General features: G+C 37.2%; 1 protein-coding gene, 2 long non-coding RNA genes and 2 pseudogenes across 9 annotated transcripts; 3 read left to right on the forward strand and 2 right to left on the reverse strand.

Annotated features, from left to right (window-relative positions):
- Window positions 1-16,402: 16,402 nt before the first annotated feature.
- On the reverse strand, window positions 16,403-30,970 carry LOC116530488. Of its 2 annotated transcripts, none has more exons than XR_004260026.1 (3): window positions 30,906-30,970; window positions 28,214-28,246; window positions 16,403-16,671 (listed from the first exon to the last, which is right to left on the reverse strand). It is a non-coding gene; the product is annotated as an uncharacterized LOC116530488 (long non-coding RNA). The 2 variants fall into 2 exon arrangements; XR_004260027.1 differs by lacking the exon at window positions 16,403-16,671 and adding an exon at window positions 22,850-23,680.
- Window positions 18,431-18,544, reverse strand: LOC116530564 (annotated as a pseudogene).
- Window positions 30,946-82,942, forward strand: GASK1B (golgi associated kinase 1B). 5 transcript variants are annotated; one of them, XM_032248571.1, is made up of 5 exons: window positions 30,946-31,153; window positions 32,398-33,519; window positions 48,628-48,842; window positions 76,637-76,863; window positions 79,974-82,942. In XM_032248571.1, exons 2-5 carry the CDS (start codon window positions 32,622-32,624, stop codon window positions 80,179-80,181), a joined length of 1,548 nt encoding a protein of 515 aa, XP_032104462.1. In that variant the 5' UTR covers window positions 30,946-31,153; window positions 32,398-32,621; the 3' UTR covers window positions 80,182-82,942. The 5 variants fall into 5 exon arrangements, with proteins under 5 accessions (XP_032104462.1, XP_032104461.1, XP_032104465.1 ...); XM_032248570.1 differs by lacking the exon at window positions 30,946-31,153 and adding an exon at window positions 31,286-31,679; XM_032248574.1 differs by lacking the exon at window positions 30,946-31,153 and adding an exon at window positions 31,362-31,683.
- Window positions 51,783-59,808, forward strand: LOC116530487. Its single transcript, XR_004260025.1, has 3 exons — window positions 51,783-52,174; window positions 57,828-57,833; window positions 59,798-59,808. It is a non-coding gene; the product is annotated as an uncharacterized LOC116530487 (long non-coding RNA).
- Window positions 82,943-131,471: 48,529 nt separating the features above from the next.
- Window positions 131,472-132,057, forward strand: LOC116530557 (annotated as a pseudogene). The gene has a single exon (XR_004260062.1). The product of XR_004260062.1 is annotated as a ubiquitin-like (transcript).
- Window positions 132,058-144,179: the final 12,122 nt, after the last annotated feature.

The following is a 144,179-nucleotide window of genomic DNA, read 5'->3' on the forward strand; positions in this document are numbered from 1 at the left end:
AGTGTGGTGGTGGCACCTGTAATCCCAGCTATTCAGGAGGCTGAGGCAGGAGAATTGCTTGAACCTGGAAGGTGAGCTGAGATTGTGCCACTGCACTCCAGCCTGGGTGACAGAGTGAGACTCTGTCTCAAACAAAAAAAAAAAGGAATACCCCAATAAATAATAAAAATATTACCTTTTGTTGATTTTAAAAGGAGAGTTCACAAAAATTAAAGCTTTGTTCCTTAAAAAGTTTACAATTCTGTAACTATAATAAACTGAATCAAAGATACTTTTAATAATGTATTGTGAGCTTAAGAAAACACTAACATCACTTACTTATATTTCTATTTGTAATCTACTTAATTTCATAAAGTCTTTGAAGCAATATAGAATCAAAACAATAAAATAATAGGAACAAAGGAAAAATCTAGCAACTTCAGAAAGTCAAGATGAAACAAAACAGAGTTTAGACGCCAAGAGCACCTGTAGTTACTACAGATGACTCTCAAATTTGGTCTGAGTTTCACAAGGAAAAAGGCAGACAGTGGGTTAGGATAGCTTCCTATTTAACTGCTATTTTTGTGAGACAGTTCTTCAGGAAAGAAAAGGTTTTTCTAGCAGTAAATTTTAGAAGTGGCTAAAGTGGGGGTAGATCTAAAGATAAAGATAAATCAAAAGATTTATCTTTGAGGCATTTTTAAAGGTACTATTACGCTTTTATACTCTTAACACTGGTGTATTCATTTGACAAATTTCATGGAGTGCCTACTGAAAATCAGGTGCTCTTTTAGACACTGGGAACAGACAAAAACCCTTGCACCAACTTAGCATACATCCAAGTAAGGGAAACCAGATAATAGACAACATATATGGTATATGAAATAGTGATATGTGCTAAGGAAAAAAAAAATAAGGAGATAAGACTAGAGACTCTATGTGTGTGTGTGTGTGTGTGTGTGTTGGATTTGTGGGTATTGCATTTTAAGAAAGGAAGTCCTCACTGAGAGGAAGACATTTGAGAGAAGGCCTGGAGGAGGGGATGGGAGTGGGGAGACAGTTGCCAGAACAGAGGCCCTGAGGCAGGTTTGAGGAAGGGCAAAGAAGTCAATGTAGCTGCAGTTGGGATGCTAAGAAGGAAAGTAGTAGAAAATGGAGTTAGAGGTAATGGGGTATGGGAAGAATGTGAGGGTCCTCATGGGCCTTATGGACTTTGAATATGTCTCTGAGACAAATGGGGAACCTCTGAAGTGTTTTGATCACAGGAGATCTATTGGTCATCTGTTACTGGGTAACAGATATGGCCACCCAAAATGTAGTGGCTTAAGGGAACAGTAAACAAGTATTATCTCTCATAGTTTCTATGGATCAATAACTTGGGAGCAGCTCCAGCAGGGCTTCCTACTCGGGTTTCTCATCAGGTTGCATTCAGAGGTGGGCTAGGGCTCTGGCCACCTGGAGAGGTGGTTAGGTCTAGGGGAGTCCACACCCCGGGGGGCTTACTCACATGACTGACAAAACTGGCTGTAGCTCTTGGTGCGAGACCTCAGGCCTTCTTGACACGGGCCTCACCACAGCACTGCTTGTCTCACGGAATGTTGCTGGCTTTCCACAGAGTGAGAGATCCAAGAGGGTGGCAGTGTCCTTGTCCTCTATGACCTGGCATCTGAAGTCACACATCATTCTTCCTGCAGTGTTCTATTAGTCACAGGGTTCATCCCTGATTTAGTGTGAAAGTAGATTGTATCATGGCGTGAATACCAGGAGGTGGGGATCACTGGGGACCACCCTAGAGGCTGACCCAGGCAAAATAAAGGAGAGAATTACTGGGACAGTGTCCCTCCATAGGCACGAGTATATGGAATTTAGTGCAAAAGGAGAGGAAATAGCCTTTGTCAGAGACACAGAGGAGTCTTTGATAGTAACAGTATATAGGTGCAGTTACAGGAAGGTAGGAAGATCTCATGCTGGGGGCTGTTGCACATTCTCATCTAATTTTTTCCCTTTTTCTCAGTGAAATAGGAAACAAGGTCATAGGTCAAGAGTGAGGTTCGGGAAGAAGGTGTGTGTTAGAGGTTCATCTAGTATTCCAAGTTTTTCACTATCTTTTAAGTGATACAGTGGTCATTGCCCCTAACCCTGGTCATAGTATAAAGGGGGGAAAAAGGTCTATTTTTGATCATTGTTCTATTGTAGGAAGCACAGCCTGAGGTTTAGTAAAGTGAAAAAAATCCAACTCTGTGTATATATATATTTTTCATTGTAAGGACAGTATTTTTTTCTTTTTGATTTCAAGAACTTTTGTTTATAGCATAGAAAGTTTTATGCTATAAGTATCTTTTGGTGTAATTAGACTACTTTGTTACTTTAGCTTACGGAGTAGAATAAAATACAGATAATAACATTTGCTTAAAGAAGACATTTAAAAAATAAGACATGGTTTGTCCTAGCCCAATCAGCGTAAAACCACCAGGGACAAACTGTAAACAGACCAATGAAGTCAAGTTTACTTACTAATTGCAGTGTGGGGACTGCACAATAGAGGAATTGTGAGATGTCTCATCAAACAAAGGAATATGTAGAGTTAACACAGGATTTTGCTAAAGAGTGGAATTTAGGTGCAGTGTAAATAAAATGATGCTTTATGGGCGCTAAGCAAAGTGTGGTGGTGTATAAAAGATGTCAGCTTCAGCTCTGTACTGTGAAATGGACCTATGGTCCTTGTCTCAGTTTTGTATTGCTATAAAGGAATATGTGAGGCTGGGCAATCTATAAGGAAAAGAGGTTTATTTGGCTTACTGTTCTGCAGGCTGTACAAGAAGCATAGCACCAGCATCTGCAACTGGTGAGGGGCTCAGGCTGCTTCCACTCATGGCGGAAGGTGAGGGGAGGTGTTGTGTGCAGAGATCACATGGTGAGAGAGAAGGCAAGGAGGGAGGAGTGACGTGCCAGGCTCTGTTTAACAACTAGCTCTCCTGAGAACAAATAAGCAAGAACTCACTCACTGCGCCCTACCCCAGGGAGGGCATTAATCTATTCGTGAGGGATCCACCCTGATAACCCAAATACCTCCCGTTAGGCCCCAGCTCCAACACATTGGTTTCGAGGAGACAAACATCAAAAACCATAGCAGTCCTGTTTTCTTGGAAATGAAGTCAAAATAGATGTCAAATGTTGTGTCCTGAGACCCATTCTCTGAAGCTCTGCACAGGGGCTATAAATCAAGGCTTCATTGATCACAATGACTTAACTCCTCCAGATAAGAGTGAGATGTTTCATTCCTATTGCAATAATTTTCAACAGCAATGCATCTGATATTCTATGATTTCAGAGAATAAAATTTCTCAGCAAGTAAGCAGTAGTCCCTCTAAGACCGAAGTTTTTAGAGGATTCTATGGCTACAATATGTATTTCAGAAAAATATTGTTTTCTGATAAATTTGCACCTAGTTTTATCTGCAGCTCTGATTCTGGACTGATGAATGTCAGAGACACTTCTTTCTTGGTCCAAGTAATTTTCTGAGACTATATTCTGCAACTTACTATTATTCTAAACATTGATGAATAAGTTACTGTCCCTTCCTAGGTAATCTGAGTCAAGACAGTCTCAGTGTGTATTGCATATTTTTAATTTATATTTCATATTTTAAATTTATAATATAAGGCGGTTGGAAGAAGTCTTCAACAGAGTATGTACATAGAATTGGACCGTTTTCAATGTTAATGACTGAATTACAGTGCCTCCCACAGCATATTTACCTGAACTCAGCATCCAAGTCCCACAATTAGGTTTGTCAGTTTCCAACAGGATGCCTCAAGGTGCTCAGGCTCCCACTGTGGCCTCTTTATAGTTTTTCTTTCTTGTTCTAGCTTGCTCTGGCTAACAACCACTATCATCAAAGTTGTCTGAAGACTTCCTGTTGCTGTGACTGGTGGGACCCTTGGTGGAAGCCCTACTTCCACGTGCCAATGGCTGCAGCTCCCTAAGGGAGCAGGACATTGTTGAATTCTCTAAGAAGCTCAGAGGAAGTCACTTCTCACTATGGTGCTATAAGGGACTTGAAGTTATTCTATTCATGTTCTGTTTTTCAGTAAAGCTGCTTCTGCTTCTGTCTTCTGTGCCGAGGCTCCTGCAAAGAATTCCCAAAACTTAAACCAAAACCCAAAGCCAACAAAATATAAATAAATAAATAAAGCAAACAAATCAACTAATGAAAAAAGGAAGAGGAAGAAATGAAGTCAACATTCTGTGAGATCCAGCTCTGATTCCACCTTACACAATGATTAAACCACAACACTTAACTTCAGCCACAGGTCACCACAATTTTGTCAAAAACAAAAGTACCTTAAGATTGTATAGTTAAAGACCTCATCTGTTGATTTTCTTAAAAAGAAATCAGGAAAGAGCCTCTCCAGGTAATTTAAAGTCTCTATCTTAGAGACCAAAAACTGCTCCTAGGGTTACATTTAAATAAAAGTGTCTACTTGATTTTACTCATCAACAATTTTAAAACTCTCGAGTCCAATCTTAGCCAGGATATCCTTTTGCATAAGTCATCTTACAAATGCCTTCCCTTTTTCCCCAGTGAATGTACATGGGTCATTTCTACCTTGCTTGTTGGCACAGCCATGTGATTTTCTTAAACAAAGTTTCCCAGTCAGTGGATTCACAGGGTGAGAGTTAGCACAATACGTGTGGTGGAAAGACAGAGGAGAAAGGTCATTGAAGGTACTGATGAGAGTATCTTTGATGAAATTCATCAAGGGCCCTAAGAGTGCTGGAGAAATAAGTGAGAAAAAAAAGGTACTGATGGAAAAGTCTTCTAAAGAAAGACTTCTCAATGATATATAATAACACTAATCATAACTAATAATTATCAGCCTTTATTTGGGTAGGCACTGCAAGAAGACCCGTATCTGCATTATCTTGCTCAATTCTTACAACAGCTTAGTGAGTTATATACTATTATTTTCTCCATTTTGTGAATAAGGAATCTGAGGCTCAAAGAGTAGTTTGCTCAAATCCATGTGGTTAATAAGTGGTAGTGCCAGTTCTTTTTTTTTTTTTTTTTTTGAAATTTATAGACTTTAATAATAAAGCCTTCTTTCCCCTGTCCCATACCAGATGAAACTATTGTTGACAGATGAGTGTTTCCTACTACAATATTTCTAATATGCATACTCCATTTCTTTTCCTAAAAGAGACATATATATATATTTTTTAAATTTTTCTAAACTATTTAAATTCTTCCATATTACATATTGATATGTAGTTTCTCTTTTAAATTTAATATGCCAGTGACATTTTTTATGTCAGTATATGAATGCCAACCTCACGCCTTGTATGGCTGTATAACATAATATGAGGAATATATCACAAATTTAACTATTGTACTATCTAGAGACATTTAGGGTTTTTTTTCTAATTTTTGAAATTATAATTAATACTGCCCTGAATATTCTTTTCTTTATTGTATTTTAGATTTTGGGATACATGTGAAGAACATGCAAGATGGTTGCATAGGTACACACATGGCAGTGTGATTTGCTGCCTTCCTCCCCATCACCTGTATCTGGCATTTCTCTCCATGCTATCTCTCCCCAACTCCCCACCCCCCGCTGTCCCTCCCCTATTTCCCCACTACAGACTCCTGTGTGTGATTTTCTCTGATTTCAGTGCTTGTGTTGTTAGTTCTTAATATGATTTCCAAAATATGCACCTTTTTCTGAAATTTTTAAGTAGACCTGAAATACACATGCAGGTAAGTGTCCACAGAAGGTGAAAAACTGTAATGTGTCTATGTGTCTTTTTACATGCACTTTCAAGAATTCTCTAAGCCTGCTTCATCCACTACCCCTTCTCTTTTTTTTTGTTTCTAACTTCTGAGTCCTCTCATTTTGATTCTCTCCCTCTATTCTTCTACTTTTCAGGTGGGTGTCCCATTTTCAAACTTATCTTAGTTGTTACCTTTAGAATTTTACCTGGCTATTATTCAATTGCATGAACCAAAATCACCAGTAACATACAGCTTAACAGTTGCCAAATAGTAATAATTGCAAAAAAAAATCAGATAAGCTTGAAAAAATTATCAAGCATAAGCTATGAGAAGTTTGATATGAGAAGTTTACTACTGAAACATAATAAAAATTCGGCCCACATGAGGGTCAAAGATTTAACACAGGTAATACATCCAACATGAGGATAAAACGTAATTTTATTAGTTTTGTAGTAGTTGATTACTTCTTTCTCCACACCTGCTGGTAAGAAGAAAAAACATTAACTTTGATTTAAAGCTTAGTTTGATCTGTTAATTTAGGCAGAAGCTTTATCAATAGTCTGCGTTGGCAAAGAGTAAAACACAAACAATGCTCAGTTTATTACACAGCCCTTTAATCTTTTAGTCATCTCCCTCAGGTGGTGTCGCTGTGTCTGAGGGAAGGGCTGGGGCTCACAGGACATTATAAACATATATGAGTCAGAGTCCTAAGATGTTAGAGTATGTCTCATAAATCCTCTAGTTTCTAGGACAATGACCCGTCTAATTTCTGCCTTGTCTGCTGGCATTTGTGGCTAAAGTGTAACCCTTACCTTTTGCTCTCATGACTGCATAGAAACTGTCAAAATCACCAACGGCAGCCGGTTTGCTAAATCCAATGGTTAACTCTCTGTCGTTATTTATGTCACTCTTCAGTAGCATCTGTCACAATTGATTTTCCCCTCCTCTTTCATGCTTTGCATTCACATGGCTGCTAGAACACCACATTGTCTTGGTTATTCTTTTACTCTCAAAGATTCTTCATCAGTCTCCTTGGATGGTTCTTCCTTTTATTCCTAAGCCCTTAATTTTAGAGTTCCCAGATCACTCTCCTGAAATCCAATTCCATTTGTTTAATACCTTACTCAGTATCTCTACTTGGATGTCTAAGAGACAACTCAAACCTACCCCAATCCTGCCTTAGACATAATTTCCCTTTCTCAGTTGCAATACTCCAGTTGCTCAGACCAAAAATCTTGGGGTCCTGAGGCTCTGCTAGTCCATATCTTTGTCTCTTGCCTCTTAGGGAGAAGCATAGATCAGGATTTTTTTCTCCTAAGGTCTTGCCTCTGTGATTCACAACTCTTTCTCTTAATTCGCAGTGTCCACTATATTAGAGTGCATAATCATTTTAAGTGTGCAAAGTTGTTTTGAAAACTAGAGACCTAGGTAAATTTGGGGTAAAACCATATATCAAATTTGAAATCTATAATCTGAAATAACCTGTTTCATCAAAATCAGCTAAATGCATAAATTGTCTCTCGCAGGCTTGAGTAATAATTTCAACTGGTCACATTTCCTTGACCTCCTTTTGGCCCTCCATAGGTCTCAAATTCAGAATGTTTAAAATACCATCTTTCCTACAAGAGGCACTTACAGCTATAGTTGTCCTTCTTCTGGAAATAGAAGCTCTCTCCTTAGATGTGTTTCTCTCCCTGGTCTAATTTTACAGCTTCCTTGAGCATTGCCATTTTCTTACATGAACCCACCACATGAACCTGACTCCAATTTGATTTGTTCAGGGATGTCAACCTGGCCCAAGCTAAGCCAATCATAGTATTTTAAGACTCTAAATACATTTAGTTGATTCATTATGTGACACAAGGTGGATCAGTTACAATCCTCCCTTAGAATATTTGAACTTGGAAGCACAGAAGATAAAAGGCAGTTCCCTTCGGAGATAAAACCTATCAGAAGTAAAATCTGAGAGCTGTTTATGTCACATTTCCAACTTTATGAAGGAAAACAGTCTGCAGTGAGAAAAGATAAAACTGACATGCAGAGAGAGGCACAGATAAAAGGTAGTGAACTAGATTCTGGTGATATTCTGGTGGCTGGATCTAGTTTTTCCTGGGGCCCACTAGGCTATCCTTTCAACATGTATTAATGAAGAATCTTGCACTTTATATTATGGATATCCTTGCTAACTATCCTAAGAAGGAAAAAAAGAATTCATTTTCTTATATAATTGGGAAGGACATCAAAGTAGCTAACATAACCAAATGGCTGCAGTGACCAGGCCTCTATTTATGCTTCTGGCACTTTAGGACTGCTAGTTTTCTCTTTTTATACATCTCCCATTTCTGCTATTTTAGCTTTTGAATTGGTCTCAACTGGACTTCATGCAGTTATGCTTTTCCTAAGGCACTGAGGAAGATGGCTGCAAGCTGCTTCAGTGTCTTTCAGCCTTCCAAAACAGTGACCTCAAAGAAAAGGCTTAGGGGAAAAGTCTAATGAAGACTCCTGATTGGTGTAGCTTAGGTCTCCAGACCACCTTTGAACCAATCACTCTGGCTAGACACGACTTATATGATACTTCTATGTCTGTGGATAGATCAGAGTCAGACAGAGCTTCACAGAAATCATGGGACTTGGAGGGTACAGCTACTATAAAGGATATTATAATACATTCTGAGAAGACAGCACTATAGCCACCACAGTCCACTATACCATTGTTTGTTGGTTTATTTCTTTCTTGGATTCAGTGCAGCAATAAAAGTCATTTTTTGCCTAAGGCAGCTGAGTTTTCTCTCATTTGCCATCAAGAGTCCTGATGAACACACATTTTCCCATCTCGCATTTTCTTCTTAGATTCTGATCTCCCTGAATGACACTGCTTACTGAATCATTCTAGTTAAAAATGTGGGAATCCTCTTCAAGTTTTCTCTATCCTTCCCTCTCCATAGTGAAAAATGTGAAATTATTCTTAATTTCTGCCTATTCCTTCTATATTCAATAGACACCCATATCCAATGGGATATCCTCTGTCAGTTCTACCTCTAAAATAGCTGTATAATCAGCCTCACTATTTCATTCCTATTGTCACAGCCATGGTTCATACCCTCATCTCTTGCATGATGTGCCTCCTTAATTAGTTCACTTACTTTCAGTCTTGCTTATTTGCATTCTATCTTCCATCCTACTGTAAAAGTAAATCACCATGTCATTTCCCTGAACGGTATTTTCTCTTGGCACCCATTACCATTAGAATAACCTTAAAAAATTTCTTGGTGATGTGTACAGGACCCTTTGTGAATTTTGCTAAGGATGCTTAACTTGTCTCTTGGTGTTTAGGTCTCAGCATCAATTCTCACCTATGTATCCCACCTGTGTGTGTCACTGCTGTGTCATCTTTGTCCTGTGCTTTTCAGTCAGTGCTGTTCTGACCCGAAATTCTACTCTCATCATTCGGTGCCCTTTATTTGATCTTGGGACTCCTTGATATCTTGAGTCCCTCTGCCTTTGATATTTACCATGTTTTCAAATCTTGTATTATACATAAATCACTTATGGAGCTTTTCCTCAACCTAACCTGGACACACTGTATTGGAAACATTTAAAAATTTTCCTCCTGGATCGGGTGTTTTGTAGAAGCAGTCATTTAGCAAACATTTGAGTGTCTCTGCTACTGCCTGATATTGGAGTTCTCAGATGCTTCTTTTCCTCACTGACGGGATTTCTTCCTTTACCTACTTCTGAGACTTCTGATTGGCTGCCTGACTTTAATTTCTCTTCAGATTCTATCAATAGTCATCTCTGCTCCCCACCCTCATGACATTAATGCAGAACTGGCTATTTCAACCATTTCACTCTCCTATAGTTGTGCAGTCCCTCCATTATTCCATCCCTTTGACTTTATTCCGTCTATTCTTCCTTTATTATACATAATGAACTATAGTTCAAGCCTAAATCATTTTTCCCAGCTACTTTGGCTATGTCTACAACCATAAATTCCCCTTCTCACTTGGGAGCCCTGACATACCATTTCTAGATGTTCACTAGGACTTTAACATTACTGTAGTGGCTCCAGTCGTTGGCACACTACAGGAGAGGTCATAGAGCGTACATCTCTTCCAATGTCCATGTTCAATCACATCATTGTGGTTGTGTAAAATTGGCTATGGTATGAATATTTACACCACAAAAATCAGCAAATACTAAGCAAATGCTAGTTTTTTTTTCCCCTGGAGGGCTGGTTGTTAAACATTTACCAGCATATCACCAGCTTCAGTGGAAGACCAAGCTGTGGGTCCTCTGGTGCCAGCCTAGAGTACCTGATATAACCACTGCAGGTAAGAAGTCTACACCATCGACTAACACCAGCTGAAAGCAAAAGTGGACTGAGCCTGGACAGTGGGTTGTCAGTAGTCTCTAGACCTTAAAAAGTCTAAAACTAAGCTCCTAGTTCTGCTCCAAATCTGTTCTACTCCTGTCCTGATTCATCTCAATTAATGGCAACAACATTCACTGGGAACTTGCACAAGTCATTTAAGCAATCTGTGCATCACGTTTGGGCACGCTAGGAGCATCTATCTCATAGGCCGTTTTCAGGATTTAACGGGTTGTGGTTGGTAAAGTGCTTAGAATGATGTCTGGCACAATCGTGATTTCCTGAAGTATTATGTCAGTTTTTAAATAATTGCTCAGGCCCAAACCTTTGGAGTCAGCTTTGCCTCCATCATTTCTCTCATACCCCGTATCCAATCTATCAGAAAATCCTTTTCCCTCGACTTTCAAAATATATATCTGGATCTGACCTCATCTTGCTACTTCTACTGTGACAACTTGGCTCAAGCCTCCAACATGTCAATCTAGATTATGTGCTGGAGTTCCGACTTTCACTCTTGCTCCCTCTGCTGTTTGCTTCTAACATAACATCCAGACTGAGCCTTTTTGATTATTTTTAGACCATGTCCACGTCTCAGCTGAAAATCCTCTACTGCAGGGACGTCTGATCTTTTGGCTTCCCTGGGCCACAGTGGAAGAAGAATTGTCTTGCACCACATATAAAATAAACTAACACTAACGTTAACTGATGAGCTAAAAAGTTGCAGAAAAATCTCATAACGTTTTAAAGAAAGTTTACTAATTTGTGTGGAGCTGCGCTGAAGTACGTACTAAGCCGCATGTGGCCTGTGGGTCACGGGTTGGACAGGCTTGCTCTAATGATTCCCCATTTCTCTAAAAGTAATAGCCACAGCCCTTCCAAAGGCTTACAAGGCTTTGGCCCAGCTCCGAGCTTTCCTCTGACATCATCTTTTATGACACCGCCTCACTCGGGTCTCGTCCTCTTGGAATTCTACCATGGAGTGAGTGAGGGGAGTATTACAGGAGTGTTGAGACGAGAATGAGCCAGAAAGCGGGCATGGGCACAGTGAGGGCAAGTGGTGCAGGGTGGGGCGCATGGTTTCAGTGGTACAGATCAAAAAGTAAGAGTCTGCGTAGGAGCAGTTCAAGAATTTTGTTCAAAACAAAACAAGTAAAAACAATATCTATATCCAGCCACTTGGAAATAGGCCTAGTATGAAGAAGGCAAGAAAACAGCTCCAAGTGCCTGGCAAAGATCTTGCCAGCCTTGAATACCCTTGAGTCCTAAAATCAGGCCAAATGTGGTCTGGCTTTCTTATTCAGTGTTAGGAAGCCTGTGCATGTTTTGACAGAAAAAAAATATTTCTAAACCTGGTGGTATGTGAAACCAACTCCTGTAATAACACTGACCTGATTTTTTGAAACAGGATGGGATGGTTCCTATAACTACCGCTGACATTTCCTTGGGGATAGCTGGGATGCGGGTGACATGAAGGCAAGCAAAAAAACCGTGGCAGCCAGAACAACTGGGAGAATCAGCTGTGATCTAGCTCATGGATAATCTTCCTTTTTATATAGAGACCAAGAATACATAGACCAAGAGTAGATATACTGATTGTTATCTTCAAAAATACAGTCTTGATAGGGCCATGATTGTAAACCAAGCAAGCAGATAATAAAAAATGAAACAAAACGAGAAGGAAGCCTTTTGTTAAAACATTGTACTGGGAAAAAATCTACTGCAATGAAATCTACTGGATAGGATGCCATCTGTTCTTACAGCCCAGTCTCATCAGCTGCCTCGGCCCTTTGTCTGATACTGGTCTCAGCTTATTAATCCTTTTCCAGTCTGTACAGGTACCTTTCCAGCTTTGTTTCTGGCATATTAGCTCATTGTTACCTGCCCGTTTCTAGGATTCAATACTGCTTTTATGATTACTTGGCTATAGCTCTTCGGCTCATTATATCTGCTTTGCTTGGTTCCCCATGCTTTAGGTCCCTGTGGGTAAAGTTGACCCTAGTAGTATAACCTCCCCCAATCCTGCCTCCCCAGGCGCCTTTGTCACCTGTACCGGCCTTATCCTGGCTTCTCCTAGACCATGTCTTTGGGTCAATCCAGGCTGCTCTCAGGGATATACAGGCTACTCTATGCAAACATCTCATGACATGATAGAAAATTTCATCACAGCACATCCAGCCACAAAATAAAATATTCCAGCATGCTGACAAGGTCAACAGTTGGTCTATTCAAATTTATCCTAACTGAGAATTTAGGATCTGGTCTTAGACCTTCCTATAACTAGACCCTCCTGAGAATCATTTCTATAAAGGCCTCATGAAGGTGATAAAAAAATTTGGTGATGAATCCTTTATGAGTATACGTAATTGATGCTGTTGGTTTGCTACAGAGTTGCCCAGGTAACCGGTATACACTTCTCCCAGCTGCTCAGAGTGCAGAAGCTGAGATCTAGACCAGCGACATTCTCCAAAGAGTTTCCCTTGGCTGACAGAGCTACCTCATCCAGAGATGCCTGGGAAGCTACTCCCTCTTCCTACCCCCATTCTACCTGGATTAGACTTCATATCCAGTTTTTTGTATAGGGTTGAGTTGAGGGAAACCGGGCTTCTTCCCAAATAATCACCATGGGACTTCGAGAAAGGCTACTTGTCTGTGACTTTGTGCTGTATGAGTGGTGCCAATTAAAATTATTTCTCCTCCCACCTTTAAATAAAATCTACCTTGTGACTTCACATTTTTAGTCAATTCAAGCATTAAAACCTTTCTCCTACACTGATTAGGGCATTATTTCCAGATGAGAGCTCTGATACATCTTTTTGGACAAGTTGTCAAATCCATGCTTCATCAAGGATGCTTTATCCCAGTAATGACTTGCATCTTTTACAGGCAATAGATCTTCAGACTTATAAAATACAGGTACGAGGTAGTGTGTTAGTTCCTCTCATCAAATTGCATTGATGTGAGGCTTTAGAAGGAGGCACTGGATTCTGTTTCCATGGCAACCACTTCACTGCTCAAGGGGAAAACAGGACAGCGATTGAAATCTGTGTTAATGGCAGCTCTAAAAATAATCGGCAATGTATTGAAATCAAATGAGAGACCAGGAAGCAATTAATAAAAATTGTAACCATGGAGAATGGGGTTATTACAATTATAATATTCTTTAAGAATTACAGAAATGGTTGCTGACAAATATAGTTTTGAGGAGAATCAATTATTATTTCATTTGTTCATTCTTTCAGGTGGCTGTTAATATTGACTGTATGCCAGCCATAGGTTAGGACCTTAAGATACAGAGGTGAATCAATAGTGTCTCTATCTTCCAGGATCTCATGGTTTTATCTTCTAGGATCTCACAGTTTTATAAAAAGAGAATACACTGTGATTATAATGGACATTTTGTTTGCATCCCCAACATCTAAGCATTCCCCACTGTGCAGCAGCCAGGAGATTAAATATTTGTGTGGAATTGATTCCATAGCCAAGTCCAGGGACAATTCAAAATCATTTAGTATAGTTATTGGTTCTGCAGGGAGCATGCAACCAAGGCATAAACCTATATGACACTCTTTTATTAAGAGTGGCTTCTGCACAAAGCTCAGAAATGTTGAGTGGTTCTGGGATGCTTATAATCTTTTTTGCTTAATCATAAAAGAGGGAGCATGTAGGGTCTGCTGCTTCAGGCAGCTACCTTGTGATTAGGGGGAAAATCAGCCTGAGGATGAAGCCAGCCCTTGGATAAGGGTAATGCCAGGAGAATCACAGAGAAACACAGCCAGACCTGACTGAGCTGCATGACGCCCACTCTACCTCTATATGTTCCAGAGATAATAACCCACCAAATTTCTTTTTCTGGAAGCTTGAGTTGAGTTTTTTTTGGGGTGTGTGTGTGTGTGTGTGTGTGTTTTCAACTGAAAAAAAAAACTCCAAATAACTAATAAATGTCAAGGCCATGATATAAGTGAAATATTGCAAATAAGCAGAGGTAATTACTGGATGTACAGGGAGAGAATAAATCAGAGGGAGAAAGAAGAGGTAACAATGAAGTTAATCTTGGTAAAAGGACAGCAGAGAAGATCATGAAGCATCGGATATTGTGAAGGTAGAAAATTCAGCTTTACTGTCAGCATAGTTCCTGATTGTTCAACTATCTAGGATCACCAGTCAATGGCAAAATGGGCCTATCCTAACCCAAGCTCTATGCAGAGGTGGATGTATCATGAAGCTAAAGAAGCTTAAGCTCATGTGCTTCTTACTTATACCATCCGTTTGGGGAAGAAGTAGCAGCCATGGCTGCACATTAGCAAATGGGCTGCCCCAGCTTAAAGGTCATAGCCTTAGGCCTGGTGGTGTTTTTACACTATAGATGGATCGAGAGCAGGCTATCAGCACTACGTCTACATTCTCCTGGCCTCCAGGAACAACCATTGGTTAACCTAATCAAGTATCTGGACCTTATTTTTAACCCCAATGAGAAGAGCTTGAATTACTCCTCGCTCTCATCTCTGCCTGGAAACTAAGAATTAGGCTTCATAGCTATTTAACATCACAAATCCCAGACTTGAAGGAGTGAAAAAAAAAAAATAAGTGAAATCTGGACAAGTTAGACCAGATGCTGCAGAAATTGTGTGTGTGTGTCTCTGTGTGTGTGTGTGTGTGTGAAAATGTTGGGGGCAGGCATACTCTGCTAAATCAAATGGTTGGGATTCTCTGAGGGCTTGTTTCCAGACAAAAAGTCATGTAAGCAAGAAACTGGAGGTATTTAGAAGCAGCAAAATTCAATAACTAGATGTGAAATGGAAAAACATTTTCTAAATTTAAATAATGAAAAATAAATTTCAATAAATGATATTAAAGACTAGGTTATTTTTCTATCCTCCCTAGAGGAAATATTTTAAAAAATCATTGCTCCTTAAAGAACTTCTCAAAGAATATCCAGCCAAAAAAAAAAAAAAGTAGAATAAATATTATAAAGCTGTATCAGGCAGTTAATGATGACACTAATAACAAGAGTAATTTATTAAATTTTTGAAATCGTGATGTTTGTTGTATTAACTTTTAAAATGTTGTAACTTATTTTTGTGTGTTTTCTAAGTAAATATTTACTTTAGTATCTAAATTTGTATTCTTTTAGTTAAATGGGCTCTCCAAACTGTGCAATTGTCAGAGCCACAAAACCTACATCTGTCATCTGTTTGATGAGTCGGCTATTCTCAGTCTTCTTCAGATGAGTTGGTTTTAACTAAAGCATATTTCTCTCCTGCATCTTCCTGCAGTCTATAATACTTCCTTGCCTCCTCCTAGCTTCTGGCAGCTCTCGCAATCCTTGGCTTCCTTGGATTGTAGCTGCATCACTCCAGTCTCTGCCTCCATCTTCCTATGCCTCTTCCTTGTGTCTCTGTGTGCACCCTCCTCTTCTGATAAGGACACCAGTCATTCGATTTAGGACCCGCTGTAATTCAGTATGACCTCAACTTAATTACATCACAAAGGCCCCGTTTCCAATCAAGGCCATATTCTGAGGTTTCAGGTGGATATGAATTTTTGGAAGCACCATTCAAACTACTACACTACATAACAGGCATATCGTACTCCCAGATAGGGATGGAGTGATTTACATTGTCCCCATCCCATCTTGTTTCAGCAAGTTCCACATTTAAAAGTCTGTAATCAATAAGATTTCAATTCTAAGTATAGCTAATCCTAGACTTACCTCTCTGATAAGCCATTATATATTCATAATATCCTAGACTACCAAATATCATAGCTTAGCTCACCCTATTTAAAATGTGCTCAGAACACTTACATTAGCCTATGGTTGGGCAAAATCATCTAACATTAAGACTATTATATAATAAAGTGTTGAATATATCATGTAATTTATTGAATATAGCATATGACAGAGTGCAGTATCATTTTCAGTCCTCATGATCAAATGGCTTGGAGCTGTGGCTCACTACTGCTACCCAGCATCATAGGAGATTATTACCTCATATCCATAGCCTCAGAAAAGATAAAAATTCAAAGTATGGTTTCTACTGAATGCATGTAGCTTTTGCATCATTGTAAAGTTGAAAAATTATAAGTTGAGCCAAAACTTGGGGACCATCTGTACAAATCTCTGCATCAATCAAAAATCTTTGAAATGAAAGTGATTGAAACTTAATTTGAGTTTGTTAGGCAAAAGGGTAAATTCATTGGCAAATTAATTATGGTAAGGACAGAGAAGATGAAACATAGAACTAGAGGCTCTAATCCATATTATTCTCTTCCTTCTCCTCCTGTGCTTCGTTCTAAACAGTGGCTTCATTTTCTCAAGCTGGCTGAAATGCTGTGTGCTATCCCAGTTCCTGGGATCATAAACTCATCACTTCATGACTAGAGAGTAGAGGTTCTCAATTTAAAAGTCCTGGAAGAAGGCTAATATTCCAAGCTTGAGTAAAGTTCTCAACCCTGGACCAGTTGCTGTCCTAACAGGGAGATGTACTGTTTTTGCCATAGCTTAGCCATGTATTCATTCTTACATCCAGGAGAGTGGAGGGGTCTATTACTGTAAGAAATAAGAAAACAAAGGTAGACAAAAGGTAGATGTCTGCTATCAACAAATCATATTTCCTTTCTCCACCTGTGTTTCTGTTCTCCTCCACCCCGCTTTCACATAATATAGATAATTAGATTAGAAAGTGTATGGATCACATAACAAATAATTGCTAAGGCTAAAAATGAAGGCAAACTAACAGTGGTTTTTGGTTGAGGTTGCAGTGCTCAAATGCCAACATAAAAAACAAACCTGGATGTGAAAAACACTCTGTTCTTGAAAGTTCAGAGACCTGAAATGTAGTCCCTGATCTGCCTCTAATGTGATCTTAAATAGAGACTGACATAATATTACTTTTTTTCACTATCAATATTCCTGACATTATGAAAGTCAACAAGAAAGATTTAAAAAGTAGTTTAAGAAAATCTATATTTAAAATGATAGACTGTCTATCTTCTGATAATGCTGTTGATTTAAGAAAATTAAATAGGAGAGAAAGTCTTGTATAGTGAAAATATCACTTAATTTGAATTTAAGAGTTCTTATTCTGTCTTACTCTCAAGTTATTTACTGGTAGACCCCTCAAGCTGCTACTTCTATAAAATCAGTGGGTTATATTTAGTTTATCTCTCAGGCCTCTTCCATTTCTAATATTCCATAAAAATATGATGAAACCTCAATTATCCAAACTTTATATTGCTTCCTTATAAAACGGAAATGTGTTTATCCTTCTGGAGGTTTCTAGCATTTCTTAAATCTGAAAAATTGTTGGCTATTTTCTCTTCAAATATTGTTTTAGTTCAATTTTTTTCTACTATCTTTCTGTACATTGAGTAAATCTTTTTATTGTGTCCGATAAATCTCTTATGCCCTTTCTGTATTCTCCATCCTCTTTGTCTGTATGTCAATTTGGGTATTTTCTTCTGACCTACCTTTTAGTTTACAAATTCTCTTTCCAATTGCATATATTTTGTTTTTTTTAGTAAGTGAACTATGAGGTGTTTATTGATAATCTTATCACACATATCTTGTATTGAGTTCAATCATTTTACTTAATATTTGGACTGATGTGTTTTTGAGTTTGAAAATTCTATCACTGTCATTTAAAATATTATTTCTGCCACAATGTCTTTCTCTTTTCTTTGGGACATCCAGTTACACCCATGTTTTGTTTTTTAACTGTGTCCAATACATATCTTAAACACTTGATGTTTTTCTGTTTATTTTTCTAATACTTTGCTTTTATATTTAATATTTTCTAGGGACCTGTTTTTGACTTCACAAACTTTGTGTTCTCCTTTGTTCTATCTGCCTTTAAAATCAAATAAATACTTTATAATTTCAGATTTCTAAAAAATTTCAGACTAAGAATGTCTACATAATTTTTTTTTTTGAGACAGAGTCTTCGTCTGTCACCGAGGTTGGAGTGCAATGGTGGGATCTCAGCTCACTGCCACCTCCGCCTCCCAGGTTCAAGCAATTCTCCTGCCTCAGCCTCCTGAGTAGCTGGGATTACGGGCACCATGCCTGGCTAATTTTTGCATTTTTAGTAGAGACAGAGTTTCACCATGTTGGTCAGGCTGGTCTCAAATTCCTGACCTCATCCCACTTCGGCCTCCCAAAGTGCTGTGATTACAAGTGTGAGCCACTGCGCCCAGCACCACCTGATTTTTTATAGCTTCTAATTTTCTGTTGACATTCTCCCACTCCTCATCTTTTGCTTTACTTTCTTTCTTTTTTTTTTTTTTTTCTAAATTTTATAATTTTTAAAAGCCTACAGCACCCGGTATTTCCAGGCGGTCTCCCATCCAAGTACTAACCTGACCCTGCTTAACCTCCAAGATCAAATGAGATCGGGCGCGTTCAGGGTGGTATGGCCATGGACTTCTTTTATTGATTAATTAAGTATTTTAAAGTCTGAGTCTCCTGTAGAACTCTCTCTAAGTCATTACCTCTACTTTTAGGTAAACTAAAAAATCTCATGAAGAATGAAATCCATTGTATAATGCATACTATAGTCAAAGATTTTGAAAAAGAATTGGTGTCTAAACCATTATTTTTCACTTTTAATCAATAAACATTATTCCTCTTTAGAGGAGGTAAAAAATATGACCCATATTAAATATACTGAAAATAAATGTTATTAAACACCATTAAATGATGACTAGTTCTAAATCTCTCTATCTTCTTTGCACTTCAGAGCAAAAATAATGATAGCGTTTGTTATGACTTCATATTTCTTTGAAATATTGACTGAAATAAATTTCCAATTTGGGGAATAGATAAGAACTAATGCCATTTGGTTTTAAACAGAATTGTGTTGTAATCATCAAGCTAAAGGCACAGCAGAAAAAATGACAGCATTACTGGAAATTTGCCTCAGTCTACTTACTGTTCACCATTTAATTAGACCTTTTGAATTCTGGCAGAAAGCTTAAGGAATTCATGGATCCACCTCGTAAGCACTTCAAAGAAGCGCTAATACACTGGACAGTTAGAACAATGGCAGTGGAACATCTTATTTAAACTTTTGACATAATAAAATAATATTTTTTTCTTGTTTTGATAACAATATCATTTTTTTTTTTTTGAGACGGAGTTTGGCTCTTGTTACCCAGGCTGGAGTGCAATGGTGCGATCTCCGCTCACCGCAACCTCCGCCTCCTGGGTTCAGGCAATTCTCCTGCCTCAGCCTCCTGAGTAGCTGGGATTACAGGCACGCGCCACCATGCCCAGCTAATTTTTTGTATTTTTAGTAGAGACGGGGTTTCACCATGTTGACCAGGATGGTCTCGATCTCTTGACCTCGTGATCCACCCGCCTCGGCCTCCCAAAGTGCTGGGATTACAGGCTTGAGCCACCGCGCCCGGCGGTAACAATAGCATTAATATTTTATAGTTGTCGCATAGTACAATGTTTGAAGATTAAATTAAGCAAGCGAGCACCATAATACACTTTAAATAAGAGTGCTATAACTTTCACAGGCACAATTTCAAGCAAGACCAGTCAACCCTCATTATTCATTAGGATTAATTCATACAAGTTAGCATACTAATAAGTAGCACTTTGCAAATACCTCTTATCTACCGACTTGCCATATAGGTCTTGGGACAAATATTTTATTTTAGAATAGTCATATGGAAACTATAAACACGGTGACTGTTCATCAGTATATTGTGAAATTTTTTTCCCGCCTTCATTTTTTTTTTTAAGTGGAGAAATGATTTTCTAAAAAGTCTGAGTCTTCTAAGCATAGCTCATCTCCTGGTAAGAACTGCAATGTCCCCATTGGTTAATAATGCGATCGCAAGCCAGCCTTTTCTCTCTTCTGTACGATACAAACAAAATTTGTTTAAAGAGCAAGCCGAAGAGCAGGGGAAACCTTTCATACTTCATAGGGCTTTAAGGAATTTTATTTCATAGAACTGTGGGAGTGCCAGCCAAAGAACTTCCGGTATGAAACGTTCCGCTGCCTTTATGGAGGTGGAAACTGGCAGCCAACCACCTTGGCCATGCTTGGTGGGCAAGCAGGGAGACGGTGGCTTCGCAGACAGCACAGGACAAAGGCCTTTGGATAGAGGCGGGGGCTCGTGGACTGGAAGAGCCAGAGACTTCACTAGTACAGAGCCCAAACTTCAGCGAGAAAGCCGGGGTGCGCGCGTGGGCGCAGGAAGTGACGTAGACCTGCTGCGTCAGGCTTAGGCTCAGGCTCTGATGGCAGCAGCTGCACGCCTACCTCCTCGAGTTCCTGAAGGTTAGAGCCTGCGTCTTTTTTGTTTTTATTTCTAAATTTCCCGCCTTTTCCCTTCATGTTGGTCATTTGCTGTTGTTATTTTCAGCATGTTTTATAATTTTCAATCAAGTTTCAGAATATAGATGGCTACTGTACATTCTGTATATGATGTTCCCAGAAAAGTGCTTTTTGTGTTTCAGTTATAAAGCACTTCAGTGAATGATTTTGATCCAGTTGAGACTTGGTTTTAAGCTTTGTTATGCTTGACCTTTTTAACTTGTTACTTATAGGATGTGACCATTCATCTTAGAAAGTGGCTTTGCCCAAGTCCTGGACACTCCTTCTGGGTTGAATTCTAAGCTCTAACTCCACAGTGCCGTTCAGCTGCTGAAACTACTGCTCAGCATTTGAGCTGTTTGCTGTTTCCTGCTACATATTTTGAAGGTTTCCCTTGTACATGCACAAGTCAGAAGTTTACCTACAATTTGAGGCAAATGATGCAGATTTGGGGACACTCTCTTAGCTTCCTGTCTTTTCTTTCTTTCTTTCTTTCTTTTTTTTTCCAAAAGATAATTTATTTTTATTTATTTTTTTAAATTTTCTTTTTTTTATTGAAATTTTAGGTTTTGGGGTACATGTGAAGAACATGCAAGATGGTTGCATAGGTACACACATGGCAGTGTGATTTGCTGCCTTCCTCCCCATCATTTATATCTGGCATTTCTCCTCATGCTATCTAGTTTGCTCTTCAGATAGTATCCAGTTTGGCATCCTGAAATGCCAGACTTTGTCTCTTCTGACGTGTGAGACTCCTGCTTTGTTCTTGGGCTCTTTTCATCTTCACCACAATTTGGAAAATGCCTTCAGGAAAGTTCCGAGGTGAATGTTGAATACATCTTGTTGCTTTCCTTTCTCAAGGATTCTAGCTGCTCAGTGTTGCTTACACCGGCTTTCCAATGCCTTCACTATATATGTATATGTATATGTATTTCTAATTTTTAAACTTATCTTTGTAGAAGATTTAGTTGAATGTAAACTACACTGTTGAGTCCAGGGCGCAGCATTTTATCCAGTGAATTTTAATTTGAACAGTTTTATCATTTCTTAGTGTTATTTTTAAAATTGTTTTTAATGTGTACCCAATCATTTTAAAAACTTTTTTCTTTCATGTTCCCTTTGTCTTGCTTTAAACCATTTATCTGTCTATCTATCTATCTATATTTATGTTTGGATTCAAATAATTTCAAAAATTCCCTCTCTCTCTGTATTTTTTTCTTTGCATGCTTGTGATTTCTAGTATTAACCGCAGGTAACTCGATGTCAATTTATGGAAGTTTTACATTTGAGAAACTTTCACTTGTAGGAAATTTGTAAACAATAAATTATGTGCTTTTTTCCTTATTTATTCTTGGTCTAGGTTTTAGGCAAGAGGGTCTTTGAGAATTTCCAGCCTAACAAAATATACTGCTTGAAGCAGAAAGTTATACATGTTAATTTTGAATTGTGCTCTCCATGGAAAACTTTAAAAGAAATAAAAATGTTTAGTGATGAATTTATGTTCACGAAGCTTCTCACTTGTATGCTTTAGCTGCAGAAATTCAAAACTCATCTTATTAAACTTTTTTATTTTGCAAAACTGTATATTTTAGAGAGAAATATATCCACCAGTGAGCTGAAATTTAATTAATTGTAAAGCATTTTTCTTATTTAACAAAAAGAAGAATGTCTTTTTTTTCCATGATTCAATAATTGAATAAGTGAAAATAAGCTTTGGTTCAGTTGGAAACTTATGATAGATTGGTAGGTGAATTATTTATCAATGAAAATGAATTATCTATAAAACTACCCAAAGCAGTCCAATACTGTCACTTGGTAGACAAATTTGGCATGATTAGAATCAACATATTTGAGATATGTAGGCATGATCTACTTAATCATATTGAGACAGAATGGAAAGAAATGAGACCTGAAACTACACATTTCTGTTCTGTTTGGGCAGGTTCTCAGGGTGGTAGATGAGGAAGAAGGTGGAGGACAGGACAGAGATGAAATTTTGAGAGAGAGTCCAGTCTAGAAGGTAGGATCCTATACGCCCCTTGACTGCTAGGCCATTGAATATCATTCAACTGCTACTTCCAAAGTACTTTCACAATGCCCTATGACGTGATAGTTGCTCGAAAATATTTTAAATGAAAAAATAAAAGAATAATAGAAGAGTCTAAAAATATGACAACAAACACCTCAGTCTCTAATAAGCTATTACAGGTTTCTCCATAATAGGGAGATATCTGCCTGAAGAACTGACTAAATTGATCCAATAACTGGGTGACCTCTCCCTTGATCAAAGTATAAATGGACATGAGCAACTCTGAATCTCATTTTGACCATAATAAATGAATATTTTTAAGGTCCGTCTTTCCCCACCTGATAATGACAAAACCAACTTTGTTATTATTATTTTTGGTATGATAAAGCTTGCACGTATTAATTCATCTAATCCTCACACCGGCTCTGTGAGATAGATGCCATTAGTAAGAAAGGTGAAACCAGCACTCAATTATGATACCCCCACCCATTTCAATTACATTGCCATTACTCACCTTATTATAGCCTAACATAGGTTACCATAGAGTGGTTCTAAATTTCAAAGGCAAAAATAGCCAAAGATTTGAATCTAAAGTAGCATGCAGAATATATTCCTGATTATCTTTCAAGTCTTCTGTTAAGTATAGAAGGAAATAGTGAAGCAAATTCTGGAAAATTTGCTGCATTAGTAACTTACTAATGCTGACAACTGTTTCTTGAACCCAAAATCATATGTTGATCAGTGTATTTTATCAACAGCGTCTTAGGTCTCTTTAGAGAGTGCCTAGACATTAGTATCTTCCTTGCAAGAAAAGAGAAAATAATGCATGAGCAATTACATCTTACAGTATATCAAGCACTGTGCTAAGTGCTTTACATATAACATGCAATTTAATTATTAGAACCGTTCTGTGTACTAGATATAATGGTCTTAGTTTTTCGATGAGGAAATTGAGAAAAATTAAATATCTTGCCAAAAGTACCTACCTGAGATACTAACCTTTTTGTTCACAAATTCCTAAACTTGGTTAAATGCAGATTTATTGTCATAAATTATATTGTCTTGCTATTTCTCTAAGCAATTAGTGCAAAAATAAAACAAGGAATTGCCTCTGAACTGATGGTCACCTCAGTCAGGGGTGGCTTCATTCCCCAAAGTACTGCAGTATAATGTGCATTCTTAACCAAATCACTGGTCATTTCCTGTGGAAAAATAATTGGAATGTGTTATATTTAGAGAACGACATGTTCATTCTTATAAAAATATTCAACTCTTTTCTCTGTATTATACTCCTTGGTATCTTTTCATCTTTTTATTTCAGAACCCATTCCAAGCTTCTAACCAAAACCTTTTAGGCTTATAATTTTTGGCTATGCTTCATGTTACATGACCATGGGAACCCGATGACTGCCTTTTGGAAAGCTGTGCGATTTTACTATAAAAGGAGTCTTTATGGATTCATAACTGGTGATGGCCTGTCAAGGATTGATTTTTCTCTGGCATTTTTCCATAGGCAGTCCCTCCACACTCAGCCATGAGCACTCCTGGTTTTCATTCCATGGGCTGTGAACTGTAGTCTCTCTTAAATTCCTTCTTTTTCCAGTTTCTACATGCTGTGAACTTGCTTTGAGAAGGGGTTTAAATCTATAGGGTTGAGTAGGTGAGTGGGTGGCTGGGCAGGGTACGTGATGTTAACACATTCTGTGTTTTCCAATCCAAAGGATAAAATATCAGGAAGGAAATGGAACTCTCATAAAGACGGGAAAAGGAATAGAACAACCTTAGATAAAATGCAAATGTTTTTTGAATCTTCTCCCATTCTTTTGCTTTTCTGTCCTTCCTCTTTTGGCATCTTCCTATCTTCCTCCTGAAATGCCCCATTCTTTTTGGAGCTTCTCACTAGGACAGTCACCTGGAGGGGTTGTTTCAACACAGATCACAGAGACTGTCCTCCAGTTTCCAATTCTGTAGGTCTGGGGTAGGTTTTGAGGATTTTCATTTCTAACAAATTCCTAGGTGAAGCTGATGAAGCTGGCCCAGGGCCACACTTTGAGAACCACTGGCCTTGGAATGTGTTTTATCAACTTAATATGTTTCTTTCTTTTCTCTCCTTCCTTCCTTCCTTCCTTCCTTCCTTCCTTCCTTCCTTCCTTCCTTCCTTCCTTCCTTCCTCTCTCTCTTTCTCTCTCTCTCTCTCTCTCTTTCCCTCCCTCCCTCCCTCCCTCCCTTCCTTCCTTCCTTCCTTCCTACTCTCTATCTCTCTCTTTCTTTTCTTTCTTCATTCAATTAATGTCCAGGCAGTGCCTTAGACATTGCATACTTCCCACATAATCCAGCTTTAGTGATGGGCACTGAGTAGGTCTTCAGTAAATTTTAAAGTGTTGTGCAACGTACATTTCTCCAAGTCTCACTAGCCCATGGCTACCAAGCATTCTTAGGCAGGAGTGATTTGAACTGCACTGACTTTCACCCTCTGTTGTGTAAAACAAGACCTCCAGCACCTCTCTAAAAAGCACTTATTGTGTCCTAGGGATGCCTTGTCTTATAGTTCATGTGCTTAAAATCCTCTACAATGCAAGACTCTCTCATGGATGTTTACTCTCTGTGCAGCTACTTATGGGCAACTTACTGCTGCACCTGCTGCTGTTGCTGCCTTCTATGGTAACCATGAAGTCCACACCATGGGAGCTACTCACCAGTGCTCCAGAAGTTGCAATACCTGAGAGGTAATGGAGAGGATGAGATGCTCCATGAGCCTGCATCACATTTCCTCATCTTGCAAGCCAATGGCTGCTGATGCTTTGATATTGCATAGAGTAATATATGAAAATATTTCCATCAGTGCCTTCCTGTAGTTCTTCTTTTCTGGTGCTTGAATCCGTAGCACCAGGGAGGTGGGGATGGGTGAATGGGTAGGGTATGTAACATTAACACATTCTTTTCCAGTTCAGTTTCGCTATCAATCCTTAAAACTTGTGTATGTAGTTACATACCCCAACATCTTATCAGATATGCTACATATATCTGAATCACAGTAGGTGATCCAACTCAGTTTCAAAACTACCAGATTCAAATGAATAAAAGATTCCAAATTTTTCTCTACATTGTTCTCCTGCACTCTAAGGTGTTTGTTTATAGTACCAATACATCTATAACGTTCCAGATTTAATCTAGTCAAGCCAGGGGCCTTTCCTTCCCTTAAGTGTACTCTGTAGATTGTTTTCTTTTACAGAAACTATACCTTAGGCGAGGAGAGAAAAAATAATTTGTTGTTCTGCACTAGTTTCCTGCAAGGAGCCCAAGGGTTGAGACAGCTTCATCCAATCTTTATTCCTTTAAAAAGACAGAAAACTGCTGCTATGTGGGTTGTTCTGTCTATGCCAGGAGTGACCTAGAGCCAGTGTGTCTGTTCTGGTTTCTCCTCTGTGTGTGTGGCCTGGGGACAGAGATAGAGCAGGGTATAGAAAAACTGAGTGCTCACTTCTGAAACAGAGAAGCTTAGTTGTCTCGATTGCCTGGGGGATTTTTGAAGAAACCCAGGGCAACCTCCAGTTTTCCTAATTCTTACTTTATTCTATGATGACTCTATGAATTATCAGGTTTTACAACTATAAAACAAATGCAAATTATTCTAACATGCATAACTCACCTAATAAGAAGTGAAATAATAACTTTATAAATACCTATCATTAAAAATATATGTCAAATTGGCTGTCAGACATTTCATCTGTTTACCATATCATGGTATGCTCATGCAAACATTGCTCAGTTTCTGGTCACATGGCAGAACCATCCTAACACAGACACAACATCAAATAATGAAACAAGCCTTTCTAGGGAAGTGAGGCAAATGGATTATTGCAGGAGATTTCCCTACTAGAAAAACAGAGGACGGTGTATGGTATAATATTAGACAGAGGAGAGAATATCTAATACCATGCAGTGCTAGGCATTTTATCTGCTGGAAATATGCCTGTTTGGTGTTCTTTTGGTCATCTATGAGTGATTAGGCTATGGCACTTAATGTTACTTCATAGATTTGTAAGACCAGTTCTTAGGGGACAGGTGATTTTCTCCAAAAGTGCTTCTCCTGCTGCAAATAGATGTACTAGTGTAGGTCAACAGAAATGATGTCCTTAGGGGTAAGCAATCAAGTGTCAGATAAAAGTGCACATATTTAATTATTTATTTCATTGTACTTTAGGTTCTGGGGTACACGTGCAGATCATGCAGGATTGTTGCATAGGTACATACATGGCAATGTGGTTTGCTGCCTCTATCCCCCTATCACCTATATCTGGCATTTCTCCTCATGTTATCCCTCCCAACATCCTCACTCCCCACTGTCCCTCCCCTATCCCCACCACAGACCCCAGTGTGTGATGCTCCCCTCCCTATGTCCATGTGTTCTCATTGTTCACATACCTATGAGTGAAAACATGCGGTGTTTGATTTTCTGTTCTTGTGTCAGTTTGCTGAGAATGATGGTTTCCAGATTCATCTATGTACCTACAAAGGACATGAACTCATAGTTTTTTATAGCTGCATAGTGTTCCATGGTGTATATGTGCCACATTTTCCTTGTCCAATGTATCATCGATGGGCATTTGGGTTGGTTCCAGGTCTTTGCTGTTGTAAACAGTGCTGCAATGAACGTACATGTGCATGTGTCTTTATAATAGAACAATTTACATATTTCTATAAAATATAACATAGTCAATATAACTTCTTTTGCATACAGTTCAAAAGGCAGATGTAGTATAGAGTACTATTTAACACTTTTATGACAAAACTTCAAAGATTATTAACTTAAAATTTTTTCAGCAGCAGGACAGGACAGGACAGCTTGGTGCTATCCAGGCCTGTTGTTGGAATGGATGGCAAAGGTATTAGCAAATTCCATACAATAAGTAGGGCAAAGGTTGTACCCAGGAACCTAGGCTAATGCTGGGATTATAATTATAGTAGGGTTATGGGTCCTAGAAATCAGGAATGTGAGGAGCAAGGGATAGGGGCCCCCAGTGGAAGGGTCTGGGTAACAGTGAACCAGGAACAAGGCGTCCATCTGCAGGTCTGCAATCTGTGCAACAAGCATGGGTCAACAACGGCGAGGAAAACTTTAGTACTTAGCTTCTCGGTGATTGGAACCCTTAAATATTGTCCTTTGCTTTCCCAAGCACTCTCAGAAGATGGCCAAGCTGCTGCACAGTCGCAGCAAGTTACCTGACAGGAGTAGGGGAAATGAGAGTGCTGGGGGTGGAAAAATGAGGCCCGATTCACTATCTAGTCTGGTCCAGGAGTTGTGCCAGACTGAAGGCAAATAACCTTGACCAAACTAGGATCTTATAATTGGAAGCCTAAAAGGATTTACAGATTACTTTGTTGCCAGTGAAACCTAAGACGTCATTTAACTGTGAAAAGGTGTTAATTTGCTTCTAGAACTAAGTATTTAACTCATAGGACAGTGAATTATAACTCTGCACATTGTAAGTAGGATTCCTGGGCCCTACTTCAGATCATATAGACTCTCTGGGAAGATGGATGGGGCCTAGACACTCATATATTTTAAAAATCTTCAGGGATTTTACTGTTCTTTAATATTTAAACTTAATTTTTAAATGACTGAAGTAACATGCATTTTTTATTGTAAATAAATTATTAGTCCTACTCTCCTCCTATATAGATTTATAACGTATATACAAGGTATAAAGAATATAAAATAAACAGCTACTCACTTACCACCTTTTCCAATTTGATTGAAGGATAAGCTATATATAAATATGGAAAAGTACAGAAATCACAAATGTATAGTCAATGTGTTACCTCAAAATAAACATACTTCTGTAAATCCCATCTAAATGAAGAAATAGAATATTCCCACAATCCTGTCTCTGCTCATGTTGTTTCTCCATCACCATCCTTGCCCCTCCATCTCCATAAAGATGTGAAAAGGTCTCTAGGTAATTCTAGTGGGCCCTATCATTGTCTTACTGTCTACTCTTTCACTTAATTTCCGTCATTTTTTTAAGAAGAGAAAATACTTTAGACATGAGGATTATTAATTTCTCTGATCTAATAATATTAATAATAATGAATGCTTTGAGTTCTATATGCGCACTCACAGATTATATTGTAAGTTATACATGAATGTTGTATTGTGGCAACAAATTTTCAAACTAACACTTGTTCAAGAAATTTTGCTTTATTTATCTAAAACGAAATTAAACTTCTCTGTATTCCACGCTACCTGATGGCAGAAAATGTCTTTCCTTTCAGTTTTAATAGAGACCATAAGCAATTGATGGGAATTGCTTCCACATTCCAAAATGAGATGTGGATCTGCTGTTCTAAGGGAGGTGAGCTGCTGCATTGGGAAGTCTGTGGTTTTTGGAGCAAATGGTGGTGACCACGTCCATTGGATCACTTGTGTACACAGAGGCCCAAGTGAGAAAACCAGCCTCCGGGTCTACCTAAATGCTACCTCAGAGAACAGCCTGGAGAGATGAGGTGATCTCAACAGAACAGGGGGCTACCAAGTTTGTTTCAAGGGACTGAGGGGCTATCAACAGCCAGCCAGAGAGATGCTTTGATAGTGGTGTCTTTGAAGCGACTGCAAGATGCTGATCGCAGAGTCAGCTTTACACACCTACCAAACCTGGAGAGCTTATAAGCTAGTTCACAGCAATATCAATGGAGTAGGAAGGCCATTTCTGCCATTATTGCTTCTCTTTTTCTGCTACATTGGAACAGCCAGAGCCAAACTCAAAGTGGGGTGAGTGGTTAAGGAATAAGAGCTCTAAGTAGGAACAAAAAATAATCTAAGATGCATCCCCTCTGTCTCTTTTCAGTAGATTTTGGTTATGCTTTTTGAGGGACTACTGTCTTCTGGAGAAATTCTGAAAATGTAAAAGAAATTTTAAAAATTGACTGTGATACAGAATCAAACATGTTAATTAGTTTATGTATATTACATGTCTGTATGTCTATGGCTAACAGCTGGAGAACTTTTTAAAAAATTTAAGTGTGACTAGAAAAGTTATGGGGCCTGCCTGAGTTTCCATTTAAAAATGTGGCAAACAGGCATCAGGCCACAGGACAGGTTTCGGTGGGCAGTGGGGGTAATCACTAAAATTGTTTTCTGATTATGTCTGACAAGCCCTGCTTATCCACTGTATTGGTTATATCAGTGTCTTGGCTGTAAATAATTCAGTGTGCTTATCCCCAATTCTACCATGAGAGCTTTGCTGTGGTGCAGCGGTGACTATCTGCCGAGGCCTGGGCTGAGGAGAGGGGCCTCCAAGCAGTTTAATGAGGCATCATGCGGGATAAAAACAAACACTTTGCCGAATATTTCAAACGATCATTCCAAGGCCGCTATCTCATTTAACCATCACGAGAAACCGATGGAGTAAGTGCTGTTATTTTCCTTCTCTTACATAGGGGGGAAATTGAGGCTTAGAGAGGTAAGATTACTTGCCACAGGGGGACCACATGTAAGAGGTAAATGAGGAGAACTTAAAGTCAGGCTTTCTCCCTTTGCAGCCCGTTCTCTGAATATCACAGTTCAGAGCAGATAGTGTAGCCTCCACTAATCCCTATTGTGGCTATAGCAGGAGACAGTGTATTGTTCTTTTTCTAGGAGACATTTTTGGTGTGGGGGCGGGAAGGTAGGTCAACCAAATTTACGAACTCACGCAACTCTACCTACCTCCTAGGCATTTCTCTATGAAAAAAATAGCTCTAAAAACAGCTAGAGGAGATGTCTGCTTATTGTAACTGGTCTCCGCCAAAGGCTTACTTTCAATTTTTTTAGAGCCAGGTCAGTTATTCCTCTGACTGTGAAAATAATAAGATGGTTATAAAATGCAGCTTTGGTATAGTTTCCTTGCAAAAAGTTTACATTTCCTATCTAGAAAATAATTCTGTGTGTATGGAAATGTGTGCTTGAAGAGTTTTTGAGCACAAATAAAATTGCTTTGATGCCCGAATTCTCACAACGTTTAGCCAAAATACGCAGGTACTTTAGGCTACTGTCAATATTGGGATTGCTCCTTCTCGTTCCTCCATGTGGCAGGACTTTTAAAGAGGAAAAAAGGACTGATTTTGAGGTGCTGAAATAATAGCCATATTATAATTTTTGTCAAGTTACCACTTGGAATTTTATTCTCTCCCTCCATATATATTCCAACTCCTTGCTCTTTTTTGCATTGTAAAATATAATATTTTTAGGATTATACACCATATGCTAATCTTTTACCCACTCACCAGTATCACAACCTTCTTTTTCTGTGGGGAGGAAAAATCCCTGTCCCCTTTCTGTCTTCTTGCTTTTTGATTCGATTTACCATAGTCTAATTGAGACCCCCAAGGTCATCAGCCCCTGCTTTTGTTGCCAGGACATGCAAACCACCCAGGCCAATCCCTAACCTGTTTTTTGAAAAAGCCTCCAATCAGAGAGAATCCACGACTTCTTTTTGTGAACTGTGGCACCGTGCAACTGCACACTATAAATGTCTTTCCTTATCTATGTGCACTGTTATCTCACTGTTCTATTTTTTCCCCTCATTTATATTAACTCTTTCTTACCTTTTTTTTTTCTCCCTAAACTTCTAGGCCTTCTCTTCCCGGAACTGGTGGAAGATAAATGTTACTCTGTAAACGGCCAAGATGGTAAGGTGAGTAGTTCCTGGGATCACTTGTGCCCTAACCCCAAGTTATCTGGGATACTCGAGGGGTTATGGCATTCCTCATTTTACAAGTTACTTACTTGGCTAAGGCTGCTCCACCAAGCTAAGCAAACACTCCCAATCTTTTGAACTTCATGAGACTGACATTTCTGAGTCTGTTTGCAAACTGGACGCTAGAGGGCTCCCAGGGGTTAAGAATAAGGGGAAAGTTATTTGAATGAAAACTGATTCTCTACGGCATTTCTTTTTTCAGAATTTAAAACTAAAGTTTATTTTGTTAACTATTGTTTTCAAAAGCCTTATACCTCTTCAAACCATGCAGCGATCTGTTTACAAGTTTTGCTTTGCAATCAGCAGTTTTCAAGGGAGCTTTTAAAGCTGAAGTGAAATGTTTGAAATGTGGAACACTCTTGACCATGAAATATGTTCTACTTACATGCCTCAGCCTTTAAAAGTTCTTTGCATTAGAGTCAGGGATTACATTCTTCTTGGAGCCAAGCATGGGACCAGCTGTGTAAGTAAGGTTGCTTATGAGTTTCTTCTTTTTCTTTTTAATAGTGAAAAAACAGACTAGAGATGCTTTTATTTTCTTTCAGCTGACTTCAGTGGAAAGAAAAGAAATAAAAAGCAGTCAGATTTGTGTTGTGTTGTGTGTGTGTGTGTGTGTGTAACACAGAAAGAGAGAGAAATAGAATAAATGTAACTGCTTCCAAGATATATGGACATTTATGGCTTTGTATTATGCTAACAATGTAAGCTAATGGAACGTATTAATAAAGAAAAAATTGTGCCATTAGATTAAGAGAATATGTTTCTAAATTTTATTGTTAATACTTGGTGCTTGTACTTAGTTAACTCAGGACTTTAAAAATAAATGTGGTATAGTTATAGGGTTTTAAAAAACCATCTATTACTTGTCTTAAGTCATTTCTGAATTTCAAAAAGGAAAAGCCTAGGCTTGTCACATTTTAAAGCTTTTGCTTCAGAATCAGCTTAAAGACTTTAGGTACAAGTTAGAAAATACTCCTGAATTTTTGTAGCTTGTTTTCACTACTTTAAAGCGATTATCAAATCTATACATCTATCTTGTTTCCATGTTTTTAAATTTTATTTTTAAAAACATTTAGTGGTGATATTTATGAAAGGAAATGATTACTTTTTTCTGTACTTTGTAGAGGAACTGAAATGTTTGAGATTGTGACTCAGTTAACTCTGTACCCATTCATTCCCAGAAGCAAGCCGCATTTCTCCTTGGGGAGGCTGATAGTTTAAAAGGTTTGTTGTGTCAGAAACATTCTCAGCTTCATCACCAATCCTTTCCTTCCACTTCTACCCACTGGAGACCACTTAGATCCCGAAGCGGACGCGACAGCTGAAGTCAGGAAACCATGCATCACATTAGCAGGAGCCAACTGCAGAGTTTAAACTCCTTTCAACATGTGGATGCAGCAGAGAAATGACCTGTCCAGACAAGCCGGGGCAGCTCATAAACTGGTTCATCTGCTCCCTGTGCCTTCCACGGGTGCGTAAACTCTGGAGCAGCCGGCGTCCAAGGACCCGGAGAAACCTTCTGCTGGGCACTGCCTGCGCCATCTACCTGGGCTTCCTGGTGAGCCAGGTGGGGAGGGCCTCTCTCCAGCACGGACAGGCAGCCGAGAAGGGGCCACATCGCAGTCGCCACGCCACCGAGGCACCCTTCCCTGAGATACCCCTGGATGGTACCCTGGCCCCTCCTGAGTCCCAGGGCAATGGGACCACCCTGCAGCCCAATGTGGTGTACATTACCCTACGCTCCAAGCGCAGCAAGCCTGCCAATATTCGCGGCACCGTGAAGCCCAAGCGCAGGAAAAAGCATGCAGTGGCATCGGCTGCCCCAGGGCTGGAAGCTTTGGTCGGACCATCCCCTCAGCCTCAGGAAGCTGATGCTGGAGCACTTAGGGATGCTCAGGGAGGAAACCTGGCCAAGATTGGAGAGCGACCCTGGAGGTTGGTGCGGGGTCCAGGAGTGCGAGCGGGGGGTCCAGACTTCCTGCAGCCCAAGGCCAGGGAGAGCAACATTAGGATCTACAGCGAGAGCGCCCCCTCCTGGCTGAGCAAAGATGACATCCGAAGAATGCGACTCTTGGCGGACAGCACAGTGGCAGGGCTCCGGCCCGTGTCCTCCAAGAGCGGTGCCCGCTTGCTGGTGCTGGAGGGGGGTGCACCTGGCGCTGTGCCCCGCTGCGGCCCTAGCCCCTGTGGGCTTCTCAAGCAGCCCTTGGACATGAGTGAGGTGTTTGCCTTCCACCTAGACAGGATCCTGGGGCTCAACAGGACCCTGCCGTCTGTGAGCAGGAAAGCAGAGTTCATCCAAGGTAACAGATTCATGTGCTTCATTATTTGCAGCTGTTGGGGATTCGGGTTCATTTTCTCTTTTTCTAAATGATTTTTCTCCACCCACGTTTCACATTTGGACAGCAGCAGCAGCAGCAGCCTTTCTTTCCATGCGCTTGGCATTCTGTATTTTCCCAGCCCGGGAGGATATGAGAGTTCCAGGGAAATGCTGTATTGGACATGCAAGAGTAAGCCCATACTGTATAATCTTTGCTCTCCATTTCCCTCTGCTGCACTTCCCAGTGGCTTATTAAATCTAATTAAAGCCAATGGCAGTTTACGTGATGAGGAGAGGAAGCTAGGCTGGAGGCAAAGAACTTGCTGTCAGGCATACTATTAAATAGGTTACTATGGGAGGAAGCAGGAGTTTTTAAAAGTAATGGGGAAGCAGGTTATTTTTCTGGAGCAGATGGAATCTTCTTAAGAGGCACGGAGCCAGACCATGTTAGGTTCAACCCCTTGCTTCCCCACCCCCAGTGGATTTAACCCCTTTATTTAACAAATAAAAAGAATGAGACAAAAATAGACGATTTGTTCAGTATGTATACTAACTAGCTGTGTGGTTTTATCAAGCCCATCACGATGGTCCATTGAGCCTGTCTTTCAAGAGTCTTTCTTCTTGGGTGACAAACATTTTGGCAGGTTCTAACACATGTAGCCAGTTACTGCAATTGCCAACAAAAAGGTTGGTCTGTGATCATGCCCATGCCCTATAAAGGATATTCTCTGAATATTAAAGCTATTCCAGGGTTTGAATACAAAGTACAGTGAATCAGTGGCTTGTGTTTGAATGCAGAATGATGCCAGAGTTTACAACTTTGAATCTAGACTGGCCCAAGAGGCTAAAACATACCCCAAAGAGATTATAAGCTCAAAGGATACTTACTTTCTTCATGTTACCATGAAATTTAGCATTTCAGTGAGGTTCCCAGGGAGCCTGGAATGGAATGGATTACAACCTCTGGGAGTGGCTGAGACCCAAACTGCATTTTGAATGGCTTTAGCATTGTAATTTCATTTTAGAATGGATGCTTCTTGAAGTACCAGTGATTTACTTAGAAAAATCGGACATTCCTTAAAGATCGTGGTTCTTGTCTAGGTGCTCCAGATTCACAGGTATGTTTTGATGTTTCAAGTTTACAAAGCAGTCCACCACAATTATGCCAAAGTAAGAAACCCTCTCAAACATTTAATCTAATGTTGATAAAAATGAATTTTTATTCGGTGCCTACAAATTGCTAAGGATTACACAAATTGATTCATGTGTGTTGGCTCCTAGAGTTCTCATAACAATGCTATGAGGTAGGGACTATTATTATTTCCATTTAGTAGATGAGAAAATTGAGGCTTTTTGAGGCAAAGTAATTGGCCTCAACTCCACAGCTAGTGAGTGGCTAAGCTGGGTTTTGACTGTAGGCCCAGCAAACTTCAGAACATAACTTCTTAGCCTCTGGACTTATGTGAATATGTAACTTATTATCCAAACTGGAACTCTGTGGGTGAAAGGAGATGCTGGTGGGCATTGGGACAGCAGGCGCACAGCGGCTGTTCTGGGCAGAGTAGGGCGCAGGATCCCCCTTGTTATGCTATATTGCCATTTATTTTCATGTCATAAAGGCCCAGAGAAGAGAAGATGAACTCCTGGGTGCATCCTGAGGCAGGGTTCTCTGATAGTCTTTTGAGCCTCCTTTACATGCTCTTTGATAGAAGTTTGTAGAATACAGTAGCAGCTAAGAGCCTGGGCCCTCGAGTTGGACTAACTAGGTTTGACCTTACCAACCATATTTGACCTTTCCAATATGCCTTGGAAACGTTACTGTGTCTCTTTATGCCTCAGTTTCCTCAGCTGTAAAATGACAATACTGCCTACCATATGAGATTGTTGTTAGTTAATACATGGAAAACACTTAGAACCAGTATTTAGCACAAGGTAAACCTTCAATAAATATTGGTTATTATTATTATACCAAGTACATGAGGTACCAAGTTCATTGAATTCCTCACGTAACCTCCAAGTCTCGTATATTATTTCCTTAGGTGCTCGGACTGTGACTAAAACTGCTCAAATACACTTTTGTAATCACAATTTCTCTTAGATATTTAGTTCTTTGCTCTGAATTTCCGGCATCTTTGAGAATAAAAATTCAATTTAAAGGAGGGGTTTATAATCTCAATATAGCCTGGATAGTTCTCTCTCCGTTCATGTGGGAGTGGTAATGGAAATAAACTAATAGGTTATACTAATATGACTCGATTTAATGAATTAAATCCTCAAGATTATATCCCAGACAACATTGTCTCTTTGATACCTTCGTCTACTTAGTCATTTAGAGTCGCAAAGTCAGGACAGTGGCTTCAGGAGCTTATGAAATCATTTCCATATAGTTACGCACACTCTACACAATATAATTCTACTCAAACAGACTGTAATAGTGATGCAAAGTACACAAATAGAATACTTCCGGTCATGGTATGGACAGTGTTAGGTTCTCAGTATCTCTACTCATCCACCCATTTCTAGTCTTTTCCTCTCTGTGTCTGTCTTCCCTGATTTCCACAGAAGTGTGTAGCTTTCTTCGTGGCCCCTCTTATTCTGTTGGTCAAAGCTTGGCTTTATTTGAGCCTCTCGGCCCACTCAGGGAGGCAGCACATCTTATCTAGTTACCCAGCATTTTTTTTCAGCTTACTCTATATCATTACATTATATAATGCGTATTTGCATTATAATCATTTCTTTAATCATCTGTTCCTTCTTATTACTATCTGGGTCTGCAAAGGCAAGGACACTTCCTGTTCTCTTTAGAATTGCGTTTCTGGATCTTAGTGGAGAGTCTGGCCCATAATAGGTACTCAATAAATATTTTGAATGAATGCAGGAATGCATCTGTTGCTTGTTCCTTGTATTCGAAACATAAATCTATACTGGAAACCACCAGCTTCTAATACTTAGGACACATAGTAACATTTTTAGTCTTCAGCCCAGGCTGGGCTTTCTCCTGGAGGATCTCTTAAAGAATTCATTGTGGAAGTAATGAAAAATGTTTTTGGCAGCCTCCTTACAATGCAAATAAAATGTTTGGAGGGCTTATTTTTGTGAGGATTATCAATATAGTATGTTGGCATCACACTCTAGTGTAATTTGTTAATGAGTTTTCTGCAGGAGGAACAATAGATTTAATTTAGGTATATGTTTCTCTGATGATCTGGCTTGGTCTAGGAGTAGATCTTTTAATATTTGAGAGAGTGAGGAGCCAGCAAAGACTGTAAGTAATCTGCCCTAAATGTTGTTTCTGTTCTTACCTTTGATTAGTGTTTACAAAAAGAAATTTAGAACTGGCACCGAGAAAGTGGGTAGTCTCTACTGCAGGTTGAATTTAGATATCTGATTTGTCTTAGTTATTTTTTTAAATAATTTTATGCAGTAGACTTTTTAAAACCTCAATTTAAAGGTGAAAGAAAGGCAAGAAGATTGCTCAAGGTCATGTAATGAGTTAGCTATCCAGCAAAATTTTTTGTCTTCTAACTTCCAAGTCTTTTTCTCTTTTCATAAACCTGCTTCCCTCAACAAATCCTTTAAGGGGCCCTAAGGTACATCTTCTTTATCACCACAGCCTACTAGGAAATTTAGTTATTTAATGTAATGAAATAGATGACTTACACACTGATGCATAGATAGAGCTATGGGAACCTCTTTTTTTCTCACAAGGAGACAAAGCAACATTAACCATAGCTAAGAGTGATTGAATTTTCCTAGATATATATATCAGGCTCTGTTCTAAGTACTGTGCTTGCATTATTTCATTAATTCCTCATACAAATTCATATAGACCCTGGGGACTCTGTGACAAACATTTAACAAATACGGAAATTGAGGCCCAGAGTAATTATAAAATGGATATATGACATGCAAAGGGAGACGTAAAAAGAATCAAATGCTGTGATTTGAGTGATCTGCTTGCCCCAGCCTTTCAGATAAAACTCTCTGTTGATTCAGTCAAAAGACAAAGAGTTCCAATTATAAAGCTTATCTTTAGGATTTTTCTAAATTGGTAAAACTGGTGTGGGTGATCCAATCAGCTAACTCAGGTTAGTCTGAGACAAGATCTTGACTGTGTGATTGATGGGTTTTAGATGATTCTTCTAATACAAAAGGATGTGTGAAATTAGTGGACTTGCTGGTATTGTACTTTTTAACAGACTATTTTCTGACAGGTTATGCTCCAAGATATGCTAGAAAGTAAGAAGGGTGCACTTGAGGAAGGGCAAGATAGTGATTAAGTAGGCAGAGCCAGCAGTGTGCTACAGTATCAGATCCAGCAGTTCTCACTGGAGCAGATTTTCATCCTACATGTGTTTGTGTAGGAAGTCTTACAATGAATGAAAATACAGCATCAAAGGGCCTTAAAATATTTGTGTGCAATAATGAAGTATTTTTCAATTGTGATAAAGAATCTAGTGTTATGCATCAGCTGGTACTTATACTGTATTTGTTGTGTATTGTCTATTATACCACCTAACAATTTTACACCACAGATAATACTCTTATTTTAAATAAAGGATTCCTGAGACTCAGTGAGCTTGTAAAATTTGCCCTAAGTCGCCTACTAGTGAGCAATGAAATTGGAATTGTGCCCAATTCTGCCTCTGACACTGAAGTTTCCTCATGTTGCTTCTGTTAACCTATACTACCTCTCAATGTAACTTAATACAATTATAGGATAATGTCAAAAATGTGCAAATTTTATCATGATGGTTTCCGATTTTGCCACTATACCAACATTTCTATTTAATTTTTTTTCAATTCAATAATCTAACACTGATAATATTTTTACTCAAGTGCAGTATTGATGTATCATTTTGAACACTGCTACAAGATTTTTTAATGCAATCCAAGGTCCCAGTGCTTACCAGATTTTCTTGTTTACCATAAACAATCACATGTGTATCGATGTGACTGAACATATTTGTTTTCTGCCAAGATGTCCTTGCAAGAGTCTCAAATTATTATAAAAGTCATCAGATACTGTGTGGTGCTGCTACATTTTGATAGTTAAAAAAATGAAAATATCCTAAAGTATTTATCTAGGATTAGACAAAGCAGACTATGTCCATATAAAAAGCAAGAGAATAAAAAAAGATAAAAGCCCACACCTTTCTGTGATCTTTGATTTAGCAGCTTTGCCAGAGCTTGCCCTGTAGTCTGCCCAGTAATGTGAATGAATCTCAAGGGACACCACTTTGGTAGCATTTAAGCATTGTACTATTTTTCATGCCCAGCATGGAAAATGCATTATGTATGCCTTATTTTTAGGATGCTGCTTTATTGCCACAGAGCTGTCAGACTGAATTAAGGTAGCCTAGTTCCAGGAATTCTGTATGTCAAGGCTGCTTAGATGACAAACTGCAGGCACCCAACAAACTTCCATTTAAATTCATTGTAGATCCCAAGTTGCTCACTGTTTTCCAACTTGTATTGCCTCTTCGTATTATAAAGTAGGAGAAATATATTGTGTATTTTGCACCCTCTTTTCAAGTCTATGCAAGCAGCACTGTGAGTTCTGGGCGAATGTGCAGTTGCCAAGGCAGAGGGATGGCAGCTTTGAATTTCATATTGTTTCAGGCTCTCAGGTAAGGACAGAGTCATTTTGCAGGGAATGTGGAGAATAACACAGATGTCCCCACAACTTGGAGACATACTGGCTTCCACATCCTAGAAATTGTTGACATATAGGCAAACTTTCTGAAAATATTTATTTAGAAATATATAATCATGTTTTATTGTTTTAAAAGTTGGCTTGAAAGTATATTGTGTTCTTCCTCAGAAAAGCCTTAAGTCTATTTCCTTATGAATCAAATTGAGCTGGTCAGCTTAATACATTCATTCATCAGTGAACAAAAGTTTACTGAGCCTCAGTTCTAAGCAGCGCTGTACTCCAGTGTCCTCTTGTTTGCTCACTACATAACTTCATAGGCAAACGGGGAACCGGGCAACCTTCGCTGTGCTTCTGTAATTTGTCCCTTGGTCCCACACACAGCTGGGATAAAAGGGGCCATGAATGGTTGCCACAGTACTCTCAGTGTAAGAGATGCATGTTCCTTAACTCCATGCAATCTATTGTCTTCTATAGGATCACATTTATTTTTTCTTCCTTTAACAGGTATTTATTGAGCACCTGCTATGTGCTAGCCAATAGTCTAGTCACTGGGGCTGCATCAGTGAACAAAACAGTCAGGAATCATCCCTGCTCTCTTGGAGCTGACAGTAGAGGGCCATGTGTAAGTTCAGTGTTCTGAAGAAATCTTACTGCCACTGACGTGAGGATTGAGTGAGCACCTCCCCAAACTCAAGGCCATGGCTTCTTCAGTGGAAGTGAATCTGCTGCTGTCTCTGAGTTAATGTAAGGACCACACAGGTGCAAGGGAGTTAAATAGTTCTTCCTACTTAAGTTAAAGAAGAATTATTACAGGTTCAGTCCAATTTGATTGTAGTCAGTTCAATTCAATGGCATTTTTATGTGTGAAGCACTGTCCTAGGTACTAGGGAAAAGTGGTACAGTTTGCAATTCATATAGCTTTGTGTTTGGAGGTGTGGACAGGCAATGTAGACTCCTTGCAAGTGAATCCTGATTTGGCCACTTGCTAGCTACATGACATGGGATAAGTTACTTAATCTTTTTATACTTTATATTTTATTAGTATAATAGGGATGATGATAACATTACTTACCTTAGAGTTGTCATGAGAATTAAGAGAATCAGTCTGTATAAAGTATAACATTGCTTGACACATACTAACACTCTTTTTTTCCCCGAGATGCAGTCTTGCTCTGTCACCCAGATTGGAGTGCAGTGGTGCAATCTTGGCTCATTGCAACCTCCACTTCCTGGTTTCAAGCAATTCTCTTGCCTCAGCCTCCCGAGTAGTTGGGATTACAGGTGCCTGTCACCATGCCTGGCCAGTTATTGTATTTTTTAGTAGAGATGGGGTTTCACTATGTTGGCCAGTCTGGTCTCAAACTCCTGACCTCATGATCTGCCCACCATGGCTTCCTAAAGTGCTGGGATTATAGGTATGCGCCACCGCGCCAGGCTAACACTTTTTCATGCCGTTGCTAAGCTGATGTAGCTCGTTGTGTTTTGTTTCTTTAGATTTTCTTAGTTGGTTTATCTAGATTGATGTTTACTTGAGTAGAATAAATGGACATCTAAAATTTTCATTTAAAGAAAGACCTTGGAGCTTATAGTGGATAATAACAAGATCTCTTATTTGTGGAGTGCTAGGCAGTTTACGTTCATTATCTTATTAAATGTCACAACAGTCCCATATATCAGATGTTCTTGTACTGATTACCTGAGGGGAAACTGAGGCTGAAAGAATAATATATGTCCACTAAAAGCCCACGGGTAGCATGTAGTAGGGCTGGGATACACACATGGGTCAGGAGGACTCCTAGCCTCATTCCTCAGAGCTGTGCCTTACTGCCTCCTGCTGTCCCTTCACATCATGTGTGAGCCTCCAATGACTGCAGCCTTGGGCTTTCCCAGCTAATCATACATCCAGATTCTAACCGACTTTTCCCATTGCCTTATCATCTGATTCCTGAATGTAGCCATGAAGCCTTACTGTTCCCCTTCTCATGATAGTGATCTGGGGTCAGAAAAAGAGAGGCAGTAGTGTTCCACCACCCCCATTTTCATTGTCCCAGTGTATTAGAGGTGCATGGGAGCAGAGAGTTGAGCACGAGCTGGACAGAATGAGGGCATTAAAACCTCTGCACATCCCTGGCTCTATTTCTCAAGTTTTTCTCTAATCCTTCCCAATTCATGTAGAGTGAAGACAGTGAAATTATAGCTTACTAGGATGTCACCCCAGACAAATTTTTTATTTTGGGTTCATGGACCATTCCTTAGGATCTAATTGCTATACGTGAACATTGGGGGATTCTGAAAAAATGCATTTAGAAGTTTCCAGTGCTTGCTTTGCTCTAAACATTGAATCAAAAGTTGGAGATCTAGGGCCGGGCACAGTGGCTCTTGCCTGTAATCCTAGCACTTTGGGAGGCCGAGGTGGACAGATCACCTGAGGTCGGGTGTTTGAGACCAGCCTGACCAACATGGAGAAACCCCTTCTCTACTAAAAATACAAAATTAGCCGGGCGTGGTGGCACATGCCTATAATCCCAGCTACTCAGGAGGCTGAGACAGGAGAATTGCTTCAACCCAGGAAATGCAGGTTGTGGTGAGCCAAGATGGTGCCATTACATTCCAGCCTGGGCAGCAAGAGTGAAATTCCTTCTCAAAAAAAAAAAAAAAGTTGGAGATCCAGAGGACAAAGAGGTAGTCTCTGTTCCTCAGAGCTCTCAGATTGGAAGGCAGGAGACAGTTAAGCAAACCTACCTTACAAAAAGCATATGATAACAACGTCAATGGAGGTATTTTTAGGAAGCCCTGTAGGCACAGAGAGGGAGAATTTAGCTTAGAATGTGTATGTAGGGGGTTGAGTAGGGAAATTATAAATACTTTTGGAAGAGGTAATGCCAGAACTGGTTCTTAAAAGTCACTGTGGGTTGTGTGAGAGATGGGATGGGTGCAGAAAGTATAGAGAGAATAGACTATGGAAAAATGTGTGAAAGCAGAGAGTGTTCAGGAAATTGCAAATAGTTCTGAAAAACAGCAGATTACCATTTGGGGGCAAGATGTGAGTTAAGCTGTGGTAAGTGCAGAGTAGGTGTGTTTTATATCATGTGTGGAGCATGGACTTTATCTTTAAGAAAGTAGGGAGCCACTAAAGGGTTTGAAGAAGGTGAGTGATGACATGGGTTTTGCACTGTAAGAACTAAGAAGGTCATGATTCAGGTCAGGAATTCATGGCTCCTTTAACTGGACTAACAAATGCTAGATTGCCGAGGACTGAGTCACCCTGATGTGACCAAGACTTCATCTGCAAAATGTGATTGTAGAGTCTGGCACGGTGACCACATCATCACCACCCTCTGAAGTCAATTTTGATTCCTGTTTTTTAAAATGGAATATTGAGACAGGAAGAGTGTCGGAGTTTCCATTCATACACCAGAAGTCCAGGGCAGCCCTAGAAAGCAGAAGTTCCTGCCCATTAGTCAGAACAAAGAGGAATGCTTTGTTTTCACAGGAGAACTGGCAATTTAGATTGTTTAGGTAGTTGGTGATGAATGAAGTCACAAGACATTCGCCTTTCCTGCTTCCTTGACTTCACACCTAGATAACTCCTGAGGAAGTATGGAGATTATTTCAACTCTGTTTGGCCTAGAGAAAACAAGCTATGAAGTAAAAAACAGTTAGATAAATAAATATATGAAATGTATTCTGAATCACTCAGAGACCTATTATTTAATTTAATTTAAGTTAAAAATAATAATTATGTATATTTATGGGCACAATGTGATGCTTTGATATATGTTTACAATGTAGAATTATTAAATTAGGCTAATTAAAAAATCCATCACCTTACATTTTTTAAAATGAAAATTGAAATTAATTTATTTTTTAGGCTCCTTCATAGGATCATCTTTTTTTTTTTTTTGGTAAAACATTGTAAATACACTTTTTAGTGATTTTGATATATACGATGTATTTTATTTATTATAGTCACCATTCTGTGCATTAGATCACTAAAACTTATCCCTAGTGTTAAGTGAAACTTTGTACCTCTTAATCAACACTGTTTCCCATCTAACCCCCTTTCCCAGACTCTGATAGCCACCATTCTACTCTCTACTTTTTGAGTTCAACTTTTTTAGATTCCACATATAATTGAGGTCATGCAGTATTTGTCTTTATGTACCTGGATCATTTTGTTTAAAATAGTGTCGTCCAGGTTCATCCATGTTGTCACAAATGACAGGATTTCTCCCTTTTTAAAGTTATGAATAATAGTATTCACAATTTTTTAGGTGAATTATTTTTTAAGATTGAAGAAGAGTATGCCATTGTATATATGTAACATAACACATTTTCTGTATCCATTTTCTGATGATGGACACCTAGGTTACTTCCATATCTTCCCTATTATAAATAGCGCTGCAGTGTAATCCCAGCACTTTGGGAGGCTGAGGCAGGGGGATCATGAGGTCAAGAGATCGAGACCATCCTGGCCAACATGGTGAATCCCCATCTCTATTAAACATACAAAAATTAGCTGGGTGTGGTAGCGTGTGCCTGTAGTCCAAGCTATTTGGGAGGCTGAGGCAAGAGAATCGCTTGAACCCAGGAGGTGGAGGTTGCAGTGAGCCAAGATCACACCACTGCTCCAGCCTGGGCGACAGAGTGAGACTCTGTCTCAAAAAAAAAAAAAAAAAAGATAGTGCTGCAGTGAACATAGGAGGCAGACATCTCTTCGGCATACAGATTCAACTCCTTTGGATAGATACCCAGAAGCAGGATTACTGGATAGTGTGATAATTCTATTTTTAGTTTCCTGAGAAATTTCCATACTGTTTTCCATCATGGCTGTATTAATGCACGTTCCGACCAGCAGTCCTAAGGCTTCCCTTTCTCTCACCAACACTTGTAATCTTTTGTCTTTTTGATGATAGCCCTTCTAGGAGGGGTGAAGTCCTATCTTACTGTGGTTTTAAGTTGATTTAGGACAAGTCTCTAGGTCCAGGACTTCTTTGGCCATATAAAATCTATTTGTATGGAATCTATAGACGCCTACCTCCCCACCTACTGTTTTTAAAAATTATGAAAACCTTATGGAGGTTTGTTTCTTATTGCATTAAAGTTTTCCTTCAATGCGTTGTTGACGTTGCAATGCAGTGCAGCCAGAATTTGTTTCCCATAACAAAGATGCCACTCAAGTTTGACTGGCCTTTGTTTTCTTCAGTGGGTATTGTAGAGTTGTTTTTATTGAAGGACTCTGAGCTGTACTGTCACTTCCTTTTTATCTTGTTCACCAAGAGTCTTGGAACATGGCCCGTGCAAGAGAAAGAACTTTTGATTTCAGAGCTCAAGACATCTTTTTTCTTAGTTTTACTCAGTGACAAATGCACACAGTCATTCACAGCCCCACCCAACATGCTTAGCATTCACCTATAGTTCCACAAATCCACTCATCCAGTGCTTAGCGTGAAGGGCATTTAATAAATCGAGACAAAGAAGATTGTGTAAAGCACTCATTCTAAGTGACTTTTCATGTTCATCTTCTCAGTAGAATGTCTTCTTTGTGCTTTTGAATAAAAAACGACTTGGGAGAGCATCAAAATTCAGGGGAAATATTCAGATTTCAGAAAAAAAAGCAGCTTTCCTGGCGAGTCTCATTTTTTAAGACAGCTATATAACCTGTAATTCACATGAACACCCACATATCTTTTAAAACCCGCTTTCTCACCACTGTGACAGAATTTTATCTCTTCACTATTGAGATTTCTCTGGAGAGTCCAGTACTGCATCATTTTGACAAACCTGAATGTGGAGAGATGAATGCTTCTCATTTCTGAAACACTTCAGGGTAAGTTGCTTTAACCAGTTTCCCGTTTTCAGAGGTGATTTTTCTGTCATCTCTTCAAATCCATCAAGGTTCATTTAATTCTTTCAAAAGCCATATGTTTAAAAAAAAGTGGAAATCTCCTCACAGTAGCACTCATTGCTCTGGGACCTCGAGTTATGCTGACCACTGTTATTACCTGTAAGGGCCACACACGCGTATCTGTAGCAGGAAGGCCTGTCTGTGGAAAGGAACCACAGCCCTCTGTGACTCAGTCTAAGTCTTACTGCTCACCATGCTTTCTTCTTGTTCTCTGGAAATCCCCTTTCCTAAGGCACACTGATTTCTAGCAGGGCAGGAAAGAATGTCTTTATGCGACAGTTGGCATTCAAAATATTTTGCTGAGGGAAAATGGATGGATAGGGAGAAAAACATAGGCTATTAATTGAAAACCAATTACACTTATCAGCTGAACACTGTCTTTGGCTGTTTGAGAATGGGTTTTTAATGATTAGTATAGAAAATGTATCATTCCAAAAATCTGATGATCTAAAATAGAGAAATGGTGACTGACATACAGTATACTTATAAACTAAATTAGGGGTTAATGCATAGCCTGTGGGCCAGAAATGGCTTACTGCCGGTTTTTATTTTTGTGAACTAAAAATGGTCTCTATAATTTTAAATGATTGAAAAAAAACAAAAGATTAGTAATATTGCTATTACCCTTGAGAGACTCATGTGAAATTTCAGTTTTTGCATACATAATAAAATGTTAATGGAATAGTTACGACCACTTGCTTATATATTGTCCACGACTACTTTTGTGCTACGACGGAGTTGAACTGTTGCATAGTTGAATAGTTGTGGTATTTTAGGCCCTCAAAGCCTAAAATATTTACTATCTGCCCTTTATAAAATTTGCTGATCACTGGGCTAGATTATTGCATTACAGTTAAAGTGGTACTATTTAAAAATAATTTTTAAAATACTTATAATATTTAGTGAAATAATTATGACAAATTCTACATATAAGATGATCCCAAATAGCTTTTTTTCTTTGCATAATTTTTGCCTCTTTCTCCTGGTAGAAATGTAAGCTCCACGAAAGCAAAAAACTTCGCATTTATCTAATTATGTATCTATTATATCTGCAGCTTCAGTTTCTAGAACAGTGCTTAGTGCACAGTAAATGCTCAAGAAATAGTAAAGGTCAGTTGAAGCCTGATGAATGATGTGATTATGTAATATATATGTAGTAGTCATCAGAGCAAAACCTTTCTGGGGCATGCGTTTATGTTAGGTACCATGCTGGGAATTTTAGATGCACAATCTGATTTCTTCCTAACAAGGTACATTATTGCTCCCATTTTACAGATGAGAAAAACAAGGTTTAAAAAGGTTACATAACTTCTCTAACGTTACAAAGCTAAGACATAATGTGACCAGAATTCTGTTGGATTCCAGAGACAGAGCTCTAACCATAAGTTATACTCTTTAAAAGAAAAATTCTAAAAGTAATTTACCTATTCAGGTAAGAAAGAAAGGGATAGAAAAATACTGGAGGTAAATATACAAATAACAGAACCAACTACTGGGAGATGAGGTTATAGGTGATTTTTATTTTCTTAGCTATACATTTTTATGTTTTTCTATATTTCATAAAATGAATGGGTTTACCTTTAATTAGTTTTACAGTAAGAAACAGTGTTTCTAAGGGAAGAAAAACAGCTCAGCAGGTTTCAATTTGTTTAAGTAGATCATTTCCATATTTCTCCAAAGGCATTGTATGAATTGCTGAGGAAACTGCTGTCCATCTGACTTGTATATTAATTTGTACTGAAGTTCACTGTTAGATTTCAACTCCCTTTGAATGCTTTCTAGCCCTGAGCATGCAAAGTGCTTTTTGTATGTGTATAACTTTGGTTCAAAGACACTGGTAGAGCTTCTTGGTGTTTATTTTTAGACGCCTGAAGTACACATCTTTGGAGACTGTGCGTGTGTTTTCTATTCCTGTTTGGTTATATTGGCCCAGTGCTGTCTTCCACCGTAGGGTGGACTACTTTTACCTGGAATTCATTCTTTTAAATTAAATTGGCATAGTATTTGGAATATACACATTTAAAATTACTTATGTCTAAGAAGATAATTAGGTCCCAGAAACCCCAAATCATTTACTAAGGTAAAAAGAAATTGGAAGGAGAGAGAGAAGGCTACAAATGGAGTTCTTTTGTATGGCTCACATTTCTTTCTCTATTCTTCTCTTAATTTTGCAGCAATGATTGTGGCATATTTTCCATAATCCAAAAGACTTTCCACATACCCTGGCCTACATTGCAAGGCTAAAGTGGGAAAGATTTTTCTTTGAACAGAACTGGAATGCAAGTGATTAGAATGATTTAAGTGAATGTTATTAAAACCACGAAGGTTAGTGTAACACCAAACTCATGAGTGGTTAGAGAAGAGGACTGTTTCCTGTGTTAAAAGACTGGAGATGAGAATTCTACAAGATGGCAAGACAGTAAGGTGGCAAAATAAAGTTTCTAGTAGACAGTAACGTTGTAGATTGAGAACATCTGAGGCTATTTAAGAGAGATTTTAAGAATTCCTGTAACATGTCTGAACATTCCAGTTGTAATTTCAGAGGTCTCTGTTGTTCAGGCCTGTTAAGGATGAGTTAAGTGGGCTTTATCGGATCTTTGTAATTTAGTTGTTTTTATCAAGTGCATCATTCCGATTTTTGAGTTATAAGCAAAGCTGCTCAATATCGTCTCTTTGTGACTTTATTGGGCAGAAATGGAAGCTTGGAAGTGATGTTGCTGGTTTTAAGGTTGAAGTGTTGTTTAATGTGTCCGAATCATGGTCTTCCTTGTTTACGATTATTTCACTGGGGCCCATATTCTTTATACAGTTTAGAAATGAAAGAAATTGCATTTCTAAACCTCCAAGAGTGAGACAAAACAAATTGAGTGACAGATTTAAAAAAAGTCACCTATGCACATGCAGTTGAAGAACTGACATTTGCTTAAATGCACTTTGTTGAGGTTATGTGTGAATGAATGATCCCTTACCAAGAGCACTGTTGTGCTTGCACAGTTTCTATCAGAAAAGAAAAAACCTCTTACCTCTTTTTTTTTCTTCTTTGGAAATTACAGTGATTGGTGTGAACCATACAATTTCACTTTTAAATTTGCGACTTCTAAAAATTCTTTTTCTTCCTGACATCATAATGTGGCCTCAGAAAATCAGACAGTTGTTATTACAAATAAATAGCAGCTCCACTCAGACATTGAATAGACAATTATAAATGTCTGGATTCTTTCCCGTTTTGTGGTGGCTGCTTTTAGATGTGGAATAAAACCACATTAACCATAGGACGTTGTTATTGATGCTTAGTATCCTATTCCTGCCACATCTATCAAGTATCTTGTTAAAAATATTTTTTCATCGTCTAACAATAACTTTCTGCTTTATAAGACTTAGAATAGGAAGCACTGAGGTATGAAAGTATTAAAACATCGGAAGACAAAGGGACCATAAAATATTGTCGAATCATACTCTCACATTTGATAGCTGACACACTGCATCAATAGTGTGCTCAAAGTGTGTTTGTTTTTCTGATTCCACAGATGGCCGCCCATGCCCTGTCATTCTCTGGGATGCATCTTTATCTCCAGCAAGTAATGACACCCATTCTTCTGTTAAGCTCACCTGGGGAACTTATCAGCAGTTGCTAAAGCAGAAGTGCTGGCAGAATGGTCGAGTACCCAAACCTGAGTCGGGTTGTACTGAAATACATCATCATGAATGGTCCAAGATGGCACTCTTTGATTTTTTGTTACAGGTAAGTTTATCACATCAAGCAAACAGTTATCTAATACTGGTGCTGAGATATATTAGCCTGACACTAAGGATTGCTCAGCGCCTGGAGTTTTTATGAAGCTGGTGATAACATCTATTAGGTTGTTCCAAAAGTAATTGCGGTTTTGGCCATAATGGCCAAATGCAGATGAAGCCTCCAGGTAGCAGGCTCCAGAGAGAATAGATCGTAAATGTTTCTATCAGACTTAAAGAGGTACCAGACTCTCAATCTCTCCTGGACCAAGAAAAAGATCTGGAAAGGGAAGGGCATTCTCTACAGAATGTGGATTTTCCCCATAAGTGACAGCTTTGCAGGGCCATTTCAAAATATATCAAAGATATACATTTTTGGGTAAAATAATCAGATTTCTTTCAGAGCCCACTGTCTGTCATGTTAGTATCTTATTGCTACAGAGTCTGTTTTGCCAGTCTTAAGTTCTGTTTTAATGTTAATGCCAGTCAACTGTGCCTGAATTCCAAATGGAGGAAGACATAAGGAGGCATGCCCAACCACCCATTCCCAGCATGGCCTGAACTAGCGTTTCAGGTTTACTTTTATTTTTTATTTTTTATTTAAATTTTTTTTAATAGGTTTTGTGGGGACAAGTGGTGTTTTGTTACACGGGTATATTCTTTAGTGGTGATTTCTGAGATTTTGGTGTATCCATCAACTGAGCAGTGTACACTGTACCCAATGTGTAGTCTTTTATCCTTCACCCTCCTCCTATTCTTTCTCCTGAGGCCCCAAAGTCCGTTGTATCATTCTTATGCCTTTGTATCCTCCTAGCTTAGCTTCCACTTATGAGTGAGAACATATGATGTTAGGTTTTCCATTCCCGAGTTACTTCACGTAGAATAATGGTCTCCAATTCCATCCAGGTTGCTGCAAATGCCATTATTTCATACCTTTTTTATGGGTAAGTAGTATTCTATGGTATATATGTATATCACATTTTCTTTATCCACTTGATTGATGGGCGTTTGGGCTGGTTCATATTTTTGCAATTGCAAATTATGCTGCTATAAACATGTGTGTGCAAGTGGCTTTTTTGTATAATGACTTCTTTTCCTCTGGATAGGTAGCCAGTAGTGGGATTGCTGGATCAGATAGTGGATCTCCTTTTAGTTCTTTAAGGAACCTCCACACTGTTTTCCATATTGGTTGTACTAGTTTACACTCCCATTAGCAATGCAAAAGTGTTCCCTTTTCACCTTATCCAGGCCAAAGTCTATTATTTTATGATTAGGGCCACTCTTTCAGGCGTAAGGTGGTATTGTATTGTGATTTTGACTGGCATTTCCCTGGTTATTAATGATAGTGATGTTGAACATTTTTTCATATGTTTGTATATCTTCTGAATATTCTCTGTCCTTAGCCCACTTTTTGATGGACTGTTTCTTTTTCTTTCTTGCTGATTTGTTTGAGTTCCTTATAGGGTCTGGATATGAGTCCTTTGTCGGGTGCACAGTTTGCAAAGATGTTCTCCCACTCTGTGGGTTGTCTGTTTACTCTGCTGATTAATTCTTTTGCTATGCAGAAGCTTTTTTGTTTAATTAAGTTCCATCTGTTTATCTTTTTTTTGTAGTTGTTGCAATTTGCTTTTGGGTTCCTGGTCATGAAGTCTTTGCCTAAGCTGATGTCTAGAAAGGTTTTTCTGATGAATCTTTTGGAATTTTTATGGTTTCAGGTTTTAGATGTAAGTCTTTCATCCATCTTGAGTTATTTTTGTATACAGTAGGAAATGAGGATACAGTTTCATTCTACTCATTCAAATATGCATGGGATGTGTTTCCATTGGTTTGTGTTACTGATGATTTCTTTCAGCAATGTTTTGTAGCTTTCCTTGTAGAGATCTTTTACCTCTTTGGTTAAGTATATTCCTAATTATTTTATTTTTATTTTTTGCAGCTATGGTAAAAGAGGTTAAGTTTCTGATTTGATTCTCAGCTTGGTCACTGTTGGTGTATAGCAGAGCTGCTGATCTGTGTACATTAATTTTGTATCCTGAAACTTTACTGAATTCATTTGTCAGTTCTAGGAGTTTTTTGGAGGAATCTTTAGGGTTTTCTAGGTATACAATCATATAATCAGTGAACAGTGACAGTTTGACTTCCTCTTTACTGATCTGGATGTCCTTTTTTTCTTTCTCTTTTCTAATTCCTCTGGCTAAGACTTCCCTTACTATGTTGAATCGAAGTGTGGAAAGTGGGATCCTTGTCTTGCTCCAGTTTTCAGGGGGAATGCTTTTAACTTTTCCCCGTTCAGTATAATGTTGGCTGTAAGTTTGTCATAGATGGCTTTTATTATCTTAAGGTACGTCCTTCTATTCCAATTTTGCTGAGAGTTTAATCATAAATGGATGCTGGATTTTGTCAAATGATTTTTCTGTATCTGTTGAGATGATCATGTGGTTTTGTTTTTAATTCTGTTTATGTGGTATATCACATTTATTGACATGCTTGCATATGTTAAATCATCCCCGTATCCCTGGTATGAAACCGCTTGATCATGGTGGATTATCTTTTTGATATGCTGGGTTGGATTAGCTAGTATTTTGCTGAGGATTTTTACATCTTTGTTCGCCTGGGATATTAGTCTGTAGTTTCCTTTTTTTTCTGTTGTGGTCTTTTCTGGTTTTTCCTATTGGGGTGATACTGGCTTCATAGAATGATATAGGGGTGATTCTTTCTTTCCCTATCTTAATAGTGGAATAGTGTCATAGGATTGGTCCCAATTCTTCTTTGAACGTCTGGTAGAATTCAACAGTGAATCTATCTGGTCCTGGACTTTTTTGTTGTTGTTGTTGGCAATTTTAAAATTACTGTATTAGTTAGGGTTCTCTAGAGGGACAGAACTAATAGAACAAATAGAATAGATATATATATGAAGGGGAATTTATTAAGCAGTATTGACTCACACAATAACAAGGTGAAGTCCCACAATAAGCTGTCTGCAAGCTGAGGAGAAAGAAAGTCAGTAAGTCCCCGAATCTCCAAAGTAGGGAAGTTGACAGTGCAGCCTTTAGTCTGTCGCAAAAGGCCTGAAAGACCCTGGAAAATCACTGGTGTAAGTTCAAGAGTCAGAAAGCTGAAGATCTTGGAGTCCGATATTTGAGGGCAGGAACCATCTAGCATGGGAGAAAGATGAAGGCCGGAAGACTCTGCAAGTCAGCTCCTTCCACCTTTTCTGCCTGCTTTATTCTAGCTGTGCTGGCAGCTGATTAGATAGTGCCCACCCAGATTGAGGGTGGGTCTGCCTCTCCCAGTCCACTGACTCAAATGTTAATCTCTTTGGCAACGCCCTCACAGATACACGTGGGAACAATATTTACATCTTTCAATCCAATCAAGTAGACATTCAGTATTAACCATTACAATTGTCTTTTCAATCCTGCTGCTTGCTATTGATCTGTTAAGAGTTTCTATTTCTTCCTAGTTTAATCTAGGAGGGTTGTATATTTCCAGGAATTTGTTCCTCTCTTCTAGGTTTTCTAGTTTGTGCATGTAAATGTGTTCATAGTAGCCTTGAATGATCTTTTTCATTGCTGTGGTATTGGTTGTAGAATGTCCCTGGCTTAGAGATTAATTCAGTTGTTTGGGGGCTTAGAATTTAATTTTGGTTTACATAATCCTGCAGTAATCATACACATCATAGCTACCATTTATTGAGCTTTGAGGAATATTGTCTTACCCCATTTGGGAGGTGAGTAAACTGAGGCTTGGTGAGGTTAAGTATCTCACTCAAGTTCTTACAACCACTGAAGACTGGAGCTGGGATTTGTTTGGATCTGTTGATGGTAAAACTGTCTTCTTTCCAACATTCCACACTGTGTTTCAATGGTCACTTGGCCATGCAACTTGTTTTCCTTATTTTCTTTCCAATTGAATTTATTGCAGTTTTTAAAATGAAGATTCTGCATTAGAATATAATAATATAGGGATATGGATGAACCTGGAAACCATCATTCTTAGCAAACTGACACAATAACAGAAAATCAAACACCACATGTTATCACTCATAGGTGAGTGCTGAACAATGAGAACACATGGGCACACGGAGGGGAGCATCACACACTGAGGTCTGTGGGGGGAGACTAGGGGAGGGACAGAGAGGGATAGGGAGTTGGGGAGGGATAATATGGGGGAAATGCCATATAGAGGTGACAGGGGGATGGAGGCAGCAAACCACATTGCCATTTATGTACCTATGCAACAATTCTGCATGTTCTGCACATGTACCCCAGAACCTAAAATGCAATTATATATATATATATAATTAAAAATTAAAAAAAGAAAATAATAAATATCATCATCTATATAATTATGTGACTCCAGACATCTTATACATTTTTCTTATGACTCTTTTCTCCCTTTGATGAATATTTCAGTACTTTTCTCCACCTCCTCATTCTGATTATTGCCTTTCCCTTCCCCCATTTTAGGAAAAAAAGTTTCTGTTGTTGGATTGTTAACTAGTATCATGTGGAAATTTGGAATGGCCTTAGGACATATGCTAAATATTCTCCTTTTGTTAGTTCATTTTCTTTGTGTGTGAGTGTGAGTAGGAGGAAGAAATTGGAAAGGGACAAAAACGTAGGAAGAAAACCAGTTTAGTAGTGAGTCACAGTCTATGAAATAGGTACTTTGATGAAGGAGAAAAGGATCTCTGATGTTAGTGGTACAGAGACATCAGCAAGGACTAAACTGGGGAGTAGAACATTTGACTTTGCAAGGAGGTGGTCAGCAGCCACGAAGTTCTGCCTCCTTAAAGAGTGTTTGAGGGTCCAGCTATGAGGCTATAACTGGTTTTAAGCATTATATATGCATTATTTTATTATTCAATTTCATTAATGTACTAGCTCTGTGAAGTAGACGTCCTTTCTTCATTTTACAGGTAGGAAAACTGAGGCACAGAGGAGTCTGAGATTTCAAGCTAACAAGTTAGTCTGCCACAGTTTGATAGATGTTAGCAGAAGATATGAAACTCCCTGGTCAGAGACAAATGACTTTCTTACTCATGATATAGCAGGTGGTATGAGTTTTATGCTCCCTTGCCTCTCAAGTTCTTTTGGGGTGATATAGAGTGGCCTTGGTGAATGCTTCAGATAGTGTGTTTATATCACTGCTGAAGGACTCTAAGCTTAGGAAACCCCTCATTCTATAAGGAACTGCTAGTTAACCTGTCTAATATTTGCCTCAGAAGGATACAGTATCTTGATTATCTTTGTCAGGAAACAAATCTGCACTTCATCTCAGAGGGAGATACTCTCTGTTTGCTATGCTAACACTCTTCAAAATACACGCGGAACAAAATCTAATGTAAGATGTGCAGAAATGCCATGAAGAATTGTCTCTCAACAATTATCTAACTTGTTTAATGTTACATAGCTAGTAAGTTCCTAAACAGAGATATTATCAAATCTAGCTAGTGGTAGATTCAATATTTTTAGCAATTTTTGTGTAATTACTACCAAGTTATCTTTGGATTAATGAAACAAGTCGATATGATAAAATGTAATAGTAATAAAGTGAAGAATGAATGAAAGTACCTCAGGTCAAGTAGGTAAAAGTTTTCACTATGAGGTCAAATGTTTGGGGAGTGGTAAGCAGAGATGTTGAAATTCCTGCGAATGGTTAGAAGGACAATGTAAAATAAATTATGAACCTGGCAGTGAAGTCTATGAGAAAGGACTTTGAGGTTTGAAGCTGGTAAAAATAAGAGCTAACCTATTGTGAATAGAGGGCAAGCCCTTATGTTCTCTAGTGATACGTGTTTTATTTTAAACCCCTCAACTAAATCTCATTCTACCCTACTGCCTTTATCATTCTCTTTTCTATTGAGGGAAGCTCCATTTATGCAACATCTATTGTGTGTTATAACGTAGAAAACAACCACAATGGTAGCAAAGTAGTACAAAGTGATCATCCTCACTGTTCTACTTCGAGTTTTTTAAAAAACTATTTAGTTAAGAAAACATAGTGCATGAAACAAATGATGGATCCATCTAAGAATTACTGGATGACAATATAAGTTCTAATTTTTATGAGGTCAAACAAGGAAGAGCACTTTGCCATAAAATAGTGAAGGAGGAAGAGTTTGAGTAGGATTGTAGGTTGTCAATGATAGAGAGGATAGGGAAAAGTTTGAGTAAGAATATAAGATTGGTACCATTCATACAACATTCAGGGCATCCGAAATGTACTATTTGAAGCAGAGAGTTCTTTGAGAGGAGTAGTAATGCTTGCTGCCTCTAAGAGATGTTTCAACATAGAGGAAGAGAGATGTTTCTCCAAGATGTATGTTTACTTTGTAATTTTCTACTGTTCATGCTTATTCCTGACTGAGCAAGAGCAAATTCCAGCTGAGCCCCAGTCTTCTTCTGACTGCATCGGCAGCTTTAATCATTATCGTGCCTATCCCATCTGTGACTTTGAGGATGAATCTGCACATGTGAAATCACTATCAGGAGTTTTCAACAAAGATAAATATTTCACATCTGTTTCCCCCTCTGCCTGGAGTGGGAGGGTCTTTCTCTTTTTTGATACTCTATAAGGTTGAGGTCTCTGCAAAACTTTACTGGAACTTGCTCAAATTATAATACCAAGATTGGAGCTCCTGATTTTGGCTATGGCTAAAGCACAAAGCTAAAATCAGAAGTTAATCTGATTGTTATCAGTTAATTTGGTTAATATTTACAAAAGTAACTTTATTTGTCAAATTATATACGTAGGGATGGATGGCAACTGAGAGAATGAACTTACACATTTTGTTTATTCAACATTTACTTATTTCCCACAGTGCAAAAGGTCAGAGGCTAATTTCCTATAGATGTTGCAGCATTTTACAATTTCAACAGTAAGGTATGACAGTACCTCTTTCTTTTTCTCTTGCCAACTGTGGGAAGTAGAAAACAAAGTAATATTTTTGCTGATCTTGTGGATAGTAAAGGGGTCTTATTTGTATTTTTTAGTTTTTCATTTTGAGTGATATTGAGGATATTATATTTTCTTCCCCTTTTTAAAAATAGAGACAGGGTCTCACTCTGTTGCCCAGGCTGGAGTGCAATGGTGTGATTATAACTGCAGCCCTGGTCTTTTGGGCTCAAGCAATCCTTCCACCTCAGCTTCCTGAGTAACTGGGGCAACAGGCACATGCCACTACACTTTTTAAAAATTTAAAAAAGCTTTTTAAAGACAGGGTCTCATCATTTGGCCCCGTCTGGTCTCAAACTCCTGGGCTCAAGCAATCACCTGTCTTGGCCTCCCAAAGTGCTGGGCATGAGTCACCACACCCAGCCTCCATTTTCAAATATTTATTATATATACTTTACTTTCTATGAATTGCTTGCTCAAATCGTTGTGCCTTTTGATTGCATTTTATAGCTTTTTCTTATTGATTGATAAAAATTTTTTTGTATTTTATGAAAATTAACCTTTATCGATCTTATATGTCTTAAATAATTTTTCTGACTTTGTTGTTCTTCTGACTTTGCTTACAGAAGAGCTTACTCCAGAGGAGTTTTACTTGTTTTTAATAAAATCATATCTTGATTCTTTTACTTCCTGTATTCAGTATCATAAAAATTTTTTTATTTAAAAAAATTTTTTTATTATTTTTGGAGACAGGGTCTTGCTCTGTTGCCTAGGCTGGAGTGTGTTGATGTGGTCATAGCTCACTGCAGCCTCAGTCTCCCAGCTTAAGTGATCATCTTGCCTCAGCCTCCTGAGTAGCTGGGACTACAGGTATGCGCCACCATGCCTGGCTAATTTTTTTGATTTTCGGTAGAGATGGAGTGTCACTATGTGGCCCAGGCTGGTCTTAAACCCTGCTGCTCAAGTGATGTTCTTGCCTTGTCCTCTCCAAGTGTTGGGATGACAGGCGTGAGTCACCATGCCTGGCCATAAAATATTTATAGAACAATATTAATCAAAAAGTTTATTGAATAAACAAATGGACAAACTTAGGCCATTTTTCATGAATGCTGTAAATAGTTATTATTATTGATACACTCATCAATTACACGAAAATTTTTATTTTAAATCAGAATAAATGCTTAATTTAAATGGTATTGAGGAACGTATTGGATGGATATTTGTGAACAATCTTAGAAAAGTTGTGCCTGAAGCAAACTAAAGTCACTTGCTCTATGATACCAGAGCAAGAGCAAGGGAATACAGAAACCAGTTGTTAATTTTCTGTACACAGCATTCTTTTTGTTTCACCCATTTGACAAATCTACATTCACAAAGGCTATGCCATTTTACTGGGTCTGTAAAATGTGAAAGAAACACAAGTAATCTTTTATTCTTAAAGTGTGGGGGTAAAAACTGCCTAGACAAAAATTCACCTCCATTAGGATGACAAAGAGAAGTATTCTAGAGAGTGTTTGAGTTTCCAAGATTTGGTCAAATTTCTCTCAAAAGATTATATAAGATAACAGGAGCACATTCAGGAGGTAGAAAACTTGCTTTTTGACCAAAGAGACACTATTCGTAATGGTTAGGACCTGGGACTCTGCTGTCAGTTATATTTTCGTCCCAATTCCGCTATGACTGATTTAACCTCAAGAAGTTGCTTGAACCTCTCTCTACACTGGTATCCTCATCTGTAAAATAGGAATAATAATGGTGCATATGTAAATATTTTATACACATAAAGCATTTAGAATGATGCCTAGTACATGGTAGGTCCTCAATAAGTAATGCTTATGAATTAAGCAACTGATCATCCAGAAATAAGAGTAGAAATAGGGAAGAATTAAATAAATTATTTTATCATTATTTTTATTTATTAAATTATAAGCCATTCTCAAATAATTTCATTTCTTTGTATTCTTATGGACTTTCATACTTATATGCCTTTGGCTCTTAAGTTTTAAATATATTTGACTAGTCTGTCTTAACAAACTGTAAATTTCTCAAGGGCAAGTCCCTGTCTTTTTCAACTTTGTAACAATTTTATTAGCAGCAGAGTGTCTGGAAATGTCACACTTACTTAGGGCATGGTTTATTGAAAAAAAAAACTACTTAGTTATATTAAAATATTAAGTCCAAAATGTCAGATTAAAAATGTTAAATGTAAAAGATATAAAGTGTTCTGACAATACAGGTATACATAGTTTTGTTAAAGGAAGAGAATTAGAAGTTTAGAAAATAAAAGAAACAAGTAAAAAATGTTTAATATTTTCAATATTTGATGGAGTTCTTGATATACTTACATTTTCTAAGAATAACTATTTAATGATGACTTAATGTGTGTTAACATGGAAGGGTACCAACAAAGATGTGTCTTGGGAGATATTTTCTTCTATCATCAAAAAAAAAAAAAAAAGCTGCGTATATTTCTTTTCACTTGATTGTAGCAGACTTTTTTGAGCTCTTATCTGCTCCAGACACTGAGTAGGTTTAGTGCTGGTAATAAAAGACAAATGAGATCATTTCCCTGCCCTCAAGAGTTATACAATCTACTAAAAGAGACAGATAATCACAGCAGAATATAGCAAGTGCCATAATTGCATTAAGAGTAATATTTTACAGGAAGAAATAAGGTACTATTGATTATTATTGGAGGTTCGAGAGCGTAGACAGAAAATGTGATGTAATCTAGAAATGGAGGAACCTGCAGAAATTAGGTGAGTACAAGAGATGGAAAGAGAGTTTATGAGAGAGAGGAATTTTGGCAAAGGGTTGAAGGTCTGAAAAGGTTCATTGAGTGGGAGAAATGGTGCTTACAGAAATATCCTGTTTCCTAAGAGTGATTTTCTCTCAGATGGCTGTGAGTAATAAACTTGTATTCATAAATTCAACAGACAACAAGAATATCAGTTGATATGCCTTGCCTCCTGGATTTGTCTTATTTAATATAACTGTCCTCCTAATTTTTACCTGACTTCTAAAGAATTATTTCCTGAATCTAATGAATTAGATCAAGAGGTGTTCATCTTTGCCCTACTTTCTCCTGTATTTGATTCTGTGCATTATTTTTTCCACTTAACGGTATGATAAAAGTAAGAGTAAAAATTCCAACCAATCACAAGAGGGAACTTACTACTGTTCATGGAAAGATCTTTGTTTCTGCAGGAACATTCTATTTGGAGGACAAACAAAGATTCAAACTATGTCCTCCTTGGTAGATGATGAGGATTTTTCTCCTGCTTGATGCTCAAGGGCCTTGCAACCAGCTTTCAGAGGTCAGTGAGAAAACACATTCACAGGCAGGTGCTCTGACAGCAAGAGGCATAGTGCTCCAGGGTCCTGGACATTGGGATTTCAAATAGTTTCGGTTGGTTTTATTGCTTTGCTGAATCAGAATACTGCCAAACTAAATGACCTCTAGCCATGTATTTATTGGTAAGTTCAAGCAAATGAATGAAATACTTTCTCATTTATTTTCTAGCAAACAATGAGAGATAATGTAGTTGGATGTTGCCTTGGTTTCAAGTAGCAAAGAGAGTCTGGGATTAGTTGTCAGTATTGGTTAGCATGCTGAATTGGTTGGGATCTAGGGAGCAAAAATTGTCAGGGATCAGAGGGTTTAGAGAACAATATACTTCTGCTTTTTATTATTTTTGAGGCATTTCTCCATTTTTTTTTTTTTTTTGTGGAGGCAATTAGAGTGGTTCATTTGGTTACAAGGAGTCACTTACTAAGGTAAAGGATATGGGAACGTATGATGCTAGGCATTAAAAATGTAAAATTCCAAACTTTCAGTTATGGACATACTAAGCACTGAATGGCATTGTGGTTATTATAGACTTCTAATTGTGTACAGCTAAATTTGTCATAAATGAAATTCAAAAGTCTGACTTAGTTTCTACTATATATATTTCCATAGTTTGTTGCTAGGAGAAATTATTTCAGCATTGATGATGTTACTTAAGATAATTAATGATACTACTTAATAAAATAATGATGTTATCTTATTTAAGGAAGCCTCAGAAGACTTTCCAAATTATCTGGCAACGTTACAATTTTATTCTCCTGAATATTGCTTGCAATAAGTGAGCATATTGGCCAGAAAACTTGGTATTTATTGGGAACCTATGATGTGTTTACTGCTTTATATATTTAGATGTATAGAGACAGGGGAAGTGATGTAAAATAAGTACATATACAGATCTACTTATAACATCAGGGAACATGGAGGTTTTTTTTGGTAGGGAAATAATGTAAACAAATGGTAAACCATGACAAGGAAATACTGTTATTAAAGGAGGATTTGGGTTATTTTAGTATTGGTAACAATATTTGACTTATGTTTTTATTTTATTCATATATTTCATTATACTAAGTTCAATTTATGACACTTTATTTTTAAATACATCATCACATTTCAGGAGACAGCACAAAGGATATCATTTTTTAATGCAAGTGTAACTAAACAATAATTTACTTTAAATAGCAAGTGGCCACTTCGTCCTCTCAAACTTGATGTCTAGAAGTAAATTTGTTACCTCATCACCTAACAATTTGCCATCTTGACTTGCCTATTTTTATTCATGTCATTACTATTTTTAAAACATTCCAGAATTGAGCTTTTATGTCATCTTTTAATCTTTCTCTGCTTAGTGTTTCATATTCAAGTAGCAGTGAACTTTGATGTTCCTCAAAGTCATTCCTGTCACTTTTTTCCTTTTCATTTCTGCTAATGTTACCTCAATGAGACTTTTGTCAATGTAGATCAAGATACTGTAAGAAACTCGTAACTAATCTCCTGGTCTTTAGTCTTACCCAACTGCCAGTTAAGGTGCAAATCATTGCTGAATTTATCTTTCTTATTTCTCTTTTAGTCATATGGCCACTTGCAAAATAAAATGTCAAAAGACTTCCATTTGATGGGAAGATAAAGTTTAAATCCTTTAGTGCATTAAAAATTATTATGGAAAATTAAACATATGCAAAGGAAGGCAGAATATTATAATAAACCTTTATGTACCTGTCACTCAGCTTCAACAATTATCAGCTCATGATCCATGTTGTTTAATGTCTGTCTCTACCTACTTTCCACACCCACATTAATTTCAAGAAAATCATTGGCATTGCATTATTTCATCTGTAAATATTTCAGTATGTATCCCTAGAATATAAAACACATAAGCACATTACTATTGTCACATCCAAAAGAAAATTGAGCAATAATTCTGGTCAAATATCCAGTCAGTGGCCAGATTTTTATTTAATAAGTGTCATTTATATATTTCAGTTTGTTTATTTGAATCAAGATTTAAATAATGGCTACACCTTGTGATTGGTTTGTGTGCCTTCTAATCTATGGACTTTATATCTTCTCTTTTCCCTTTCAATGTCTTGTTGAAGAAACCACATAATTTGTTTTATAAATTATACACTCTAGATTTTGGTGATTGTATTTTTGTGCTGCCTTTCTTTTGCCCTTCTGTTGTCTACATTCCATATAGATTGGTGTTGAATTAATGAATAGATTTGGATTTGATTTATTTTGTCAAGTCTTCTTTGCAGATAGTGGTATGTTCTTTTATCAGAAGACACATCATATCTAGTTAGTGCTTCTCTTTGTGATAATAGCAGCTATTGATGTTCACATTGATCCACCACTTCACTGGGAATTGAAAAATGATATATTAATTATATCATTAATTCTTCATTTATTAGTTGGACCACTAATTTTAAGAGGATTTTCACCTCATGTTCTTTTTGGTTATCCAGGGGTACAGTTTATATGGAAAAACATAGCATTGCTTTTAATAAGTCCCATGACTTAATTTGCTAACTTTCCAATCTTATCTGCCACTATTTCCTCATACAGGGTGTGTGTGTATGTGTGTGTGTGTGTGTGTGTGTGTGTGTGTGTTGCAGTCTGGTCTATCCACTATTGGTTGAATATGACCCACACTCTTGTTCATGGTCTATTCCCTACTTCCTTTACTGGTAGAGATCACATAGGTCTTTCTTTGAATGTTGTACGGTGTGGAGCTGCTCATTATAATATTTGGTGCTGTATGAAACCACATCATATAAGGCTGGTTTCCATGGACCTGCCATTTAGGTCAAATTGGAAGAGGGGTTATCATTTTTACATAGATAAGAGGACATTCAGAGAATACTTCCTGTGTAATCAATTCTCAATTGATCTTTGAGCCTCAGTCATCATTTGAGATTTTGTAACTTGTTTCTTGATTCTGACAAAATGTCATTTCCATGCCTGGGACCGACTGTACTCTTGTTTATCAGCAAGTGTGTTTCCTTCCCACATGTTCCTTTGGCTGATCTGCACATTCAGTTCCTCTTTGACCATTCATGGAACATACTTCCTCTTTACACTTGGCGACTCCTTTCGATTTCACTCCTCCGAAGACAATCTAATCTAGGTAGTCTGTAAAATCTGCCTCCAGAAGTAGACCTGCTATATTCAACCTCCCTTGAAATGTTAGGCCTTCTCAAAACCTTGAAGATGGTTAGGAAAACAACAGTAGAACTATGTGAGCCTATAGCAACTCTCTTCTGGCTTGTAGGGTTTCTGCTGAGAGATCCGTTGTGAGTCTGATGGGCTTCCCTTTGTGGGTAACCTGACCTTTCTCTCTTGCTGCCCTTAGCAATTTTTCCTTCATTTCAACCCTGGTTAATCTGATGATATATATGCCTTGGGGCTGCTCTTCTTGACTGTCTTCGTGGTGTTCTCTGTATTTCCTGGACTTGAATGCTGGCCTGTCTTGCTAGGTTAGGGAAGTTCTGGATAATATCCTGAAGAGTGTGTTCAAGCTTGGATTCATTCTCTCTGTCACATTCAGATACACCTATCAAATGTAGATTAGGTCTTTTCACATAATCCCCTACTTCTTGGAGGCTTTGTTCATTTCTTTTCACTCTTTTTTTCTCAAATCTTGCCTTCTTGTTTTATTTCATTGAGTTGATCTTCTTCTGCTTGATCGAAAGATATCCTTTCTTCTGCTTGGTCAATTCGGCTATTGAAACTTGTGTATGCTTTGTGAAGTTCTCGTGATGTGTTTTTCAGCTCCATCAATTCATTTATATTCTTTTGTAAGCTGTTTATTCTCATTAGCATTTGTCAAACCTTTTTTCACAGTTCTTGGTTTCTTTGCATTGGGTTAGAACATGTTCTATTAGCTCTGAGAAGTTGGTTATTACCCACTCTGATGCCTGTTTCTGTCAATTCATCAGACTCATTTTCTATCCAGTCTTGTTCCCTTGCTGGTGAGGAGTTGTGATCCCTTGGAGGAGGAGAGGCATTCTGGTTTGGGGTGTTTTCATCCTTTTTGCACTGGTTTCTTCCCATCTTAGTGGCTTTATCTACCTGTGGTCTTTGTAGTTGGTGACTTTCGGATGGGGTCTCTCAGTGGACGTCCTTTTTGTTGATGTTGAAGCTATTTCTTTCTGTTTCTTAGTTTTTCTTCTAACAGTTAGGCCCCTCTGCTGCAGGACTGCTGGAGGTCCACTCCAGACCCTGCTTGCCTGGGGATCACCTGCGGTGGCTGCAGAACAGTAAGGGTTGCTGCCAGTTTCTTCTTCTGTTATCTTTGTCCCAGAAAGATACCCACCAGATGTCAGCCTGAGCTCTCCTTTATGAGGTATCTCTTTGGATATACGGGAGTCAGGGGGCTGCTTGAGGCAACAGTCTCTCCATTACAGGAGCTCAAGTGCTGAGCTGTGAGCTCTGTTGTTCCGTTCAGAGCTGCTGGGCAGATGCATTTAAGTCTGCTGTAGCGGAACTCATAACCGCCTTATTTCCCAGGTGCTCTGTCCTGGGAAGGTGGGGCTTTGTTTATAAGTTCCTGATGTGCTGCTGCCTTTGTTTCAGAGATGCCCTGCCCAGCAAGGAGGTAGCCTAGTCACAGTCTGCCAGCAGAGGTGTTGCTGAGTTGCTGTGGGCTCTGCCCAGCTGCTGTGTGAACTTCCTTGTGGTTTTGTGTATAGAGGTATAGTTAGAACTGCCTCCGTAATGGTGGCCTGCCTCAGTAATGGTGGCCTGTCTCTGTAATGGCAGACTGCCTTGGTAATGGTGTATTGCCTCGGTAATGGCAGACTGACTTGGTAATGGTGGACATACTTCTCCCCACAGAGCTGGGCCATTCCAGGTCCAGCTGTGCTTGCTGTGAAACTCAATCCAGAGCATTTCAGATTGCTGGTCTTTGTGGGGGTGGGACCAGCCAAGCCAGATCACCTGGCTCCCTGTTTCAGCCCCTTTTTGTTCAGTTGAATGGGCAACTCTGTCTCCCAAGCGTTCCAGTGGCCAATTGAAATGGCGCCCAGATTTGTGTGAGTTTTTGTGTGGAGACCTGCTGCGCCGACTGAAACAGCTGTGCTGGAGACTCGTGGCACTTTTCTGCCCAGGAATCTCCTGGTCTGTGGGCAGTAAAAATTCATTTGGAAATGTGGTTATCACTCACCTTCTGCGTTCTTGCTGGGAATTGCACTCCAGAGCTGTTCCTATTTGGCCATCTTCAGGTGGAATTGAGGCTTGACTTTTAAGACCATATTCTCTCACTTCACAGAATTTAAGCATTTTCTTTATAAAGGCAACTTTAAGAAAAAGAATAGTCTATCCACACTGACCAATGTTCATTATAGAGGCATAGCTTATTAGATACCAGGCCTCAATAACCAGAATGTATCAGACAACATTCAGAAGTACATTCTGGTTATTGAGGACAGGTATCTAATAAACTATGCCTTTATAATGCACATGGGTCATTATAACATGTGCTAGTACATATCCTTTTCAGACTGATCTTTGTCCCAAAGCATATCTCTTTCATTAAGAAACATATAGATTCCTCATGTGTCTGCTTCCAACTTAAATGTATTCTGGGACTTAAATATATTCTTTCCACCTACTATCTAGCATTCATGCTCAGACATTACTGATGTTAATTGTTCTAAAGCCTCATCTGCATAACATGTAGAATAGAAAATTGGTTAACATAAGTCTTTGCTCTTGAATCAGTCTGAATTAAAGGAGGAAATATCTGATCAAATATGTTATCTTTGTAATTTCAAATTGCTCAGTGACAGCCAATTGAGCATTACTGGATTCATTCTAATTTTATTATTAATCGAAAGCACAGTGTATATTTTTAAATTTTGTGTCCCTTTTGCTTATTTCCACCCTTGTGGTGAATTTTTTAGACTGTTGAAATTGATCAGTGCATAGTTAGTATGCCTCAGTTTTAAGTCTGGTTGTATGCATAGCTGGGCTAGAAAGAGCAGAGACTTGAGGAAGCCTGTGTGATATCATAAATAACCATTTGAGATTCAAACATTGTTTAACACATTGCTGGAAGTAGCTTTTGGGATTGGCTTCTTCACTAATCCTGTGCCATTGAACCATAGACAGTCTGAAACCAACCTTGACTGGTATGTTCTAGCGAAACAGGAAGTCAAAGCATTGAACCTCTGAGTAAGCCTGGTGGGATGCAAATACAACAGTTTTGGAAAAGTGAACATGATAGTATTTTCAAAAGAACATCTGAGAGGGCAGACAGATACTCATAGGGCTCAATGTATATGCTTTTTATGTTATATGTTTTTTAAAAATTTATGGTTCATTATTGGCTAATGAAGAAGTGGATTCAGAGAGGGCTAAGGGTTAAGTGAGAGCTGGTTCAACCAGTGCAAAAGTAGGATAAGTATTCTATTAGTTTCATGCTCTTCTCAACCATATTTATGATGTTTATGGACACATATCACTAAGAGATATATGGAGCTTCCTATAGTTACTACTGTTGTATGATCAAATTGAATGGTTTGGGGCAATGGTTTTTGTATGCCTTTCAGAGGTTCATAAAGTCAAAACTATTTTCACAATAGTACTGAGATCTTACTTTTTTGCTTTTTTTCAGTGTTGATATATGCAGTAGTGGTTAAATCTGTTGATGTTTTGCACAAATAAAGGCAGGCACCAAACTACCAGTGGTCATTGTACTCTTCACTGCCACTGCAGCCACAGGAAGAAAAATAGCACATGAAATAAATGACAGATTCTCTTAAAATTTTTCTTGAAGCAATAAAAATATATTAATTTTTTAAAAACCTCTACCTATGACTCCCTGTCTTTTTCTAAAAATATACATATATTATTGCATTTTAGGTTCTGGGGTACATGTGATGAACAGGCATAGGCACATACATGGCAATGTGGTTTGCTGCTTTCCTCCACATCACCTATATCTGGCATTTCTCCCCATGTTATCCCTCCCCAACTCCCCACCCCCTGCTGTCCCTCCCCTAGTTCCCCCCTACAGACCTCAGTGTGCGATGTTCCCCTCCCTGTGTCCCTGTGTTCTCATTTTTCAACGCCCGACTATGAGTGAGAACATGTGGTGTTTGATTTTCTGCTATTGTGTCAGTTTGCTGAGAATGATGGTTTCCAGGTTCATCAATGTCCCTACAAAGGACACGAACTCATCATTTTTTGTGGCTGCATAATATTCCATGGTGTATATGTGCCACATTTTCCCTGTCCAGTCTATCATCATTGGGCATTTGGGTTGGTTCCAAGCCTTTGCTATTGTAAAGAGTGCTGCAGTGAACATTCCTGTGCATGTGTCTTTATAATAGAATGATTAATAATCCTTTGGATATATACACAGTAATGAGATCGCTGGGTCAAATGGAATTTCTATTTCTAGGTCCTTGAGGAAGCGCCACACTGTCTTCCACAATGGTTGAACTAATTTACACTCCCACCAACAGTGTCAAAGTGTTCCTATTTCTCCACATCCTCTCCAGCATCTGTTGTCTCCAGATTTTTTAATGATCGCCAGTCTAACTGACGTGACGTGGTATCTCAGTGTGGTTTTGATTTGCATTTCTTTAATGACCAGTGATGATGAGCATTTTTTCATATGTTTGTTGGCCTCATGTATGTCTTCTTTTGTAAAGTGTCTGTTCATATCCTTTGTCCACTTTTGAATGGGCTTGTTTTTTTCTTGTAAATATGTTTTTGTTCTTTGTAGATTCTGGATATTAGCCCTTTGTCAGATGGGTAGATTGCAAAAATTTTTTCCCATTCTGTTGGTTGCCGATTCACTCTAATGACTGTTTCTTTTGTTGTGCAGAAGCTCTGGAGTTTGATTAGGTCTCATTTGTCTATTTAGACTTTTGTTGCCAATGTTTTGGTGTTTTAGTCATGAAGTCCTTGCCTATGCCTATGTCCTGAATGGTTTTGCCTAGATTTTCTTCCAGGGTTTTTATGATGTTAGGTCTTATGTTTAAGTCTTTAATCCATCTGGAGTTAATTTTAGTGTAAGGTGTCAGGAAGGGGTCCAGTTTCTGCTTTCTGCACATGGCTAGCCAGTTTTTCCAACATCATTTATTAAACAGGGACTCTTTTCCCTATTGCTTGTTTTTGTCAGGTTTGTCAAAGATCAGATGATTGTAGATGTGTGGCGTTGCCTGTGAGGCCTCTGTTCTGTTCCATTGGTCTATCTCTCTGTTTTGGTACCTGTACCATGCTGTTTTGATTACTGTAGACTTGTAGTATAGTTTGGAGTCACCTGTCTTTTTAATATCCTGTGTGTGACAAAATGAGAATGTATAAAGCATATCAACTATATCTCACAGTTCAATGGTCATCTTGAGGAAACCACTCATGTAATTGTTTGAATTGTGAGCTGAGCTAGCTGCTTTTTTCATTAAATGCCATTTTAACTTGAAAGAACAATTCCACTTCTCTTATTTGTTTGGAAAGTATAGCAAAATCCTTTAAAAGATGTAATTTATATTAACATATGATATGTTATTTTTATATGAATTTAATACATATTTGTTTTTTAAATTCTTGGCTTTAATTCTTCATTTAATATGGTAAATAACTACAAATGAATACTCTTGGGGGTCCTCAGTAATTTTTAAGAGTCAAAGAATTCTGAAATCAAAAGTTTGAAGTCCATTGCTCTAGGTTATCTTTTCTGAAATAAACTCCCTTTTGTCTATAGAGGATCTAGTAACTTCAAAGGTTTTACATTTCTGTGATTCTTAGATTCTGTGATTTTAAGATTTCTACAAAAGAGTGGGTACGGAAAAACAGAGCTTTTAGTAGTTAGCTATCTGCATTCTGTTTCGATGGGTGAGCTGAGTGGAGCTGGTATGCATTCTTTGATTTCTTTCAACTAACATTTATAGAGTACCTGCATTGTACAAAGCATGATGCTGGTTGCTGTAGAGAATACCCAGTGAATCATACTTAGAGGCATTAAGTTGTAATCTTCATGAAAGCAAGAACTTTGTCTTTTGTAGCAGGGGGAAGCATCATGGTAGGCAAGAGGATGTCTTTTGAAATCCACACGAGTCACTAGTTTTATCTCCTTAGGCAGGTTGCTATCCTCTGTGAACTTTTTTCTTCAATTGTAAGATGGGGAAAATACATACCATTCTGGATTATTCTGATGATTATAAACTTTTAATGTAAAGTACTTTAGCAGTGTTCTGAAATATTTAACCAGCTTATATAAAGGGCTTGATTTTATAGCTATTTGCTAACCCAAGGAGCACAGAAAAGTAGATTGGAAAATTCTATACATATATGTAAAAGTAATTTTTAAGAAAAGTGTTAATTCATAAAAGCAAAATTGATTTTTAGTGACCAGAAAATAATTAGGCTGTCAAAATTAATTTATTTTTTAAAAGAGAACTTATTTTTATAAAAATGTATAAGTTCAAATAGCTATTAAATTTGTTTGCTACATTAGGTTCTGTTAACCATAACCAAAATTGATTTTTAATATAGTCATTTAGCTTATCTTTACTTATTTTTGTCATTTTACTTCAAAAATCTATATTATAGAAAAAATAAAATTGATAGAAATTCTATATTAATAATAAAAGTAATACATATTGAGTTAAGCACAAAAAGGTTTTCAGTGCTACTATTCCTTCAGATGTAAATGAACACGTTTTAGCTTATTTCTAATTCTATTTTATAGATTTAGTTCCAAGTAGTGGTGTTTTACTTCACTGAAGAAGATAATTTAAAAATTTTATTGTAGTAAGGTTTTTTCATTGCTATGTTTAATTTATTGCTTAATAAAAATTCATTCTATAAATCAGAATTTCATAAAATGCAAAAGAAATTTGTTTTAGTCTGAGTGTTCTTTTTAAATCTTTACAGGAAAGTGGATGTGTCTTTGACAGAGACTATTTTAATATATCTCTGCTTGTGCAAATTATAGAACATGAATTTTCTTTCTCCAAAAATAGATTGTTGCTTGCCTGGTGACTCCAGTCTTTCTGTGGCATAGTGATGTTTGGCTTCTGGTTCTTATTGAGAGGTGCAGTATATGGATTTTAATACAGAGGCAGAGACACGATGGAGCCTATGCCCATTGTTAGATTTCTATAATGCAGACTATTTTTACATTTCTCATCGTTCATCAACTGCTCTGAAAGCCGCATATGCATGCTCACTAATTTAACAGGCACCTGTTGTCATGGCAGCATAGAACAAGAATGAAATCCATTATTTTATGTGGTGAGAGTTCCCAAGTGATACGGGTGCTGGCGGGGGTGGAGCGGGGGGAATACTGTGGGCTTTTGCTTTGTGTGGCTTTCCAAGTAAGAGGCTGTGTCCATATTAACAAGTGCCATGGGGATTGTGAAATTTGTCTGAAGTTGCATTCTCTACAATCTGATGTCCCTTTGTACACTCACTAGACTACATGGGGCCAACTCTAGTTCCACTGATAATATGGCAACCATCCATGGTTTATATCAAGAAAAATTCATGTAGAGGAATCTTCCAATGTAAGTTATGAGCTCATAAACAAATAAGTCCATATATTTTTGTATCTGTCTGTCTGAAGAGGTACTGATAATGATAACAATTGTCACTGTTTTTTTTTTCCTTTTCAAAATAATTAAAATAATTATTGCAAATGGAACTTTTTTCTGAATGCGATATCCCATGAGATAAATCGGCTTGAAAGGAATCTTCCAGAAAACTACTAATTATAGAAAATAATTTCTTTTGGTTGTTTCTATCAGCCTGCCTTGTATGTATTTATTGAATGCCTAGTACATACATGGCATTATGGCAGACCCTCTGTGAGATATGAGGATTCATTATCCATGGTTAGTTAATTTAAACCCACGAAAGAAGCTAACCAAAAGCACGTAACAAGTATAGGCAATTCCATTGTTTGGCCAGTTCAGTTTTTTTTTTTTTTTTGTACTTTATTCAGTGGATGCTACATTAAAAAAAAACTCCATATCTTGATAAGCCACCATCATTTTGTTTATTTGACTCTTTATAATACAAGACAGTGCTTTGGAGGAGCATTGTAAATAGCCAAATACAAAGTGGATACCAACTTTTAGCAGGGTTCAATAACAAACATTTATTGAGTGCCTACTATTTGCTAGGCATTGGGTGAATCACTATGGTGAATTGTTAAATTCCACTAATTACATATCTTGTTGCATATTTATTACCTTCTCTCTGATAATGCATTTTTCTTTCTAAAGATACAGTTTTTAAATGCTAAAAACAAATCATTTGAAAAGAGATGGTAAGGAGCTTAAGACACTGATTTACCAAACCAGAAACACACAAACACCTACATACATACCTGCAGAATATACCCTCACTTAGACTCTTAAAGAGGTGGAAAACAGAGGTGGAAAAACAGAGGTTTATGTAATTTAACTAACAGGATTGAATGATAATAACATTTGGGTAATGTGAATTTCCGGCCTATGTTAAGAAGAACATCCTCATTTTACCCTCTCTAGCTGTCAAGTACATTCTGCCTGTGTTCCTTTGGTTTTCATTTCTTTAATGTTTTCACCTGATGCCCTACTCACTTGCCTTTGACCTTTCTTCCAGCTCTGCATGAGAAAATACTAATGAAACTTGCAGACACATAAAACATTTTTAGCTTTTTTTTTGTTTGTTTGTTTTAAACTGTACTTTAGATTCTGGGGTACATGTGCTGATCATGCAAGATTGTTGCATAGGTACATTCATGGCAAGGTGGTTTGTTGTCTCCATCCCCCCTATCACCTATACCTGACATTTCTCCCCATGTTATCCTTCCCCACCTTTTCTCCCACTCTCCCTCCCCTAGTCCCCGCTAACAGACCCCAGTGTGTGATGCTCCCCTCTGTGTCCACGTGTTCTCATTGTTCATCACCCATCTATGAGTCAGAACATGCGGTGTTTGATTTTCTGTTCTTGTGTCAGTTTGCTGAGAATGATGGTTTCCACGTTCATTCATGTCCCTACAAAGAACACAAACTCACCATTTTTTATGGCTGCATAGTATTCCATGGTGTATATGTGCTACATTTTCTTTGTCCAGTTTATCGCTGATGGGCATTTCAGTTGGTTCCAGGTCTTTGCTATTGTAAACAGAACATACGTGTGCATGTGTCTTCATAGTAGAACGATTTATAGTCCTTTGGGTATATACCCAGTAATGGGATTGCTGGGTCAAATGGAATTTCTATTTCTAGATCCTTGAGGAATTGCCACACTGTCTTCCACAATGGTTGAACTAATTTGCACACCCACCAACAGTGTAAAAATGTTTCTATTTCTCCACATCCTCTTGAGCATCTGTTGTCTCTAGATTTACAAATAAGCATTCAGAAACTTTAATAATAATTTTATACAGTAATTTGTCTGCTGAGTCTAACAAGATATTTATCTGGTATTTTCCATTTTAAATATTTTATTTCTCTAATAATTAATCATTATTTATTTATTTAACAAAACAATAGTCCACATAGAGAAGCGCTGACCAAATACGCTCATTGTGTCTCTAAAGATGTCTTTGGATTTCTTACCTTTATGCCTTTGCCTGGTTTTTAGCTAACACTGCCTGACTCTTAAAATTTAACTGTAATACCCTCTCCTCCATGAGTTTTTCTCTAAAATCCTATTGAAGTTATTTGTATTTCTGATGAATCCCTTATAACCAATATTTTAAATTCAGTATCATTTAACATTCTACACAAATGCACTTCCTTTTTTGCAGTATCACTTTGGAGACTATACCTGAGTGATACAATCAGGATGATTAAGAACATGGACTTTAAAGCCTGAGATATCTGGGCTGGAATCCTGAGTTCTGTCATTTAAGAGTTGAGGGGCCTTGAGAAAGTCAGCTAGCCCTTTTGTGCCTCAGTTTCCTCATTTATCAAATGAGACTATTGGTATCACCTATATCTTAAAGTTACTATGAGGATTAAATGAAATAATACATGTGAAGCATTAAGTATACAGTTCCTGGCACATACTAAACACTCAATATATGACTGCTCTTAATATTTTTCATTGTTAACATTAGCAGCATTACATATATAAATAAAATAAAAATATAGTACCTTTTATTGCCTTCATCCAAACATTGCCAGAAATCAGTTATTTAGTCATATTGTTTTGAGGAAAAAGAAGATGTGAAAAGATTGACACAATTTTTTGTTAGACCGGTTTTTGAAGACATAGCTGGCATGGATAGTGTGAATAGGGATGGAACATCTTTGGGTTTCTGCAGATTTCTAATGGTTTTGGGGAACCAGGACAGTGCGGCAGAGGCACCCTTGTTTAGGTACTGTAAGCATAATCTGAATCACTCATACTTTTTTTTCCTGCAGGCAAAACTAACACTACCAAAGGAAAACGGGATTAAAACAAATTTAGAAGAAGGAAATATATCTAAAAATATCCCACCACCACCAACAAAAAATTTGGTTGGAACACCTGGGTTTTCCTGAGTATAATTTTAGTTAGGTAAACATTGAAAAGATGTATTTTCCTAAGAAAGGAAAGAGTCATTTTATGGAAAATGGTGGTTGGCAGTAATTTTAAGATGCAGAAGATCAGTTTTGCAAAAGATATTCCTGTTTTAAAGAATGAGAAGATGTGAATTTGAACAAGCAGCAGTAATGAGGACTAACACTCACCATTGCTTAGTTGACAAAAATTTATCCCCAAATAGCCTTCTTTGTAGGATAATTACCTACACAAACACGTAGATGTGCACTACAGTGCTTAATCATGCAGTAGTTAAGTGATTGTTTTAATGTGTGTACTAAATAAGTCTATTAAAACCATATTATGGATTCATAGCTATGCAGGATATGCTTTATTAGGCTTTAAAAATAGATAAGCTGTCCTAAAAGTAAGCATAAATATGCTCAATATATAACTAAATTAACTGCCCAACAAAATGGCACTGAATTTAAGGGAGTAGATTATGTTTTTGTGGTCAAGTTATTTTTGGTATATTGAGTGAGAATTCAAAAGGAAGGTATAAACAAAATTCCAAGAAAAGCTGGAGAACATGAATTAAAAGGTACATAAGCCCTTGCTAGGCAAGGGTGATAATACAAAGACTTAATTTACTATAGTTGGAGGATAAGGAAAACAAAGTAAAATCTAAATTATTTGACACATTACAAGCTAATTTTCCATCTAAAGTATACACACAGTGTTTGTGCATGCACACACACACACACTGTATATATATATATATATATACACACACACACACACACATATGCCCACCAAGTATATATATATATACACACACACACACACATATGTATATATGTATACACATATGTATATATGTGTATATATGTATATATGTATACATATATGTATATATGTGTATATATATAGCACACACACACTATATATGTATACACACACACATATATATATGTCCACCAAGTATATACACACACACACGTGTGTGTGTGCGTATATGCATATATACACTTGGTGGGCATATATATATATATATATATATACACACACACACACATATGTGTATGTATATGTATGTGTGTGTGTGTGTATATATGTATGTGTATATATATATGTGTGTATGTGTGTGTGTGTGTGTGCCCATCAAGTACATATATAGATCTGAAAAAAATGAGTGGCAACATTTTCTAGAAAACAAGTTGGGCTGAACACACACACCTGTTTTCAATAATAATGTCTGTTAGATCTGAATGGCACAACAGTCTGTCAGGGAAGCGATGAAGTCATCACAGACTGTTGAGTGATTCAAAATTAGATCAGATGAAGCACTTCAAAAGTACACTGTAGCAAACAGTCTAAAGTTGGTAAGGCAATAAAAAGATGACCTAAATCAATCTTTTCCACCTTTAACTTTTAATGCTTTCATGTAGTTTAAAAATAGAAAATATATAATGTTTACAGAAGTACTGAAGGGGCCTTATCTCTAAAGAGCTTATTATTAACATAAATATAGGATACTCACGGCTTTGTTATAGAAACACTACAAATGTAGTTATGTATCTTAGTCCTTTCCCCACTACTATGAAATCCACAATGATGGAAGAGCTCAGGATTTGAAGAAGGATTTAAGAAATGTTTGGTAGAGTTTTCTTTAAGGGTTAAATTCAAAACACATGTGTCCAATATAATAGAGTTTGATATTGTAGTCAAATTTAATAGTCAAATTTAAATAAGAGATAGGGTTTTTCATTTTTAATGTCAATATAACTAGATAAAACATTGATGATGATAAAAATGAACAGATTATTTGAGAATCATTAGCTAATCTGTATTTTAAAAAAGAGGTGATTGGATGGGAAGCAGCTTTTAGAAAAGTTATTTTTCATGTTCTATCTCACCTTAAATAATTGGCAATCAGGTGCAGTATCTTTTGTATCATTTGATTTCTTTTATATTCAAAGTCAGTGAAGGTACTGCATACAATGACTGAAATTGAGAAGAAAGGGCTCAATACATTTTTATAAAAGTTTCTAATTTGTGCTTTTTTCATTTCATTTGCTATTCTAACCTATAGTGATTTCCTTGGGGCGCTCTAGCTCACTTTGGGAAACCTTCTTATGCTCATGTCAAACAAATGTACATTAACAAGCAGTGGTTCAGAATTAGATCAGGTAACTTACTGTTCCCTGGAGTCAGCCTCTGTGACTTTTTGGATAAACTACAGATTAGACTTTTGGTCCCATGGATCAGCAGGTTGGAGCCAATCTTGACAGAACACTCCTTTTCTGTGACTGTTTCTAGGCTAACAGTGTGCCCTTTGGTGCAAATGCTTGGTCGCTCACTTGCCACCCATGTGACCAGATTTACATAAACTTTATAGAAAATTGGCTTATGCTAACTTCTCTTACAGTCCTTGATCTCAAGCATGCTATTAGATACAAGGTCTGTTTACGTACAGAAAGCAAAGAATAAAGTCTTTTGTCCAGTTCTTGAAGCTTGCTGTGGTAGCTAAAAAAAACTAAATGACCACTTCAATTTCCATTGGAAGTGGTAATGGTGGAGAGGTGCTGACCATGGGCAACATTTACCTTGGTGCCTAGTTCACTGATAGGATACAGAAGATGTTCAATAAGCGTTTGTTGGATGAATGAATAAATGATTATTCCAAAGTAGACTAAATTTTGGCACTGCTTTTTTGCATCCCTTTCTAAGCAGCTGATCTCCTAGACAGCTCCATGGGATCTGCAGAAACACGAGAGGAGGAGAACAAGATGGGAATTTAATGCCAAAAGAATTAAAGTGGCAGTGTCTGTGTAGTCATCTTTTGATTCAGGAGCACACAAACAAACTTTGACTAGTTAGCCTTAAACCGTTCAATACAATATACTGGTGGGGGATATCGTGGAATTTTGGAGACAAACAAATCTATGTCTAAATCCTAACTTTGCTACTTATTTACTAATATTCTACCCAGCGCAGGTTACTTAATGCCTCAGAGGCTGAGTTTTTCTTTATTTAAAGTAGACAAATTACTCTTTATGTTAGAAGCTCGTTTTGAGGTAAATAACTTCAGACAATATGTTGGTCTGTCTCGATAAGAGTCATGGTGATTTTCATTTTTTGGTGTCTTACAGATGCTTGGGTCAGGGCTGCAGGATGTACACATATTTTCATAAATCTTTCTATCAGCTGTGCAAGGTAAAGAGTATCATTCCTGTTACCCGAGCATTTAAATTGAGAGTCAGTGATGAAAATAAATCTACACAAGGTTGCAGAGCTAAGAAGTGTGAAAGCAGAGATTTGACTTAAATTTACCTAATTTCTTTGCCCACGCTGTATTTTACCTGATTCATAAATATTTCTTTCCTTGCCCAAAAGAAATGGAATTAAACAATTCTTTTTCTAAATAATCTGGTTACCCTATTCTATAGGGTGGTATCCCTAACTCCCATAATAAACCTCAATAGGCCCATTGTGTTCATTCTGCTCACTTATTTAGAATCTAGCTGTGGCCTCCATTTACATAGTGCTTTTAGTTTTCATGATTGGGTCGCACATCTCTTCAATATATTTCTTCTATGTAATTTCAAGTTAGATTACTGTAATACTGAAGTCCAGATAGGCTAGGGGAAGCAATAAACTTTTTGTGGCAATGAAGTAACTCCAATTTTCCATAAACTAGCCAAGGGAGAAAACAAGACAGAACCTTCTAGATACATAGAAGTGCAACAGTGTTTCTTGTCTTCCGCTTGGAGTCAGAGATTCTGCTGGCCGTGTGTCTGTATGTGATGTCAGTGGGAACTCTGAATATTTAGGGTGGAGATGCCTAACTTGGATCATCTGACTTTGGATCTATTAGCAGAAGCTGGGAATGCTTATAACCATGACTGAGTCAGAAGGATATGAACCTTGGACTTATTCTGACAGTTGTCTTTAATTAAAGGAGCCTGGCCCTCTTAGATTCTGGCAAGTCAGCTATTCAGAAAGCACTAGTCGTTGAAAATCTTGTTACTTTCCCAAGTTTTGTTTTCACTCAGCATCTTGGTTTTGTTTGTGTTTTCCATTTACAGATTTATAATCGCTTAGATACAAATTGCTGTGGCTTCAGACCTCGCAAGGAAGATGCCTGTGTACAGAATGGATTGAGGCCAAAATGTGATGACCAAGGTTCTGCGGCTCTAGCACACATTATCCAGCGAAAGCATGACCCAAGGCATTTGGTTTTTATAGACAACAAGGGCTTCTTCGACAGGAGTGAAGATAACTTAAACTTCAAATTGTTAGAAGGCATCAAAGAGTAAGTTTTATAGCCACATCTGCAGAACATGACTTTTATATTAGATAAGTAGCAAGGTTCTGAGAAAACTCACATCTTACATCTGATCGTTTTAACCCTTGAAAGTAATTATGAATGTGGAATCTGGAAATGGAGACCCAAGAAGGGAAATAAACTCAAGAAGAGCAGAACCAGAGTGCATCCCTGACATCTCTGTCTCCAACCAATACCACCTACATAGCTCATGCTACATTTCACATTCATTGTGAAAATCCATGTGGGTTATATTAGAAGAATGCAGGGACCTCTGGCGTAGGATTTGGCAGAGAAGGGATAAGCAGGTGGCAGAGGCTCCACTATTAGGCATAAGATAGGACATGGGAAGAACTAATAGACACGCAAATATTGACATGGCAGAATGTCCACATTCATAATAAACTCAAGTGACTTTTATGGATGCAGTAGAAAATGACAGCCAATCTGGTAAGTAAGGCATAGTCTCAAAGGACAGCTGGCTGTTCAATTCAGCAGGAGGATTTTTCAGCATTTTGAAATCCTTCTAGCAGACATAGATTAAGGGGAAAAGTATCTAACAACTGAAAGGGAGGGCTTCTGGAGGCTAGTTAGGATTGACCAAGAATTCAGGGAAGATCTCAAAGATCTGGGGACATCTGGCAAGACTCAGAAAGAATGCAGAGTGGAGAGGGAACGAAAGAAGGAGTTCTGCAATGCAGAAGTTAAAATACAGTGACTGCCCATGGCACACTTGATCTGACGCCTGCTTGGAAATAAAGGAAATTAAAACACTTAGTAATGGCAAGAACCCAGCTATAAAGCGTGAGCTGTTCAACCCCAGCAATGGAAATTGTGGCTGGATTTCAAGCTCCACCTCATAGTGGGCAGAGCCATCCTCCTCCATACTTCCCACCTTAGTCAGAAATCATATTGACTAAGAAACTGCCGTAGGGTGGAGACTTAAAGGGTTCATTGGTAAAATAGCTAACCAGCTATGCGAAGCGAAGTGACTTCTGGAAAGGTCATGAGCAAGTCTAAAATTGAGGTAGAACCCAGGTCTTCTAAATCCAAGTCCAGTTTTTTTTTTTTTTTTTTCCTGTAATAACTGTGGTGTTCATGCTCTGTTATTATTACTGTTGTTAATATTCTGGAGCATATTTCAATCATTCTTCCTGAACAGTATGACTTACATGGTGTGGATTTTTATGTACTTTAGTAGTAAAAGCAACGCTGTTCTTGTGAGAGTTTTATCAGACCCAATTTTATAAGTTTTTGCCAGGTCCTGCCCTGTTAATACTTGTTTCTCATATCTCTTTGTAGATTGAAGGCAGGATACGTGGCAAGTTCTCTCTTTTAAGCTAAGGAAATTTTATGTATGGGAAAATTTACTTTCCTGAGACATCACTTACTAAGTTGATATTACAGGGTCTTCTTAAATCCCTAGATTCCCTCTTAGAATTAAGAGTGCCTGAAGAATACAGTTCATCCGTTTCATACATTGATGTAAATGTGAATATCTTTATTTCTTCTTTCAAAGAAGATTTATGAGGAGTAATGGGTTTGAAGTTAAATCTTTTTTGAAAATATAATTCATACATTGAAAAGCAAAAATGAAGACTTTTCTAATCCTAGATTTATGCATTGAATATTCCTACTATTATAGCAATGTAGTACAGAGACAGGTAATATTTTTGCTTTCCTTTATGAAAAGGATTAGTCACTAAAGAGATCCAGTGGTTTTAACAATTTCATCTCATACATTCTGCCACAGCTAAATTAGTTGAAGGGCTATAGAATTGACAATTCATGGATTATGAATACTTCACAAAGCAAAAAATGCTACTTAATACTGGAGCCCCTAAAATTTAGGGCCGAAACTATATTGTAATGTCTTCAGGGAACTCAGAGCTTCTTATAAGCATTCTTTCATTCCAGACTTAATCACACGCCTTAAGCATGTCCAGCACTGTGGTCTTTGTTTTTTCTGCAGCATCAGAACTGCTAGAGCACCTGACCCTTGGCTTTCAGGAACCCTGTGTGCCATCTCCATTGTGCTCCATTGGAATTTGGAAGAGGTGCTTATAAGGCCTAAAATTTCTGGCAAGGTGTACTCTTTAAACAAGTATATATGTTCTCACTACAGTTTTTGAGGTATAACTGAGTTTATTAGAAATTTACTATGAAAACTATTTTTACTGTGCCTTGTCAGCATTTTAATGAGAGCTGGGAAATGTCAAATTGGGGATTTAGCAAAATATTACTTATGTTTTTGATCCAGAAATTTTGCTAAGTCCTTCAGATTATGTATATACCTGAATCCTGGCTTTTTACTTTCTAAATGAAGAAAAGCAAGCACAATGCACTCTTTTAAGGTAATCCAGCAAAGACCCCTCTAAACTGGTTTTAGGTTTTCCAAAGAGACTCATTCTGGAACTAAAACTTTTCTCTGAAACTTGAGTTTTGCTAAATTTATTTGAAAACAACTTAATACTCCAGTTAAATAAAATGCTCCTAAATCCTCAGAGTTCCAGAAGCAGGATATGACTTAAAGACAATTCTTTCTTCAATTCGATGTTTTTGAATGATTCTTCTCTCATTTTAGTATATATATTTGATGATTTCACATTTAAATTCAGTTGTGTAACTTCTACTCAGGCAGTACTTTATTGAAATTGTCACTATCAATTACTCTCTCATATTTTCTTGCATAAAACCCCACCTTGGTACTTCAGAGGATACCATTCTGCTTGACAGATTAAAGGGGTTTCCACCGTGAAATGAACCTAAGACTAAGAAAAGTATTTCTGCTGTCTAATAGAATCCTTTCCAATTCTATGCCTCTGTTTGACAGTATAGAATGACCTTAGGTAAGAATGTCTGTCATGTTCTGAATGGCATAGAATATTCAACAGAATATTCAGTTCACTTGAAACACTTTCTTCTAGTTTATTATTATTTAGAGAAGTATCATCTTGGCAGTGACAAAAATGTTTTGGTTCTCAAAGATACCACTTGATAATGTGATTTATGACAGATTAATGAAAGGCAGAACAATTGGGTAAGGAGTACTATTCCCAAGCAATTACTAAGATTGAAATATCATTTTATCTTTTCAGATTTCCCGCTTCTGCAGTTTCTGTTTTGAAGAGCCAGCACTTACGGCAGAAACTCCTTCAGTCTCTGTTTCTTGATAAAGTGTATTGGGAAAGTCAAGGAGGTAGACAAGGAATTGAAAAGCTTATTGATGTGATAGAACAGAGAGCCAAAATTCTGATCACCTACATCAATGCGCACGGGGCCAAAGTATTACCTATGAATGAATGACAAAAGAATCTTCTGGCTAGGGTGTTAGATATATTTATGCATTTTTGGTTTTGTTTTTAAATCGAGCACATCAACCTCAAGCCCATTTAGCAAGGAGGCAGTGTAGATGAATACATAAAATAAATGACTTTAACCAAATAGCTATAATGGGACTGAGCGCTGTATGCAGACTTTAAAAGGTCTTGAGAAACATACTACTTGAGAAATGTTTGTTTATAGTTTTCTCTAACATCATGATATGTGTGAGTCTGAACATCTGACAACAGAATAGTTTTAATTATTATTCTAGCTAAGTTTTAAAAACATTTGCCATGTTGTTTAATAGAAAAGTGTAAACCAGAGGTACTGACTCCATTAATAAACTATATTTTATGCCATTTTGACTGTTCTGAACAAATGCTAATGGATACGATTCTTGACGTTCTTCTGTTACTGATTGTTAACATAGAGCAGTCTCTACCCTACTCCTAGGAAACTCTACATTGGAACACTGAGGCCCATGCCCTGTGAGAGCATCAGAACTGACCATATATTTAAATAGAAATGCTGGTTTTATTTGCAAAATTACCAGTATATTTTCTATTGTGTCTATAAATAATCAGCCATTTAAATAACAAGAATCGCATTTTCCATTCCTTTTAAAAATTTTATTTTGTTACCAGTATGGAAATCATTTACATCTGACAGTTTATACATTAAAGAGTTTTGCTCTCTCTGTTTCAGTCCAATTTATGTCTAGTGGCTGAGAAATTAAATAGTGCTAAAGTATGAAGTTATCTATCTGAAAATGTACTTAGAGAGTATCATTTAAAAATAGGCATCTCTTTAAAAATTCAGTTACTTTTACAAAACATGTTGTATAATTTATGTATATTTATTAATAATAGTGGATGTCTTAAAATTCGTTCTATGTAATTATATTGAATTTGATTTAATGGTTACTGCCCAGATATTGAGAATTGGTCCAGATATTGAGTGTGTTTCAATATATTGTCTGGCTTATTTCAACATGTGTAATATGAACAAAATACGTTAAAACCTGCCTCTGATCAATTTTCCTCAATGAAAGCACATGACTAGAACTAAAACAGTAAATTTGGACAATATTAAGCCTCAAATTATCCTCTCCAAACTCCTTCTAACACTTTTTAAATTAGATTAGACGACGTGGACAAGTAGGTTCACGTGTTCCGTCTTTATGTCCTTTGCCAATACTGAAAATCATCACATATGGCAGTTATTCACACAGAGGTTTCAAATTCGGAATAGATTACCATTATCCTCCTGCCCTTGCACAATCCTCTCCATATTTAAAAGTTCAATTTGTGACTTTTTCATTTCCTGAAAGTTTGAGAATGTTTATAGCACATTCTATCCCATCTTTCCTCAGTTCGGTCTATTATTGCTAAAACACACCACATTTTCTTTGTTCTTGTTAACTCAATATCTGTGTGAAAGACAACTACGAACATTACAATAGAGGCAAGATCTGAAAAAAACTATAGATCTAATTGATACAAGTGTAAGGCAAAATGTCAAATAATGTGTTAAGATTAAGAGAAGATGGACCAAGGAGAGAGAGATCATTTGATCATCTAATTACAGCTTTTCTAGGCTCACATTCATGTACTACTTTTAGTACCCTGTGCTTACTCGTTGGACAACTGAGCTTTAGACTGTCTTCCTCTTCAATTTTCCCTCCATAGACTTGAGTGCCTCCCTCTGCTCCTGAAAATTTATAGCACTCCTCGGCTCTTCTGAATCTCCACTTTTACTCACCTTCACTGGGATTTTTAAGATCCTTTTCCTCTCTCATAATCATCCACTTAATGAAAATTAGCCTAACAAAAGTTTGGAGACTGGAATTCTACTTTGACTGAGCCACTGACTTGAAATAACTCTTTTGGCAAATTGCCTGACACCTTGTCTTACCAAGGTGGCATATTTGCATTTTTGCTGCTTAAAAATTTTTTTTTACCATCTTGATTTAAATTTATCATATTGATGGTAGGACTAACAGGCTTTTTTGAAGCTGGCTTTAATGTTAAGTCTCAGCTACAATGCTGTTGGGCAGCCTGGTCCTCCCACATGAGGGTTTAACTTTGTTTATTTGCCTCCAGTGATTCCAAAAAATGAAAAGCCCAAGAACACGTTTATTTTAGTCACCTTTGCTTTTTAACAATTTTGTTTTGTAATCAGTGAGTATTTAATGATTAATTATTTTTGACTAATGAATAGCTGAAGGTCAGGCTTTTAATTCTGATAGGTAATGTTTTTCTTTTGTCTTATTGAAACAATGAGAATACTCTGTATTGCAAATGCACTCAGATTATGCTGTGGTTTCATTCACATAAGCACAATATGTGTTTTATTTATAGCTTCATAACAAATTTAAACTATAATAATTTACTTTAGGAGACACGCAAAAGCTTATTCTTGTGTAACTTACTTTCTTTAAGCTAATGAAATGAAAATAAATATGTATGTTAAAAATCTATAATAAAACATTAGAAATTAAAGATATGTGCTTTTTATTTTGCAGATGAGTTCATTTGCTTTTGTAGATGTGTTTTTAAAAGTTAGGCATAGAGGAATGTTTGCTACCTTTATCCATGAAAAAAGAAATAGAGTCAAGAATTCTGTTGGATTGTGTTTGTGTGTGCATATATTTGATATCATTATTATATTTATAATCTTAGGACTTGTAATCATAGCCTGTTTATTCTACTGTGCCATTAAACATACTTTACCTTATATATAATGAATTTAATACCTAGATGTAGATTTATTTACACACTGTCTTATGAAATTCTTATGTTTAGATCAGCATAGAACAAGGTAAGACACATTTACAGCATTCATCTGAAAATTATTTGGAAATTGAACATGGATCAAATAAAGATGTTAAAAACCTTTTCTAAAAATTAAGTATCATAAACAATAATCAAGAACTTTCATTCATGAGAGATAACTAGAATTGACTTGTCAGATAAAGATGACAACAATTGACACTTGGAATGACTAGAGGGGGCAAGGACTGAAAAACTAACTCTTGGGTACTATGCTCAGTACCTAGGTGATGGGATCATTCACATCCCAAACCTCAGCATCATGCAGTATACCCAGGAACAACCCTGCACATGTACCCCTGTATCTAAAATAAAGATTGAAAAAGAAAAAAAATAAAAAGAAAGAATTGGTTTGTCAGAAAAATTATATGAAACTTGGAAATAGCCAGGAGAGAGTTTTTGGGTGTTCATTCAGTGCAATGCTGGGCTTAATTTTCTATTAAATGGTCTACTTAACAATGCAGGAGGGCAGAGGTTAACTTGTAGACTTTTGCTCCATAGAGATGCAAATGATTTCCTTCTGGTGCAAGAGATAACGTTAATGATTACAATTTATTAACTGTTGGGCATTAGCCATTTTCAATGTAGTTCAACAGTCTTATCCTAATATTGCCTATAAATATTTGGCTTTTGAAATACTCTTGTAAATGGTTTTTACTGTCTTACTGGTTCCATCATTAATCGATTATTTGAATAAAGTCTTTATAATCTATTCATTTTACATTTTCCTTGGAATCGGTTTTTCATCTTTTGAAAATTTTGCTTTAACAATCTTTTGACCACAGAGTCATATAATTTTATTTGCTTGAGAGCTATGATTTTAAATTTTTGAAAATTTTAGTTTAACAAAGTTTCAAAATATAGACTTACACATTTTTACAATTTTTTTCAGGACGGAGTCTTGCTCTGTTGCCCAGGTGTGCAGTGGCATGATCTCAGCTCACTGCAACCTCTGCCTTCTGGGTTCAAGGGATTCTCCTTTCTCAGTCTTTTGAGTAGCCCAGATTACAGTTGCTTGCCACCACACCTGGATAGTTTTTGTATTTTTAGCAGAGATGGGGTTTCACTATGTTGGCCAGGCTGGTCTTTAACTCCTGACATTAGGTGACCCGCCTGTCTGGGCCTCCCAAACTGCGGGGATTACAGGCGTGAGCCACCACACTTGGCTGACTTACACAATTTTATAATAGAATGGGACCATGAAGTCAGCATCTTTTCCAACAACCTCATTCTCCTGGTGGGGAAACTAAGGCTCAGAGAGGAAAAGTGACTTGCCTCAATCTATACAAACTGTTGACCTAAAATCTTGTGTGTTGCAATGACAGAAAGTCAAGACTTTCTTGGAGATTTATTATCTACCAACATAAAATAAGAAATCCCAACTTTATAAACCCCGAAGGTCTTACATAGGCACATTCATATGTGGTAATAATTTTAGGACACTGTTTTACAAACATTTAGAGCAGAATAAACAAGAAAACTACTCATATTATGAAACTTTTGTTGATTACATTGCACAGTTGATTGATAATTTATTGTGTTTTGTTCTGTTAAACAATGAAGATACACAAATTAATAAGTAAATTTTTAACGTGCTAACCATCAATCAAGACCTGTTAATATGCTTTAAGTTATATTTTTGGTAGCAAAAATGTAAGAAAACAATTCTTTTGAGAAGTGTCCAGAAATGAACTCTTTTTAGGCTAGAGAGGGATATTGGTGCTCACAGTAAGAATTTGCCTATCTCTAGTTTATTGTTGATGACTACTGCTTGAAACAATAGTTCGGAGTCATGTTGGGGCTAAAGGAATAGATCTAATCATCTCATTACATTCTGCAGACATCACCATGTTCCAGTGTTGTGGTACAATAAGAGATGAATACAGTTTTGCAACCTAATGAATATACTGATTAATTAAAAATGCATTAATTTATGTTCTGTGTTGTACCAGTGCTATTTAGCCTTTTATGAGATCTGGATCTCATTGAGAAGCTGATTAAACGTTTACCTCTCTGTATAGTGCTGTACATAGTTTCGTGGGGCTCTCAGATCTACAGATACCCGCTTATGGAGCTCTTCTCTCCTAAGTCTGTCATCTCCCAGGTTAAGAAAGCTTGCTTTCCAGAGTACTTTAGAAGATGGGAAATTATATTATTTGGAGTCAAAAAATCTTCACCTAATGTATTTTACAAGTTTTGTTTTTATACAAAGATGAAAACTTAGGTTTTGGTAAAGAATATTTAATGAGATATTTTATTTAGCAATGGAAGTTGAGAGACCATTTATTTTAGCAATTCTAAAACATTTTTCAGGCCATACCATCAATTCCAAATTCACTATCGCTTACTTAATCAACCATAGAATGACAACCTGTGAGTTTAGTTTCACTTCAACTTTAATTTATTAAAAATTATCAGTTACCTGATTTATTTGCTGTAAAATACAAAAGATCTCAGTCACTTTTAAAATTGTGTTTTACACAAGAACAGAAAACCAAACACTGCTTGTTCTCACTCATAAGTGGGAGTTGAACAATGAGAACGCATGGACACAGGGAGGGGAATATCACATACCGGGCCTGTCATGGGGTGGGTGGTTAGGGGAGGGATAGCATTAGGAGAAATAAATAATATAGATGACGGATTGATGGGTGCAGCAAACCACCATGACACATGCATACCTATAACAAACCTGAATGTTCTGCACATGCATCTCAGAACTCAAAGCATAATGATAAACAATTGTGTTTTGGAGTATGGGTGAAATATAGTCAATGTATATACTATTAAATGATTTACTGCCAAAGGTTTTCTGGGCATTACCATAATGCTCTTGTTTCTTATTAAACAATTTCCTAAACGAATGAATTTTTCCCAAAGGAATTATTTTCTTGACATTTATGCAAAGAACTGTAACTATTTCTTACTGTTCCTTTGGCCTGTTAGAGGAGTTTGGACTGTGTGTTCTCATGTCACCTTTTGCCCTACTTCCAATTTACACACAGCTGTCTTATGTCAAAATATGGCATCTTCACCAATGTTTAAGCTCTTTAGTCCTCTGGGACAGGCCTCTGCTGTAAGAAAGGTCTGACTCAGAAGCATTGCTGCAGACTGTTTTGCAACCTAAAAATGCACATGGTAAGCAAATGAAGTCACAGAAATCCTTTCTTAAAATGGCATTGCATGTGGTTAAATCTGTTCAACTTTTTTTTTTTTATCTTAGAAAGGTACCATTTTATGTTCATGACTCTAAAGTATATTTAGTTTGTTGATAAAAATATGCACAATCATGTGTACATGAAGAAATCTCTATGCAGCTTCTTTTCAAGAAAATAATCTGTATTTTGTAAGAGTACTTGTCAAGATTACCAAAGCTTTTCAGACAAAGAGCTAACACATAAGGAAAACTTCCCTTGTCAGTGACTTTAATCACATGCTGCAGAATAGCTAACTGTGCTATATTTCAAAAGGCAGACTGGACTGCAGGGAGTGGGACGAATCACTAAATAAGACTGAAACAGCTGTGATTCTGTGAGATGTGCCAATAGTTTCTTTAGCTTCAGGACACCAGACATTATTTGTTTTAGAAAGTACCCTATGTTACTGGCTCTGCTTCTGTTTAGAAGAACAAGATATGGCATTATGTACACTCTTCAGGCTCTCAGGAGTATTAAAAATTGAGGTCAACATTAAAAAGAAACAGCTATGATGCAGATATTCTCTCTAACTTTCTGAGAATACATTATGGTTAAGCTTGCAAGATCCAGTTCTTTTGAAAGAGAATGAGCAAATCACTAGTAGATCCTCCTAGGAGGAAGTCAATTTTCTCTTTTAATCAGGTAACAAATGACAGTTAAAAGATAGGACTTTCTCAAGAGTGTTGGTGGCTATTGTGGCAGTGCTGTTGGCTGCTCTTACTGTGTATTAGTATAATAATTAGTATTCCTTTGTTGCTTGCAATATCAAAAGTGTTGTCTCAGATAGAAAGAATATCTTATGTTTAGAGAGGAGGGATGTGGCAGCATCTAGAGAAGCAAATTCCTAATTAAAGACAAATTTCTAATCAAACCCTGACTTTAGCCTGGGTTTTCTGAATCCCAGGCCTAAGGACCTTTTGAGCCAGATAATTCTTCGTCACAGGTAGCTGTCTTGTGCATTTCAAGATGTTCAGCAGCATCCTTGGCCTCTACTCTCTAGATGCCAGTAGCAGCAGGCCCTACAGATGCGACAGCAAAAAATTCTCTAGGCATTACAAAGTGTCCCTAGGAGGCACAATCGTTTCCCAGTCGAGAACCACTGCTTTAGCCCATTGATAGCCCTTTATAAAGGGTAAAACTTTTACCATTTTTTGTTCTCTCACGTTTCATTTATGAAGATTTTCTCTGCAAAATTTCTTGTACTGTAATTTATTGCCACATTGTATGACATCGGTAATAGCCGTAGGAGGTCTGATGGTTTGGAACAAGAGATCCTTGAGCAAAGCCACATGAGAGTCTAGAGGAAGCAGCATCTTGAGCTCTGAAATCTAGAGGTGAAGAATAAATCTGGGAGCATATGACAAGTTTCAGGGCAAAAATTTCAAAATGGGTTGTTGTTGCAGATATGAGTGCTTGCAAATCTGTGCTTTCCATCCTCTGTCCCAGGACCCAGTATCTGTATTCTTTAAGAAGATAACCTGGGATTGCTGGGTCTTATGATATTTCTAGTTCCAGATTCTTGAGGAATCACCAATAGACCCAAAGGTTTATAAATCATTCTACTGTAAAGACACATGCACATGTATGTTTACTGTGGCACTGTTCATAATAGCAAAGACGTGGAACCAACCCAAATACCCATCAAAGATAGACTGGATAAGGAAAAAGTGGCATATATACACAATGGAATACTATGCAGCCATAAAAAAGGATGCATTCATTTCCTTTGCAGGGACATGGATGAAGCTGGAAACCATCATTCTCAGCAAACTGACACAAGAACAGAAGACCAAACACTGCCAGTTCTCACTCATAAGTGGGAGATGAACAATGAGAACACATGGACACAGGGAGGGAAACATCACACACTGGGGCCTGTTGGAGGCTGGGGGGCTAGGAGATGGATAGCACTAGGAGAAATACCTAATGTAGATGATGGGTTGATGGGGTGCAGGAAACAACCATGGTACGTGTATATCTATGTAACAAACCTGCACGTTCTGCACATGTACCCTGGCACTTAAAATTATAATAATATAATAAATAGGTCACCTGCCCTGTAAAGAAGCTGATTCCCCTTAGGGCCCTTGTGGGAGCCTCCCCTGAAAGAGGATCAAAGAAGTGGAAAGTAGGTGTTTCCCTACCAGCAGGAGAGGAGGAGGAATAGCAAAATGCACTAGGGTGGAATTGTTTAGCCATGATACAGTCAGCAGCCAAGGAGCAGTGTGGATCACAGTGTCAGTCAGGGTAGGCTAAGTAAGGCTATGTCAACAAAATGCCATTAAATCTCAGTGGCTTAAAGCACAAAGGTAGATTTCTCATAGCACATGTGCATCACAGATTGGTTGGAGAGTTTTACACTTTGTAAAATTTTATTCTATTTTATTAAAATGGTGGCCTTTTTTCTTTTTATTGATACACAATACCTTTCCATATTGAAGATGTACATGGGATATTTCAATACATACATACAATGTAATGTATTTGTAATGAACAAATCAGGGTTATTAAGATATCCATGAGCTTAAACATTTATTCTTCACCTAAACGTTTTATTTCAGAGCCCAAGATATTTCTTCCTCCTGACCATCATGTGGCTTTGTCAAGCCTCCCTTTAACCAGAGACTCGGGCCGTGGAATAGCATGAGTGCTTCCATCTGTGTGCCTGAGTAAGACAAAGATATGAAGAGCCTTTGCTTCCACACACAACTTGCTGGACAAAAGTAGCCGGAAAAGGAGAGACACTAGAAATATCTGGTGAATAATGTTAACTGCAGTGTATGGTGAAAGCTACACATAGTGCCTCTCATTATATCTGAGATGGTACACTTTAAGTATTATTGTTTTTCCAATAACCTTTTACTTTTGGGAACCTTCTACCACAATCCACCCTCATTTCCCCTCTGTCCTGAATTCCAGGCCATAGTGAATAGGTCCAGTGACATACATGTGACTTAAGCTGGGCAAATCACAATCTTCTTTTTCAGCTGAGTTTCATGTCATAATTCATTGGTTCAAAATTGAATGCCTGATGTAAGTGGGCCAATCTGAATACTTCCCTCAGAATTTTGTTTTTTTATAATGGTGGAAATTTCTCTTTTAAAAATTGATACATAATACTTGTGCATATTTATGAGGTATGTATGATATTTTGATACATGCACACAATGTGTAATGATCAAATTAGAGTTATTAAGATATGTTTGACTGCAAATATTTATCAATTCTTTGTGTCAGAAATATTTTAAATCTTCTCTCTGGCTATAATAAAATGCATAATAAATTAAAAATATATTGATAACTACAGTCACCTTACTCTGCTATCAAGCATTAGAACTTACACCTTCTATCTAACTGTATGTTTGTACTCATTAGCCAACCTCTTGTCATCCCTCCCACCGCCCCCACCCCCACACTTCCCAGTCTCTGGTAATCATCATTCTACTCTCTACATCCATGAAATAACTTTTGAGTCCTGCATTTAAGTGAGAACATGTGATCTTTCTGTGCCTGGCTTATTTCACTTAACATTATAACCTATAACTTTCTTAGAATTTTAGAACTGAAAATGAGGAAAAGAAACCAGGACTAAAGACTAAAGTAATAATGTATCTTCCAGTGATTTTAGCCATGCATTCCTCTATGTGAGCCGGAGAAACTCGATCGTAAGTAGAGAGAGAGAGAAGAAATACGGAAACAGATACCCAAGGACGGTCTGATGTGAAAGGAACCTTGTGGCTTTTGATTTCTTTGTTAATTGCTCTGGAGTTCCCTCGTAGTTCTTGGTTGCTGTGAAACGAATGAGTATCCTTTTATAATTCATCTTTTAGCTGATGCTTAGTCTAAATTGATTATTCTTCTGATACTTACAACAAACCAAAAATCTATAATTTATTTCTATTCTATTTATCAATTTTAGAAAATATATCATTATTTTTTCCTATGACAGATGAAAAAGTTTGTGCTCTTAAAATTTTCCTCCACTTTTTCCATTCACAAATTAACTTCTAAAATATTTACCATCATTCTTACATTGTTACTATCCTAAATATTTACCTTCTGTTTCCTACTCTGTCACAGGTGCATGAGTTCTAGATTTGAATGGATTTCATGTCCACCATCAATTACAGCTTCTTCCTTCCTGATTTTTTTTTTATTTTTCACCATTCATTTCATTTTTGACTGGCTTAATTATTGAGCAATTTTTACTTACATACTCATAAATTCCATCTTCACTGAGCTTTGTTCATTTGTGAATCTCATTCTGTTATGTTTCTGTATGTAAACAACAATCTGGCTGATATGAAATCTGGAGTTCATATTTTTTTCCCTTGAAAATCTGTAGAAATCTTCTAGCACTGTCATCTGACATTGCACATTGCGATAAGATTTCCGAGGCCACTCTGTTTTTTCCCCTCTAACTTTTAGGTGATTTGCTTTCCAATTTTAATGCTCATTTAATTCTTTCTTTACTCTTGACTTTTTTCTCTCTTTTTTTTCAGCTTTATTTTTCCTTCACATATTGTTTGAGGAATAAATTCTCAGGACATGTCTTAAAGTTGTTCATTCTGTATTGTGTTTTCCCGAAATACGCTATGAACATATTTATGTTTTACTTCATTTTAGGAAGATTTTACAGTATATATTTGAACACATTTTCGGTTGTATTTGTTTGTTTTATTTTCAGGTTAAGAAAAATTTATGATGTGTATACGCAATCTGCTTCCAAATCAATTGTATTTTCCTTTTTTGCTTCCTTTACTTTTTTCTTTATGATATATAGTGTTTTCTCAAGTGTTTTTTTATGTACCTTATTGATTTCAGCAATATTTATCTACTTCTTACTGCTTCTAATTAGTTTTAATCCCTCCAATTACTTTATTATCTTCAAGTATTTTTTTCTGCTTTTCCAGCTCAGTTTTCATCTTTCAATGCTTTATTCACTATGAATTTTTCATATTTGTTTTGATCTAGGTTTTCAGAGAAATGAAAGCTTTTGGAGGTTGTAGATAATAGTTTCAGAAGCTATTAAAATGGAATTTAAATTAATTGAAATTGAATACTGCATTACCATATCAGCAGCACAGATATAGAAGATTTCCATCACTGTAGAATGTCTGTTGACCTGCACTGCTCTAGAGCACAGGCATTGCCCTATACTTTTGTGTGGGATAGAGTATGCATTTTTTTGTGCTCAGCAGCAATTGCTGTTCTGCTCTTATCTTCTAACTTTCCTACCTACATGCTAGGCAGTATATCTAGGTTAGGGTTTTGTTCTCAGAATAATAAGACAGAGTATCTCTAGATGTTAGGTTAGGGCTTGCTCTTAGAATAGTAAGACAGAGTATCTCTAGATACTAGGTTAAGCTTTGTTCTCGGAACAATAAGACAGTGTATCTCTAGATACTAGGTTAGAGCTTTGTTTTTGGAGCAATGAGACAGAGTATCTCTAGAGACACTAAGTCAGCCCTCCTCCTGTGCTTTTCCATGCTGCAGAATGAGACCCCACAAATATGCCCCCACTTCCTTCCATCTCCAGTCTTTGAAGGATCAAATAAAAGATCCTTCTTAGCCCTCTTAGAACCCAATTAAGAAAAAAGCTACACGTTGTTTATTACCTGTGAAATATGCACAGTTTTCTGTTTTTGTTGTTTTTTTCTCCAATTGGCATAAATGCTACTATATATAGCTGCTATTTCTCCTAGACTCTGTTTTTGGTAGTAGTCATTTTACTAGTTTTATGCTAAATGCAGCATTCTTTCTCATAGTTTCAGCCTCTTTATTTATATCAGTGATTTGTACCAAATAATGTTTTGCTTTTTTGCCTATTTTGTTTTATTGAGAGGTTATTATAAGTTCTTAAGAAAGGCAGCCATGTGGTGAAGATTTTTGTTAGAGTAGATTGGTGTGTATGTTGTGGAAAGGAGGAAGGAAGACATGGGAAGTCATCCAGGAAGCTTTAGGAGTTACATAGGCATGAGATAATCAAGGAATGAAAGCAGGATGGGTCGCATTTTGAAGTGTTTTTATACATAATTACGGACCATTACATATTTTAAGATTCAAAGGTAATTTACTAACCATGCTAAGAAAAATATCATTGCTGAGGGAAACAGCTTTAAAAAATGTTCTAGAAACACTATGCAAAACAGGCACTTTAGCCACACCAGTAGTCTTCTTTAAAAAGGCTTTATGTAAACCAGAGAGAAGATCACCTGAGGATACATCATTGAGAAAAATTTAGACACACACACACACACACACACACACTCGCAAATCCATATAATGGGTTAGATTGTTTTCTGTTTCTCTATTCCTAATGAACAACCTGATTTCTTTTCACAGTTGCCTATACACCAAGTTACTATGATGACCACGATAAGATTCTCAACTCAGGCTGAGGTACCCCAAACCGTGAGATTCAATTTATACTTTGGGAATTTTTTTGCACAAGTAGTGCTCAGCCGATGATGATTAAAGAATTCACTTGCTAATTTGATTTCTCTAGGGCTTTATTTATTCCTTCATGTAACAAATGTTTGTTGAGTACCAACTATGTGCCAGGCATTGCCTTAGGTCCTGGGATAGCTCAGAGAACAAGAATTGAATGCCTTCATTGCTAGCAGCTTCTTTTCTTCAAGACTTTAATCATTAAACTGTAACAGTTAACGTCTGTGTGTATAACAGAATCAGGAATATTAGCCAGAAATTATTTATACATAAGAGAAAATTATTTTATATAGAATTGTTAGTCTTCTGCTTCTGTTCTTCAAACATTCCTATGAAAAAAAGAGATGTTAGTTTCAGACATCTTTGAAAAGATAATCAGAATCTTTGGAATAATATAAAATACCCTTGGCAATAACTCTAGCCAGTGGTTTTTTTTTTTTTTTGGTCAGCAATGTGTATTCTGTACAATTTTACATTCTGGTCTTCTTCCACTTTATCTTTGGTAGAAAAAAAAGCACCCTATAAATCATGAGAAAGACTACAGAAATAAATAGCTTGGAATTTTGCCAATCTTGGTAGTGTACTTTCAAATCAAGGAAATGTTCTAAAACCAATATTTAAATAGCACATTTGGCAAATTGTTCTGCCTTGAATAAAATGGATACATTTTTTGAAGAGAAAGAGAAATGGGAAACAGAGAGAAACCATCCTCTGTGAGCTGGCTTTCCTTTGTTGCAAAATAATACCCTTCAAGTGCCTTCAACATCCTCAATATCTTTCTCCATTACTGGCAATCCTCTTTTATTCTCGTTGTACTTTTTTTCTGAGAGTATTACAAAATTGGTGCTTCCATTTATTTTTTTCTGAGCCTTTTCAAGGCACTTTCTGACTAGCTATTGAGGTAGCTTTTCTGCAATGTCCAGCCATGTCATCTGTGTAAAATCTCTGGTGCATCTTTCCTTTTCTCGCTGATGCTGAGTTCTCCCGGTCTTGGCTGGGATGCAGAGATGCGCCCTTTGGTATTCTGGCCATTCTCATGCTCCCCACTCACTTCCCTTAGCGCCCTCTCCACTTCACTCCACCGCATTGTTACTCTCAAAGACATCATAGCTTTGTTCCTACTATCTAGGCAGATGATAGCCTCGCCCTTGCTAACTACCTCCACAAACCTCTTGCCTGTCTTATTTTTCAACTCTTTAAATGTTTCTTATGTAATTGGATGCCATTAAATCAACTAAAAGAACAAGGGGCAAATAATAGAGAAAATGACACAATTGGAAACTTGGTCAGTTTATCTGAGCTCATGTGGTATAAATTTTCCATTTACCTTGGGAAAATGATTGCATTTGAGCTTTAAAGAGTTGTGGGTAGGAAAACATGTATCAGATGATAGAAAAACATGTATCACCTTAGTAGCAGCTACCTGTGTCATGTTCTTACCACTGGAGAGGCATGGCTCGATTCTTCAAACATAATATCTACTTTATTCTTCACAACAACTCTATCAGGAAAATGAGAAAATAGAAAGATGAAGGAGCTAATAATTTACTCAAGATCAAACTGCCAGGAAGCAATCAAACTGCCTTGGATTCAGATCCAAATCTGCTTGACTTCCCCATTTATGCTTATGACAGCTAAGCCACACCGTCTTCCCAAGTTCATCCAGTGCTCTCTCCACTCTGTCAAACTGGCTTCCCTGAAATAATTTGTATTTCTTATCCACAGTGAGATAAATTACAGAAACCATAGCCAGGTGTGTAAGTGGAAACATTGATTAACAGACATCGGAGGGAGCAAACAGCCTGTCTGCAGTATCTCTCTCAGGTCTCGCTGTACTCAAGTATATGAGATGGTGCTAATCATCAATGTTCCTAAGTATCAGTACCTAATATTTAAAAGGGTTATCACGTTGGGACATGCGTTTGGGCTTCATGATTTACAGGAAGTGACGAGAACTTTAATTCTCAATTGCAATCCATTTGTCGTGATGCTGAGTTACACAGAACTAGGGCGCATGTAAAATAAATACCTCTTTTTGTTCCGAGCCTTGATGAGCATTTTTATTGATGCTTTTGGATTCCTCCGGTAAGAAGATGACAATGTAAAGCCATTCTTTACATTCAATGTTGTGAGTTTGAACAAAGGGCTGTGAGACTGCTATGATGTGAAAGCTGGCAAAGTTCACAGAACAAAGGAGGGCAAAGCCCCCTTAAAATCACAGCATTCCACTTCATTTTACTTTGTGTTGTTATGTCGAAAACCGAATTTGCTAGTTTGCAAGTAGATATAATGGCCAGTAGGGCTTGGTCAACTGATTAGTTGGTGTGTTTTAAAGCAAGAGATTGGAAAAAACAAAGAACAGATTTAAACTCACATAAAATCAGCTCTGTACTGAAAACAATTCTTACTTTCATTCAGTCATATTAAAATAAAGCTTATTTTCATGACCAAAAGTTATACTTTATAAAAATTTAATACCATTGCTTTGATTGGAATATTATTTTTTGCACTCTTATTACCAATTGCAGGAATGACAACACCCTTAAAAATAGCACTAACTCTCCAATAGATATTCAACAACCCAGTGTCTATTTGGTTGGCTTATATAAGGTTTTTGAACTCTTATACTGAGGATTGGGAAGCATTGAGATTTAAAAATATAAACGTCTTTCTTTGTAGGCAAGCACAATTTTTTCTAAGAATCCTGGGATTCTCCATGCTGCCTGCCATCTCATCAGGAACGTGGGAGCAACATCGAACCTCACAGCCAAGAGGATATCTGAGAATTTGACACACAAAGTAATGTGAAATTCATGACTTCAGTCTAGTTTTCTTTGAGGGAGTGAGGTGCTTTTTCAGAATACTGTGTTCTTTCTTATAAAGCCAAGATAATTTGTTAAATCTATTCCACTGACATAAGATAGATGTGAGAGGGAGAAGCTCTTCCCAAGAAGTGGTTAGGACAAAAGCCATTTTACAATATGTTATTGCTGAAAAACAAACCTCCATAAATTCTGTTTATCAAGACATGCACTGCTACCATAGTGGATTTGTTTTTATCAATGTATTTCCCTATCTCAATCCAAAGACTTGAAGAACCTAGCTTCCAGTTAAAAGCAGCAAAATATTAAGTTATAAAAATACTGATGATGAGCAAAGAACTTGAATGTTGGACAACAGAAAAGAAAGATACTAAGACATAAAGTGATTATTCTGAAGAAGTTTGATATTGGATATAGAACCTTCTGAAACACAGGAAAACCAGCTATTCACTCAGAACCAGGACAATATATGTGATAAGCCCCTGGAAGAAAGATATCTCCAATGTCACAGCTATATAAAGTTTCAGTAATTCCAATATTGCTTTTGAATGTTAGAACCAAATTATAGTGTATATATATTTACATGATATAATAGCTGTAGATTTAATGCATTATATAAAATATATTGTTATGCGTATATTATATATTTAATATACGTAAATGCATCAAATATATATAAGCATGGGTATATGCATGCATATGTATATAATTTACATCTATGCACTTTTAACATATGTAGTGATATTATAGGCATAGTTCTCTATATTATCCAAAGCATTAACTATTTTTAGATTATATATATAGGTTATTCCATAGTGTTTGTTCAGTCATATGCATCTAACCTTGTAGTCCTTATGAATTCAAGACTAAGAGAACCTCTTCAGCTGGTGTTAGCCTAATGATCACTCCTGTCAAAACTTCTGGTAGGTGTTAACGAATCGCTTCAACAAAAGTTGTTATTTGTTACCGAATGCCTGACATACTCCAGGCCCAATAAGAAGTAGTGAACGAAACAGATAAGGTTCTTGACTTTTTGAAGCTTACATTTAGGAAGGAAGTTGTATAGTCAAATTGAAATTTTCAGTAAATATTATAAAAGGTAGCAGAAAGGATATTGCATAAGTTGAGATGGGGTAATTTAAAAGGAAAAGAGGTTTAATTGGCTCATGGTTCCACAGGCTGTACGGGGAGCATGGCTGGGGAAGCATCAGGAAACTTACAGTCATGGTGGAAGGAAAAGGGGAAGCAGGCACATCTTACATGATGGGAGCAGGAGCAAGACGGGGAAGGGAGGTGCCACACACTTTTAAACAGCCAGATCTCATGAGAACTCACTCACTATTGGGAGGACAATACCGGGGTGGGGGGGAATCTGTCCCTATGATCCAATCACCTCCCACCAGGCCCCGCGTCCAACCTTGGGGATTCCATTTAAACATGAGATTTGGGTGGTGACACAGATTCAAACCATATTAGATGTGTCACAGGTTGAGAGGTCAACAAAGCTTCCCACAGGCAGGTATATTTAAACTGAGATCTGAAGCTTGAAGAGGAGGAAGAGCATTACAGACAGAAGAAATAACATGCAAAAAATTCTGGGCCCGGAAGAAGGTTCAATATCATTCAGAAAATATGATTGCTAACTTTTCTAAAGCATAATGAATGACAACACAAAAAGTGATTAAAGGTGGGTTAAAAACCACCACCAATTGAGAAACCCTGGCTTAGAAATATAATCTGGAAGTTGTTGGAATATAGGTAAAATTTAAAATTCATGAAAATGGAAGAATTTATTCAGGAAGCTTCAGTTGCATCAGAATGGTATACCAAATAAACAAAGAAAGTCCTTCACTGTCTTTGAAATAATTGGTAAAATATAACAATACTAAAAAATTAATGCCGAGAACATAGGAAAGAAAGAAAATCCCTAGGCATTAGGATACATACATATAAAATGTAATATATATATATATATATACATATATAATATTTTTAAAGGAATGAAACTTAATAAGCATGGAATGGGTGCTTCTGTAGTCCTGGTAATGAAGGTGGAGTGTTACTACACCTGGAAATAGCCATGGGGCTTGGATTTTAATACCTGTATATGGACTGTACAAGGCAAATATTCAGAGCTCTTTATGAAAAACTCCCTCAATAAAGTCTGGACCATAGTAATTCAAAGCTTCAGTGAAAAGTGGGCATTAAATACCTACCGATGGACCCAATATTTGACATGGAAGCTCATGGTTGTCTAGTGTCTAGGGAAAAAGTCTCTAAGCAATCAAATGAACCTATGTCATTTTGGCATGGAGTACAAATTTGCAGTACCTGAGAAGGTCGGAACCTTCCAGCTGAGAGAGTAATATAAAAGTTGACCCTTGGGAAGCACGGAAGTAATACAGGGTTTCTCTGAATGGTCATTCTCACTATCAGCTAGGTATGGAAAACACCAGCACAAACAGAAAACAAAAACAAGCCCCACTGAAAGAAAGAAGTACATAATTAAAAAAATTAACATGTAAAGATTCATTTGCCATGAATGAAAGATTACAGACCCAGTAAATAGGAGAATTATCACTGTAATCATTTGAACCAATAAATAATCTGAAGCAGACTATAATGGTAATACGGAAAATTATAAAAATATTGAAAGACATTAATACGTATCAGAAGAACAGACCATGAAAAAAATGGAATTCATGAAATAATTATAATCAGTTAAATTACAAATACAGTGGAAATCAAATGGTAGGTTATTACTAGGCAGAAACTTAGGAAACTGGAAGATAGAGCCAAGAAAATATCATAGATTACAGAGAAATGGATGACCATTATTACAGAGAGTTTAAAGATAATCTCCTTATGAAGAAAGAGGAAGTACTAATACACTCTATTAGGAATTCCAAAAAGATAGAATAGAAAGAAGAGAGAAGTGACAATAATTGAAGAGACAATGCCTATGAATTTTCAAAATTGATCAAAGGTGTATATTCTCAAATTAAAGAAAAAACAAAAATCTCAATCAAGGTAAATAATTCAGCATGAATGCAGTGTAGAAAAACTTCAGAACACTAAGAATATTTTTAAAAGAGAGACTTTCTAAGTAAAGAGAAGAGTGACAGATGAGAAGTGTGTCTAAAACCAGTTCCCTAAGAACTTCAGCAATTAGAGAAGGCAAATCAAGCATAGGAAAATATTTTAGAAATTAATATGTGAATATATTTGTTCCTATGTAATTTTGCTACTCACTGCATACAAGTGGAAAGAGAAAAAAGCTCAATCTACCTAAAGAAAATTTTTTCCCTCTAGGGCACATGCACTATATATCTAACATGACGACTGCAGCTAATCTATTTCTTGATATATTAGTTTGATCTTGAGACCCTCTGTCTCTGCCAATTATAGCACAGATCAAATCAAAGATGCTCAACCTCAGCTCCAGAAATTTCACTCAGTGTTAAGGAACATGCATTATCTTAATTTTAAAATTTGCTTTTATTCCACTAAAGTGACGAGATGTGAACTCTTTTAAGTGAATAAAATAATTTTTTAGATTTATAGAAATGAGGTAGAAGGGGTAATGTGACTCTAGAGGAGAGGCTTGGACACTGGACTAAATTGAGGACTAGCTAAAACAGTGACTAGGCAGAAGCACCTTTTCATAAGGTGTACCTGCCAGTGTGCCATGTCAGTTTACCATTGCCATAGTAACACCCAGGAGTTAATGCCCCTTTCCATGGCAACGACCTGACAACCTAGAATTTTCCACCCCTTTTCTAGAAATTTCTGCATAATCTTTCCCTTAATTTACACATAGTTAAAAGTTGGTATAAACATGACTGCAAAACTGCCTCAGAGCTGCCACTCTGAGCACACTGCCTGTCGGGTAACCGGGCTCCACAGGAAGCAGGATGTCTGCTGTTGCTATGCACTGCCCTTTTGATAAACGTTGCTGTCCAACACCATTGGATTCCCCCTTGAGTTCTTTTCTGGGCGAAGTCAAGAATCTTCCCAGGCTACGCCCCAATTTTGTGGCTGGCCTACCCTGCATCAGAGCTGTGATGAAATCAAATGTAGTCTTTATAGTATTTTTTATTTTCTTTGCATGCTAATATACTTGGTAAATATTACATGAATAGTTGAAATGGATATATTAGCTGAGACTTAGAACATTTTGTATGTAACTGTTAATGTCATCTCTTGAAATTGTTTTTAGAATTCTCAATGGCTTTTAAAATTTTATTTTGTTTCCCACCATAGACTGCTTTATTTTCAGTTAACGTTTTTCCCTTTAGTAATATTACTACCAATTTAGTTTCACATAGACTTTATTTTGTATTTTTTTCTATGCTCTACTATTTATAACACATTATTTTATTTTCAACATATAATTACTTATTGCTGTATTATTTGACTTTAGATATATCTTCATATGTAGTAAATCTCTAAATCTGGTTCTATATTTCAATTTGAGAGTCTTTGCGTTTAAGTAAATCAGTTTTAGTCATCTTACTATAAATATCATTGCCCTTGGTATGATGTTAATTTTGTACTGTCATTTTTTTCTGGTTACACATTTCTATTTTATCACCTGCCTAGTAAACTATGTTATATTTCCTCATATTAATAACAACTAATATTTCTAGTTGCCAGGTTTTTTAATAAAAAAACTATGACTTTTATATAACAAAAGTCAAATATAATTTGAACTATGACTTTTATTATATGTGAGGAAGTGAAAGATCAGTAGTGCTACAATGGGGCGATTTTACTATATAAAAGTCATAGTTCAAATTTATTGAGCACTTTCTATGTGCCAGATACTTTGCAATGATTTCCTCTTTTAAACCTTATAACCACCTGTGAGGAAGGTGCTCTTACTGTCTCTGACGTATGTGCAAGGAGACTGAGCCTGAGAAAAATAGGCAGCTCCCCTAAGATCACAAAAAAAGTAGAAAGTGAGAGTTGGATTCAAACAAGTGTCAGAGTCCAGAGCCAGTGTTCTTAACTGGGAAGCTACGTTCCCCCGTATTTTAACTCAGTTAATTTTTATAATAACTCTGTGAGATGTTATTATGATATTTTACAAATGAAGAAAATGGTGCCCAGGGAGGTTAAGGACATTGCTCAATTTCACACAGCTATTGAGCAGTAGGCCTGGGATTCTAGTCCCCGAGGGTGACTGGGAAACTTGGAGGTTCTGTGTTTCCTTAAGAAATGATTGGGAAGATGGATGTTTTAACTGTTTAGTAAATTGCCAAGAGACACCAAAGCATAGTGGTTAAGAATCCAATACTGACGCCAGACAGGGTCTGAGTTTGAATTCGTTAGGCCACTTCCTTGCCAGGTATCTTTGGATAAGTTGCCAAATGAATGAATCCTAAATTCTTCATCTGTAAAGTGAGAATAAAAATAGCAGGACCTAGCTGATTGGAGTGTTGTGAGGAGTAAATATGATAATGTATTTAAATTGCCTAGTCAGCAGTAACCAGCATAAAGTGCTATAAATGTTAATTTTGTCAAACAAATATGCGTGGTGTTCTCCCCTAGGCAGGCATCTTCCACCCTCCCCATATTCCACACCGCCTTTCCTCTATTGATTGCTTCCCTGTGGGGAATCTCTTCTACTTAAGAAAAGCTTTGATTCTTGCTCAGATTTAAGATCCTGAAAAGGCACAGGATATTGGTGAGATTTGATAGCTATTTGACTATCAAGTACTTGGTATTTGATACCAAGGATTGGTATGAAATTCTCTTGGTAACTTTTTGATTTAAATATGTTCTTTGTTTATTATTTTCTTTACCTCTAAGCTTTGTGTCCCTGGATTCTGCAGGCTTTTCTTCATTAGTGTTTATTTAGCTTTGGATTTGTATTTTAAAGACAAGATTTCAATAACTCTTATAATTTTTTCCTGAAAATGTACAGTTTTGAACTGTGTTAATATTAAGACCTGAACCTAAAAAAATTTATTTAACGCAGAAGTTTGTTATCTGTCCTCTTCTTTGGATAAAACTGTACTTTTATTTATAACTTTAGTTTGGATCTTGAATCTTGGAAGAATTCTAATCAGTTGAGCTTTCTGCTTACGGAAAGAATTTCAGCAATGCCTCAAATAAGGGAGGGGCAATGCTGCTTCCATGGATAGATTACCTTGGCCTTCTCAGAGGATGGTTTAGATATTTCTAGAAAAACAGCAGTCTTTATTAGAATCCACTAGCTATACTGACAAAATAGAATAACTTTGGTTAAAGTGATCAAGTGAGAGGAAATATGGTGGGTGGGGGTGGGGAAATTCACCTTACCTGAAACTGATGGCAACATGACCATTTGTGGATGACCTTGGGCAAGTCAGCCCTACTTCTGCAGGCTTTGTTTTGTTCATGTTGCATGTTAGTTCAGCTTCTACCTCTTCTAATTCTATAGTTGTATCTTACTGGGAGATCTAATTACTCTAGATCAAATTTTATGCTCTAAAATTTTAAATCACTCAATTAATATGAGGAGTGGAGGCTACTTTGAAGACTTTGGAATCAAAAAGAAAATATTTTTTTTTGTTCTAACACTTGAAGAGATTTCATGTGGAAGAGGGTAAAGAATCTTTCAAAGGGCCGGGCGCGGTGGCTCAAGCCTGTAATCCCAGCACTTTGGGAGGCCGAGGCGGGTGGATCACGAGGTCAAGAGATCAAGACCATCCTGGTCAACATGGTGAAACCCCGTCTCTACTAAAAATACAAAAAATCAGCTGGGCATGGTGGCGTGTGCCTGTAATCCCAGCTGCTCAGGAGGCTGAGGCAGGAGAATTGCCTGAACCCAGGAGGCGGAGGTTGCGGTGAGCCGAGATCGTGCCATTGCACTCCAGCCTGGGTAACAAGAGCGAAACTCCCTCTCAAAAAAAAAAAAAAAAAAAAAAAAAAAGAATCTTTCAAAGCTTTCCTCAAAAAGAAAAACAGAACTGTTGCTTGGAAGTTATAGTAATCCTAATTTCATGTTAATTTTATGAAGTCTTTCACAATAGAACTGCACATAAATTCTCTGCTTCTGAGGACACTTGAGAAGAGACTGAATCCCTCATGAGATGGGTGACGTGAAGTGGATCTGATGCTGGGTTTTAGATCAGTGGTTTCCAAGCCTTGCAGGTGCATGTCCTGTCAGACACCCACTGGGAAAGAAAAATTGAGGCAAGGAAAAAATTGGTGTGAAGAAAAAACAAAAATGTAGAGAGATCAGGAACATTTTAGAGTACTCTTTCTCAGCCTTTTATGGAAAAATACTGTGTTCTTGTAGCACATTAATCATTTATTAATTAAAAATATTTATCTAGTGCCTAATTTAACAATAACAGCTTATAAATGCTGTTAAGCTTACATTGTAGTGGGGAAGGGCAGATGATAAACCAAACAAATAATAACTCAGAATATTAACAGGTCATAAGTGGAATGAGAAAAAAAATAAAACAGCATGAGGAAGTGAAAGATCAGCAGAACTACAGTGGGGGGATTTAATTGTTTAAGTTGGGTGACTCTGGAAGACCTCAGAGAGAAGGTGAAAATTTAGGAAATACTGGAAAGCAGTGAGGAAGTGAACCACACATGCATTTGGGGGAAGAGCATTCCCAACCGAGGGAACATCCACTGCAAAGGGCCAGAGGTCACCATGGCTGGAGCAAAGGGAGCCAGGGTGAGAGTTGCAAGGGATGGCATCAGAGAAGTGACAAACGACTGGGCCATGTGGGGACTTACGTGCCCTTGTGAAGATTTGGGCTCTTACTCTGATGGATTTTGAGTAAAGGGGTGACTGGACCTGACTTGTTTTTCAACAGGATCACTTTGGTTGATGTGTGGAGAATATACTGCAGGGATCAAGAGCAGAAGCAGGGAGTCCAGGGAGGAAGCAGTTTCAGTGACATCAGTGAGTAATAATGGTGGTTTGGGACACAGTGAGAGCAGTGGCAGTAAACATAAGGGTCAGATGCTGGATACATTCTGAAGATGGAATTAACAGACAGTATGTTGGTCTCAGAGAAACAGAAGAGTCAACAATGACCAAGACAGGGAATAGCACAGGCTAGGCAAGATTTGGTGGGGTGGGGGTTGGGGGAGGAAGTTCATTTCCGAGTATTTTAAGTTTGGGCTGTTTATTAGTCATGGAAGAGTCTGAAAAAGAGCCGGTGACCAGGCATCATGTTTCATGCCTGTAATCCCAGCACTGTGGGAGACTGAGGCAGGAAGATCACTTGAGCTCAGGTGTTTGAGACCAGCCAAGGCAACACAGTGAGATCCTATCTATACAAAAAAATAGAAAAAAAATAGCCTGGCATGGTGATATGCACTTCTAGTTTCAGCTACTCGGGAGGCTGGGGTGGGAGAGTTGCTTGAGCCTGAGAGGTCAAGGGTGCAGTGAGTTGTCTTCACACCTTTGCATTTCAGCCTGGGCACGGCAATGAGACCCTGTCTGGAAAAAAAAAATAAATAAAAGAGTAGTTAATGAGATCCACCAAGATTCTTTAATACTCTGGAATTCAAGAAAAACAAAAAGCAGAGGAAGCTGTGTCTGAGGACTGAGAATTGACTACGACTATTCATTAGTGACCTTAATACAGTAAAAACATGGTGTTATAATCTTATGGAATCACCATTGTATATGTGGTCTGGTGTTGGTGAAATGTCCTTACGTGCCACCTGACTTTATATACTGAAATTAGGTCTAAGATGTTAAGAAATTAACTTTAAAACTCATTTAACCTGAAAAATCTAATATTTTTACAGTAATTTTCAATGTTCCATAACCTTTTCCCTGCATCTTTCCCTATCTCAGCTCTAGAAGAAGATCTATTCATGACAAGGGAGAATACTCAAACACCCTAAAGACTTGTTTGCATGCTGTGAGACCAAACCAATGAGAAAGTCAAGAGTGCCTTGAGTTCATCTCCTATCATCTTTACTGGAGCGATCCACTAGATAAGTTACACATTTTTATATGATTCGTATCACCATGGTGCAGAATTTTATTATTGTAAGTAACTGTATTTAACCATAAAAATTTAAACAATATGGATTTATAATTTTCCTAATGAACCTTCTTAAATTGGGGTTAACTTAATTATGTTAACCTTCTTTACTTAAATCTGAGAAATTCATGAATTTCTCAAAGACCCTAATGTGCCAATATTCCTGTTCATTCTGTGGAGGAATACCCTGATTTGGTCAAGAAAAGAGGTAAACTTAAAACAAAAATTCCTTTTAGTTTGAGACCAGCCTGATCAACATGGTGAAACCCTATCTCTACTAAAAATACAAAAATTAGCTGGGTGTGTTGCACGCCTGTAACCACAGCTACTCGGTAGACTGAGGCAGGAGAATCACTTTGAACCCAAGAGCTAGAGATTTCAGTGAGCCAAGTTGCGCCACCGCACTCCAGTCTGGGTGACAGAGCAAGAGCCCATCTCAAAAAAATAAGTACAAAAATAAAAAAATTCCTTTAAAAAAATTTCTGGCCTTAAAATCAGAAACTTCTGAAACTTTAATGAGGCACTCCTCTGGTGCTGAAGCTCCCAACAGAAAGCCTGGAGCTTCTCTCTCTTCACTGTCTAGAGTCTGTGAATATCACAGATGATGGCAGGCCTCTGATTCACCGAACACAAAGACCAAATTGTACTGTGCATTATAGGTTATTGTATTTCATATGGGGAATTCTTATTCTGTGTTTAGTGAATGATCAGACATCCCTGGGGTACCACTTGGTTTATGTTCTGTATACTTTTTTGTTCCTGTCATGCGATCCTTGACTTTTCTTGTTCTGTCTCCTCTGATGACTCTCAATCAATCAAATGATGAATATGTATTGATGATCTTCCATACTCGCATCCTTTCTGTCACCCATCTAGTCATTAGGCAGCAGGATTGACTACAGGGGAAAAAAAAGGAAGGAAGGAAGCACAATTTTTTCTCCCTGCTATCAAGTTCAGGCAGGCAAAGATCCTGACAGAGATTTGAGTTCCAGGAGGTGGCTTCTATCACTGTCTCCCAGGAAGGAGAGGTGCTAGCTTTCACAGCTAACTGGAACACTCTGAAGGCTGACCCTGGGCTGTTTCTTTACCTCTCCTCCAACAGAATGGGATTAAAGGGTGCTAACAGCACACAGGCCCAGGAGCAAAGGTAGGAGAGTTTATCACTTCACTTCTTGACCTACCCATACTAAAAGGAAAGCTCGTCCTTTTCTAGAGAAAATGGATGGAAATGGGGACTAGAGGAAAACCAGTAAATCTTGGGCATGGACCCTATAGAATAAACGAATACACCTGAGGAATATAGAATCTGATTTCCACTTCAAAAGAGGTGAGAAAGTATCAGTGCGATGTGGTGCTGAGACCTGAGAACAGCAACAAGCATCTGTTTATGGCGCTGTGCTAAACAGATGCTGTGGAGATGATGTGGATGAATAAAATAAAGACTGCCCTTAAGAAGTCTAGCAGCTTGGGCATACTAGGTGGTATATGACAATTAGAATTAAAGCAGCGGGCAGATCCCTAATAAAAGTACAATAATTAGAGACTAGCTATTCCACAAACTGGGTAAATCTATAGCCAAAATATTAGCAAAATTTGCGTCCAAAATTTTACATTATGAAATACCTCCTTATTGAAGAGTTTATCGTTATTCATTTTTAAAGAAATATCTCCAATCATCCAAACTGAAGAAAACAAATTTTCCTTTCAGTCTGGGTAAATGACAAGTGAAGCAATAACCAACTCCCAGCTCTGCTCCTGGGCCTGGGTGCTGATGGTAGCACACTTCAATCCCATTCTGCTGGAGGAAGGTAAAGAAACATCCCAGGGTCAGCCTTCAGAGCATTCCAGTTAGCTGTGAAAGCTAGCACCTCTCCTTTCCTGGGAGACCAGTGATAGAAGCCACCTCCTGGAACTCTTAAATCTCTGTCAGGATCTTTGCCTGCCTGAACTTGATAGCAGGGAGTAAAAATTGTGCTTCCTTCCAGGCTAATTGACGTGTTCACTGGGTCCCCATGCATACTTTCTGTAATCCATCTCCAAGCACAGAGATCGAATCTGAAACCTGAAAATTAACATGGATATTCGTAACCAAGCTGACATAAGCAATGTCAGATAAGCAGAAGTAAGCATTGCTAAGCACTGAAATCAAATCACTGTTCAATCACCTGCAATAGATGTTCAGGAAGCATTTATATACTGTTTTTACAGACCATTACATTTCCAAATGCTTCCGCAGAATTCATTCTAATTAGAGCAAATTAATGACTTGGTAGATGTCAGCTTTGATCCTGAATAACCTTTACATTATGTTCATTTTTTTCCTTTGCCAATGATTAATTCCATAAACCTAGGTGTTACTGGAAAGGGGTCCCAATGTAGACCCCAAGAGGCGAGTTCTTGGATCTTGCACAAGAAAGAATTCAGAGTGAGTCCACAGAGTGAAGTGAAAGCAAGTTTATTAAGGAAGTGAAGGAATAATAGAATGGCTACTCCACAGATAGAGCAGTAGCATGGGCTGCTGTCCTGCATACTTATTGTTATTTCCTGATTATATGCTAAACAAGGGGTGGATTAAGTTTTCTAAGAAAGGGGTGGAGAGTTCCCCCAACTGAGGGTTCCTCCCATGTTTCTAGACCATATAGGGTAACTTGTTGACATTGTCATGGTATTTGTCAACTGCCAGGGGCTGGTGGGTGTGTCTTTTATGCGAATGCATTATATTTAGCATAGAATGAGCGGTGAGACCGCATGTTCTCACTCATAGGTGAGTGTTGAACAATGAGAACACATGGACACAGGGAAGGGAGCACTACACACTGGGGTCAGTTGGGGGGAAATAGGGGAGGGACGGTGGGGGGTGGGGAGCTGGGGAGAGATAGCAAGGGGAGAAATGCCAGATGTAGGTGATGAGGAGCAAGGCAGCAAATCACACTGCCACGTGTGTACCTATGCAACAATCTTGCATGTTCTTCACATGTACCCCAAAACCTAAAATGCAATAAAATAAATAAATGGGAGAAAAAAAAAAAAGAATGAGCGGCGAGGATAACCACAGGTCAGTTTCATGGCTATCTTGATTTTGGCCAGCTTCTTTACTGCATTCTTTTTTAACAGCAGGGTCTTTTTGACCTGTATCTTGTGTGGGCCTCCTGTCTCATCCTGCGACTAAGAATGCCTAACTTCCTGGGAATGCAGCCCAGCAGGTCTCAGCCTCATTTTACCCAGCCCCTGTTCAACTTGGTGTCAGTTCTGTTCCAATATCTCTGACACAGGTAGAAAAAACAAAGACCAAAACAAACTTGCACAATTGTAGCATTTGTGTGGCATTTCTTTTGATGTGTGTTTTGTGCAGATGAAACAAACTAACATTTTCAGAGATTTCTTTTATAACAGCAAATGTATCCTAATAGTTTCCAGCTCTTTGATATTGGACAAATTTTTATTGTTGCTTGATCATCAGGGTCAATAATCTGTTTTTCTGACTGAGGCTTGGATTTAATCACACTTCAAATATTATTTCATCTCAATGAATAACAGAAAGAACTTCTGCAACATTTCACAAAGCTGGCATTAGTGTGCTGACTTTAGCCTAATTACAAAGCTGTGTAATAACATTTTTCAATTCAAGGCGAGGCTGTCATGATAAAGGCTAATCATAATGAATACTTCTGGGTGCCACTCGTTTTCGTCCTCTTCCTAATACACACTACTAATTTCAGTGGCATTCAAGCACAATCACTGGTTCCCACCATTCTTGTTCATAACTCGTTTTCTGTATTTTTCTTCATCTGTGGTTTGCTGGATTTTTTTCAGCTAGTTCTGACCTTGGAGTGTTTTTTATTCCTTCTGGATAACAGTGTGGACAAGCATCTGCTTCTGCAGTTGCTAATGCCAAGGTTATTTGCCAAGAACAGAGCACAGGTTTCTCAACATTTTTCAAGTAAATGACTCTTAACCAAATTCATGAGAATGAAAATATTTTGCAGTTAAAAAATAATGAAGAGCATGTTCACCATTTGTGGAGATGTAAGATGTTCATAGATTATACATTCGTTTCTTGAATGGGCACAAAATCTCTGTCTAACCTCTCACTTTTCTTGCTCAGAGATGTCTGCATTTGATCTTGTAAGAGTCTCAGAATGATGGACAAAATGCTAATATTTCTCATTTAGCATAGTAACACAAATCTTTGTAGGAGGTAAATGCAGCTTATTTTTTCATAGTTCTTAATTTTAATGCCTCCCCTGAGTACATAGGCCTTCAGGGTTATTCATATTTTGTACTGATGTGGGTACCACTACTGGGTGTGGCATGTTTCAGGAAGATGGATAAGGACATGGCCTATATTTGCAGGAGAAAAAAAGTCAACATTATGGGCAGCCAATAAATCTCCACTTCCCATCTTTAAGAAGTGTCTATGGCCACCCCTCTTTCCCATACAGATTCTGAAAGATTGAAGGAGGCTGACACAAGGGACAGGAAGTCCTAGAAGGCTGATTTCTTTCATGACATAATTTTTACTTCCAGACATCTCTGATGTTTATTTTGACCTGAAATCACCTGTGAAATATTGCTGGGAGACACAGATGTGATATTTTCCCTTGTGTCCTCCCTGCCCACGCATCTCCAGAGAGGGTTATGGAGTTATTTTGTACTTTTCAATTACAGGGAAGTCACGAGATGCTTTGTTAGAACAATGAGAACACGTGGACTCAGGTAGAGGAGTATCACACACTGGGGGCATTTGGGGGGGTAGGGGAGAGGCAGTGGGGGGTGAGGAGGGTGGGGAGGGATAACATGGAGAGAAATGCCAGATATAGCATGCACCTAAAGTAAAAATAAATAAATAAATAAAAAGAAATATTTCTAGAAAAAAATAAAATTAAAACAGATTAAATTTTAGTTATCATGGCCAACTTTTCATGTTTTGTAACTTCATTAGGAAATTTTATGAAAAGCTTCTTACCTACCTGTTTACAAACTTTTTTCTTTTCCACAAAATGTTGCCCTAAAATTTATATAGAATAAAAAAATCTTAACTGACTTTAACTTGATAATTATGAAGGGATTTTGCATAATCTTAAAATGAGTTCTTCATAAACAAATTAACTAATAGTAAGTTTATAGTTAGGTTGTCAAAGAAGTTTCCCTTATATGGACATAGTTATTGTACTGAATGTATTTATATAAGCTATTTAAAATCATTTCTGGATTTCTTATTGTTAAGAAATAAGTGATATTTGGCTGGGTGCAGTGGCTCACGCCTCTAATCCCAGCACTTTGGGAGGCCAAGGTGGGGGGATCACTTGAGGTCAGGAGTTTGAGACCAGCCTGGCTAACATGAGGAAACCCTCTCTCTACTACAAATACAAAAAACAACTAGGGTGTGGTGGCAGGTGCCTGTAATCCCCACTACTCATGAGGCTGAGGCAGGAGAATCGTTGAGCCAAGATCGTGCCACTGCACTTCAGCCTCGGTGACAAAGTGAAAAATCAGTGACATTTTCCCCACCTAAAATCATGGCATCCTTTTTAGCTAGCCATGTGGATTTTATGATATTGCACTTGACATGAAAAATAGTGATGTTCAAAAATGTCATTGCAAATATTAAACACATATCTATTTTTCCCAATTCCTGAATAAAATGTTGAAACTATATCGGTTAATTTTAATAAAATCACATTAGGACAAAATATTACGAGAAAAATTTTAATGCATATCCAGTGTTTTAACAGGTTAACACCAAACCGTATCTTACGCAATGAGTCAGCTTTATTTGTTAGAATTCTACAGAACATTAGTTTCTAAATTTAGGGATGCTTTAATACAGAATTCTTTTTATTGTAAAGAACCAGTTGAATTGTCATACACCCAGTTCTGTGCATGTTCCCTGTGGGACTTAGACTTGGATAAAGTCTAATTTGGGGATAAGAGATAAGTGTGAAGGGGAAGAGAGCTGGTTTCTAGAGACTAAAAATTTCCATGCACAGAGAAAATATTAACAATAACTTAAGTTTTCCATTGTGTTCATAGAAAGTAATGGCAAAAACCGTAATGACTTTTGCACCAACTTAAAAACGTTTTAGCCCTGAGCTTTCTTTCACAAAGTATTATTCTGTAATAAACACAATACAATTGCATTTAAAAATTTTTGAAAAATGAAAAAAAGGAAAACAATTACTCATAATTGTACTCCTTTGATGTTAACCACTGTTAACATTTTGTTGCATTTCTTTCCATTATTTTTCATTTTCCATTATTTTATGCTCCAAATTTCTTCTTCAGCAGAGCTTTTTCAAGCAGCTGTTAGCAATGATCTATGGTGTACTCACTATGCCAAACACTTTACATGCATCACCCCCTTACATCTTCATAAATGTACCTGTGAGGTAGGTACTATTTATAATTTCTGTTGTATAGACGAGAAAATTAGGAAAGGTTAGAAATTATTTGTCCAAAATCATATGACTAGTAAATGGCGATGGCTGACCTTGAATCCAAGAAGCTTAACTTAAGAGCTCTTAATTTGAATGTTATGTTACAGTGTATCTCTGGAAAGTTTATGTAGAGTGCAAATAAAATTATGTGGCTATTTCCAGGAAAAATATTCCTACCACTATTTTTGCTTAAAGATATGATTTGTGGGCTTCACACTACTTTATGTAGATGGATTATGTTGTTCAAATGAATTGATCTAATTCTATCAAAATTCATGTTTAGCAATATCCTTAAGGAATATTTGGCTTTGTAACTAAGTCAAAATATATTTAACTGGATTGTTTTACCTTCAAGTTGACTACATTTTCTCTTCCTCTGGATAGTTCCATGATCCTTCCTTTTCATTGACTGTGGATACCTCCCTTAAAAAATGAATGCATTTGATGATGCAAAGATACTTGAAGCCTTTAAATGTTTCCTCTTTGATCTTTAAAAAACAGATTGAGGCAAAATCAGTCATGACCCTTTAAAGAATTTATTTCTAGAAGCATAAGCTGCAATAGTGCTTGAGATTTGATTGTACAGAAAAGAATTGGAGAAAGGATGAGTGAATTGCAGTGAAAAAGGTGTAACTTACAAAAAAGTCAATCTGAATTTTTATTACCCAGTTTCAAGGGCATAAATCATTATTTGATTACGAATATGATTGTTCTATGTGTAGCTATCTTTTTTATATTTAGAGCTAGGCATCAGCAGCTGCCCAAGCAAATCCTTCAGAACTTATTGACTCAAATTGGAATGCTGAAAACTAGGAGAGTTGACTGAGAAAAGCTGAATTTGAGATGGTTAAGCTACTACACACAACCTAGAGGAGGGTTTTTGCTTTCACTTATAATCTTATTTATTAGGTGGGGTAAAGAGCAATAACTACAAATGTTTTCCAAGTTGACATATTGTAATGTACTTCTGGGTCCTCAAAGTGACGTGAAGAGGGGAGAATTCCTCACCTGGAGAAAAAATTGGAAGCCCTCTCCTCGATGTTAGCATAACTAGGGATGGAGAGCTGAAATTGAAATGGCAGTATACCGTGTATATTTTTGTGAGTTATGCAGCCATCATCACGTCATAGTGAATTAAGAAATAAAAATAGGCTGGGTGCAGTGGCTTATGCCTGTAATCCCAGCACTTTGGGAGGCTGAGACGGGTGGACCACAAGGTCAGGAGTTTGAGACCAGTTTGGCCAACATAGTGAAACCCCGTCTCTACTAAATATATGAAAAATTACTGTGCTGGGCATGGTGGTGCGTGCCTGTGATCTCAGCGACTTGGGAGGTGGAGGCAGGAGAATCGTGTGAACTCGGGAGGTGGAGGTTGCAGTGAGTTGAGATAGTACCATTGCACCCCAGCCTGGGTGACAGAGCAAGACTCCGTCTCAAAAATAAATAATTAAATAAATAAATGTAGGTTAGGTACAATTGATATTTAACAATGATCTGCCTCTGCCACTAACTAGAGAGAAAACTAGCCTCTCTGGGTCTTGGTTTCCTCCTCTGAACATAATGAAAAGATCAGGTTTGTTCATTTCTTTTGATATCACATATATTGCGTGTTTGGTGGCCTCCCAGCTCTTAGTAAGGTGTTGAGCACATAGGAGGCCATAAAATATCTGCTGATTAAGTGACTGATGAATCAGATGAAGGGGAATGTGGAGTCGAGAAGATAGTGTAAGCAAAAAGGGAATACTGTACAAGCTTTCTATGGTTGATGAATACTGTGCAAACGGAATTGAGGAAGAATGAATTCTAAATTTCATATTTTATGGCCAACTCTTGATCTGAACATCTTTCTTGATTTCTATCAAGGCTTTTATGCCTGAAATGATGGTCTTCAGAGGAAAACTAAATAACAGAAAACTGTGCAGATAATCAGATCTAAATAGAACCTTCACTTTAGTAATTCTTAACATAACTAATAAATTCTTACAGGTGTGTGTGTGTGAGGGGGGTGGATAACATCTTGTGATGAATTGCATTTCCTCCAAAAAGATACGCTGAAATTTGCCGGGCGCAGTGGCTCACGCCTGTAATCCCAGCACTTTGAGAGCCCGAGTTCAAGACCAGCCTTGCCAGCATGGTGAAACCCTGTCTCTACAAAAATACAAAAACTGGCCATGCATGTGCCTGTAGTCCCAGCTACTCGGGAGGCTGAGACAGCAGAGTTGCTTGAATCTGGGAGGCAGAGATTGCAGTGAGCTGAGATCTGCCACTGCACTCCAGCCTGGGCAACAGAGCAAGGCTCTGTCTCGAAAAAAAAAAAAAAAAAAAGGAAAGAATAAAAAAATACGCTGAAATCTTAACCTCTGACCTGTGAATGTGATCCTATTTAGAAAAGGAATCTGTGTACATTTAATCAAGTGAAGATGAGGGTGGACATTAAGCCAATGTGACTGCTTTCCTTATAAAAAGAAGGAAATTTGGACACAGATGCACACACATAGGAAAACATGGTGAAGATGTAATCAGAGATTGAAGTGATGTATCTTCCATGGATGCCCAGGATTGGTGGCCATCACCAGGAGCTAGGAGAGAGGTGCAGATATTCCCTCAGAGCCCTCAGAAGAAACCAATCCTGTTGATACCTTGATTTCAGACTTCAAGCACCCAGAAATGTAAGGGAATACATTTCTGCTGTTTTAAGGCACCCAGTTTGTAGTTATTTGTTATGGCAGCCCTAGGGAATTAATACAAGCAGAAAACTTCTTACAAGTCATTTTGTCTTGGATGATGGACCAAAACCACATCCTGGTAATACAAATGAGTTCAGGTAATAGATATGAGCTCAAGTAATTTCCTTCCTAAATTGAGGGAGGTAAGATTGTGAGAAACCTGAGCATGGTGGCCTTGAGCTCAGCATTCTCACTATTAGGAAGCAAGGTTGGGCGCGGTGGCTCAAGCCTGTAATCCCAGCACTTTGGGAGGCCGAGGCGGGTGGATCACGAGGTCAAGAGATCGAGACCATCCTGGTCAACATGGTGAAACCCCGTCTCTACTAAAAATACAAAAAATTAGCTGGGCATGGTGGCGCGTGCCTGTAGTCCCAGCTGCTCAGGAGGCTGAGGCAGGAGAATTGCCTGAACCCAGGAGGCGGAGGTTGCGGTGAGCCGAGATCGTGCCATTGCACTCCAGCCTGGGTAACAAGAGCGAAACTCCGTCTCAAAAAAAAAAAAAGAAAGGAAGCAAGACTTTATTTCACTTTCTATATTAAAGCTTTCCACAACAGCTCAAAATGTCAACAATGTGTTCAAATGGCAAGATCTTCTGGCTTTTAGTCTTTTAGTGAAAAAAATGAGGTTTAATTATTTCAATGTTACAAAATATAAATCACGCGTAGTATTCTGAATTTGGGTTTATATGTATGAGTGTGTTTGTAGGGCAAACAATTACAAATATCAAAGAGATATAAGGAGGCCTCCCAGGGTGGGTTAGTAGCTTTCATACCAACTATAGGACACTGCTTTCCCATTATACCAATACGTAATGGCAGTTATGAGACATGTGTCCACTTCCTCTTCCATATTCACCTCCCCACCGTCAAATCAGGGGGAGTCTTTGGAGAACCGAGTCTATCTGAATGGGTTAATAAAGATATGAGAAGAATGACTATTCATTGGTCAACCATGTGTTACATGCTTATGTGCTCGCTCTGTGCCAGATTCTTTGAAGGATTACAATGTTAAGGAATAGTTCCTGTCTTTCAGGAATTTAAAATGCCATATAAAGTAGGGATCAAGAGTGTAGAACTGGAGTCAGGCTTTCCTGGCTTTAATCCGACCTTTACTCATATGCTTCCTAAAACACTGGGGAGATTACCCTCTCTCTGCTTTAGTTTTTCATTTATAAATTGAAGGTAATTGGTACAAAGTTTCAGTTAGACAAGATGAATACGTTTTGAAATGTATTGCACACTAGGTGGCTGTACTCAATGGTAATGTATTGTAGGTTCCAATATAACTAAGAAAGTAAATTTCAAATGTCTCACCACAAACACGTGATAAATGAGGTAACAGAATACATTAATTAGCTTGATTTAATCCTTCTACATTGCATACAGATATCAAATCATCACGTTGTACCCCATAAATTTATACAATTAAAAATTATATTAACGAAAGATGTGGATAATAATAATAACTCTCTCATATCACAAAGCAGCTATTCACATTTGTGTTAGTCAGGACTCTCCAAAGAAATAAAACCAATAGGATACATAGATACATCATATGTCATATAACCATATAGTAAGAGGAAGATCCAGAATATACATATAGCTTTAAAAGTAAAGAGATTATTTATTTATTATTTATTATGAGGAATTGGGTCATATGATTATGGAGGCTGACAAGCCCAAATCTACAGGTACAGTTGCAGGCAGAAAACCCAGGGACAGTCATGGTACAGTTTCGGTCCAAGAGCCACTGTTGTAGATGAGTCTGTAGACACTTTGTTATGGAACCAGGAGTCAATGCTACAGAGGTAGAACTCTCTTTCACCTGGGGGAGGCTGTTTTATTTAGACCTTCAGATGATTGGATGAGGCCCACTGACTTTAGGAAGGTCAATCTGCTTCACTCAAAAGTACACCCACTTAAATGTTAATACCATCCAAAGAAAACCTCACAGAAACACCCAGAATAATGTTTGACCCACTACCCGGACATGCTATGTCCCACCCAAGTGGACATAAAAAAACTAAACATCACCATGTTAAATGTACTGTTTGACTTAATAGTGCTTGATAATTATTGGGTATTATTATGTTACTGGTATTTTACTTATAAAATCGGTTTGAGAAACATACTAACCAACATAAAAAACAATTAGAGAAGACCTGTAGGAGCAAATACTAAAAAGCCCATGGTGCAACACTGAAATATACAGAACCCATTGCATGATAGACTCTACTGTTTTAGTCTTGATAACTGAAAAAGAACTAGGATCCTGAGCTAAGAAAGAATGGCTTCCCAGCGAATTGCACAGAGGGAGCAGTCTCTCCAATTAATGTTTTTCATTAACTGGATGACAAAAACTGGCATATTTCTTTTCTTAAAACTTTGTATTTGAATGAATGTTTTTAAAAGGATTTTTGTGAATGTCTTTTTCATTGCTGAAAGTAAACAGCAGTAAAACTTAAGCCACTAGATGTCAACTGTGGTGGGCAGAATAATGATCCCCTAGAAATATCCACATCTTTATCCCTAGGTCCTATGAATATATTACCTTACACAGCAAAAGGAACTTTGCAGATGTGATTAAGAACCTGAGGTGAGAATTGTGTTCCGGATTATCTAAGGGGTCACTTAGATAATTGAAACACACAATTTCTTAAAAGCAGAAAGCTTTCTCTGCTGTGGTCAGAGGGAGCTAGGACTACAGAAAAATGCTTAGAGAGATGCACAGTTGGTGGTTTGGAGGATGGAGCAAAGGGGTGGTAAACTGAGAAATGTGGGTGGTCTTCAGACACCCGCAAAGGCGACAGCATGGATTCTCTCCTGAAGCCTCAAGGAAGGAATGCGTACCTGCTGTCATCTTGATTTTAGCCTACTGAGACCTGTGTCAGACTTCTGACCTACGTAACTATAAATAATAAATGCATGTTGTTTTAAGCCTCTACATTTGTGGTAATTTGTAACGGCAGCAATGGGAAGCTAATGCATCAGTCATTGAATAGCATCAAAGCAAGATAGAAGAGAACATTTTTTTCAGCCCTTCTCTGTTTTCTTTAACTGTCTATTTGATTTTTTCTTTGTGCCCTTAGTTGCTTTATAAAAGGTGGGAGAGATGGTCCTCTTTTGCCCAAGATGTGGTAACAAGGACTGAAAACACTGCCTGCCTGATAAAATTTTAAAAGGCAAAACAAAATAGAAAAAATCAGACCATATATTAAAACTGTTTTCAGATCCCAGCACTGTGGGAGGCCGAGGCGGGTGGATCACGAGGTCAAGAGATCGAGACCATCCTGGTCAACATGGTGAAACCCCGTCTCTACTAAAAATACAAAAAATTGGCTGGGCATGGTGGCGCGTGCCTGTAATCCCAGCTACTCAGGAGGCTGAGGCAGGAGAATTGCCTGAACCCAGGCGGCGGAGGTTGCGGTGAGCCGAGATCGCGCCATTGCACTCCAGACTGGGTAACAAGAGCGAAACTCCGTCTCAAAAAAACAAAAAAACAAAAAAACAAAAAAAAAAACTGTTTTCAGAACGCTGGGCCTCAGGCATGGAGGAATAGTGATCCCTGAAAGAAAGAAGTAAAGATTATTCTATCATTTCCCCGGTTTATGGCCTCCTGGTTTCAGCACAAGATGGGGGAATCCAAGTGAAGCTCATTAAATTCCCCAAGTTGAAGAGCTGCATCTGAGGGTCTGGGGAGCCTGAGGAGGCGACAGACCTTAGGACAGCGTACTGGAGACAAGACAGCTGCACAGTTAGATCCCTGGAGGGCTGAAGATGGCTCCCTTGAGTATTCAGCACATGTGCATGGTGAAAAAACTATTCAAAGCTGAGAAAACACCCGTTCAAAAGGGCTAGAGGGAACAGTACCTGGCACTCACACAGGATTGAGAATAGTTCCATCAGCGAGACTGGAAAAACTCGTAATTCAAGGACGGTCCTGTCGGAGAAGTAGGAAATTATTAGCCCTAGACTGAACAACTCTCCAAAAAAATCAGAAAGGCAGACAAAAAAAAAAAAAAAAAAGCTTAAATTATGTCCGTGTAACCTAATGGCATCCCGGAAGGAAGCACCAAAGGAGAAAAAATTCACAATATTTTTTTTCAACAAATTGCAGATTAATAGGTATGCAAAGAAGTTGGAAGACATGATGCATCATAGAGAGAATAGGTAGAAAATGGAAATTGACCAAGAACTGCTACAGATGTTATAATTAGCAAAAAGTCCATTAAAACAATCATTATAACCAAATTCCATATGTTAAAATGTGTTCAGTAGGGAAATAGAAAAAGACCTGACTAAAATTTTTACGGGTGAAAACTAAATGTCTGATGTGACACATATATTGGATGAAATTATCAGCAGATTACATACTGCAGAAGAAAAAATTAGTGAACTTGAAGATATAGTAATAAAAATTATCCAACATGAAAAAATATAGAAAAAAATTGAAACAGTGAAAAGCATCAGTGAGTTGGGGGAAAACTTCAGGCAATCCCAGGAACATGGAATTCAAATTCCTGAAGGAAAGAAGTGGAGGGGCAGGAAAACATATTTGAAGAAATAATGGCAAAAAATTTTCTGGACTTGATGAAAATTTTAATCACAAATATAGAGTTCAGTTCATTAAAAGGATATAAGAATTTTAAATATTGATGCCCCTAATAATGGCTTCAAGATACATGAAGCTAAAACTTCAGACAGAAGTAAAAAATCTTCAATGAGAGTCAAAAATTTCCATACTCTTTTCTCAGTAAATTATAGAACAAGTAAAGGAAAAGTTAGCAAGAATACAGTATACTTAATAATATCATCAACCAACTGGCCAGGCATGGTGGCTCGTGTTTATAATCCTAGCACTCCGGGAGGTACAGCGGGGAGGATTGCTTGAGCCCAGGAATTTCAGACCAGCCTAGGAAATGTAGCACAACTCCATCTCTACAAAAATAAATAAAATAATAAATAATTAGCCAGGTATGCTTGTGTTTACCTGTGGTCTGAGCCACTTGGGAGGCTGAGGCAGAAGAATCACCTGAGCTCAGGAGTTTGGGGCTGCACTGAGCTAGGATCGTACCACTGGACTCCAGCTTGGGTGACAAGGTAAGACATCGTCTCAAAAAAAGCCCAAGCAAGCTGGGCGTGGTGGCACATGCCTGTAATCCCAGCACCTTGGGAGGCCGAGGTGGGTGGATCACCTGAAGCCAGGAGTTCGAGACCAGCCTGGCCAGCATGGTGAAACCGTGTCTCTACTAAAAATATAAACAAGTTGACCAGGTATGGTGGCAGGTGCCTGTGTTACAGTGAGCCAAGATTGTGCCATTGCATTCCAGCTTGAGCACCAAGAGTGAAGCTCTGTCAAAAACCAAAATAAAGCAAAACCAAAAAACCCCAAACCAAACCAAACAAAAAGAACTATCAATAAATTGATTTACATATATAGACTACTCTACCCAACAACAGAAAAGTATGTGTTCTTCTCCACTGTACATGAAATGTTTGCCAGGACATATGTTGATCATATGATCAGTCAAAGCACAAGTTTTAATATATTTAAAATGGCTCAGTCAGCAAAATATTTCTCTGATCACAATGAATTGATATTAGAAATGAAGAGCAAAAAGGTATCTGCAAAATCCCTAAATGTTGAGTGAGAAAACAAATAACATATTTGTAAATGAGCCATGAGTCAAATAAGAAATCAAAGTGGATATTAGAAAGTAGCTTGAACCAAATCAAAATGAAAACAAAATATTGAAATTTGCTTGATGCCTTGAAAGTGGTATTTACGAGAAATTAATAGCAATAAACACCTGTAGAAAGAAGGAAGGTCTCAAATTAATGATCTCAGCTTCTATGTTAAGAAATTAGAAAAAGAAGAACAAATTAAGCCCAAAGTAAGAAAAAAAAAATAAAGACCAAAGTGGGTATCAATGAAATAAAAAGGACTAAAATAGAGAAAATCAATAAAAGCCAAAGTTGGTGTTCTGAGATGTCTAATAAAATTGATGAAACTTTCACCATACTAATTAGGCAAAAAGAGAAGTCAGAAATCCCAGGAATGAAGTAGTTGACTTCATTGACAATCCTATAGCTATTAAAAGGATAGAAAGGAGATATTATGAAAAACTTTATGCCTACAAATTTGAGAACTTTGATGGTATGAATGGATTATTTGAAAGACACAGAGGAAAAAGTTACATATGTAACTCAAGAAGACATAAACTAAATAGCCCTGTATCCATTAAAGTATTGGAATTTATAGCAACTTTTTTCTAACAAAGCAAACTGTAGGCCTAAATGGCTTCAACAATAAATTCCATTAACCCTTAACAAAAACTATCAACTAACACAAACTCTTCAATGAAATTGAAAACCAGGGAATACATCTCAACTCTTTCTCTGAGGCCATCGTTACCCTAATACAAATACAAGAAAGAAAAATAAAACACATATAAGAAAGAGACATTCCAATGAAAAAAAATTACAGAACATATCCTTTATTAACACTGACAGAACATTTCTAAACAAAGTGTTAGCAAAATGAACCTAACAATATATAAAGAGAATAACACAAAATAATGAAGTGGAGTATATTGCAGGAATACAGGATCTGTCTAATACCTCAAAATCAGTCAATGTAATCACAATATTAAAAACTACCAGAAAACTATAAAATCATCTTAATAAGTGTATGAACTTGACAATATTCATCACCCATTCTTGGTAAAAACTACCAGCAAACTAGGAATAAAAGAGAACTTCCTCACACTGATACGTTCTTTTCTCCTAAGATCAAGAATAAAAAAAGAATGTTTGTTCTTACCAATTCTTTTTTTTTTTTTTATGGACAGAATCTTTTATTCCACTTTGTATCCAAGACGTCATTAAAACTATTCCTTAGAACATATTTTAAAAACTACTTGGGAAGGAATCCACTATCAAACTTCAGGTCTTAATAGCACTGGCTTTGGTGTTAAACTGAGTTGAATTCCAAGCCTGTTGGGCATTCCCACCATTGCCACTACTGTGTTCATTTTCTGATCTGTAAATAACAGTGTTTACATCTCACAGGGCCTCTAACAGTTAAATGGATTGTATGCTTCACAAGCATAGGGACAGTCTGTCTTTGGAAACCTCCAAAGCACACAATAGGCAGTCAAATATTCTTGAACAAATGAAGTCACTAAGTGCTTATTAAACCTCATTTTAAATATATGCCTCTGTTAATTCATGGATCTTGGAACTTAAGACAATGATTTGATTGACATTTCCACATTCCTCATAGGGATTTTTTGATACAAACCAGTTTAGTTAACAGTGCCATACAAGTCTTATTACTTTTGGGAGTGCTTTTCCAGAAATCTCAGGCACAGTCATATGTCACTTCATGATGGAGCTATGTTGTGAGAAATGTGTCTTTAGGTGATTTCGTCATTGTATGAACATCACAGAGTATACTTACACAAGCCCCGATTGTATATAGCCTATGACACACCTAAGCTATATATATAGCCTAGCCTATTACTTAGGCTACAACACTATACAGGATGTTACCGTAATCACACTGTAGGCAACTGTAACACAATGGCAAGCATTTGTATATTTAGACATAGAAAAGGTAAAGTAAAGATATGCTATTATAGTCTTATGAGACCACCCTCACATATGCAGTGTCACTGACCAAAATCTTATGTGGTGCCATGACTATACTTGTTAAGAAGGCAAATTCCAATCCTTTTGACCTATGGTAGGCTCAATAATCTGTAATTTTAGAAAATCCTACAAGGGATTCTGATGTGGATGGTATGAGTACCACACTTTCAGATGTGTAGAAGAAAAATCTTCAAACTCCTTGGCTTTTTTCTTCCAGGTGAACCACCCTCTGACTAAGCTGGTTAGTCTCCTGAACTAGAAAACCAGGGTCTGGGATAGAATCCATAATTTGCATGTGGACAGAAAAAAAAAGAAAATATCCTGCAGCATCCCTACTGTACCAAAGGTTACTTACTACACTTCAATTCTTACCATTGTTTTTTTTTTTGGTTTAAGGTTTGTAAAGAGATCTAGCTGTTAGGTTGAAGTGAGCTCTTCAAATAGATCTGTACACATATGTGTATGTATGTTAAAAAAGCATATGATTTCGTCCCTAAAGCAGTCATATTTTATTCTTCTGAACTGCCATCTACAAAGTAATCTCAATCACTGAAATTATAAAGCATGTAACTATTCATGGTTAAAAGGCAAGACACAGCCAAGACAGTACACATTCAAGTCTCACATAAGTACAAAAATATTTATAAAATGTTTAGCATATCATGTTAAAGGACAATCATTTTTCATTCTCTGGAGATGTATGAATGAAATGCCCAAGATGAAGTCACTGGTGATATTCATAAGCAGCTTAGTGAGGATGTTGCCCACTGCCTCACATCTGCAGGACAGTTGGGATATTTCTGCAGAGCATTCATAATTTGAGTATTATCCAAAAGCAGTTTCATCAGCTGCTACTCTCTCTGTGAATTTCCTGAAGTTCTTTCCACAGACTTTATTAATTCTAATTGTTGCAAGTGTTCAAAAGAAGCAAGCCAGCTGTGTAGCATGGACTCAAAATCAAATATTGTACATGGTCTATCAGTCTTGGAAATCTGTCTTGCAATAGCAATGAAACATTTAAATGACATCGATGTGTAGGAGCCATTTAATTTTCAAATGGCTTATAATGAGTTTCAGAAGTTTGTTCAAAGGAAAGCGCATTCTGTTTAAAAATTTGAAAAACTTGTTGTCATGAAGGCTTTTGTTGTTACCAGTTCTATTCAACACTATATGGAAAGTTGTGTTCCAGTATACTAGGCAAGAAAAAAAAAAGACATTCAAATTGGAAAAGAAATAAAACTGTCTTTATTAGCAGATGCTATCATTATCTATGTAGGAACTTCAATGGAATCTATAACAAAAGACTAGAACTAATAAATTTAACAAGGTTGCAGAAAATAAGGTCAATAATCAACAATAATTTATTGTGTTTCTATACTAGTAATAAATAATCATAAATTGATACAAAAGTGACATTTATAATAGCATCAAAACATAAAATACAAAAGATGTGAAAGATTCATTTACTGAAAACCACAAAGCACTGCTGAAAAAATTAAAGAAGACCTAAATAAATGGCAGCATGTACCCCGATACCTTATTTATGTGCCAGAAGACTCAATAGTGGTAAAATGTCAATTTTCCTTAAATTCATGAATAGATTAAATAGAATCCTAATCAAAATCTCAATAAGAATTTTTTTTGTAGAAATTGACAAGCTGATTTTAAAACTCATATGGGAATACAAAAGACTTAGAATAGCCAAAACAACTGATAAAAGAGACCAAATTTGGAAGACTAACACTATAATACTTAGTTTCAAAATCATTTATAAAGCTACAGAAATCAAAGAATTTTGCATGGCCATAAAGATAGACAAATAGATCAATGGAAAAGAATAGCATCCTGAAATATAACTCATATATATGTGGACGATAAATTTTTGATGAAGGTGAAAGGTCTTTACAACTGATGTTGGAACAAGTGTGTATACATGTGCAAAAACAAATGTGCAAAGCCCCATATACTTTGATTCATACTATATTTAATTATATATAGAAGTTAACTCAAAACGAATTACAGACCTAAATGCTAAGTCTAAAATGATAATAATTCTAGATGTAAAGAGAGAGGATAATCCTATATCTTGTGTTAGGGACAGAAATTCTAGATATAATATATCAGCAAAAGCACAATCTGCGAAAGAGTAATACAAGAAAATACAAGGACTTGTATCTAGGATATATAAAGAACTCTTAAAACTCAATAATAATAATAATGATAATAAAGAACTAACCCAATCCAAAATAAGAAAAAGACTTAAAGATTTACAAATGGCAAATAAACACGTAAAAAGGTGTTCACTCATTAATCATTAAGCAAGTGCAAATTAAAACCACAATGTGAAGTCACTACAGACCATGCAGAAATGGCTAAAATTTAAAAAACTGACCATGCAAGGTCTGGGCAAGGACGTGGAGGAACTGAATACCTGTATGCTGATGATGGGCCTGTAAAATAATACGGCTACTTTGGAAAATAGTTTGACAGTATTTTTAAAATTTACATATGCAACTACCATATGATCCAGTCATTCTGTTCCTAGGTATCTACCCAAGAGAATTACTCAAAGACTTGTATGCAAATGTTCATAGCAGCTTGTTTTGTAATAACCAGAAACTGGAAACAACCCAAATGTCAATCAACAGGTGAATGGGTAAACAGGTGGTGATATAACATGACTGAGCAACAAATGTAATAAACTATTAATACAAAGACTAAAATGGACAAATTTCAAGATAATTAGGCTTACGGGAAGAAACCGTACAGAAAATAAATGCGCATTTTGTAATTCCATTCACATATAATTCTAGAGAATGCATACTAATCTATACTGACATAAAAGAAATTAGTGTTTACCTGTGTAGGGGGAGCATGTGAAAGGAATTACACATTTAGGAGTGATGGAAACAATATTTTGATTGTGGTGATAAGCTTCATGGGCGTATACATATGCCACTCTGTATGGGCTGTGAGGATTAAATGCATATAAGTAAATGCATGAAAAATCTTTAAAAAGTACAAATGTTTATAATTATTACATATTAATAAAATGTCTGAATTGAATTATTTCCCATATCAAAGTTTCTATAATTTTTCAACTCACTTTTTTACAGGTAGAATCTTTCTTCTCATCTTCAGTGGTTTTGTTTTTCGTTCTCTGCCTTCCTTGAGTTTTTTTGTTGACTTCTCTTTTTTGTTTTTTGAGTTCTCTTTTTATAGTTATTCTAATAATGCATTCCTAATACCATGGAAATCTACTTTTTTTTTTTTTTTCTACTATTAGCTTTCTTTGTCAGTGAGGGCAGTAGGTAGTGTCATGGTCTCTGGATTTAAAAAATAACCCAGTAAATATCTTTTGGTTGAAGAAATGCGTCACAAAACAGATGAACAGAATGTCTCTGCTTTCAACAAACTCTGTTAAAGTGTCTCGTATGAATGATCAGCTTTTATAACCTAACATTTAGAATGTAATGAGTAATAATAGGATTAAACTCACTATCCTTTTAATTAGTACAAATTATTCCTAATAAGGAGAATACTGATTACATTGAGCACTGTAGAATAATGACAAGGAAAATGTAGGCTAGTTCTTAACTCTAGCCTTGGATATTTTCACTTTCAGTGGCTAATGAAAGAATGGAATAATCTTTTAAACCCTGTCTGCTCATAGATAGTGTAACTGGGACTCCTGTAAAAAAACAGCAGAATTGTAGTCCTCTTAACTTGCGCAGGGGTGTTAGAAGTGGGATGGAGAGTAGAGAGAACTGTGCAGTGCGTCAACGTAAAAAATCCATTCTTCATATTCTGCCTTTGCTTTCCAGTGTAGAAAGGGGATACGGGCTGGAGAAATCTAAAGATGAGTCAGCATAATTATAGCAATTCTTCCAGTTAGGAAGGGCTATGTTGGTGGCACAAAATAGCCCAGCAATTTTCTTTCCACTTAATGAAAGAGAAGGGAAATATAAAGAGCAGTAGTGATTTTTTTAGTAATAGGAGCAACTAGAGTCAAACAGTATTTCATCAGTGCCCTGCAATAATACATTTTATTCCTTGTGTGTATAGACAAACATGTAAATAAAAAAGCTTACATATATGTTTAGTTTCATAAACTATCTTTTTAGGGATATGTACATAAATAAATAGCAACAGCTTATGTTGATGTCATTCAACCACAGTGGGTCATATTAAACCTGTTAAAAAAGCAGGACGTAATCAGCAATTTTTCTCAATATGGTCGACACTTTAAGAAATATAGAAGTATTATTTTGTATAGCAATTCATGAATGTTTCAATATATGTGTGGTTTACTACTTTAGAACATTGTGAGCTCGCTCCTTCCTTCCTTCCTCCCTCCCTCTCTCCCTCCCTCCCTCCCTTCCCTCCTTCCTTCCTTCTTTGTCTCACTGTCACCCAGGCAGGAGTACAGTGGTACAATCACAACTCACTGCAGACTCAACTTCCTGGGCTTAAGTAATCCTCATACCTCAGCCTGCTGAGTAGCTGGGACTACAGGCGTGCACCATCATCCTATCTGGTTTTTGTATTTTCTTTTTTTTTTTGTAGAGACAGAGTTTGGCCATGTTGCCCAGACTGGTCTTTAACTCCTGGGCTCAAGCAGTCCACCTGCCTCAGCCTCCCAAAGTGCTGGGATTACAGGCATGAGACACCATGCCCTGAGTTATCATTTTCTTACCAATCATTTTTCTTATAGAATTGCCTGTGGCCATCCATAGTCTGAATTGTAACCACTATTCTAAACAGTTTTGTCCATTATATGGGTTAAGAACCTATAAAAACTGTTTCCTTTTTGGGTTTTCTGTGTCACTATAGAAATTATCCGTGAGTTAAGTGTTTGTGAATGATTTGTAGTCTTTGATAAAGCAAACTTTGAATTAAATAAATCTCTTCATGGTTTTTTTTTTTTTTTTTAAAGAGTTTTGTTGGCAGGGTGTGTGGCTCATGCCTGTAATCCCAGCACTTTGGGAGGCCAAGGTGGGTTACCTAAGGTCAGGAGTTTGAGACCAGCCTGACCAACGTAGTAAAATGCTGTCTCTGCTAAAAATACAAACATTAGCTGGGTGTGGTGGCACGTGCCTGTAATCCCAGGTACTCAGGAGGCTGAGGCAGGAGAATCACTTGAACCCAGGAGGTGGGGGTTGCAGTGAGCAGAGATCGTGCCATTAAACTCTAGCCTGGGCAGCAGAGTGAGACTGTCTCAAAAAAAAAAAAAAAAGAGTTTTGTTTGTTTGTAATATTTTTACCTTTTTTTTTTCTTTTTTTCCTTCTTTTTTAGGGACAGGATTTCACTATGTTGCTGACTCAAGCAATCCTCCTGCCTCAGCCTATAAATTTTGATAAAAATAAGATGTTTTAATAATAAGATTTATTGAAAAATTTAGGAATAAATTTTATGAATTTATTGAAAAATTTTTGAATAAAATAAATTTATGAAAAATCAATCTTATTCCAAGAAATTATTAGAAAAAGAAGAGTGTTTTGGTCACATGTGATGTTGAAAGCATCTTCGTCTATTTGCAATTCTGGACTGAATAAATGGTTAGAATAAAATGATAAGCCCACACTTCTCCATCTAGCCGCATTTGTGTGTGTGTGTGTGAAAACTGCAGAATTTTTTTCCCCTTTTAAGGGAAAATTCAGTGTCCAGTTTAGTTTCTTTAGTTTTTATTTCTTTCATTTGGTTACTGATGCGCTTTCAATTTTTGCTTTATCTATCTCACTCACTCTTTGCAAATTCCTCTGCTTCCTCTCAAGCAATTATGTGACTTTACTGAACAGCTGTCACGGTCTGTCTCTGAAGTGACCATTCTTGATCTGACATTTATTCAGTCAAGAATTGCAAATAGACAAAGATGCTTTCAACATCTCATGTGGCCAAGAAGCTCCCCTTTTTCTAATCATTTCTTGGAATGAAATTAATTTTTCTTTCCTTTTGTTTGTAGCAAAATTTAGATGAAGCTAAGTTGGCAGAACATTGTTATTTATAAAGCATAACCAAAGTATTTGAATCTAATATTTGAAAATATTAAGTTCTCTAATTCACACTAGTTATTTATATTTATTTCTTGATTATTTTTTTCTGACTTTTATTTTAGGTTCAAGGAGTACATGGGCAGGTTTGTTACATAGGTAAATGGCATGTGGCAGGGATTTAGTGTATAGATGATTTCGTCACCCAGGTAATCAGCTAGTACCAGATAGATAGCTTTTCAATCTTCACTCTCCTCCCCACCTTCACCCTCAGTAGGTCCCAGTAGCTATTGTTCCTTTCTTTGTGTCTGTGCATACTCCATGTTTAGCTTCCATTTGTAAGTGAGAACATGCGGTATTTGTTTTTCTGTTACTGCATTAATTTGCTTAGGATAATGGCCTCCAGATCCATCCACGTTACTGCAAAGGGCATGATCTTATTATATTTTTATGGCTGCATCACACTACTTATTTTTCTTAAAAGATTTTTAGCATCTGTAATTACTAGGATATATTTAGAATTTTATCCGAGAATATGGTGGGTTTCTAATATTTTTGGTAATAGTATTCTAATTGCAATGCCAAACATTAACTTTAGAGAATAGGCACACAAATAATTTAATATTTAAATAGGAATTCAGAAATTTTTCCCATAGAGTTCCAGTAACAAACTATATGAAATTTTGTGTTAAATCTGGCTTCATTAAACTAATAATTACTTAATAATTCTGGGAAAAGAGTGTAGGTAACAAATTAATAGTATACTGTCTTAGAAAATTCTTAAATTTTTTAAGGATAAAATTATATCATTTTTAGCTTTTAAATAAATAATTTTTATTCAATGAATATATTGATTATAAGTGAATCTTGTACATTTTAAAACAACTTCAATGGTTACTCATTTAACAGTTCTTTTCCAATATTCTTGAGATAATACATGTACTAAAATAGCAGAATTGCATTTTCTGAACGTTCTCTAATTTTGACATTTTTAAAGTTTCACTGAGATATGATTTCACACACCATGTAATTCACCCACTTAAAGTGCACAACTCAATAGCTTTTAGGAGAGTCATAGACTTGTGTAAACATCACTGCAATCAGTCAATTTTAGAGCCTTTTCGTCATCCCCAAATAAAATCATAAAATCCAATGCAGTACCCATTAGTGGTTGCTCACTATTCTTCCCTGGTCTCAGCTACAGACCTAGGAAATCTTTAATTTACTTTTTATCTGTCCAAATTGCCTGTTTTTGAACTTTTACATGACTAGAATCATACACTGTATAGTCTTTTGTGGCTGGCATCTTTCATGTAGCAGTATTTTCATGGTTATTCCTATTTTAGCATGTATCAGTATTTCTTTCCTTTTTATTGCTGAATAGTATTCCATTGTGTGTATTTATACCACATTTTATCTATCCATTCAACAATAGACATTTGAGTTATTAACCCTCTTTTGGCTAATATGGATAATTCTCCTATGAAAATTCCTATACAAGTTTCTATATGGAAATGTTTTCATTTCTCATGGGTATATACTTACCAGTGGAATTCATGGGTCATGACAACTCAGTGTTTAACTTTCTGAGAAGCTGCTAAACTGTTTTCCCAGGTAGCTGCACCATTTGACATTACCACCAACAATGTATGAGTTTCACAATGTCTTCACATCCTTGGAAATCCTTGTCATGATGTGTTTTTTTGATTATAATCATCCAAATGGGAACAAGGGAGTGGTCTCACTGAGGTTTTGATTTGTATTTCTCTGTTAGCTAATTAGGTGAACATCTTTCCATGTGTTTATTGGCAATTGATGTATCTTCCTTGGAGGAAGATCTACTCAGATTTTTTGCCTATTTTTTAAATTGAGTAATTTGTCATTTTACTATTGAGTTACAGACTGTTTAAAATTAATGAGGGTAGTCTCCCTAAAGAGATTTCTTAAAATGGATGAGTTTTAACTGACTTAAATATATGCTTTTCACTTTTGATGTAGAGCTTGTTCTAATATACAACACTGGTTTTATGTAATAATATCAATCACAATTTATACATGACTTCAAAATAAATTATTATAGCAAAACATGATTTCATTAAGCCACACTTTTAAAATTATGTTATCTTCTCTTTTAAAGACACATACAGAATATTTTAGAAAGCAACAACTGCTTAATGGTCAACAAATTATAGGACTTTTACAAAGAAGACTTTGGCGTTTAGAGAGTGACAGTGTTATTTGAGTAAAATTAATTTTTTTAAAGGACACTAACTTTTTCCTACTTTACCTTAATAATTTCCCCTTGAATGTCTGTGTAGGAAGATTAACAATGTTGTCAACACAAGTTACATGTCTGAATCCTAAAAACTTGACATTGCCTGGATGTCATAGCAGGAAATAAAAATATTTTCTGTAAAACAATAGTATTCTAAGATACTGATCCCACAGATTCTTGGAAATACATTTTCAATTTTTAACATGGAAGCTTTTAAACATGACTAGGTAAATTACAGTCTATGTGAAAATGCTAAGAACATGGATTAGAAGAAAGCAGGATTGTCAATATATTTTTTGAGATTATTCTCCAAAAGTTTCCGAGAACAATACAAATTATTTCTTTTAAAAATTATGTTCTTCACATAGACACAGGGAGGGCAACATCACACATGGGGGCCTGTCTGGTGATGGGGAGCTAGGGGAAGGGTAGCATTAGGAGAAATACCTAATGTAGATGACAGGTTGATGAGTGCAGCAAACCTCCATGGCACGTGTATACCTATGTAACACACCTGCACATTCTCCATACTTATCCAAGAACTTGAAGTATAATAATAATAAATTATGTTCTTGGCATCTTCTCATTTATACATATTCCTTTCACTCTAAAAATATTATACTACAAAATTTTAATCACCACAGATTGTCTTCTTTTCATTTAAACAAATCTTGATTAAAGTGTAAAATGTTTCATATTAAGTTTCCTGGAAGAGAAATCTGTCTTGTGATTCACAGAACAACAAATACTTAAGTATATAGTATCAAGTAGAATAAGTACTTAACACAAGCATATTGAATAAATGAATTAAACATAAAATAAGTATTAATTTTTTTCTAAGGTAACCTCTCAAGATATGGCAGTGGACCCCAGGATCTGTAAGAGTATAATGAAAAGGGAAATAAAATGCTGATCTGTTGATTTTTCAAGGCAGACCTGCAGCTATTAGGATGTGTTCTGTGAACTTCTGTCGTCTAAAGCCTCAGATCCTGTGAATCCCCATAAGACCCAGTGTCTGTCATGTTATTACCCTATGGGCACTTCTCAGCTGTATATGTGTTCAGTCCTTTTCAGGTTCTCCCAGGAAAAGAAAAGGATGGGGAAATACAAAGCTAACACTTTGATATAATTTCCATTTTACCCCTTGCACATAACTAATTATAAGTTTCTGATTTATTCATTCTTTTGTATTATTTTTTCAACAATTTAGAAAACAAACGCTGATTACCATTGAAAAGATTGTATAAATTATCTGTTATGTACATCACTCCTTCCTGATGCTGAATTCTTCTTTTTTCTTTTCTTAGCAAATGTCACATTTTCACTTCAGCAAACCTGTGTAACAATGACCATGCAGCCCAGTGTTGAGGAATCATAAAAAATTAAAAGCATTTGACTGGCAACAAATCAATTATTTCAACAATTTTCTTTTACTTGTGAGAATGCAAGCAATCTTAGGCATGAGTTACTATTTTTAGAGTCCTAGTTATAATACACTTCTTTCAATTCTAGGCTCAATTAAGAAATTTAAATTATGTAGAAAGGAACAAGTATAACACCCTTCCTTCAACTCAATCATGAACAAATATCATTTTTCCACTCATTATATAGATATGCTGTGGATGAGAAAACTAAATTTCTTCTGCATTAAAAAGAAGATTGAAAAGTAAAATATGGAAAGGATTTTTTTGAAGAAAGGACCTTAGAGATGTAATCTAGCGATTACTCAACTGCTTTTATCCTGCAGATGAGGAAATTTAAACTCAGAAACACTTCATTTCACAAGAGCATACATGAGAAGCCAGGCTATAAATCTGAAAACAGCTTACAGTAACTATTAACTATCTGCAACACACCCATTAAAAAGTAAATATGTGAGTTCCGTCGCAGCCGGGAGTGAAGCCGCCTTTCTTCTTTGTGAGTTGCTGTCATCCCCACTTGACAATGCAGATCTTCGTGAAGACTCTGACTGGCAAGACCATCACCCTTGAGGTCGAGCCCAGTGACACCATTGAGAATGGCAAGGCAAAGATCCAGGACAAGGAAGGCATCCCTCCTGATGAGCAGAGATCGATCTTTGCTGGGAAAGCAGCTGGAAGATGGGCGCACCCTGTCTGACTACAACATCCAGAAAGAGTCCACCCTGCACCCGGTCCTGTGTCTCTGAGGTGGGGTGCAGATCTTCGTGAAGACCCTGACTGGTAAGACCATCACCCTCGAGGTCCAGTCCAGTGACATTATTGAAAACGTCAAGGCAAAGATCCAGGACAAAGAAGGCATCCCTCCTGACCAGCAGAGATCCATCTTTGCTGGGAGACAGCTGGAAGATGGATGCACCCTATCTGACTACAACATCCAGAAAGAGTCCACTCGGTCCTGCGCTTGACGGGGGTTATGTAAGTTTCCCCTTTAAGATTTCAACAAGTCTCATTGCACTTTTCTTTCAATAAAGTTGTTGCATTCCCACCACCCCGTCTCCCCCCAAAAAAGTAAATATGCAAAACATAACCACTTGCTAAACAAATGCTACAAACCCATGGTCAAGAGATGAAGAACTTTATTCAAGCACTGCCAATCTTTCTTGTTGTAGAATTACTACCAAACTCACAGGGGTTCAAATTCATCAGTGATTAGAAATAGAGATCAGAATTGAGGATAAAGGCTTCTAATTTGTCCTCAGTGGCAAGCGATAGATGGTCTGTAAAGAAAAATAAACTGACTTTTTACCCTTGATTGACCAATTTTTAACATCACGACAAATTGGCTTTATTTTATTCTCTGTCTCAGTCATTTACACATACACAGTTATTATTTTTATCAGAACCATTTGAGAGATCGCATATACCATGTTCCTTTACCTATTAATAGTTTAGCATGTACTTCCTAAGAACAAAGATATTCTCTTATATAATTGCTATACAGTTAGCAAATTAAGAAAAGCTCACACTTGGATCTAATCTCCATTTTATCCCTTGCACATAACTAATTATATTAGTTTCTGATTTATTCTTTCTTATTTTTGAAAAAATAAGCAGAAAGGTATATTTTCTTACATATTATTTCCTAAATAGTATTGTTTTGTATGATAAGTCCATTAAAAAACCCTGCAAAGCCAAATAAAGTAAAAATACTTTCCCACATTTCCTACACAGTTGCACATTTTGAAATATTTTTATACTTTTCTATATCTTCTTTCATGCCTTATTTCCCAACTGTTTTAAGCCGCCTAGCACAAACCAAACCTAATTTTCCAAGGAAACTGTGCTACAAGCAATGAAGAATCTATGAGAGCTTCCAAACAGGGAACTGATATGATCAAATCTAAGATTTAGAAAGCAGACTGTGGCAGTGTATGAAGGAGGCAATAAAATAGCAGACAGTTGATGCTGTGAGACTCACTTATGAAGTTACGGTAACTTTTCAGGTAAAGTATGTTGAAAGTCTGAATTAGGGTCAAAGTAGGAGGAGTAGAAAGTGGAGATGAATTTGGAGAATAAAGTAGCGGAAGAAAGTGAAGATGGTGGACAGATACTGCTATGATTATCTGAACTAGAAAACAGAGGAGGAACCAGGAAGGAGAAAGATCAATGGTTTTGTAGTAGATCTGATGAGTTTCAGGTATTGGGGTCCTATCCTTGTAGAAAGGTTTAGGGCACAAATGTAAATACAGAGAAAAAATAAGGTGCTGTACAGACTGGTGCTGAGGAAAGTTTGCTTGGTAGTTTCATTTGTGTGTTTTTTTAAATTACATTTTAGGTTTTGGGGTACATGTGAAGAACATGCAAGATTGTTGCATAGGTACACACGTGGCAGTGTGATTTGCTGCCTTCCTCCCCATCACCTATATCTGGCATTTCTCCCCATGCTATCCCTCCCCAACTCCCCACCCCCTCCTGTCCCTCCCCTACTTCCCCGCAACAGGCCCCAGTGTGTAGTGCTCCCCTCCCTGTGTCCATGTGTTCTCATTGTTCAACACCCACCTATGAGTGAGAACATGCGGTGTTTGATTTTCTGCTCTTGTGTCAGTTTGCTGAGAATGATGGTTTCCAGGTCCATCCATGTCCCTACAAAGGACACAAACTCATCATTTTTGATGGCTGCATAATATTCCATGGTGTATATGTGCCACATTTTCCCTGTCCAGTCTATCATCGATGGGCATTTCGGTTGATTCCAGGTCTTTGGTATTGTAAACAGTGCTGCAATGAACATTCGTGTGCATGTGTCCTTATAGTAGAACGATTTATAATCCTTTGGATATATACCCAGTAATGGGATTGCTGGGTCAAATGGGATTTCTATTTCTAAGTCCTTGAGGAATTGCTACAGTGTCTTCCACAATGATTGAACTAATTTGCACTCCCACCAACAGTGTTAAATTGTTCCTATTTCTCCACATCCTCTCCAGCATCTGTTGTCCCCAGATTTTTTAATGATCGCCATTCTAACTCGTGTGAGATGGTATCTCAACGTAGTTTTGATTTGCATTTCTCTAATGACCAGGTGAGCATTTTTTCGTATGTTTGTTGGCCTCATGTATGTCTTCTTTTGTAAAGTGTCTGTTGTTTTCATGCAGAACTATCTTCTCCTCTTTGGACCTGTACAGCTAGGATTGCAATGAACAAGTGAAGTTGCTCCTTCATGGTTAAACCGGCAGGAGAGGCTGAAGTGTGGTTGTCTTGGTTACATATGCTACACAGTTGCACAGAACTACTTAAATATTCAGTCTATATGAAAGTAATGATATACCAAAGACATTTTGTAATAATGCATGTGGTGCCTGCAAAAAACTCTCAGTATTGGGTTTTTTTTAAAAATTACTTTCTGTGAGATCTGAATGACATTTGAGAATATAATATGTGTGTATGAACACAGTTCAGTATCCAACTCCCACCCCTGTTCCTGGAGAAACACATAACACACACACACACACACACACACACACACACACACACACACACACAATGGTTTTCTGGAAAGAAGTCAAACCTCTGTTGTTGCTAACATTTTTTCCATGGGGAATAGATTTTATTTTTTCTTCTACATATAGTTTCCTGCTACGCCAGGAGAGGAAATGTTTTCTCTTGTTTCTAGCAAACAGACATACGTAGACAATGGGAAACCATGTTCAGAAGAGAGGAGGAAACCTCACTCCCTGGCAGAGAGGACAGCTTTTATAAGAATTCTCGGCATGGCATGGTGACTCAGGCCTGTAATCCCAGCAGTTTAAGAGGCTGAGGTGGGCAGATCACGAGGCCAAGAAATCGAGAACATGCTGGCCAACATAGTGAAACCCCATCTTTACTAAAAATACAAAAATTAGCTGGGCATGGTGGTGCGCACCTGTAGTCCCAGCTACTGAGGAGGTTGAGGCAGGAAATAGCTTGAACCCAGGAGATGGAGGTTGCAGGGAGCTGAAATGGCACCACTGCACTCCAGCCTGGTAACAAAGTGAGACTATGTCTAAAAAAAAAAAAAAAAAAAAAGGTCAGGCGCAGTGGCTCATGCCTATAATCACAACACTTTGTGAGGCTGAGGTGGGTGGATCAAAAGGTCAGGAGTTCGAAAGCAGCTTGGCCAATATGGTAAATCCCTGTCTCTACTAAAAATACAAAAATCAGCTGGATGTGGTGGTGGGCACCTGAAATCCCAGATGCTCTGGAGACTGAGGCAGGGGAATCGTTTGAACCCAGGAGGCGGCAGAGGTTGCAGTGAGCTGAGATCTTGCCACTGCACACCAGCCTGGGAGACAGAGTGAGACTCTGTCTCAAAAAAAAAAAAAAAAAAAAAAAGAATCCTCTGTGCCCTGACTTTGGTACCCCTTTCTTCTCTACAGCTACTTTTAGTAACATGAGTGCAGTATTCACCTCTGATCAATACTTATAATCGCTGGCCGTGAATACCTAAGAAGAATCACAGCACCAGATGGGGCAGAAGGAAGAAGATATTGAATTAGAAATACTGATGATGATTTCCCTTTTCAGATACATTGATGAAGATAAAGCACATTCCTGTGATGAGGGCCCTGGTTTCTTGCCTTTGGCCAGAACAAGGAGTAGAGTTAGTGGAACCTGAGACTCCTGAAGGCATGTGCCCATCTAGCTGTCCTGACACTAGTTGTGATCTCTTGCCTTCAACACCTCTTTGCCATTGTTTCCTGTCACCTTATAGCCTGATTTAGACTCTGTTGATGCAAACTGTGATGCACCAGCATAGTTTATTATGATGATAGTATTTGTTTTCGTTCTTATACTAATGCAACCATTATTTCTGCACAATGTCTTTCCATTATCTTTCTACTCACCTAAGAAGGGCTTACTACAGGAGAAATAGAAGCTTTATATGTAGTAAGACGCAGCATCTTAACTGTGACACCGGAACCTTGATTATATCCACTAACATGTGTCTTGTCATTGCATGCGTGTGTGTCTATACATCTTCATGATCTTATTTCTGTTGGACTGACGTATTTCCTGTTCTTGAACATGCTTTATGTGTTCCTACCTCTCTGCCCTTTTTCGTGTATTCATTCCACATCATCTTCACACTTCCCCATGATAAATGCCCCAACTCCTTCCATCTATCTGCATGCTTTAGAGTGGTGGGGTGGTTTATTTTTTATATTTTTCTTAGAGCCAAGTTCTTGCTTGTGACCCAGGCTAGTGTGCAGTGGCAAGATATCGGCTCACTGCAACCTCCACCTCCCAGGTTCAAGTGATTCTCCTGCTTCAGCCTCCAGAGTATCTGGAATTATAGGTGCCCGCTGCCACACTCAGCTAATTTTTGTGTTTTTAGTAGAGACAGGGTTTCACCATATTGGCCAGGCTGGAGTGCTGTGGCATGATCATAGCTCACTACAGCCTCCACTTCCCGAGCTCAAGAGATCCTCCTGTCTCAGCCTCTGGAGTAGCTAGGACTGAGGGCATGCACCACCATTCCCAGCTAATATTTTATTTTTTGTATAGATGGGGTCTTGCTGTGTTGCCCAGGCTGGTCTTGAACTCCTAGCCTCAAGCACTCCTCCCACCTTAACCTCCCAAGTGCTTACAGCTGTGAACCACTGTGACCAACCTAAATGCATTTTTAAAAATTCAAGATTTAACTGAAATACATTTTGCCATGGCTCCTGTTTTCGTTACTGTCATCTTTTGTTACTTAGAAATTGTGTATCGCTTACAGTCTGCTATTTATTTGACAACTACACTGCTGTATACTCTTAGTTTTATTTTTCTATGTTTAAGCCTTGACTTTTAAAATAAATGTCATCGGTAGAATAATGACCAAACTCCTGGACTTTGGAGACAGATGAACTTGGTTTTGAATCCTGGCTCTTCTGCTTAGTCATGGTAAAATGTCAAAGTTACTTAATAACTTCAAAGCATCAGTTTCCTCATGTGTAACACAATCATAGGAACCATAAAGTTGTCATGAGGATTAAATAAGATAATATATGTGAAAGATTTAGAACAGCAATTGAGAATTAGTCCTAATATTTGCTCAAAACCATTTTTTCTGATTTTTTAAAGAACTTGCTGTGTTCACAAATTGATCAATCAAATGGTGCTATAGTGCTTGGCACAGAATGTAGTAGATAAGACTATCTCAAAGTAAAAACCCTTCTCATGAAAGGCTGATAATTACATTCATAAACATCATTCTCTCTTTAACCTTGATGAAAGTTTCACTTTCCCACTAATTCCCTTCAGTTATTTTTTTTATCATATATTTACTCTTCATGTTATAGTATTCTAATAACAGAACTGAAATTCTGTAGAATATTTGCTCTAACCTTATGGTGTTCTTTGTGAAATCTTCACAATAGATCAGAAAATAAATTATTTTCTGAAATGGAAAAATAAATTTATTTACACACCACTTATGTATATCTGAAAGGAGTGGAGGATTAATGCATAGGAATAAAAAGTAAAACAAACAATATCAGAATATCAGATGGGTGCTTTTGCCCCATGAATCAAGGGCATCTCAGTCACAGAAGGCACACTGCTGATAAGATTTGGAGTTTCGAAATGATTTTGCTCTTAAACGGGTCAAGGGAAAAACTTCTCCTTCACCCTCTGAAGGTTCACTGAAAAATCAACTCACAGAAGGTGGATTAGTAAGAGAAATGGCATACAAACTTATTAGCATGCACAAAGGAGGATCACAGAGTAATTACCCACCACCCATGGGGTTACAGACGGTTATATATACCCTTCTAGATAGGGGACACGGAGATGCGGAAGTATGGATTATTTCAGGGGGTTAGTAAATTATTTTTAGGGGAATCCGATGGGCTTTAAGAACATACCGTGGCCTGGGATAAAGTTTGCTGGGCTTTCAGAGTAGACGATGGTTTGTGACAAAAGTCTGTCGGATTTGTTGACAGATTTCCGTTTTTCTTCCTCCAATAATTTCAGCTAATAAAGACTCAGGGAAGGGACCAGAGGTAACTGTTTTTGTCTTTGGTAGGTCCAGACGTTAGGCAGATCAGGGAATTTCAGAAAACACCTTTGTCTTGTGCTTTGGGAGAGACAGAGGATAGGGAGAGTGGTTGGGGGTGGCGATCATCAGAGAGACCCCGAAGCATGTCAAAGCACCAGAGTTGGGGGTATTGGTTTCTGAGCCTATCGCTCAGATTTTGTAAAAAAATCTGTGACTACCTTAATCAAATAGATAAACCTATCAAATAGATTAGAGTACCATACACCAGGAAGCCAAATGTAGCCAGCCTCCAGTTTTTCTAAGTAAAATTTAGGAATTTTCTTAACAAAATAAAATAAATTTTCTAAATAAAATAAAATTTCAGTGGAATCCAGCCATGCCCATTCATCTACTGGTTGTCTGTGGTTCCTTCTGCACTGCAGTGGCAGAGTTGAGTGGCCATGACAAAGACCAAGTGCCCCAAAACCTGAAATATTTAATATCTGGGCCCTTTATAGGGAAAACTTGCTGATATTTGAAATTGATTACACAGTTACAAATCAAAAAATGCAATGTAGTAGCTCACACTATTTTCCTTCTATGTGAAAGAAAATGCAATATGATTCATTCCAGGTTGTCTGTTTTATGTTTTCATTTTTATTGCTTTTATTATGTGCAAAATTGGAAATGACATTGGGCTTCCAAGTTTTCTACTCAAACATATTTCGTTTTGAAAATATTAACAAAGTTAATGGTATTGAATTTTTCTCCAAATTCTATAACTAGCATAAAAATCTCATCAATCTAGTTATTATCTGTGCTAGCAACTGCCATTTCAATTATTAAGCTAAGAAATGTGCTAATATCTTTTTTAACATGCTAATGGTTAAAAAACTTTATTTTTTAAGGTAAAATTTAGTTTATCTTTCTAATCCTTTTAATAACCTGATGGCCAAATCTGGAACGTATAAATATCTTTTAGGGTGTACACTTCTTTAAGAGTGAAATAGGAAAATCCCTTATTTTGTTGATGGTATAATCAAAATAAGTCAATGTGCAAATCCTGAGTAAAGGCAGTCTTTGATGGATCCACTACAGATTCTGCTCTAGAAATACTGACTAATATGAAGTTTTTGTAAGTTGTTCCCAAGATAGAAATGGCTCCTATCAGTGAAGTGAGTTGAATAGAGAGACTTGAGAAAGAAATTTTCCCCAATTTAATGATTTAGAGCTTTTTGAGTGCAAGTTGATGGAAATCTGAGAGTGTTACAGAGAGCGATGAGTAATGACATATCAGGGACAATTTAAGTGAATGGCTTTTGAGATTAAAGTGAATATCTGCATGAAAGTGCTTTAGGGAGAGAGAGTAATTGGAATTGGTTCTCACATTGGTAAGCTTCCCTGCACATCTGCACCTCAATGCATTTGATATTGCCATGGGGAATACTTGGAGTCTCTCAGCGTCTAGAGATCCTTGGCTATTTAAAATAGAAAATAATGGTGTATATCTTAAAAGGAATGATTACTATCCTACTAATTATTTTGAATTCTAAATGAAATTCTGACTCATCAAAGACATAGGTTTCCTTCGAAGGATTGTAATGTAGTAAATATTATAAAACATAGAGTTGCAGGCACAAAGATGGGCTATATTTGAATACAAAATACGTTTAAAATAAAACATGAACATTTTCTATACTTTCTAAGTATTTATATTTTTTAGTCTTGCCAGTAAGTTAGCCCAGAATAAACTCATTGCTGATTTCAAGTAGATAATTATTTTACTGGTGTAAGCTTTCTTTAACAACACATTTTATTTATTTGTTTGATTGACTAGCCAAGTAAAGTACAAAATTTAAAAGAAACAATAAGCAGTAAAATGTAAATCTTCCCTCCCACTGCTGTCTGTTAGATACCTAATTACCTTTCCTGGAAATAATCGCTGTTACCATTTTCTTCTCTGTTCCTCCAGAGTCAGACTGTGCTATGTAAGCATTTTCTCATATATTCTTTTTAATAATGCAAATAGCACCATGTTCTTCACACAGTTCAACACTTTGATGTTTTTACCTTAATAATAAACATTTGAGATTCTTATCTATCTGGCACTTCATTATTTTTAATATCTTGTAATATTTTATTATATGAATATATCATACTTTTTGTGCATCTGTGTGTTTGTGTGAGTGGTGAGTGTGTGTTGGGGGGCTCAAATACAGAGGTTGCATTACTCAGGTCATGTCACACTATCCTATTGGGCTAAGTCACTTCTATTGTATTTCATTTACTTTTTCCTTCATCTTTGATCCCTAAATCCACTTTTTCCTCACTCTTCCTCCACCATAAGTATCACTCTAATATGTTCCATATTTTTTCTGACACACGTATGTGTTTTTGTAAACTGTAAAATATTGTTTTGTGAGTGCATCTTTAAAATTATATTAATAACATGATGTTATTGCTCTAGTCCACACTTCATGGTCACTGCTTATGAATTGCTCCATGATACATGTCCGTTACTTTTAAATAATTTGTTTATTTCAGTAGTTTATTTATTTAACTACTTTAATATGTCTATTCATTTTTCTAAATTTATTTCCCAGAAATATACACGTAAGATGCTTCCAGCTTTCATAATCAAGATAATGCTGTAATAAGCATATTAATGCATATGCTTGTATAGATCTATGTGTGATGTTTCTGAGTCCAAGTATAGCATTACTAGTCATTCTCATAATTATTATGTACTGCAAATTGTTCCACGTATCTGCTATATCAGGCTGTGCTTTCACCTGAAATAGTTTCTATTTTTTCATATCCTTTCCAAAATTTGGCATTATATAGCTTCCGAATTATTTTAATTTGCTGGATATAAAATAATAAATAATTATTTTACATGTGACATTTCCTTTCCTATTCACATATTTTGTCCATTCTTTTAACTTGAAATCCAAATGTCTTCCAAATTTGAAAATATTCATATCCTAAATAACATTGTCTTCTTTTTTTCTTGTAATTTTCTCCCGTTTCTCTCAAATCTTCTTTGTAAAGCAAAATATCTTCAATGCTCATATCTATCAATATTTCACTTTATGCTGAATACTTTCATACATTTTATATTTTTTATCAGCTTTAGGGTATCACATTTTACATTTTTATATGCTTTATATGCCAAGTTTCATTTGTGTAAGGTGCAAGATGAGAATCTAAATTTATCTTTCTCTATAAAGTTGCAGTTTTTTAATAACATTGTTAAGCAATCACTATTCTGCTCACTTCTCTGTGGTTCCCTGTATAACTAGACAAGCTGTCTAGCTGGGTCAGCTTTTAGTGTTCTCTTTTTTCCATTTCCTAATTTTACTGTTTGTATTTCGAGCACAGTTTTTATTTTATGTCTATGTTGTGTGTATTACTATTGAGACATGATTGTATTTTCTTTTTCCCTAATATCAGCAGGATGTGGATATTATTTATTTGTGTCTTTTTCTTTATTCTTTATCAGTCTGGCTAGAGGTTGTCAATGGTATTAATTTTAAAAAATAAACCAGCTTTTAGTTTCATCAATTTTTTTCTATTTTTAAACTTTTAATATAATTGTTTATCATCTATTCTTTATTATTTTCTTCCTATTTGTTTTGGGTTTAATTTGCTTTTCTTTTCCTAGATTCTTAAGGTTGAAACTTAGATTAATGATTTCAGACAATCTTCTGTCCTAATAGAAGTATTTAATATTAGTATCACAATGAAATCTTCAGGCAATGATTTCTTACTACGTTATTTGTCTGAAAAAGCATTTCACCTTCATTGCTGAGAGATGTTTTCTCTAGCTATTGCGATCTGAGTTGACAGATTTTTTTTATTTCTTTCAAAAACTTAAAGCTGTGACTCCAATGTCTTCTGACTTGATTGCTTTCCAATGAGACAGTGTCTATAATTTTTGTCTTTGTTTCTCTGTAATGTGATATGTCTTTTTCACAGGCTGCCTTCAAAATTGTCTTTTTATTTTTTTCAGCCCTTTGAATAGGATATGTCTAGGTATATGGTATTTTTCAATCTTGCTTTGCAGTCTCTTAGCCTCTTGAATCTTTTTTTCATGTCTTTCATTACTTTTGGAAAATTCATCTTTTCAAATATTTCTCTCATTTTGTGCTCTCTCTCTTCTCCTTCTGGGTCTTTAATTACAAGTATTTAGATGATTTGAAATTGTCACACACCTTCTTGATGCTCTGTTCTGTTTGTTTTCATTCCTTTTTTCTCTGTGTTTAAGCTTTGGGGATGTCTGTTGGTCCATCTTCAAGTTCATGATTCTTTCCTCAGCCAGGCCAAGTCTATTGTTGAACCTGCTGAAGGAATTCTTCAAAGGATATTTCCTCACACCTTAGAGCTGATCAGCTTTATTTTCTTCCTTGAAGCATTGGCTTCTTTATGAGACAAGGGATTAGGTAGGGAAGCAGGTTTTTTGTTTTTCTGCAATGGCAGCTACTCCCTCCTCCGTGTCTTCATCAGTAGGGGAGGTCCTCCTGTCTCTTGCCCTACTGTTCTCTCTCTCTCTCTTTTTTTTTTTTTTTTTGTGGAGAACAGGGTCTCGCTATATTGCCCAGACAGGTCTCGAACTACTGGGCTCAAGCTACCCTCCAGCCTCTGCCTCCCTATGAGCTGGGATTACAGGCGTGAGCCACAGCTCCAGGCCCTACTGTTTTCTTGAACAGCCACTGGAGATCTACGGAAAAGAGCTTGTTAGTAAATTTAAAATCTCCTTGTATCTGAAGCTATCAGCTGCTGTATGATGCTGTGCTGGTTCACATTAAGTTTTAGCTATTTATTAAAATTTTAGGCGATTTCTTCTTACCGTCTTTGATGGCTCTGCTTTTTGCCTGCATTTTGCCATAGATGGGACAGTTCATACTTCCCCTCTTTTTTTGTGGACGCCTTCCCCAAAGTGGATTTTCAGACTACTACGTTAGTCTGTGACATCAGCTTTTCGATAAGTTCAAGAAAATTTATGATTTTGCATTTATCTAGCTTTTTTATGTTAGAATGAGGCAAGCCTTCTTTACAGCTCTCTCTCCTAGATGTAAGAACATCCCTCTTATTAATGTTTTTAATTAAATTTAGGGTCAGTGTGTTTTGTTCCAAAAATAAATTATTTTTGTGTTTTATTATTGTAATTCTAAAAAATTTGTAAATTGACTAGGTAGAATTTACATCATATGAAGTCTTCCTGTTTGCATGTTATGATGTGAAGTTTCAATAACAAATTGTGCCTTCACAATTTTTCAAATATCTTTTCTCATCCTTCGGGAGCAGTTAAGTATTTCTGTATGTACATCTAACATACTTCTTAAGTTTATTTCTAGGTTTTTTATTTCTTTTTGTTTCTGAAATGTGGATTATGTATTCAAACTGGTAGTTTTTCAAGGATGTGAAGATTATTGATTTTTATACATTTAATTATGTAGACAGCTTTATTAAATTCTTACTTCTTGTGATTTTTTTCCAGATGATTTGTTTATTCTTTTTCCCCACAAAACAATCGTGTAATTTAAATATAATGATGATATCATTTTCCTAATTTTCAATTTGTATATTCCTTTTTTCTGATCTAATTATACTGATACTTACAGAATAATGTTAATTATAGTAGTAACAAAATGCATACTGGTCCTATTTTTTGTTTCAACTAAAATGCTGCTAATATTTCTCAAGTAAGCATGAGTTACCTAACTAACAGAAATGTCCACTTATTTCCATGTTATTGACGATATTCACAGTTATGTTAGCTTTCTATTAAACACTCTTTTCAGTATCTATGATATAAAAATTAGTATATAATTTTTTGTCAATGACTCCTTCATTAATATTTGAAATTATGTACACAGCTATGCTAACATTTACCCATCATCTCATTAGACTGAATAACCCTTCCCACGCTGTATTGTAATTTTAACGTGCTCTGGGATTCTGTTTACTATTATTTTCACCTTCATAGTCATGAAATAAGACTGGTTTCTACTTAGCTTTTGTTCCTATTACTGTTTTTGGGTTCCGGATCCATATTATAACATTTTCTAAAGAGTGTTTGAGTTCTTTCAGTTTTTTCCCCTGTATTTTTAAACTGCATTGATTTCATTGTAGTTACCAAACCTTTCAGGTTTGGTAGAAAACGT

This window comes from Sapajus apella, unplaced genomic scaffold (assembly GCF_009761245.1).
Source record: "Sapajus apella isolate SASKATOON/1434 unplaced genomic scaffold, GSC_monkey_1.0 scaffold67, whole genome shotgun sequence".
Taxonomy (NCBI): Eukaryota; Metazoa; Chordata; class Mammalia; order Primates; family Cebidae; genus Sapajus; species Sapajus apella.

Excerpts from the sequence above, each read along its gene's own strand:
- GASK1B (XM_032248571.1), top strand. The coding sequence starts at position 32,622 with ATGACCTGTCCAGACAAGCCGGGGCAGCTCATAAACTGGTTCATCTGC. Across the intron at positions 33,520-48,627 it reads GAAAGCAGAGTTCATCCAAG|ATGGCCGCCCATGCCCTGTC; the intron begins GTAACAGATTCA and ends CTGATTCCACAG. Across the intron at positions 76,864-79,973 it reads TTGTTAGAAGGCATCAAAGA|ATTTCCCGCTTCTGCAGTTT; the intron begins GTAAGTTTTATA and ends TTATCTTTTCAG.